At 44.8% G+C, this 141,249-nt stretch overlaps 5 protein-coding genes, 1 long non-coding RNA gene and 1 pseudogene across 21 annotated transcripts; 4 read left to right on the plus strand and 3 right to left on the minus strand.

Moving 5' to 3' along the window:
- The first annotated feature begins 39,574 nt into the window (after window positions 1–39,574).
- Window positions 39,575–45,283, plus strand: GSTK1 (glutathione S-transferase kappa 1). Of its 2 annotated transcripts, XM_003270858.4 has the most exons (8): window positions 39,575–39,760; window positions 40,259–40,340; window positions 40,717–40,845; window positions 41,161–41,261; window positions 41,431–41,466; window positions 43,770–43,886; window positions 44,241–44,334; window positions 44,955–45,283. In XM_003270858.4, the coding sequence occupies exons 1-8, from the start codon at window positions 39,689–39,691 to the stop codon at window positions 45,002–45,004; spliced, it is 681 nt and encodes a 226-aa protein (XP_003270906.2). In that variant the 5' UTR covers window positions 39,575–39,688; the 3' UTR covers window positions 45,005–45,283. The 2 variants fall into 2 exon arrangements, with proteins under 2 accessions (XP_003270906.2, XP_003270907.1); XM_003270859.4 differs by lacking the exon at window positions 41,431–41,466 and having other exon boundaries at window positions 44,955–45,280.
- Window positions 45,284–56,793: 11,510 nt separating this feature from the next.
- On the plus strand, window positions 56,794–64,477 carry TMEM139 (transmembrane protein 139). 10 transcript variants are annotated; one of them, XM_030825953.1, is made up of 5 exons: window positions 61,334–61,433; window positions 61,781–61,878; window positions 61,986–62,072; window positions 62,374–62,635; window positions 62,856–64,477. In XM_030825953.1, the coding sequence occupies exons 4-5, from the start codon at window positions 62,391–62,393 to the stop codon at window positions 63,259–63,261; spliced, it is 651 nt and encodes a 216-aa protein (XP_030681813.1). In that variant the 5' UTR covers window positions 61,334–61,433; window positions 61,781–61,878; window positions 61,986–62,072; window positions 62,374–62,390; the 3' UTR covers window positions 63,262–64,477. The 10 variants fall into 10 exon arrangements, with proteins under 10 accessions (XP_030681815.1, XP_030681806.1, XP_030681807.1 ...); XM_030825951.1 differs by lacking the exon at window positions 61,986–62,072; XM_030825952.1 differs by lacking the exon at window positions 61,986–62,072 and having other exon boundaries at window positions 61,334–61,409; window positions 61,778–61,878.
- On the minus strand, window positions 61,781–63,811 carry LOC115837962. The gene is made up of 3 exons (XR_004033003.1): window positions 63,474–63,811; window positions 62,150–62,271; window positions 61,781–61,840 (listed from the first exon to the last, which is right to left on the minus strand). It is a non-coding gene; the product is annotated as an uncharacterized LOC115837962 (long non-coding RNA).
- A 273-nt stretch (window positions 64,478–64,750) lies between the features above and the next one.
- Window positions 64,751–84,105, plus strand: CASP2 (caspase 2). Of its 3 annotated transcripts, XM_003270855.2 has the most exons (11): window positions 64,751–64,957; window positions 67,951–68,101; window positions 68,725–68,892; window positions 69,042–69,123; window positions 70,639–70,733; window positions 71,006–71,182; window positions 76,337–76,465; window positions 76,618–76,708; window positions 80,189–80,338; window positions 81,084–81,193; window positions 81,351–84,105. In XM_003270855.2, exons 1-11 carry the CDS (start codon window positions 64,884–64,886, stop codon window positions 81,480–81,482), a joined length of 1,359 nt encoding a protein of 452 aa, XP_003270903.1. In that variant the 5' UTR covers window positions 64,751–64,883; the 3' UTR covers window positions 81,483–84,105. The 3 variants fall into 3 exon arrangements, 2 of the variants coding, with proteins under 2 accessions (XP_003270903.1, XP_030681816.1); XM_030825956.1 differs by lacking the exons at window positions 81,084–81,193; window positions 81,351–84,105 and adding an exon at window positions 76,794–76,854 and having other exon boundaries at window positions 80,189–80,277; XR_004033004.1 differs by lacking the exons at window positions 69,042–69,123; window positions 76,337–76,465; window positions 76,618–76,708; ... (1 more) ...; window positions 81,084–81,193; window positions 81,351–84,105 and having other exon boundaries at window positions 71,006–71,176.
- Window positions 84,106–89,394: 5,289 nt separating this feature from the next.
- LOC100600846 lies at window positions 89,395–89,724 on the minus strand (annotated as a pseudogene).
- A 3,034-nt stretch (window positions 89,725–92,758) lies between these two features.
- On the plus strand, window positions 92,759–129,054 carry CLCN1 (chloride voltage-gated channel 1). Its single transcript, XM_003270861.2, has 23 exons — window positions 92,759–93,033; window positions 96,417–96,537; window positions 97,289–97,420; window positions 97,967–98,095; window positions 98,317–98,450; window positions 100,063–100,140; window positions 101,168–101,246; window positions 107,581–107,706; window positions 108,037–108,121; window positions 108,356–108,457; window positions 109,220–109,304; window positions 109,525–109,674; window positions 116,032–116,101; window positions 116,289–116,399; window positions 118,676–118,889; window positions 119,119–119,252; window positions 122,230–122,471; window positions 122,844–122,955; window positions 123,283–123,362; window positions 123,615–123,653; window positions 127,156–127,260; window positions 127,352–127,438; window positions 128,386–129,054. The coding sequence occupies exons 1-23, from the start codon at window positions 92,854–92,856 to the stop codon at window positions 128,752–128,754; spliced, it is 2,964 nt and encodes a 987-aa protein (XP_003270909.2). The 5' UTR covers window positions 92,759–92,853; the 3' UTR covers window positions 128,755–129,054.
- Window positions 129,055–130,207: 1,153 nt separating this feature from the next.
- On the minus strand, window positions 130,208–140,284 carry FAM131B (family with sequence similarity 131 member B). Of its 4 annotated transcripts, none has more exons than XM_030825964.1 (7): window positions 140,157–140,284; window positions 137,157–137,266; window positions 136,849–136,884; window positions 136,443–136,536; window positions 135,944–136,141; window positions 134,084–134,227; window positions 130,208–133,826 (listed from the first exon to the last, which is right to left on the minus strand). In XM_030825964.1, the coding sequence occupies exons 2-7, from the start codon at window positions 137,208–137,210 to the stop codon at window positions 133,354–133,356; spliced, it is 999 nt and encodes a 332-aa protein (XP_030681824.1). In that variant the 5' UTR covers window positions 137,211–137,266; window positions 140,157–140,284; the 3' UTR covers window positions 130,208–133,353. The 4 variants fall into 4 exon arrangements, with proteins under 4 accessions (XP_030681824.1, XP_030681822.1, XP_003270910.2 ...); XM_030825962.1 differs by lacking the exon at window positions 140,157–140,284 and adding an exon at window positions 139,694–139,878; XM_003270862.4 differs by lacking the exon at window positions 140,157–140,284 and adding an exon at window positions 139,128–139,641.
- Between the last annotated feature and the right edge of the window lie 965 nt (window positions 140,285–141,249).

The following is a 141,249-nucleotide window of genomic DNA, read 5'->3' on the forward strand; positions in this document are numbered from 1 at the left end:
GCTGAATTTTTAACTTGAGATTCTAAACGGAAATAACTAAGAAACCTGAAGATGGACTTTGAAAGCTCCTTGAACTATGTTCATTCATGTCCTGCCCTGAGATCTCTCTACTTTCTTCTCCTCCTGAGCCTTAAGGAGAGGGTGGCCAGACATATCGGTTTGCCAGGGACAATCTCTGTTTATTGTCTGTTGTCAATTGAGCATCCTTTAATTCTCAAGAATATCATGGTCTGGATGAAGAATTACATGATCATCCTACTTAAGACACCCGACTAACACACAGTGCGGGCTGGTGAAGCAGAGCACAGCACTCAGTCCACAGGGTAGAAGGGAAACCAGAGTGGCTACAGAGAAAGAAGATTCAGGAAAGAAAGGCTGCTGGAAATTATCAAGTGCTGCAGAGGTTCCGAGGAAAGTAAAGGGTGAAGAAAAAGGCTCTGGATTTGACTAAAAGGAGGCCATGTGTGCTATTAGTGGAGTGATAGGGTGACATCCTGATTCCAGGAGTTCCAGAAGGTGATGCCAAAAGGGAGGGGATGGGTAAAAACCAATAGTCTAGAGAGGATGTTTGGAGATAAAGATGAGTTATAGAATGGCAGATGGATATGTGAAGGGTCAGTTCAATGCTTTATTTCTCCAAATGGGAGGGGACAAAGTGAGCAGAGAGGAAAGAAAGAATGCAGGGAAAAGAGTGAGGTGGGCAGGAAGCAGAAAGAGGAAAGGAAGAGGCCAGAGTAAGTGAGCATCTGTTTTGCTCAGCTCCTGACTCTGTGGCAATACTAGCGGCACCTGTGCCTCTGGTTTTACCGTTCTGGGTTGCCTTGAAGTAAATAGTGGGGCAAGAGCGGGTTACTTGGGGCAGGCCGCTGGAGAAGAGGGAAAACATTAGTCTCCATTGTCATTGTTCAAGATGGTTCCAGCAGCATTGTCTCAAAGAGCTGTTCACAAAATATTGGACACCCTCTCCCCAGATATCTTAGAGCTTGAACATTAGGAATCTGAAGCTGTCTTTTATTAGGTAAGTTTTAAATCACGATTATTGAGGAAAATGAAAAAAGAATGCTGTGGATCATACCAAGCTTAGGTAGCCCTCAAATGAAAGTATAAGGTCAGTAGCAAAGTCTAGTTCTGAGCTCCAGCGCTCTCAAGCACACATTTCAGAGAGAGTTTCTTACATCCATAAATTGCAAAAACCACACACACACACGCATACACACACACACACACACACACACACACACAGATTCCTTTATAGCTCAGTTTGGACTTATTTACCTGAAAGGTAAAACATTAATAAAACACATACTTTTGATAGTTTTCTTAAGCTATAGTTATTTATATGACTATTTCAGGCGGTATTTGTTATAGTAAGACAAATTAGATTTTGAAGTTTTATTCCAATCCCTAGAATAGAGAAATATACATTTTCTTCCAAGTCATATATATTGATAAAAGGGCCATGTACACACCAAGGGTTCTCTGATGCATTACAGAGTTAGAGAGAAAATTGATTTAAAGTTGCCATTATATTAACATGAACCATGTCAAGACCACAAAGTGGATAACTCCTCTCCATGCTTACTATGAAGAAATATCATCTCATTGCTAGCAAGAGCCTAAGGCAGCACAAAGCTGACAAAAGCTCCAAGGATGATAACATCCTTATCGATGCACATGTTGCCCTGCCTTCAACGAGATAAAATTATCTCCAATTCTCTTTCTTCTGTATGTAAAACCCAAGTAAGCACTCAGAAAGACCCAGAATACCTAGTCTTCAAGTTGTCTGGCTTTAGACAGCAATCAGAAGTCCTAAATGAAGACAATAATTGACTGTGCTGGACGAAAGTCTGTAACCAAATGCAAAGCCCAGCTTGCTGTGGTCTCAATATTATTACAGGTTTCCACCTTGCAAACTCTACATCATCTCCCTCACCCCACAGCCCTGCGGGATGTTGAAAGTGATAGAGTGAAGGATTCCTTTACCCACAAAGTCACTCTGAATATTCATCTAGCATGTGGAGCAGGTAAGGGGATTTTGGTTAGCAATGGATTCCAGTCTGGCAGGCCCAGCCCAGAGGCAGGGTGTCTGGCTTCTTTCCTCATACCTGGTCGAGTCCTTGCAAATAAAGGCTAGACTGGCAGCCATGGCCAGTCTAAGGGCTATGACTTTATGGGCACCAGATTGTCCCACAATCCAGTATCATCTTCCCCTTCCAACTACTTCAGTGTCTGCTAAAATTCCACTGTGGTTCTGGCTTTTCTTTGCTTTTATTCTACAGGAAATCTGTTATTCTCTCAGGCATTCTTTACTTGGGGCAGCAGGGAAGAAACATCTATGTAATAAAAAGAAAAGAAACTGTAAGTCCAATCAGTCTAAAATGTCTTGTGCTGGGGGAGGGGAGCAGAAACCAAGGGCTAACTAATTATGTCTTGTTGAAGATATATATATATTGAGATGGAGTCTCACTCTGTCACCCAGGCTGGAGTGCAGTGGTGCCATCTTGACTCACTGCAACCTCCGACTCCCTGGTTTAAGCGATTCTCCTGCCTCAGCCTCCTGAGTAGCTGGGATTACAGGCATGTGCCACCATGCCCAGCTAATTTTTTTATTTTTAGTAGAGACGGGGTTTCACCATGTTGGCCAAGATGGTCTTGATCTCCTGACCTTGTGATCTGCCCACCTCAGCCTCCCAAAGTGCTGGGATTACAGGCGTGAGCCACCGCACCCGGCCAAGAAAAATCTTTAGAAGAGAGGTAAGAGGAGGAAATTTCTTAGGTACTCAGAAAGATTTGTTTGGGGGAGAAAGAGGAGGACAGAAAGGCTAAAAAGCCAGTCTGTAATGTTTGAAGGCTGGGGGAACTCTCTGTACCCTTTTCTAAATGGGGGAAGCATTGCCTAAAATAGGAGAGGCAAAAGTTTCAGGGAAATGCTCAAATCAAGTGTGTGCTAGGAACAGGTAACATGTTACACTGCTACAAGTTTCTGTTGATAAGAGGAAGATGGAAGCATTTTGGAGCCTGTGACATGGCCCAGGAAGGGCAGGCCTGGGTGGAAAATGGGAGCAGACAGCAGAAAATGGGTGGGGTGAAGGGCTGGGGCAGTGGGAACCTAAAGGGGAAGATGTGGAGGTGTTGAGTGCTGAGGTTAATCTTGGCCACTCTCAGTTGGGAGAAGCTCTTAACTGACAATTCTGCCTAGGCCTGTGGGGATTACCCTGTAAGCAGCAAAACAAAGTTTTCCAAGAGCTTTGAAGAGGGGCATTTCTGGGTTAGACTCTTCCTTCCCAGTGTGGCATTGCAAAGGTGCTCTGTGTCTGTGGCACTAGCCCATCAAACAATCTCAGTAGGAAGAATACAGATTTGTAAAAAATTTTCCTGGTTTGTCTCTCATTTGGTTTTTCTTTTTTTTTTTTAGCAAAATGTCTTATGAACGTTCCACCCTTTTTCAGTTGCATCAAGAAAAAAATAAGAGAAGAGTGGTTTTGAAGATGGCCCAAGAAAGAAAAGTATCAGCCACCCCCTAGGTTTAGTGTGGCAGCAGTAGTAGGAGGGGATCCAAGGCAGGGTGGAGCATTAACGGGAAAACCTGCATCCCCTCAACCTCCACACCCCCACTCGTGCAGTTCCCAGAGTCATGAGACTGGGTTTGGGTCCTGGCTCTGCCACTTACTGGTGTGCAAATGGGCATGTTATTGCATCTCTCTGAACCTCAGTGTCCACATCTGTAAAATGGGAACAATAATGAGAAATACCAGCATCCTAGGGTTATCTCATCCTAAGAGAAGAATGGGGTAAAGTGTTTAGCACACAGCGTCTGACCCAGAGTAAGCCATCAACAGATGTTAGCTGTTAGTATTCCAAAGGGAAGTGGAGTGAGACTGAGAGGCATCTAGAATGAGGATATTTAAAGCAGGCCAGATATGAAAAGGACAGACCAGACTGGGCCAGATGCACGCAGAAGGCTTAGCCTTTATAGTCCCACAAGCTTGGTGGCAGAACATGGCCACAGATCCAGTAGTTCAGTCATCCAAGTGGCAGGTGAAAAGTATAGGGTGGCCTTAAGAATTGGATTCCTGTTCCCTTCCTGACAACGTCAGAAACGAAAGACATCTAGTATTCCACAGTTTAGCTGCCCGACAGTTATTTGAGTGTCGATTTGAACCTAACAGGCACTAGGTTAGGGGTCAGCAAACTTTTTCTGTAAAGGACCAAAGAGTAAATATTTTAGGATTTGTGGGCCACATGCAGTCCCTGCCAGAAGAATTCAACTCTTCTGTTGCAGCACAAAAGCCACCATGGTGATTCAAAAAATAAATAAATGGACATGGGTGTGCTCCGCAAAATTCTGTTTATGGACACTGAAATTTGAATATCATATAATTTTCACATGTCATGAAATATTATTCTTCTTTTAATGTTTTCAACCATTTAAAATGCATTTTTAATAAATGCCTCTTGCATTTTTAAATGGTTGAAAAAAATTAATATTTCATGACATGTGACATTTTGTTAGAGCACAGCCATGTCCATTCTTTCCCAGCTGTGCACTCTTGGAGGGTGAAACTTTTGCTGAGTTGATCTCGTGGGCTATACAAAACAAAAAGAATCAGCGGGTCAGATTTGCCCCCAGGCTGCAGCTGCAGACCCTTCACTCAGGCATGTTCTCCTACCCCTGAAGGCACAGCATTCCCCAGGCCCCAGTCACACTTCATTGCAAAACCAGGGATACTTATTGTGGCAACTTTTGCCATGTTATTTTTTTCTTTTTTTTTTTAATTATACCTTAAGTTCTGGGATACATGTGCAGAATGTGCAGGTTTGTCACATGAGTATACATGTGCCATGGTGGTTTGCTGCATGCATCAACACATCATCTACATTAGATATTTTTCCTAATGCTATCCTTCCACTAGCCCCCTACCCCGCAACAGGCCCCAGTGTGTGATGCTCTCCTCCCTGTGTCCAGGTGTTCTCATTGTTCAACTTCCACTTATGAGTGAGAACATGCGGTGTTTGGTTTTCCGTTCCTGTGTTAGTTTGCTGAGAATGATGGTTTCCAGCTTCATCCATGTCCCTGCAAAGGACATGAACTCATTCTTTTTTATGAATTTTTGGCATGTTTTGAACGTGGCAACCTCCCCAATACTTTTGCCACTTTCAATTTCTCCAGCTTTTCTCTGTCCCTGTGCAATCTTTAAAACACAATCCACTAGTTCTTTGTAAAAAATAAAAATAAACAAAAAGCTAATGTTCTAGTTCCTGTCTCCCACCTGCTAAGGACAGACACAGAGCCCAAATTTGGTGTCTACCTAAGGCTTTGAAAGCTATTGCCCTGAAGCTACTCACTTGATAACAGTGAGTTTGAAATGAGTTTGAAATAGTCGCGCCTCTACAAACCATCTCTGTTGCGGCTGAACACTAGGCCTTCTGAGTGCTTTCTCCTTGTGAATTTGATCCAGCAGGGCAATGTTTGTATTTTTGTGTTCTTTTAGATGACTAAGCAACAGGCTGGTTTATTGCATAATGATGGGAAATGTGGTATATAGAAAGAATCTACACTTGGTGTCAAAGATCTAGACTTCAGTCCCCATTCTGTGTGATCTTGAGAAAGTCACTAAACCTCTCTGAGCCTCAGTTTCCCCATCTGGAAAGCAGAAATAATAACATCCACTACACAGGGTTGCTGTGAGACTCAAAAAAATGTCTATAATAAATTGTAAACCACCATATGACGATGAATGCATTTATTCATTCAACAAAAATGTATTTCTTAATGCATTTTTAGTAAATAAAGATCAACTCAACAAAAATTTTACCCTCCAAGAGTACACAGGCTAGAAAAGAATACTGGATTAAATTACAATGTGGAAAATTCCTGAGTAGTGGTCTATGTACTGTGGAGTCAGGAATATACCCTAAACCTCAAATGTGCACAATTAAAACTCCTATCCTCTAAAAACAATTTTTTAATCCTGATCTTCTTTCTCTAGTTCCTTCACCGTGGGGAGCAGAGAACTCAGGACAGAATCCTTTTCTCTCGGTCTTACTGAGCCATTTAGGAGAGATCAGGGCTGAGAGAAAAAGAAATTTTCCATTGAGCTTCCTCAGAGATTCCCATCAGAGCCTGAGGATGCAAAACAGAAAAGGGTCCCATTACATCTAGCCCTCCCGAGGGAAAGCTGCTGTTTGCATTTCCTGCCTACAGCTCTCGAGACTGCAAATAAATCAGTGATTTATTCAAACCAGTAGCTGGATAGTAGATTATGGCTGGCGGCCTTGAGTGCAGCTGAGACCATGAGTGATGGAAATGCTTGGCAGGGAGGGAGTGGCAATGTGACCTGCAGAAAATACCAAGACCCCATAGGCCCGTTCTTCCCTCATCTCACTGCTCAGTGGAATAGCACCTAACACTCACACTCTACTCATAAGAGTTGACTAAGATTTGTTAAGATTTATGTGAGTTAACAATATTTTAAAAAGTCAAACCTGTGGCCTGAGTCTCCATTTCCTCTGATCCCCTTAAGGGTGGGGCACTGTTGGCCACTCTCTCTGTTTTAAAGATCTTCATCCTTGACTTCCATATCTATTCAGCTGCCTGAGTTTTCTTCTATTTCCTTATCCACCAAGCACCCTTCGAACATACAACTACTACCAAGCACCCTTCGAACATACAACTACTCACAATTTGTACCCTTTATCTATTGCTACCAGTAAGGTGACCAACCACTCAGATTTTATAAACTGAAAGTTCCACAACCCAGAAAACCTCTTTGTCCTGGATAATCTGGGACAGTTGGTCACCCTAAGCTACACCCAAATGACTGAGGCTAAATTCACGTAACAAGTATTACCTTTCAACTCAGCTACTGAGAGGTGACAGCGTGCTGGCAGTCCTCACAGCCCTCGCTCTCGGCGCCTCCTCTGCCTGGGCTCCCACTCTGGCGTCACTTGAGGAGCCCTTCAGCCCGCGGCTGCACTGTGGGAGCCCCTTTCTGGGCTGGCCAAGGCCGGAGCCGGCTCCCTCAGCTTGCGAGGAGGTGTGGAGGGAGAGGCGCGGGCGGGAACCGGGGCTGCACGTGGTGCTTGCGGGCCAGTGCGAGTTCCGGGTGGGCGTGGGCTCGGCGGACCCCACACTCAGGGCGGCCGGCCCTCCCCACCGGCCCCGGGCAGTGAGGGGCTTAGCACCTGGGCCAGCAGCTGCTGTGCTCAATTTCTCACCGGGCCTTAGCTGCCTTCCCGTGGGGCAGGGCTTGCGACCTGCAGCCCGCCATGCCTAAGCCTCCCCCGCTCCATGGGCTCCTGTGCCCCTGGAGCCTCCCCAACGAGCGCTGCCCCCTGCTCCACAGCGCCCAGTCCCATCGACCACCCAAGGGCTGAGGAGTGCGGGTGCACGGCACGGGACTGGCAGGCAGCTCCAACTGCAGCTCCGGTGCGGGATCCACTGGGTGAAGCCAGCTGGGCTCCTGAGTCTGCTGGGGAGGTGGAGAACTTTTATGTCTAGCTAAGGGATTGTAAATACATCAATTGGCACTCTGTATCTAGCTCAAGGTTTGTAAACACACCAATCAGCACCCTGTGTCTAGCTCAGGGTTTGTGAATGCACCAACCTCACTCTGTATCTAGCTACTTTGGTGGGGACTTGGAGAACCTTTGTGTCCACAGTCTGTATCTAGCTAATCTGGTGGGGACGTGGAGAACCTTTGTGTCTAGCTCAGGGATTGTTATCGCACCAATCAGCGCCCTGTCAAAACAGACCACTAGGCTCTACCAATCAGCAGGACGTGGGTGGGGCCAGGTAAGAGAATAAAAGCAGGCTGCGGAGCCAGCAGTGGCAACCCACTGAATAGTGCTGCAATAAACAATGAGGGTGCAGATATCTCTTCAATATATTACTTTTCTTGGATAAATACTCAGTAGTGGGATTGCTGCATCATATAATAGTTTTATTTTTGGCTTTTTGAGAAACCTCCATACTGTTTTCCATAATGGCTGTACTAATTCAAATTCCCACAGTGTATTGGAGCTCCTGCTTCTCCATGTCCTTGCAAGCATTTATTACTTTTTGTCTTTTTGAAAATAGCTTTTTCTAACTGGGATGAGATGATATCTCATTGTGGTTTTAATTGGCACTACCCTGATGATTAGTGATATTGAGCATTTCTTCATATACTTGCTGGTCATTTGTAGGTCTTTTCTAAGAACCGTCTATTCAGATTCTTTGCCCACTTTTTGATGAGATTGTTAAGGTCTTTTGCTATTAAGTTGTTTGGGTTCCTTGCTGACTCTGGATATTAGTACACTACCAAATGTATAGCTTACAGATATTTTCTCTCATTCTATAGGTTGTCTGCTCTCTTGATTGCTTCCTTTGCCGTGCAGAAGCTTTTTAGTTTAGTATGGTCCTATTTGTCTATTTTTGGTTTTGTTGTCCGTATTTTAGAGCTGCAGGCATAAAATTTTTGCCCAGACCAATGTCCTGGAGTGTTTCCCCTATGTTTTTCTCTAGTAGTTTTATAATTCCAGGTCTTACGTTTAAGTCTTTAATCCATTTTGAGTGTATTTTTGTATATGGAGAGAGATAGGGGTCTAATTTCATTCCTCTGCATATGAATGTCCAGTTTTCCCAGCACCATTTATCAAACAGGGTGTTATTTCCCCAGTGTATGTGCTTGACACCTTTGCCAAAAATCAGTTGACTCTAAATATTTAACACACGGATTTGTTTCTGGGTTCTTTATTCTGTTCCATTGGTCTCTGTGTTCATTTTTATACCACTACCATGCTGATTTGGTTATTATAACTTTGTAGTATAATTTGAAGTCAGATAGTGTGATGTTTTCAGTTATGTTCTTTTTGCTCAGGATTTCTTTGGTTATTCAGGGTCTTTCGTGGTTCCATACAAATTTTAGGATTCCTTTTTCTATTTCTGGGAGGATTGTCATTGGTATTCTGATAGGGATTAAAATGAACCTGTAGATCACTTTGGGTAGGATGGTCATTTTAACAATATTAATTCTTCTAATCCATGAGCATGGAATATCTTTCTATTGGTTTGTGGCCCTTTTCAATTTCTTTCATCAGTGTTTTGTGGTTCTTATTGTATACATCTTTCACCTCCTTGGTTAAATTTATTCCTATGTACTTTTCTTGTAGTGAATGTAAATGAGAATGTTTTCTACATTTCTTTTTTAATGAGCTGGTGATTGGCATATAGAAACACTACTGATTTTTATATGTTAATTTTGTGTCCCGAAACTTTACTGAATTTGTTTTAACAGTTTTTGTTCTAACAGTTTTTTTGGTGAAGTCTTTAGGGTTTTCTGTATATAAGATCATGTCATCAGTTAAAAAAAAAGGGGGGGGGAGTGGACAATTTTACATCCTCTTTTCCAATTTGGACACCCTCCATATTTCTTTCTCTTGCCCAATTCTAGTACTGTGTTGAAAAAGAGTGGTGAGAGTGGGCATCCTTGTCTTGTTCTGGTTCTTTGAGGAAAAGTTTTCAGCATTTCCTCATTCAGTATGATGTTAGCTTTGGGTTTGTCATATATGGCCTTTATTATGTTGAGGTATGTTCCTTCTACACACAATTCAGGTATGTTCCTTCAGCTCCTGAGCTCTCAAGTCCCTATGTTGAGAGTTTTTATTATGAATGGATGTTTAATTTTATCAAATGCTTTTTCTGCATCTATTGAGATGCTCATACTGCATTTTCTCTGATTCTTTTGACGTGATGTATCACATTTATTAATTTGCCTCTGTTGAAACATTCTTGCATCCCTGGGATAGCCCACTTCATCATGGTGTACTATCTTTTTGATGTGCTGTTGGATTCAGTTTGCTAATATTTTGTTGAGAACTTTTGCATCTATGTTCATCAAGGATATTGCCTGTTGTTTTCTCTTTTTTTGTTGTGCCTTTGTCCAGCTTTGGCATCAGGATAATGTTGGCCTATTAGAATGAGTTAGGAAAAATTCCCTCTTCTTCAATTTTTCAAAATAGATTGAGAAAAGTTGATGTCAGTTCTTCTTTAAAACTTTGGGAAAGTTCACCAGTAAAGCCATTCTGCCCTGGGCTTTTCTTTATTGGGGGACTTTTTATTATACAATAAGTGACTGTATTAGTCCATTTTCATACTGCTATGAAGAAATACCCAAGACTGGATAATTTATAGAGAAAAAGAGGTTTGAGCCGGGCATGGTGGCTCATGCCTGTAATTCCAGCACTTTGGGAGGCTGAGGCAGGAGGATCACCTAAGGTCAGGAGTTCAAGACCAGCCTGGCCAACGTGGTGGGATCCCATCTCTTCTAAAAATACAAAAATTAGCCAGGGGTGGTGGCAGGTGCCTGTAATCCCAGCTACTCAAGAGGCTGAAGCAGGAGAATCGCTTGAACCCAGGAGGCAGAGGTTGCAGTGAGCTCAGGTCGTGCCCAACCTGAGCAACAAAGCAAGACTCCATCTCAAAAAAAAAAAAAAAAAAGAGGTTTGATTAAGTCTTATTACATATTATCAAACAATATGTGACTGCATTAGTCCATTTTCATATTGCTATGAAGAAATACCTGAGACTGGGTAATTTATAAAGAAAAAGAGGTTTGACTAAATCTCATTGCTCATTATTAGTCTGTCCAGGTGTTCTATTTCTTCCTGTTTCAATCTTTGTAGGTTATATGTATCCTGGAATTTATCTGTTTTCTTATTTCCTATAGGTTTCTCAGTCTGTTGATGTGTTGTTGTTTATAATAATTTCTAATGATCTTTTTTTATTTCTGTGGTATCAGTTGTAATGTCTCCTTTTTTGTTTCTGATTTTATTTCTTCCCTCTTTTTTCGTTTTTTTTTGAGATGGAATCTCACTCTGTCACCCAGGCTGGAGTGCAGTGGCGCAATCTCGGCTCACTGCAAGCTCCACCTCCCGGGTTCACGCCATTCTCCTGCCTCAGCCTCCCGAGTAGCTGGGACTACAGGCACCCGCCACCACGCCTGGCTAATTTTTTGTATTTTTAGTAGAGACGGGGTTTCACCGTGGTCTCGAGCTCCTGACCTCGTGATCCGCCTGCCTCAGCCTCCCAAAGTGCTGGGATTACAAGCGTGAGCCACCGCGCCCAGCCTCTTCCCTCTTTTTTCTTAATCTAGCTAGTGATTCATTGACTTTTTCTTTTCAAAAAGACAACTTTCATTTTGTTAATCTTTTGTATTTTTGTCTCTACTTTATTTAGTTTTATTCTGATCTGTATTATGTCTTTCCTTCTACTAATTTTAAGTTTGGGTCATTCTTGCTTCTCTACTTCCATGAGATACATTTTGAGGTTGTTTATTCAAACTCTTTCTACTTTTTTGATGTTGGCATTTACTGCTATAAAGTTCTCTCTTAGTAATGTTTTTGCTGTATCCTGTAGGTTTTGGTTTGTTTTGTTTCTATTCTCATTTGTTTCAAAAAAAATTTACTTCCTTCTTATTGCTTCATAGATCCATGTTTGTTTGAGTGCACATTGTTTACTTTCCATGTATTTATACAGTTTCTGAAGTTCCTCTTGTTGTTTTAGAGTTTTATTTCATTGTAGCCTTAGAAGATACTTAATACTATTTTGATTTGTTAAAATTTTTTGAGATTTGTTTTGTGGCATAACATATAGTATATCCCAGAGAATGTTTCATGTGCTGATGAAATTTATTTTCTGCTGCTGTTGGATGAAACATTCTGTCAATGTCTATTAGGTCTATTTGGTCTACAGAACAGTTTAAGTCCAATGTTTCTTTGTTGATTTTGTCTAGAGAATCTGTCCAAAGCTGAAAGTGGTCTGCTGAAGTTCTTACCTATTATTGTATTGATACCTATCTCTCTTTCTTTAGCTCTAACAACATTTGCTTTACATATCCGGGTGCTCCAGTGTGGAGTGCATATATATTTACAATTGCATGTCCTCTTGCTGAATTGGTTCCTTTATCATTTTATAATGACTTTGTCTCTTTTATGTTTTTGACTTTGGTGATTTTCTGTACTGATAATGTCTGATTCCTTTCTTTCTCTCATTCATGTATCTGATCTACCAGTGAGTTTTATACCTTTGCGTATTTTCAGGATGGTAGATATTGTCCTTTCACTCCCAGATGTAGGACTCCTTTAAGGCAAGTCTAGTGGTGATAAATTCTCTCAGTTTTTGCTTGTCAGAGAAAGACTTTACTTCTCCTTCATCAGTGAAGGATAGCTTTGCTGGCCATAGTATTCCTGGCTAGCTGGTTTTTCTGTTTCTTTGTTTGTTTTTTGTTTTTGTTTTTGTTTTTCTTTCAGCACTTTGAATATGTCATCCCATTCTCTCCTGGCCTGTAAAGTTTCTGCTGAAAAAATCTGCTGTTAGTTTGATGGGAATTCCCTTATGTGTGACTTGACATTTTTCTCTTGCTGCTTTTAGAATTCTCTCTTTGTCTCTGCCTTTTGACAGTTTAACCACAATGTGCCTTGGAGAGGACCTTTTTGGGTTGAATCTATTTGGGAATGTTTGAGCTTCCTGTATCTGGATGTCTGTATCTCTTACATGACTCAGGAAGTTTTCAAGTATTCTTTTATTAAATATGTTTTCTGTACCTTTTCCCATGGCTTCTGAAACTCTCAAAATGCAAATATTTGTTCACTTAATGGTGTCCCGTATGTCACGTAGGTTTTCTTCATTCCTTTTATTCTTTTTTTGTACTTTATATCTTTTTGTCTGACTGGGCTATTTCAAAATATTTGTCTTCAAGTTCAGAAATTCTTCTGCTTGATCTAGTCTATTGCTGAAGCTCTCAACTGTGCTTTTATTTTATTCATTGAATTCTTCAGTTCTGAGATTTCTATTTGGCTTTTTTATTATAGCTATTCCTTTTTAAATTTCTCATTCAGGTCATTAATTGTTTCCTTACTTCTTTGTATTCCCTATTTGTGTTCTCTTGTATCTTGCTGAGTTTCCTAAAGATCATTATTTTGAATTCATTTTTGGACATTTCATAGATTTCCTTTTCTGTGGGGTCTGCTATTGGAGAATTATTGTGTTCCTTTGGAAGCATCATGTTTCTTTGCTTTTTCATGTTTCTTGTGTCCTTATGTTGATATCTGTGCATTTGGCACAACAGTCACTTCTCCTAATTTAATTAAATAGCTTTAATAAGGAAATATTTTTTCCTGTGGATTTATCTGTAGTCTCAGTTGGGTAGATTGCTTTGGCTTTATTTCTGAGTGAGCACAATAGTGCAGCTTCCATATGATTTATTTGGCTGTAATCAACATCACTGGTGTCTACCAGTTCCTCATTTACTTAGACTGTAGTTGTTTGTGGAGGCTGTGGAAAAATTTTGCTGGAAATGAGGACATTGGGCAGGCCAGTCTTTGGGCCCCTGGTAGGCACATGCAGGTATGTGGCAGCCCCACTACTTGAAGGCGCAGGTTTTCTGGCAGTGGTAGTGGTGGGCACTGAGTGGGCTGGTCCTCAGGTTCTTGGGCACCATGCATAGGCAGTAGCAGTAGCAGCAGAGGGTCCGGGCATTCTGATTTTGGGGCCCCTGAGTGGTGCATGTGGGTAAGCAGAACCTCTACTGCTGGAGGGGTTGGGGACCACCAGTGACAGTGGCAGCCCCAGGTAGGCAGGCCTCAGGTTCTAGAGAGCATTTGCTTTGGCTCCCTGTGTTTTGAGATGGCCTTCCTGGTGTGCTAGACTGCTTGATATGCCTGTTCCTAAGAGTGTAAGGTGCTGCATGGGCTGGGGTGGCAGGGATGCAGCTGCACTGCTGGGTCCAGCTGGTGTTGTGACATTGCAGCCCTCTGAGTGTATGCTGGGGGATATTGGTGGAGCCCAAGGGCTATGGAGATGCAAGACCTATTGGGTCCCAGGCCAGGATGCAGGCTGATGGTAACTCTGCTTCCAAAACGGTGCTGTGCTGTGGTAGTTTGGGTCTCATCGGTAAAACCCAGTGTAAATGCCCTCTCTGGATGCAGTCTGGTGGTAACTCTGCTTCCAAAATGGTGCTGTGCTGTGGTAGTTTGGGTCTCATGGGTAAAACCCAGTGTAAATGCCCTCTCTGGAACAATGTAGATATATCGACCCCAGGAAGCTCACTATACTAGGCCTGGCTCTCCTGTAGTCAGAACTGCAGGTGTCTGTGATGAGAATATAAACTACTACGCATCTCTTGCTTAGCTCTTCCTCAAAATGGTGAGTCCTTCTTGGCTCCAAGCCAATCCCAGCCAGCTGCTTCCTTGCCTTTTTATGCTGCCATGTTGAGTTTCTATGCTGGAGACAGTCTTTGTCACTTCCTTGCTGAATTTCAGTGTTTTCATTTAGATGCTCTATTCAACATGTGATTATTATCTGTTTATTGTTTTGGTCCTTCTTTGTGGAAGAGGCAAGTGCCAGGACCTCTGAGCAACCATTTGATGACATCTCTTTGCATTAGGTTTATTACCAAGAAGAAAGAAACTAATGTTATTTTAAATATATATATGTTTTCCTGAAATGTACATTCCAGGAATGTTCTGACTCAGAGGACAACAGCAGCTGCTGGGTGTTTGCTGATTCCTGTGCTTATCTACTCTACTTTGATGATGTCTTAATCATGGATCATTTGGATGCAAGAAATAAAAATCAACTCAAAGAAGCAAAAGTAAAAGAGAGAATTATTAAAATGATTTAAGGGCTCTCATGGAACCCCATTCAGGCATTTGTAAGAAATATGACTGAGCATCATGAAAACTAAAAAACCATGAGGGAGTCTCCCTCTCTCTTCTCCTCTTTCATTTCTCTTCTCTCCTTCCTTCTCTCTTCTTTCCATCAATTTTCTCACTAAATAGCTCTGACCTATGCATCTCTCTGTACATCTGTTCTGGACTCCTCTCTTCAAACCGCCTTCCACTGGAGGGATGTTCATTAGTCTATGGCCCCTTATAATTCCAGTTTGCCATAGCCCCAGTGCTGAACAATCTTGCAGCTCCAGTATACAATACTACGTTTCCTGTGTCTTTAAATTCTCAGAGTATAATATAGCACTGCTTGAGTTAGGGTTCATCCATAAATTATATCCAGGAGACCACATTATAATTTGTTGCACCTATTCCTTCAGGAGGGGCTAGAGAGGCATGTCCAAAAAAAAAGTGGGGTGGGGGTGAGGAGGGACACGAGCTGGAATTCCTAACATGTCTTTTCTACCACAGATTCTGTGAGGAAAAAACCTCAGATGTGTTCTTCTTACACATCGTAACATAATGTAGGTTGTTAGTGACCTTACATATTGTAATATCTCTTCAAGCTGTTGTTTACTGAATGTAGTCCGCAAGAATAAAGGCCTCCTCCCAATTGAGAGAGAGAATGTGTGTGTGTGTGTGTGTGTGTGTGTGTGTGTGTGTGTGTCACTCCAAGCATTTAGATAAGGGGAAGAAGTGAAGTTGCAGCAATTTTGTGTCATTTCCCCTAAATCTTTTTTTTTTTGAGATGGAGTCTCGCTCTGTCGCCCAGGCTGGAGTGCAGTGGCGCGATCTCAGCTCACTGCAAGCTCCGCCTCCCAGGTTCACGCCATTCTCCTGGCTCAGCCTCCCGAGTAGCTGGGACTACAAGCGCCTGCCACCACGCCCGGCTAATTTTTTTTGTATTTTTAGTAGAGACGGGGTTCCACCGTGTTAGCCAGGATGGTATCGATCTCCTGACCTCGTGATCTGCCCGCCTCGGCCTCCCAAAGTGCTGGGATTACAGGCGTGAGCCACCGCGCCTGGCCTTCCCCTAAATTTCATGGCCATTCTCAGTGTGTGATTTGATCCCCTGCAAATTGGCATAGACGTATTTGTTCTCTGAATTTTAGAGATCAGATGCACAATAAATAAAACAGGACCTACTTAAAATTTCCTGAAATAGGCAATGCAATTTTGCCTATCTCAAGAAATTTTAAGTAGGTCCTGTTTTATTTAACTTCAGTTCCTCTAAAAAAATAGTTCTGCTTGTTTTTTCTGACTCATCTGTTTCTTTGCCATTTTTAATATGCACTTTGCAACAGAGCCTCTGTAACCGTTTTGTTTTCTTTCCTCATAAAGCAGTTGAGCAACTGCATATTCTTCGGTAAGTCTTTCTTCATTTTAGGAAGTTCTACATTAGTCATAAAATACCTACTTCTGATCTAATACAAAATATCAGAAGAAAAGTCTTAAGGTCTCTTTATTTGATTTTTACAAAAACCAGGTTTTCAGTACGTTCCAAATCTCTTTTCCAGCTTTCCGAAAAAAAAAAAAAAAAAAAAGCTTATGGGTATGTCTCTTATTTCTTAGTCCTTCTCACCCTGCAAACCAGCTCTCTAGGGGTGGAGCGGGGAGAAAAACAAAGCCCAGATGTGTAGAATTTTCTGGTTTTCATAGTGTAAATACTCCCACCATGACAAAATTGAAACTACCAGTGTGATGTCACTGAATGTGGCGTTGGAAAGAATGCACACCATCCACTCTCTCTAGCTGGTAGGAGACAATCCTAGCATACCGCACTCTTTTTCTTTCAGGCATAATAGCAAATAGTTTGAGTATACTGATTCTCGAGTCACACAGTCTAGATTTCAACACAGTATTAGCTCTATGACTTTGGCAAACTGCTTAACTCCTCTAAATTTCCACTTCCTCATCTTTAAAATGGGGGGTAATAATAAGCTATGTTTCACAGTGTTATTGTTGTATGGGGGGTAATAATAAGCTATGTTTCACAGTGTTATTGTTGTAATGTGTAAAATTCTTAGAATAGTGGGTAGCCTATAGTAAGTACCCTAAGGGTGTCCTATTACTCAGGACTAGAGCTCCAGTGGTGCTATGTAGATTTATAGCCACTAGATGGCGGGCTCCTCATTTCTGTAGCACAAACCTTTTCTGCAGCGCTATTTGCAACTCAGCATTCAACAAACTGCTAATTCGATTATATGAATTAACTGACAGCATTTTTTCTACTGCCATCTCCTAGTTTAAGCTACATATTTTACCTTGAAATTCCACTGGGAACCCAGCTACTGGCCCTCATGTGCAGCCACTTCTAAAGCTCTATGCAGGAGTTATTCTCAATCAGGACTTGCTAATCTTAGTGAGTTATTGTAAGAATTAAAACCAAAGCCACAGTTGTCCCTGTTACAGAAGGGAGTCAATTCCCTGGGCTTTCTCTCCGCTTCTGTCTTTTCTCACTCAAAAGAAGGCAAGATGGCCTCAAATCTGACTTCCATCATTACATAATTTATTCCCCTTCCCAGTCACTAAAGAGATCATAAATTAGTTCAACAAGAGTTCAGTTCTATAAATATTTATTGAGCATGTGAGATACTATGCTAGGAAGTAAGGATATAAAGGTAAATAAAAGTCATATAGAAGCAAGGAATTTACCTACCAACAAATCTACTAGATCTTTCCAGAAATAATGTATTAATTTTTTGATGAACCAAGCAAGTTACTCTAAAACTTAGAGGAATAAGGGTTCTTGAATAACAAATATCTCTATGAGATCTAAAGACATACTAAGTCATAGGTAGACTAATACAACAAAAAATGAGCACAAAAACAGACTTGTTTGTCCAGGGGAACTTGAGATATGATAAAAGTGAACCACATATAAGTGGGTAAAGGATAGATTATTTATTAGATGGTATTTGACATGAGGCTTACTATTTGGAGAAAAGTAAAGCTGAATACCTTCCTTTTACTTCATACATAGGTAAACCCAAGTGGATAAGAAATCTAAATGCAGAAGGTTAAGGTATAAATCTAATGGAAGAAAACATAGAATAACTTTGTGAGCAAAGGGTAAAGAATGGCTAATTAAACAAGGTCCTAAAAGCTCAAATCATAAGGCAAAAATTGATTGGACTTCCATTCAATGAAAGTCACAGGTGAGAGACAGACTGACAACATCTAAAAGCTACAAGAAACCCCTAGCTGGACTATGCAAGGACAATTGGTGCACATACAAACACACAAACATAAATAGGCAGAGGAAACCCAAATAGCACATAGAAGAGGTGTTCATGCTTACTTGTAACCAGAAATATGTAAATTAAAAGCAACAACAGGGTACCATTTTGCATGCATTAGAAGAGCCACAAATTACCAAGTGTTGGAGAGGATGTGAAGAAAGGAAAACCCTGGTGCTACTGGCAGGAGTGCCAAATTGTACCTCTGAACATGGAGAGTAATCCTTCAGCACTTGGTGAAATAAAATATTCACATATCCTTTGACTCAGAGAACCACTCTTGAGTACATTCCCAAGAGAAATTCTAGCACAGGTTCATGAGAGGCTATAAATAAAGATGTTTCTTGCATCATTTTTGTGGAGGTAGCAAGTTGAAGGCACCCTGATTAAGGAGAATGGACCAGTAAAGTGTGATGGGTGGCCAGGATAGAATATTATGCCGCAGTCAGAAGCAGTGAACTCGATGTGCCAACAGCGACATAGAGGGCGTGTCTAGAGTGAAAAGTATAAGAAGCAGAGCTGTGTGGCCCAATGCCATTTATGTTTATGAAAAACACCTCACACACAAAATGATACTATACATTTTAGGAAGTGATATTCATGTCCAAGGACCTCATCAAGCGGAACAGCGCATGTGTCTGAAAGAGCTGTATAACAGTTAAGAGTGTGGTTTATGGAGCCAGACCACTTGGGTTCAAATCCTGGCTCTCCCACAGACTTACTCTGTCAGTTTGAGCAAGTCTCTTAACTTCTCTGTAACATTTCTTTGTCTGAAAAAAATTGGAAATAGAAATAGTAAGACTCTATGGGGGTTACTGTGAGGAATAACTTAGTTAATATAAAGTGCTTAAACAATGCCTGGCAGTAAATGTTCACTGTTATTCATATTATTATTGTCAATAATAATATGAATGGGGAATCAAGAGTGAAGAGAAAAATAAGATTAAAAAAAAAAAAAAAAGTGAAGGTGGGAGCCGGGCCTGGTGGCTCAGCCTGTAATACCAGCACTTTGGGAAGCTCAGGCAGGAGGATCACCTGAGGTCAGGAGTTCGAGACCAGCCTAGTCAACATGGTGAAACCCTGTCTCTACTAAAAATACAAAAATTAGCTGGGCATGGTGGCAGATGCCTATAATCCCAGCTACTCAGGAGAGTAGAAGGCAGGAGAATGCTTAAACCTGGGAGGCAGAGGTTGCAGTGAGCTGAGATCGCGCCATTGTACTCCAGCCTGGACGACAGAGTGAGACTCCATCCAAAAGCAAAAAAAAAAAAAAAAAAAAAAAAGGTGGAGAAACTTCGTGTACAATAGTGAGCTATAAATTAAAGGTGATAATTAACTCAAGTCTCTCTGAATCCGAGGTTAAAAACACACACATGCGTTTTCCTCCCTGCAGAAACTTAGAGCATAGTGGAGGATACTGATAACTTCAATGTAATATGGTAAGGTCCGTGATAAGAGAAAACACAGATGGCATGAGAATATGAAAGTGGAACACTTAGCCTGGAAGCTCACAAAGAAATTAGGGAGAATAGGAGACTTGGCGGGCAGTATGGTTTAGGGCTTAAGATTTAGAAGCTGGGTTAAGATCGCAGTTGTGCCTTTTACTAGCTTACATGATTTTTGGCAAGTTACATTCCCAGAATAATAGCACCTAGATAGAAAATATCCAGGCTCTAAGAATGTATTACCAGAACTCAAAGACCCCAGAGGAATCTTGCCTTAAGTGTGCTTGAGTCTTTGCTCTAGGTATTTCCTATCTCTTCAAGAACAATCCTTCCCGCATATCATCAATCATGTGTATGTTAACCTAAGAGCCCCACAATGCCTTTCCTTACTGGTTTGCTCCGAACATGTTAGACAGTGGGCTGTCTCATTCTTTTGTAACACTCGGCAAAGTGAAGATGCGGAGAAGGTTGTGATCATATCAAATCTTGAGAGCAGTAGTAGGTGATTGCTGTGGTGACCTTTAACATCAGAAAGAAGCAATTGCCAGCCAGAGGTGAAGGGTCCTCTGAGCAATTGGCTCCAGAGCTCCTGACAGGCAGCCCATGCATTGTCACTGACACGTGCTTTGTAGCCTACCAGCTGCTGTATTAAAAAGAAATCCACCAGCCAGACAGACTAAGTCAATAGCTAGAATGTTATTTTGAAGGTAGTTATTGGTCCAGGAAAGAGGACTTAGTCACTGGAGAGTTTAAAAATCTCATTTTCAAAACACTCTCTAGGTTTGTTCATGTTTCTCACAGAAAGGACGTGAAAATGAAAATACTTGAGTGGCCTGAAATTTGCCTAGGGAATCATCTTAGAAGCAAAGAAGGAAAAGAACATCACGGAAATTCCCGCAGGCATAATTCCATGCACAGAACTAGACAACATATTCTCTAGCAGTTTTGAAACCAAGATCAGGTAAGGGAAAGAAGGCAAGCTTTATTTATTTATTATTTTTTTTTTGAAACTGATGACAATTTAAACAAAGGACGTAGCCATCAAAGTTTAATGTTAAGGCCACAGAGGTTGGTGGTGAATGGCATAAGTTCAATTCCTACTGCCACCATTCACAGGCTTTATGACATTGTAGAAGTTTCACCTTCCATAAAAGGGAAACGATGATGATAGTATCTACCTAAATAGCCACTTTGGAGAACAGTTTGTCCATTTCTTGAAAAGTTAAACATAGACTTACCATTAGACCTAGTAATTCCACTCCTAGGTATCTACCCAAAAGAACACATGTGTCTATGCCAAGACTTGAATGCAAATATTTACAGCAGCACTATTCATAATGGACAACAACCTGAAACAATCCAAATGACCATCAACAATGTGGTACATCCATACAATGGAATACTATTCAGCAATAAAATGTTTAAAACTATAAATACATGCTACAACATAGATGAACTTCAAGAACATTATGCTAAGTAGAAAAAAAGTCAGATGCAAAAAAAACTACGTATTGCATGATTCCATTTATATGAAATTTCCAGAAAGGACAAATCTATAAAGACAAAAAGAAGGTCCGTGGTTTCTTAGGAGGTGGGAGTGGGATTGAGTGCAGGTTCTCAACCAGGATTGACTACAAAGTAGCACCAAAGAAAAAAAGAAAAGGCTTTGAGATGATGAAAATATTCTAAGGTTGAATTGTAGTCATGGTTGCACAACTGTATAAATATACTAAAAACTATTGAATGGTACACTTACAATGGGTGATTTTTATGGCAAATATATCAAGTTGCTAAAAAATGGTACTTACCTTGTAGGGTTGTTAAAAGGATTAACTTAGTTAATATTTATAAAGTACTTAGAAGAGTGACTGATGTAGTAAGCTGCATGTGTGTTTGCCAAACAATAAAAATAAATGTGGCTGTGTGATTCATCGCAAGAGTAAATTACTAACAGTTTCTGTATGTTTTTCTACACCAACAGGAAGCAATTCTGAGTACTTAGGCAATCAAATTATTTCTTTTCTATAAAATACGTTTTTAAGATCACACTAAGCTTGAGGTTATTCCAGGAGAGATTGTAAATCTTGTCACATGACTTTGCCTTGCCTCTACCTGCCATAGCTCCAGCCTCATCTCTCACCATTGCCCTCCTTCAAATCCTTCAGCTAAAGAGAACTTCTCTCAGTTCCTCAAGACTCCAGACAATGGGCTTTTGCATATGTTGCTAGCTCTGTATGGAATATCTAGCTGCTCTTCCTCTCTGCTATTGGCGGAATGTGTGTGTTCCCACGCAACTCATACGTTAGAATCCTAACCCCCAAGGTGATGGTATTAGGAAGTGGGGGCTTTGGAAAATGATTAGGTCATGAGGGTGGAGCCCTCATAAATCAGGTGGGTGGCCTTATGAAACAGACCCAGAGAGTTCCCTGTCCTTTCTACCCCATGAGGACACAGGGAGGAGATGGCCATTTGTGAGCCAGAAAGTGAGCCCTCATCAGACACCATATCTGCCAGCTCCTTGATCTTGGACTTCCCAGCCTCCAGACCTACCAGAAATAAATGTCTGCTGTTTATAAGCTATGCAGTCTATTGTATTCTATAATTGCAAACCTGACTACAATGCTATCCATGGTCTACTCACTTCCTACCTACAGTTCAAGTCTTCATTTAGGGTTACTTCCTCTGAGAAGCATTCCCTGATTCTTTCTCAATGTCCTTAACACTCCTTCCCTCAACACACACACACACACACACACACGCACACACAAAACACACTTTGTATTGAATTTGCCAATTGGTGTTTTGCCTTTTGACTCCCACATCAGATGGAGTGCTTATATCCCCAAGCACTCAGAACAGTGCATGAGGCAGAGGAGACACTCAATAGACACCAGCGCAGGTTTGCAACCAGGGTGATTTTGATGCCACCAGGAAACACTTGGCAATTTTGTCACCTTAAAAGTTCCCTCATGCCAATGTTCAGTCAATCCCCACTCTCACTGCCAGCCTTAGGAGAAACCACTGATTTGCTTCCTGTCTATTCTGAAAATGTTATGCAAATGAAATTGTATAACACATAGTATTTTGCATCCATCCTCTTTCATTTAGCATAATATTTGGTGGTCACACCTGGGCACCTAGTGGCATCCAGCAGGTAGAGGCCAGAAATGTTACAAAAACATTTTACAATAAACACAACAGCCCCCACAACCAATAATTATCCATTCCAATGTGTCAATATGCTGAGGTTGAGAAATCCTGCACTAGTGAAATGAATAAACGTGTGAATTAATAAACAAATGAATCCGCTTTTCTGACATGAATTTAAGGATTGTTCTCACTGTCCTTTCAAATTATTTTAAAAAAAGAAAAGTCTCTGAAAATATTACCATATCCCTTCCCTTCCTACATTTCAACTTTGTTTCTCTAACAACTGTGTTTTCAAAGAACGGCTCAGAATGGGAGAAATACCAGGATTATTGCACTGGGGGCACTGATGTTCTGCATAGGCTCCCTTAGACATAAACCCAAGCAGGTGAGGTGCTGCCAGCAGCCTTCAGCTGTCAGCCCTGAGCTGAAAAGTCACCTCAGCCAAGGTCAGGGCCCCTTCCCAGGGCAGCGCATAACCTGAGACTAGCTCATAAGGGGATGTAAAGTCCCAGCCAATTCACCGGAACTCAGTACAATCTCAGAATTCCTTGCAGAACTGACAGGGTCCTTTGCTAAGACAGCATCACAGCACCACAGCCAACCTTTCCCTCTGCCTGACTCTCTCATTTCCTTCTCTTCTCTTCCCATCCCATCACTTCCTCTCCACAGGTGTTGATCATAAAATCAATCCCTGATAAAGCTCCTCCACTGTAATCTTCAGGAGTCTGCCTCCCAAATGTGACAATATGAAACAATGACTCTGGCTTCTCAAGTTTATATTGGAGCACAAAAACTTTTAATGTACAAAAATATCTATTTATAAGATAACCTATCATGACAGACACCAGATCAGTGGGGATGGAGGGCAGGGAGAAATGGAGGAAGGGATTGCAAAGGGTCATAAGGAAATTTGGAAGGAGGGTGACATAAATGTTCATTATCTTGATTGTGGTGGCAAGTTAACAGGGATATACACATGTCAAAACAAGGCATATACTTTAAATATGTGCAGTTTATTATGTGTCAGTTAAACCTCAATAAAGCTGAAGAAAGAAAGAAAGAAGAAAGAAAGAAAGAAAGAAAGAAAGAAAGAAAGAGAAAGAAAGAGAAAGAAAGAAAAGAAAGAAAGAAAGAGAAAGAAAGAAAGAAAAGAAAGAAAGAGAAAGAAGAGAAGAAAGAGGAAGGAGGGAGGGAGAGGGAGGGAGGGAGGCGGAGGAAGGAAGGAAGGAAGGAAGGAAGGAAGGAAGGAAGGAAGGAAGGAAGGAAAAGACCTTAGAATCTGAGAAATTAGGAGAAATTACACAATATGTAATACAGCTATTTTTATTTTTTCATTTTCTTTTGTTTTTGTCCATCTGAATACATATAAGGATATAATTACAGTATATATTAGTTGTTCTCAGCTACAATATTGTCACACTGATATGTCCCAATGAACTGTGAGATGTTCTACCTAAACTTGTTATTAATCATATTTAAAGTACCCCAGTTTGCTAAGGTTTATCTCTTTTAATATAGCATAGCACACCCAAGATTAGAATTATAATAATGTCAATTTCACTCTCTTACATTTGGTATGTTTTCCTAGGTGAGAAAGCTAGCACAGAGTTTCATATAACCATTAATAAATCCTTAGGAAAATGTCAAGTGTTGAGAACCAGTCACGTAAATACTCAGTACTCAGTGGTATCTGGGCAAATATTGTATCTTAACACTCTGTCACAGATGTTGCTATATGGCCTTCATAATTGACATTTTCCTTAAATCCAGGTAAAATATACAAATCATAAAAGAAAATCACATAAATAATAGCAGCCGCCTTCTAATTCCCTCCCCCTTCTGCCAATATAATTTCCTAAGGGCAACTTTCTTCCTTTCTTCATTGCTTTTTTCCCTCCTTCCTCCCTTCATGTTTCCCTACGCCCATTCCTCCCTCCTTCTTTCCTTCATATCTGTGCTTCTTTCTGGGTAGATAATTTAGTTACATGGGTCAAAAATTTAATGAGTTTTAAATGTCATATACAACAAAAACTCTCCCTCATACCCTGGTACTCACTCACCTATCTTTCCTCCTCAAAAGCAAAAATTTTGTCAGTTCTTTGTCACTCCATTAAGCAATATCAGGAAGTATATACATACATGTGTATTTCACACATTTACAGAATATTTCCAACTTTTAAGATAATAATATGCATCATTTTACATCTTTTTTTCACTTATTAATATATGGATTATCATTAAATAGTAATATAAAAGAGCTTCCAAATTCTTTTTAAAGACGCAAGATATTCTAAATATTGATGTATTGAATTAGTCCCATAACAATGAACATTAAGTGCTTTCCAATCTGTTGCTATTAGAAAAAGTGTTGTAATTTATAACCTCATAGGAAGGGAAGCTCATGTCCCCACATATTTGCAGAGCAGAACATTTGGCTGCACCCAACTCTTGTGGTCAAGCAATGACCCTTCCCTGCTTCAGAGCCCAACCTGAGGTTCTTTCCAGGCCTGGGGAGGGAGGAAAGCTTGAAACTGTACATATCTGTAGAGCATAGCCTCTGGCCTTGCCCATCCCAAGTGGGCAAGCAGTGACCTCAGAGACTCATCCAGCCTTAAGGCTAAGGCCCAGTCTGTAGCCCTGTCCAGCCAGATTCCAAACAGCATACCACTAACCCATGAAAAAGAGCCTGCAAATCTGCTCAATCAGACATGATTGCAGAGCCTAGCCACAAGTTCTACCTAAACACAAAGCCCAGCCAGTGCTCTTACTAGAGTGCAGAGTACAGCCAGCAGCTCCAGCTGACCTTTGAGCTCAGGCAGCAGCTCAGCCCAACTAAAGAACCCAAGAGCAAGGTCTGCCTGCATAGGGTCACTACCAGCTGACCCGTTCAGAAACACAGGCCAGGCTAAATAACGAAGTTCCGTCCCCAGTGCAGAACACCAGCAAAAACCAGACAAGGTGGGTGATTCCTCAAATGTGCAGACACTGACACAAAGACACAGAATTACAAAAAAACAGAGAAATATGACACCACCAAAGAAATTGATAATGCTCCAATAATGGACCCTAAAAAAAATGAAGATCTAAAAAATTTCAAATAGCAGTACCACTCATCTAGGAAACAGACCCTAGATGACTGACAAAAACTTCAGAAAAAAATCCTCTTCAAGAAGCTCAGGGAACTACAAGAAAACATGAATAGAAAATTAAATAAAATTTAAAATACAATACACAAACAAAACAAAAAGTTTGGCAAAGAAATAAAAACAACAAAAATAGAAATTTTAGAGATAAAGAATATAATAAACAAGCTGAAAAATTCAATAAAACTCTTCAATGGCAGACTCAATCAAGCAGAAGAAGGAATCAGTGAGGTTGAAGATGGTACATTTGAAATTACTCAGGGAAGAAAGAAAAGAGAATAAAATAAAGACAGAAGGCCTACGGGATTTATAGGATACCATCAAGATAACTAAATTTACATAATAAAAGTGGCACTGGGAGGATTGCTTGAGGCGAGTAGTTCAAAACCAGCCTGGGCAACACAGCAAGATCTCCATCTCTACAAAAGTAAAATTAGCCAGGCATGGTGGCACACATCTGTAGTCCCAGCTATTCCAGAAGCTGAGCTTGAGCCAAGGTGTTCGAGGTTATGGTGAGCTATGATCATGTCACTGCACTCCAGCCTGGATAACAGAGAGAGATCCTGCCTCAAATAAATAAATAAGTAAAAATAGAAGTGGCAGAAAGTGGAGAAAGAGAGAAACTGCCAGAAAGCATTTTTTAAAAAATGGTTGAAAACTTCCCAAATCTAGGGAAAGATGTCAATACCCAGGTACAGGGAGGTCAGAGGTCTCCAACAAAATTCAACTCAGAGGTGTTCAACAAGACATATCATAATCAAACTGTCAAAAATTAAAGACAGAAAGAACTCTGAAAGCAGAAAGAGATAAGGAAATATCACATCTTAAGGAATCTCAATGTGACTAGCAGTGGATGTCTCAGCAAAAACCCTGCAGATAAGGACAGAGTGGGATAATATACTCAAAGTGCCGAAGGAAAACAGGGCCAAACAAGAATATATCCAGAAGAAGTCCTTCTGAAATAAGGGAGAATAAAAACTTTACCAGACAAACAAAATTTAAGGGTGTTCATCATTACTAGTCCTGCCTAGTAATCATGCAGGAATTGCTAAAAAAGAGTTCTTTAAGCTGAAATAAAAGGCATTTAATTAATAACAAAGCATATGAAAATATAAAACTCAATGGGCATATTCAGGATACTCTACTACTCCAATGGTGGTGTATAAAGCAATTTTATCTCTACTATGAGGGTTAAAAGATAAAAGTATTAAAAACAACTATAGCTGCAATAAATTGTTAATGGATACAAATTACAGAAAGACGTAAAATTTTATATCAATATTATAAGAGGTGGTGGGGGTAAAAGTGTAGAATTTTTGTATGTGAATAGAGTTGTTATCTGTTTAAAATAGCCTATTATAAGAATAAGATGTTTCATGTAAGCCTCATGGTAACTACAAAGCAAAAACAAAAGCCTATAGTAGTTGCACAAAACATAAAAAGAAATAATTCAAAGCATATCACTACAGGAAACCACCAAACCACAAAAAAAAAAATAGCAAGGCATGAAAAAAGAAAAATGACAACAAGAAAACAAGTTACAACATAGCAGTAGGAAGTCCACACCTATTAAATAATTACCTTAAATAAAAATGAATTAAATTATCCAATCAAAAGAAAGTAACTGAGTGGATTTAAAAAAAAAAATGTAGCCTACAAGAGGCTCACATTATTAGTAAAAACACACCAAGACTGAAAGCAAAGGGATGGAAAAAGATATTCCATCCAAATGGAAGCCAAAAGAGAGCAGTAGTAGCTATACTGATATCAGACCTAATAGACTAAGTCAAAAACTGTTAAAAACAACAAAAAAAAAAAGACAAAGAAGGTCATTATATAATAATAGGGGGTTCAATTCATGAAGAGGACAAAACAAGTGTAAATACATATGCTCCCAACATTAGAACATCTAAATATAAAAAGCAACTATTACATGATCTGAATGCAGGCTGGGTGTGGTGGCTCATGTCTACAATCCCAACACGTTGGGAGGCTGAGGCAGGAGGATTCCTTGAGCCCAGGTGTTTGAAACTAGCCTGGACAACATAGTGAGACCTCATTTCTACAAAACATAAACAAAATTAGCCAGGCATGGCAGTGCACCTCTGTAGGCCCAGCTACTCAGGAGGTGGGAAGATCATTTGAGCCCAGAAGGTCGAGGCTGTAGTGAGCCAAGATCATACCACTGCACTCCAGCCTGGGGGACAAAACAAGACTCTATCTCAAATAAATAAACAAATAATCTGAAGGGAAAGATAGACTGCAATATAATAATAGCAGGAAACTTCAACACTCCACTTTGATCAATGAACAGATCATCTAGACAGAAAATCAGTAAGATAACATTGGCTTTGAATTACAAGTTAGGCTAAATGGAACTAATACACATATACAGAACATTGCACCCAACAGCAACAAAATATACATTCTTCTCAAGTGCACATAGAACATTATCTAAGATGGCTCTAAATGTTAGGCAATTGATATGGTTTGAGTCTGTGTCCCTGCCCAAATCTCATGTCAAATTGTAATAATCCCCAGTGTCAGAGGTGGGGCCTGGTGGGAGGTGATTGGATCACCGTGGTGGATTCCCCCTGGAGCTGTTCTTGTGGTAGTGAGTTATCATGAGATCTGGTTGTTTAAAAGTGTTTAGTACCTCCCCCTTCTCTCTTCCTCCTGCTCTAGCCACGTAAGATGTGCCTGCTTCCCCTTCACCTTCTGCCATGATTGTAAGTTTCCTGTCATGCTTCCTATACAGCCTGTGGAACTGTGAGCCAATTAACCTCTTTTCTTTATAAATTACCCAGTCTCAGTTATTTCTTTATAGCAGTGTGAGAACTGACTTATATAGCCACAAAATGAGGCTTAACAAATTCAAGAGGATTAAAATCATAACAAGTATATTTTATGATTACAGTAGTATGATAATAGAAGTCAGTAACAGGAGAAATCTTCAAAAATTCACACATATATGAAAACTAAAGAGCACGCTCTGAACAATCATTAGATCAAAGAAGAAATCAAAAGGAAATTGAAAAATATTCTGAGACAAATAAAATTGAAGCACAACATATCAAAACTCATGGGATGTGGCAAAAGCAGTTCTAAGAGGAAACTTTATAGCAATAAACACCTATATCAAAAAGGAAGAAAGAGCTCAAATAACCGATCTAATATTATACCTAACAAACTAGAAAAGGAACAAACTAAGCCCAAAGTAAGCAGAAAAAAGGAAATAACAAACAGCAGAGTGGAAATAAATAAAATAGTAATTAGAAAAACAATAGATAAAATCAACAAAATTGGCCAGGCATGGTGGCTCACACCTGTAACCCCAGCACTTTGGGAGGCCGAGGCAGGCAGATTGCCTGAGTGCAGGAGTCTGAGACCAACCTGGGTAACATGGCAAAACGCCATCTCTACAAAAAAAAAAAAAAATACAAAAATTAGCCAGGCATGGCCATAAGCGCCTACGGCCCCAACAACTTGGGAGGCTGAGGCGGGAGGATCACTTGGGCCCAGGAAGTTGAGACTGCAGTTATCTAAGATTGTACCATTGCACTCCAGCCTGAGTGACAGAGCAAGACCCTGTCTCTAAAAAACAAAATAAGTTAAGATAAAATAAAATAAACAAAACAGTTGGGTCTTTTTGAAAATATAAACAAAAGTGAAAAAAATCTTAGCCAGACTAGGGAAAAAAGAGACTACTCAAATAAAATCAGAAATGAAAGAGGAAACATAACAAATAGTACAGAATACAAAGGATCATAAGAAACTACTAAGAACAATTATATTCTAACAAATAGGATAACAGAAAAAAAATGGATTAATTCTAGACATATGCAACCTACTAAGACTGAATCATGAATAAATAGAAAATCTCAGTATACTAAGAACGAGTAAGATGTTTGAGTTGGTAATAGAAAGTCTCTCATCAAAAAGAGCCCAGGACTGGATGGCTTCACAGCTGAATTCTAGCAAACATATAAAAAACTAATACTGTATTAGTCCATTCGTGTTGCTATTAAGGAATACCTAAGACTGGGTAATTTATGAAGAAAAGTGGTTTATTTGGCTCACAGTTCTACAGGCTGTACAGAAAGCACAATGCCAGCATCTGTTTCTGGTGGGGTCTCAGGAAGCTTACAATCATGGTAGAAAGCAAAGAGGAGGCAGCATGTCACGTGGCAAGAGAGGAAGCAAGCAAGATGCCAGGTCCTTTTAAACAATCTGCTCTTGTGTGGATTCACACAGCAAGAACTCACTCATCACCAAGGAGATAGCACTAAGCCACTCTATTCATGAGAGATCTGCCTTCATGAACCAACATCTCCCACTGGGCACCACCTCCAACACCAGGGATCACATTTTAAGGTGAGATTTTGGAGGAGACAAACATCCAAACCATATCAAATAACAATTCTTTTTAAACTCTTCCCAAAAGAATTGAAGTGAAGGGAACACTTCCATACCCATTTTATAAGCCAGCAGCATTACCCTCATACTAAAGCCAGACAAGGACAGTACAAGAAAAGAAAATTGTAGGCCAATATCCCTGATAAACATAGGTGTAAAAACCCTCAACAAAAAACTATAAACTTAATTCAACAGCACACTAAAAAGATTGTTTACCCTAAGCAAGTGTGATTTATCCCAGGGATGCAAGGATGGTTCAACATATGCAAATCAGTAAACATAATACACCGCATTAACAAAATGAAGGACAAAAACCACACGATCGTCTCAACAGAAATAGAAAGCATTTGACAAAATTTAATATTCTTCACAATAAAAACTCTCAACAGGTATGGAAGGAATATACCACAACACAATAAAGGCCATATATGACAAGCTCACAGCTAACATCGTACTCAAGGTGAAAAGTTGAAAGCTTTTCCTCTGACATCAGGAATAAGACAATAATGCCCACTCTCACCACTTTTTTTCAACATAGTACTGGAAGTCCTAGACAGAGCAATTAGCCAAGAGACAGAAATAAAGGGGATCCTAATATGAAAGGGAGAAATAAAATTGTCTCTGTTTGTTGATGATATAATCTTATATATAGAAAACTCTATTGAGATTCGAACTCCTGGGCTCAAGAGATCCTCTCGCCTTGCCTCCCACATAGCCAAGACTATAGTCATGGGCCACCATGTGTGGCTAAAATTGTTAGAACTGATAAGCAATATCAATAAAGTTGCAGGATACAAAATTAATATACAAAAATCACTAGCATTCTTGTACACCAACAGTGAACCATCTGAAAAAGAAATTAAGAAAACAATCCCATTTATAGTAGCAACAACAAAAACAAACAAAAAAAACTTAGGTGTAAATTTTTAAAAATTGGTTAAATGAGGTAAAAGATCTGTGTACTGAAAACTGTAAAACACTAATAAAAGAAATTGAAAACAACACAAATAAATGGAAAGTTGTCCCACGAAAGAATTAATATCATTAAAATGTCCATACTACCCAAAGCAATTTACAAATTCAATGCAATCTCTATCAAAATTCCAGTGTCATTTTTCACAGAAATAGAAAAAAAAAATCCCTAAATTTGTATGGAACCATTAAAACACACCCAGATAGCAAAACAATCTTGAACAAAAAGAACAAAGCTGGAGGTATCACACTTCTTGACATCAAAATATATACTAGAAAGCTATAGTAATCAAAAAAGCATAATATAAAAACAGACACATTGACCAACACAGCAGGATTCAGAGCTCAGAAATGAACACACACATTTATAGACAATTGCTTTTTAAAAAAATTTAAGAACAGGGTCTTACTACATTGCCTAGGCTGGCCTCGAACTCCTGGGCTCAAGAGATCCTCTCGCCTTGCCTCCCATGTAGCCGAGACTATAGTCATGAGCCACCATGTGTGGCTAACTTCCTTTTTGCTTAAGGTGCCTAGAACAAACAAGGGAGAAAAGATAAGCTCTTCAAAAGATGGTGTTGGAACACTGGATATTCACAAGCAGAAAAATAAAATTGGATTATTATCTTACACCATACACAAAAATCAATACAAAATATTTTAAAGACTTAAATATAGGGCCTGAAACTATAAAACTACTAGAAGAAAACATATAGAAAAAACCTCCACATCAGTCTGAGCAACGATTTTTTAGATATGACCCCAAAAGCACACGCAACACAAGCAAAAATAGACAAATGGGATTGCATCAAACTAAATAGCTTTCGAACAGCAAAGAAAACAACAGAGTGAAGAGACAACTCACATCGTGGGAGGAAATACTTGCAAACCACACATCTGATAAGGGGTTAATATTCAGGCTCTATAAGGAACTCACACAACTCAAAAGCAGGAAAACAAATAACATGATTTAAAGCTGGGCAAAGAACCTGCATAGATATTTCTCAAAAGAAGACATACAAACATGTATAAAATAAATGTGGTCAGGTGTGGTGGCTCACACCTGTAATCCCAGCGCTTTGCAAGGCCGAGGCGGGCGGATCACGCCGTCAAGAGATAGAGGCCATCCTGGCCAACATGGTGAAACCCCATCTCTACTAAAAATATGAAAATTAGCTGGGCATGGTGGCATGCGCCTGTAGTCCCAGCTACTCGGGAGGCTGAGGCAGGAGAATTGCTTGAATCTAGGAGGCGGAGGTTGCAGTGAGCTGACATCGCACCACTGCACTCCAGCCTGGCGAAAGAGCAAGACTCTGTCTCAAAAAAATAAAAATAAAAATAAAAATAAATAAATAAATGCTCAACATCATTGATTATTAGAGAAATGCAAATTAAAACCACAATGAGACAGTACCTCACACTGTTAGAATAGCTATTATCAAAAAGATGAAAAACAAGTGTTGGTGCGGATGTGGAGAAGAGGGGACCCTTGTACACCATTGGTGGGAATGTCAATTAGTACAGCCATTATAGAAAACAGCATGGAGGTGTTTTGAGAGCCCCAGCCAAATTGGGGTTCCAGTACCAGAGTGGCTAGTAACACTGCCCCTAACAGGAAATGAAGGGGAACTGGATAGGGATGTTTACCATGTCCTTTCACAGGATACTTTTTTTAATCAGGGGGTGGACTAATGCCTAGTTTTCAGCCTGGGTTCAGGGGATCCCTCACACAGAACACTCTTTTATACTGGCAGACACTCTTGTGACCCTTGTCTGACCCATGCCCAGTTTATGACTGCCTGGCGATCACTCTGGTGCTGGGCGCCTGACCTTATGTTCTCCTTAGCATCTCAGGGAAAACCCAACTTGGGGCATCTCCTAGTCCTTCAGAGGGGAGGCACAAATTCAATGCACCACCAAAATAGGAGACAAGTTCAGCAATTTTTGCTTACAGATATTGGGCAAGGAGATGTAATGAATGAAGAGGGCAATCCTCCATCCCTGGGTCATGAGAGGCAGGAAGGAAGAGTTAGGCAGAGAGAGAGAAGCCCATGGCAACTAGCTGTATATATGAGGACTAGGATTGGGGGTACTTTAAATTCACTGGAAAATGCCTGAATGGCCCATTTAAAGGAAGCAGTGGGAAAGGAGAGAGCCCAGTCTTCTAGGCCAAAGAGATGTCTCTGAATTTTCATCTCTGGCCACCGGCTTGAGCCATTTGGATATGAGGTAGAACTAGAAACTCTGTCAAGGGTGACTGAGTTCTGCTTCTGGTGAGAGAAAGTTAAACTTGTATTCAAAATCGATGCCAAGGCAACATAAAATAGAATTCACTGCAGGAGGGGAAATGAGAAGATACTGTAGAAAGAGTACAAGGTTTCTATTAGAAAAAAAAGGAATATGTTTTTGAGATCTATTGCTCAGCATGGTGACTATAGTTAATAATAATGTATATTTCAAAATTGCTCAGAGTAAATTTCAAATGTCTCATCACAAAAAATAATAAGTGAGGTGGTGGATATGTTAATTAGCTTGACTTATACATTTATACCTACATTAAAACATCATCTTGTACCCCATAAATACATATAATTATAATTTGTCAATTAAAAATAATAATAACTTCATAGTATATCATGTCACAAGTGGCAACCATGTTTAGATCTAAATTCTTCAAACTGCTGGATCAAAGGGTACACCTGTAAAACAGAAGACATCATTAAACTGCCCTCTGCAGATGCTGTACCAATTTACACTCCCACCGGTTAAATAAAAGAATGGTTTTCCATGACTCCCTGCCAACACTGAGTCATCAAACTTTTTGAGTTTTGTCAACTTGATAGACAAAAGCATATCACAGGGTAGTTTTAACTGACAATTATCATAAGTATATAAAGTGTCTTAAAATTTTTAGTATTTGCAAGCCATCTATATGTCCATTTTCATGTATGTTCTCTTCATCTTCCCATTTTTTCCATTGGGCTTCTGTTTTTTTAATGTATTGATTTTTAGCTTTTTCTACAGTAGAATAATTAAAATTAGCTTTTTGACTACGAAACAAGCACAGGTATTTTTCCCAGTTATGTTTTTGACTCATTGGATTTTGCCAAGCAGATTTTTTAAAATTTGATGCAATTAAATGTATCGATCTTTTAAGGTTTCTGCATTGGTATTACAGTTAGCAAGGCTATCTCTATTCTCAGATTTTTTAAAAGTTTTTCCATAAGTTCTTGAGGCACTTTATTGGCTTCCTCTTTATAATATTTAGATATTTGATCCATTTAGAGGTGTTCCATGTGTAAGGTGTGAGGTGTGGATGCAAATACATTTTTGGGCCAGGCACGGTGGCTCATGCCTGTAATCCCAGCATTTTGGGAGGCCAAGGCGGGCGGAGCATGAGGTCAGGAGTTCGAGACCAACCTGACTACCATGGTGAAACCCTGTCTTTACTAAAAAACACAAAAATTAGCTGGGCATGGTGGCATACGCCTGTAATCCCAGCTACTCAGGAGGCTAAGGCAGGAGAATCTCTTGAACCCTGGAGGCAGAGGTTGCAGTGAGCCAAGACGCACCACTGAACTCCAGACTGGGTGACAGAGCGAGACTCCTCACAAAAAACAAAAACAAACAAACAAAAACAAAAAAAAACCTCTCAGTTGTCCCAATATCATTTATTGAATAGTCAATTTTTATTTATTTGAAAAGGCAACTTATTTAAAGTATTTCCAGTATCAATTATTTAATTCCAAATGACATGATTAAAGCACTATTTACTGAGCTTTCAAATGTAGATAATACCATTGGCTCATCTATGAAAGATGAGAATTTGGATCGCATACACCACCTCTCCTCTGCCTCCTCCAATTTTGATAATTATATCATGTTTTGTTCCTCTACTTAGTGCTTTTCCCACTTCAGATAATTTACTTATACCACTATTTCTTGTTTCAATAGCTCTAATCAGTATCTAGAGGAAAATTAAGTAAGCAGGAGGCTATTAACCTGAGACAGTCTCCATACTTTGAATTCCTATGAAACAAAATGCAACCTAACTTAGTATGTAAACAAACTGAAACTTAACTTAGGAGTTTCATTTTTATAACAGGTAACCAGGTCTTTGCCAATCACAAGCAGCCAAGCTTCAGCTAAGTGCAAGCAGCCAACGGACTGGCTCATGTCTAAATCAAGCAAAACACTTAGCTGCAACAAATCAAACTATTTCTGTACTTTACTTTCCTGTTCTGCTTATAAATACTCATTGCTTACAGTTGCAGAGCTCTCAGAACCTCTTCTGGTTCTGAGTACTGCCTGATTCATGAATCATTCTTTACTCAAATAAACTCCATTAAATTTAAATTGTCTGAGGTTTTTCTTTTAACATTAAATACCCCTCTCAGCAATAGGAAGATGATAGCCCATAGAAGTGAATATATTTTTCTTTTTGTTGTCTCTACTCTGTATTATCCACAACAGGGCCCAACCTAAAAATAATAACAACAATAATAGTATGTGGAGATAGACTGTAAGGACTCAGACCAATGTTTTACTATTCTGTGATTCTTAAAGTAAATATATATGAGTCCATACTGGTATAAATAACTGACTAAATAAATAAATAAATAAATAGAAAGAAGGGACAATTCTCCTGTCAGAAGAACTCCAATTAATAAATGAAAAAAACTAAGGAAATAGAGAATCACCATTAGAACACCACAGTAACAACTGCTGCAGGCAAGATCCACCGATGAATAATAAAACTGATGGGTGACAGTTTAGGGAGCAACTGGATATTTGCATAGCCTTAAAGTATCTCCCCCAAATATTTATTAGTTACCATGGTGGTGTTAACGTATATCCACAACTTCTTTAATATTCTTCCCTCCAGTGGATGGACTTAATCTACTCAACCCTCACTCCCAGGGTGGGCTGCACTTACTGACTCCTTTCCAAAAACTAGGGTTTGGATACGGAGAAATGGTGACTTTACAGTGCAGAAATTTGCCAGTTGCTCCACCTTAACCAGGTGACCAAGGTAAACATCACCAGTGATGAGTCATGTTGATATCCCTGTACCTCATGACATGATTCAAGAAGGGCACCTTACCTCTGTGGTAATCTTCCCAAAAGTCCACAACCTTAGTCTTATTCTGAGGAAATATCAGACAAAGCCAAATGAAGGGACATGCTACAAAATAGCTGATCAATACTCTTCACAAGTGTCAAAGTCATGAAACACTAGAAAAGGCCAAGAAACTTTCATAGATATGAGAAGAATAAAGAGACATGACAACAAAATTCTGTGTGTATGCTGGACTGGATCCTGGAACAGAAAAAGAACATTAGTGAAAAAACTGGTGAAATCTGAGTAAAATCTGTACTTCAGTTAATAGTAACGTACCAGGCTGGGCGCAGTGGCTCATGCCTATAATCCCAGCACTTTGGGAGGCTGAGGCAGGGGGATCATGAGGTCAGGAGTTGGAAACCAGCCTGTCCAATATGGTGAAACCCTGTCTCTACTAAAAAATACAAAAAAATAGCTGAGCGTGGTGGCACGCGCCTTAGTCCCGCTACTCGGGAGACTGAGGCAGGAGAATCGCTTGAACCTGGGAGCCAGAGGTTGCAGTGAGCCAAGATTGCGCCACTGCACTCCAGCCTGGGTAACAGAGTGAGACTCCGTCTCAAAGAAAGAAAAAAAAAAAGTAATGTACCAATGTTAATGTATTGGTTTTTATCATTACCATACTTATGTAAGATTTTCACATTAGGTAAAGCTGGATAAGGGGTATTCAGAAACCTTGTACTATCTTTACAAGTCTTCTATAATCTAAACTATTTCCAAATATAAAAAGCTTTTTAAAATAAGTGATTGATCTACCTTTGAAATGAAACCTTAAATTACCATGCTGAATTAGCTCTTGGACACTTTAAAATTATGACTACTGGAGAAAAACAAAAATGTAGCTGGGTATGGTGGCTCATGCCTGTAATCCCAGCACTTTGGGAGGCCAAGGTGGGAGGATCACTTGAGCCCAGGAATTCAAGACCAGACTGGGAAGCATGGTGAAACCCCATCTCTACAAAAAACACAAAAATTAGCTGGGTGTAGTGACAGACACCTGTAGTCGCTGCTACTCAGGAGGCCGAGGTGGGAGAATTGCTTGAGCTTGGGGGGCAGAGGTTGCAGTGAGCCAGAATTGCACCATTGCACTTCAGTCTGAGCAACAGAGTGAGATCATGTCTCAAAAAAAAAAAAGGTGGGCTGTGGTGGCTCACATCTGTAATCCCAGCACTTTGGGAGGCTGAGGTGGGAGGATCACTTGAGCCCAGGAATTCAAGACCAGACTGGCCAACATAGTGAAAGCCCATCTCTACCAAAAACACACAAAAAATTAGCTGGGCATGGTGGTGGGCGCCTGTAATCCCAGCTACATGGGAGGCTGAGGCAGAGAGAACTGCTTGAACCCAGGAGGCAGAGGTTGCAGTGAGCTGAAATTGTGCTACTGCACTCCAGCCTAGGCAACAGAGCAAGACTCCATCTCAAAAAAAAAAAGAAAAAAAAAAGTTTCGTTTCAGTGGTTGTCAAACAATTAGTTTACTCTGCAAGTAGGTAATGATAACATCATTTTTCATTCCATTTTGCATGCTCTTCTCCATGTAGGGGTTTACCTTGTATCTCTGTATTCTGATAGCCTGGAGTTGTTTTCCTTATTGATACAAATGAAAAGTGGAATCTTTATATGTTTTCCAATTTATTAAATTAGTAATGTTAAAAATAATTTTAACAAAGTTAAATGGAATTATTTTAAAATTCTGTTTCTTTGCAGTAAATGTAATCCCAATATAAGACAACATGACTCACAAATTTGTGAAAATGAATAGTGCCAATTGTTCCCATTATCACTGCAATTATCTATGGTGAGGCCTCTCCATCTTCTAACAGTCCCTCTTTTTTTTCACTCACTCAAAATATATGTATCGATGGTCAAATGTGTCCCAGACATTGTGCAAATCTCTGACAAAGGTAACACAAGAAAATGTGTACTCTGAGAACTTCTTATTCTGCCCCAGTTTAGGAGATTCATGCAACCGCCAAGTAACAACAAAAAGAGCTAGCAGTTATTGGAGTACCTCATTCCTCGTAACTCATCATAAAGCAGGTGTTATTATTAGATATTCCCCATGTGTATGCAGGATGAGGAAATAGGTTCAGAGGGGTCAAGTGGCTCACCCAAGGGGCACAGCTAAGTGAAAGGCACTACAGGCATCTCAAACTACTCCCTTCCCACAAGACTCCACTGCAGAGCAGGACAGTCACCCTGACACCAGCCCAATGGGTTCATCTTGCCCATTACCCAGATGGGGCTGATTTATCAAGACAAGAGAATTGCAAAGAGAAAGAGTTTAATACACATAGAGCCAGCTAAACAGGAGACCAGAGTTTTATTATTACTCAAATTAGCCTCTCAAAATTCGGAGGCAGAGGCTAGGGGGGCTTTGTGTTTGTTTGTTTTTCTGTTTTTTTTTTCTTTTGAGAGGGAATCTTGCTCTGTCACCCAGGCTGGAGTGCAGTGGCATGATCTCGGCTCACTGCAACCTCTGCCTCCCGGATTCAAGCAATTCTCCTGACTCAGCCCCCTGAGTAAATGGGATTACAGGCACATGCCACCATGCCTGGCTAGTTTTTGCATTTTTAGTAGAGACAGGGTTTCACCATGTGGGCCAGAATGGTCTTGAACTCCTGACCTCAAGTAATCCACCCGCCTCAGCCTTCCAAAGTGCTGGGATTACAGGAATGAGCCACCATGCCCGCCAGCTAGAGTTTTTTTAATGATAGTTTGGTGGGCAAGGGGCTAGAGAATGGGTGCTGCTGATTGGCTGGGGATGCAATCACAGGGGTGTGGAAAACTGTCCTCAGTGCACTGAGTTGCATCTGGATGAGGGCCACAGAGGAGTCACTGGTCCAGGTGGAGTCATCCTGTCATCAGAAATGGAAAAGTCTGAGAAGGTATCTTCAAAGGCCAGTCTTAGGTTCTACAAAAGTGGTTATTTACAGGAATAATTGGGGAAGTTGCAGAGCTTGTGACCTCTGGAACAATGTCTGGTAATTGTTAATGCCTACATCTTAGCAGAATTCAGGCCCCTCTCATAATCCTAAACTTGTGGACTTTTATTAGTTTTATAAAACTGGTTTAGTTTGGGGAAGGGCTATTATCATTTAAACTATAAACTGAATATCTCCCTATATTAGCTCGTCCCATGCTCAGGAATGACCAAGGGCAGTTTGGAGGTTAAAGGCACGATGGAGTTGGTGAGTTCAGATCTGTTTCACCTTCGTAATTTTCTCACTGTTAAAATTTTTGCAAAGGCGGTTGCAGTGCCCCTTGTCCACACCTGCGCGCTCTCCAAGGGGTCCCTACCCACCCCGCCCCTGGCTGGGGGCCGTAGGCTTGCCCCGCCCCGCTGCGCCGGAGGGGGACCTCTGCCAGGGCAGTTTCTCTCTGAGGCTGCGCGATAAAGTGGTGGGCGGTCCTGGGCAGGCCCACATGCGGGGCAGCCTCTGCCGAGTTCCTGGGAAAGGATCTCCTGCTGCCACTGCTCTTCTGGAGTCTGCAGCATGGGGCCCCTGCCGCGCACCTTGGAGCTCTTCTATGACGTGCTGTCCCCCTACTCCTGGCTGGGCTTCGAGGTGACGCTGGGCGGGGCCGCCTCGGCGGGGTCTGGGGCGTGAGGGCGGAGGGAAGAGGGAGCCAGGGCTCCGGGACAGAGGTCTCGTGAAACTCCCGGCGCCGCCCACAGGGCTAGGGCAAGCAGGGAGAGCTCCGGCGCCGAAGGTCACTTTGTGGTTTTAAACGGAATAGGGTCGCTGGCTCCAACCCGAGCCTTTATATACCGACTGCAGTTTCCCACGTGGTGGAAAGAGGGGCGGCTCGAATCATTCAGGGAGAAATGCAGAACACGGCCACCTCTTAGCCCAACCATGGCAGTTTTGGGGAAAACTGGCCACAGGAGCGAAGATCCTGGAATAGATTTCTAGTAGTGAGGAGAGTTTTGCCAATTTCAAACCAAACAATATAGGGTGTCCGCATAACCCCTGCTCTGCACTTAGCGCCTCCCTTCCCTTTCCCTCGGCTCTTTCACTTTTCCATCTTGCACACTGGCAATCGTTCTTGACCTCTGCCCGCAGATCCTGTGCCGATATCAGAATATCTGGAACATCAACCTGCAGTTGCGGCCCAGCCTCATAACAGGGATCATGAAAGACAGTGGTAGGAAGGGAGGGTCGGGGCAGGGGTGATTTCAGTGGCCCAAGAGAGCCGACCCCAGCGGGTCCTTATATTGGCACTGGCAGCTAGAAAGCTGCCCTCTGCCCCGTCTCTACTAAAAATACAAAATTAGCCGGGCGTGGTGGCGCATGCCTGTAAACCACAGCTACTCGGGAGGCTGAGGTGGGAGAATCGCTTGAACCCAGGAGGCGGAGGTTGCAGTGAGCTGAGATCACGCCATTGCACTCCAGCCTGGGCAACAAGAGTGAAACAACAAGAGAAAGAATAGCTGCCCTCTGCCCAAAACCCACGTCGAGGTCCCCAAACCTGGGACCCTTAGGTCTTTTCTCACTTAGCGTGCCCAACCTTCTCCTGGCAGGAAACAAGCCTCCAGGTCTGCTTCCCCGTAAAGGACAATACATGGCAAATGACTTAAAGCTCCTGAGACACCATCTCCAGATTCCCATCCAGCTCCCCAAGGATTTCTTGTCTGTGATGCTTGAAAAAGGTGAAGAGAGTGGGATGTAGACAGGGTATCCAGTGAAGAAAAGAGAAGTCGGAGATTGAGGGATTGATAGGATGGAGGGGCTGCAGGAGACTAAAGCAAGTGAAGCCTGCCTTGGGAAACCTCAGGATCAGCATTGAGGGAGCTGAAGGTTGCCGGGCATGAAAGGGAAGAAGAGCGGGCAAATAGGTCATGGGAACCTTGGGTGAGAGGCTGAGGGCGGAGGAGCTCTGGGGGATGTCAGAAGCAAGGAAGAGCTAGTCCTCCACCAGGGAAGCAGCAAGAGGAGCCCTGCCTCTGGGTGCCTCTGCCCCACAGGAAGTTTGTCTGCCATGCGTTTCCTCACTGCCGTGAACTTGGAGCATCCAGAGATGCTGGAGAAAGTGTCCCGGGAGCTGTGGATGCGCCTCTGGTCAAGGGTGAGTGTGGGGCTCTGGGGATCCTCTGGGAGGACCTTGTATAACTTTCTGACCTTCCCCAGGCACGTTTTCAGGGTCATGATCCTGCCCCCGCCCGGAGGATCTACTGTCCTCCAGTCACACCCCTCTCCCCGCACCACCTTCCTGCTGAGTCTTCTCTTCTTCCCAGAATGAAGACATCACCGCGCCCCAGAGCATCCTGGCGGTGAGTGTCCTGGCTCCACCCCAACTGCACTCATAGAGAATCTGAGAACAGTTGGCGTTTGGGGGTAAAGAAGACAAAAGGTCTCTTATTGCATGGAAAAGGTTATAATTACTGGGGAAGAAAGGATGTCTGTGATTCAGGGCACAAACTACTGAAAAGTTGGAACTAAGGATCCTCAAAAGGATATCTCAAGGTTGAAAGGGGAAGTGCAAAAGGGACAATATATGGGTAGAATTTATTTGCTGAAAGATGTCACTGAGAGAAAGATGCTCAGTGTTGGAACCCCTGGATGGGGAGGGATATAGTATTCACAAGTCTCCACAGACTCCAACACAAACCTCACCAACACATCCAAGTGGAAGGCAGGAGACTTGTTCCAAGAGGCTTTAAAAAGACGAAAAGAGATAACTAATGCCAGGGTTATATAGGAGCCTGAGTGAGAACAAACGGAAATAGCTCAAAACATTGACCAGTGAGCCATAGATGGGGATATAAAAGTAAGTTTGTCTTCAGGATTAAATTAGGAAATTCAAAACAGTATTATTCCTCTGGTTTACAAAAAAAATAGTTGAGACCTATTCAAATTTAATATATGAACTGGCAAATCACACAAAAGTTAAATGTATAAGGAATGGCAAATATATCTTCTACAGTCTATACTCCTGCAAAGTATGTGTGTAATTTTTAGCTTGCTTTTTTACTTCATATTTAATCATTTTCCATGCTTTTTTTTTTTTTTTTTTTTTTTGAGACAGGGTCTGGCTCTGTCGTCCAGGCTGGAGTGCAGTGGCACAACCTCGACTCACTGCAACCTTTGCCTCCTGGCTTCCCACCTCAGCCTCCCAAGTAGCTGGGACTACAGGCACACACTACCATGTCCGGCTAACTTTTTTATTTTTTGTAGAGAAGGGGTTTTACTGTGTTGCCCAGGCTGGTCTCGAACTCCTGCGCTCAAGAGATCTGTCTGCCTTCACCTCCCAAAGTGCTGTGTTTACAGGAATGAGCCACTGTGCCCAGCCTCCATGGAATTCTTAACTCTGAAAGTATAGTTCTTTGTTTCTATAGAGGTTCCATTGAGTGGACTTATTTTTGTTTTGCTCAACCATTTTTCTGTGGTTAAACATTCTGTGTGGGGCATAATTCTCTAATTTAACCAAGTCAAAGATAGTGTCTCATTAGGACAGGCTACATGAATTCCTGGGTCCCACTTCTGATCTAGGAAGTCAAGCTGCAGTGGTTCTCAAGCTTGGCTGTGAATTAAAACCACCTGGAGCACCTTGGCGCTAACCCTTTCCCCTGGAATTGTGATGTAATTGTTCTTGTTCTTTTTTTTTCTTTCTTTTTTTTTTTTTTTTTTTTTTTTTTTTTTGAGACAGTGTCTTGCTTTGTCACCCAGGCTGGGGTGCAGTGGCATGATCATGGCTCACTGCAGACTCAACTGTTGGGCTCAAGTGGTCTCCCATCTCAGCCTTACGAGTAGCTGGGACTTCAAGCATGTGCCACCATGCCTAATTTTTTTTTAAGTTTTTTTGTAGAGATGGGGGTTTCACTTTGTTGCCCAGGCTGGTCTCGAAACTCCTGGGCTGAAGCAATCTCCTGCCTCAGTCTCCCAAAGTGCTGGAATTACAGGCATGAGCCACAGTGCTTGGCTCTAGTTCTAAGGGATGACCTCACGTGGAGATTTTTTAAAGCTCCTCAGGAGTTTCAAATGGGCAGCCAAAGTTAAGAACCACCTATCCCAAACTATACCAACAAACCACAAACTGAAGCCTTTATCTTTGTCTTGAAGCCAGGTAGGTGGCTGCAGCCATGTGCCTTGTTACAAAGTTCTCAGGAAGTTCCAATGGAATTACAGCCTAGCTCTTGATTCAAAAAAAGCATGAGATACTCATGAACTCTGAGAGGTAGGAAGGAAAGAGCCCTGGACTTGAATTCTAGAGACCTGGATTCTAGTGTTGGCTCTGCTACCAACATGCTCTGTAACTGAGCTAGTAATGTATCACCTCTGGATTCAGGCTCTTCTTTGTGAAATAGAGGTCTATCTAGCTGGTCTCTAAGATGTCCCCTGGTGTTAATTTCTGTGACTGACTCTGTGCCATCTACCTTTTCTCCTTTTCCACCCATCTCAAGATTTGGGATAAAGGAAATAGTTCCTCTTGGCAAGGACAGATCTCCACTTGTGGGTGGGTAAGGGCATTGCCAGGAAAACTTGGGGGCAGAAAATAAAAAGACCAGAGTTTTCCTCTGAGATCCCCATCCAATATCATGTAGCCACAGTTGTATTCCCTACTACATTCCCTTAGGCTGCAGAGAAGGCTGGTATGTCTGCAGAACAAGCCCAGGGACTTCTGGAAAAGATCTCAACGCCAAAGGTGAAGAACCAGCTCAAGGAGACCACCGAGGCAGCCTGCAGATATGGGGTGAGCAGCTCTTTATGTGTGTTCCCAGCCCCCATCCTGAAGATGGAGACTTGAGAATCTCTAAGTGTGAGTCCTTATGCTCCTGTGCAAAAGCCCCCTTGCCAATTCTTCTCAGTGCTCTTAAACAACCCTCATCTTCTTCCTTCTTTTCCTTGGGCTCAGGGAAAGGAAGGAAAAGAAATGCATAGTGAGAGAAAAGACAGCATCTTAGAAACAGGAAGGCACCTGGGGCCACAGAGCCTCTTAGACCTCTTTGCTTCCGTAAACTCAGAAAAGTACTGACTCAAAGGTTTCAACCCCTGCCTAATACCTGCTCCTTTGCCTTCCTCCTTGCATTGTTACTGCTTTCTCCAGGCCTTTGGGCTGCCCATCACTGTGGCCCATGTGGATGGCCAAACCCACATGTTATTTGGCTCTGACCGGATGGAGCTGCTGGCACACCTGCTGGGTAAGTAAGTTAAAGATTCAACACTGAGCTAGGTGCAGTGGCTCACACCTGTAATCCCAGCACTTTGGTAGGCTGAGACGAGTGGAGCACGAGGTCAGGAGATTAAGACCATCCTGGCCAACATGGTGAAACCCTGTCTCTACTAAAAATATAGAAATTAGCTGGACGTGGTGGCGCACACCTGTAGTCCCAGCTACTCGGGAGGCTGAGGCAGGAGAATCACTTGAACCTGGGAGGCAGAGGTTGCAGTGAGCCGAGATTGCGCCACTGCACTCCAGCCTGGGTGACAAAGCAAGACTCCGTCTCAAAAAATAAAAAGATTCAACCCTGAGCTGCCTTTGACCCCAGCTCCACACCCACTATTATCAGTTGACCAGAAGGAGGGGCTCAGAGCAAAAAAATATTCTTGGCACTTCCAGTAACAAAGTGTTATGCAGTCAGTGCTGTTCAAGGTTGAGTGGGCAGGGGCTGTCTTCATCCCCATAAAAGAAAAGGAAGCCTTCTATACCTTGAAGCCAAGCAAAGGTCTTTCTAGAAAACCCCTGGGACCTTGTGGGACCAACTCCTGCTGCCAACACACCTGAGAACAGTGTGCAGAGTCTGTTATTTTCTTCATCCAGGAGAGAAGTGGATGGGCCCTGTACCTCCAGCCGTGAATGCCAGACTTTAAGATTGCCCGGAGGAAGCAAACTCTTCGTATAAAAAAAGCAGGCCATCTGCTTAAACCCTGGCTCCACCATAAGGCACTGGGACTTGGATTTCTCTATCTGATAGAGGTATTTTCTGTGGCCCTGGGAGCTGTCTCTCTTTCCTCTACTCCCAAAGATGCCAGGAAGAGATCCACCATTAGCCATGTGGCAACCTTTACTTCTGTGCCTCACAAGTGCCTTTCAGAGAGCCCCAATTCTGCTTTCCCACAAAATAAACCTAATGCCATGAGGCAAAATATTTCTGTGTCTGTATCTGCCCTGATATATTCTCATTCCTGGGGTTACATCCTGCCTACTCTAGGGGTAGGTGGAGGAGAGCTGTTTCGGTACTTCCAGCCAGACCAGCCATGCAGCCCACCTTGAGCAGCTTGTGCGGTGGAAGAAGTGAGAATAGTCCCCCGTTCTGTCACACAGAAACTCCCCTGGTCTCTCTATCAGCAACAGAAAACCAAGCCAGATGGACTTTGCAACTAACCAGTTCGGGATTTACTGTCTTCTGACCAACCACAGTGACTGAGTTGGGGCTGGGACCAGAAGCCCAGTGGGAGTGAACAGCAGAGGGAACCAGAGTCTGGCTTAGCTTGTGCCCAGATATTTAAACTGGGTCCAGCCACACCTGCAGAACCAGGGCAAGGCAGTACTGGGAAACTGGCTGGAGTTGCTGTGGTTTGGAGAAGTTGCACACTCTTTCATAGATACCTCCCTTAACCCTAGTGCAGATTCTGAGAAAACTCCAAGGCTTCTCTGCCTAACCTAGTATAACCCCTGTACCCTACTACATACATAAAACTTTTCCATTCCCCCAGTAATTGACCCAAAGTCCCTACCTCTAGCTGTGCCCATTGTGCAATGATCAGAATCCTTTGTTTCAATAGTATTTTGACTTCTTTAAGAATACTCTGTATTTGGAAGCTGAAACCTCACTTGGATCCGTTGTTGGGAACCAAGTACAGAGCCTTACATAGCCCAGAGGAGTTTCAGGAGCAATGCCACTTTCCCTTCCATCCCTCCCTCTGTGTCTGGCTCTTCCCATAGTCCATTTTCCCCTTTTATCTCCCATTAATTTCTGTCTTCCTCTCTCACCTTTTCCATGTCTCTAGCATCCTCCAGGATTTAAAATCATCTTTACCCAGCTTATCTGTGAAGTAATGGCAAAAGAACATCTCCAAATTAAGTACTCCTTTTATTCAAAGGAATTTCATGGGATGTACAGCTAGTATAAAATAAAAATATGGGAAGATGTCCAATCTTAAAAATCATAAGGGCAAATTAAGACAAAACTAAGCTGCCCAGAGCAGGGTGAGTGGAACCAGTTTTATGAATAAAGATGCTTGTCTCAGCACTATTTGTGGATATCAAAAATTGTGAACAACTTAAACACCTATCAGGAGGAGAATACTTTAATCAATTATGGCACATTCAGGAGATAATGTTTTACAGTCATCAAAAATTGTATATGAGGGCCAGCATGGTGGCTCACATCTGTAATCCCAGCACTTTGGGAGGCCAAGGCAGGCGGATCACCTGAGGTCAGGAGTTCGAGACCAGCCTGGCTAACGTGGTAAAACCCTGTTTCTACTAAAAATACAAAAAATTAACCAGGCGTGGTGGCACATGCCTGTAATCCCACCTACTCGAGAGGCTGAGGCAGGAGAATCGCTTGAACCTGGGAGGCAGAGGTTATAGTGAGCTGAGATTGCGCCATTGCACTCCAGCTTGGGCAACAAGTGCGAAACTCTGTCTCAAAAAAAAAATTGTATTTGTGAAAAATTGTTAAGAACATTGGAAATTCTTGAGATATAATATTGATTGGAAAAAGATGAAACTATATAGTATTATCTCAATATGTCTTGATAAATAAAAACAATACAGGCCAGGTGCGGTGGCTCACGCCTGTAATCCCAGCACTTTGGGAGGCTGAGGTGGGCGGATCACAGGGTCAGGAGTTCAAGACCAGCCTGGCCAACATAGTGAAACCCCATCTCTACTAAAAAATACAAAAAATAAGCCAGGCGTGGTGGCGGGGCACCTGTAATCCCAGCTACTCGGGAGGCTGAGGCAGGAGAATTGCCTGAACCCGGGAGGCAGAGGTTGCAGTGAGCTAAGATTATGCCATTGCACTCCAGCCCCGGCAATAGTGTGCGACTCTGTCTCAAAAAATAAATAAATAAATAATAATAATAATAATAATAATACAGAGGACATTATTCTGAGATAAAATATATCAAAATCTTTCCATTTTATTTGTATACTTTTAAAATTTTTCATTTTTTAAAATGTATTCTGATATAAAAAATAATAAAAATGAAAAATAAAAAATGTGGCCGTGCACAGTGGCTCATGCCTCTAATCCCAGCACTTTGGGAGACACAGGCAGGCGGATCACTTGAGGTCAGCCTGACCAACATGGTGAAACCCCATCTCTACTAAAAATACAAAAATTAAGCTGCATGTGGTGGTGCACACCTGCAATCCCAGGTACTCAGGAGGCTTAGGAGAATCGCTTCAACCTGGGAGGCGGAGGTTGCAGTGAGCCGAGATCGGGGTTACTGCACTCCAGCCTGGGCGACAGAGTGAGATTCCATCTCCAAAAAAAATAATAGTAATAACTGCGGATTCACAGTGCAGTACAACTGTGGATCTTGCCCATTGATTTCTAAATGTATTAACTACTTAAATTAATCTTGAATCTTTTCCCAGGCTTAAGTGGGATAATGTTTTATTGCAGATGCGTATTTCCTGGCTCTACCCAGTCTTTCTTTGAAGACTTTATCATCCTCTTTTCTGAATCCAGTGGCTGACTTTAATCTTCTCTGGAGGAACTAGACAATTTCTAGACTAATGCTTACACTCATGATCCAGATTGTAATTTCTGAACTCCTTCTTCCAAATAGAATCAAAACAAGAAAGGGGAAAGCCTCTCAAAGCAACTGTATGTTAATAATGAAACACTCTTTTTTTCTACTCCAAGGAGGGTTTCATACTTTTTCTTAGTTTCTTGCCGTCTTCCCTTCTGATCAATAATTGTAATGTAATAGGAAATTTGCAATTGTGCCAATACTCAGATTCAATGCTGAACTACTTTCTTGCATTGTAATTCAAATTCCAAGGTTAACAACTAGCTTTATGTTTCCAAAACAATCTTATTGTATATGTATTTTCTTAGGTGAAGTTTCCAGAAATGATTTTTTTTTTTTACAGAGCCAAACACACATGGTAATTTAAAAAAATAATGCATGCATGTGGTAAAAACAGTAAAAGCAAGGTATCAAGTAAAAAGTGAAGAGTCCTCCCTTTCTCATTCTCATTCCTACTCTCTAATTTTTATATATCCATTTTGTAAGCTATAATGCAGAGATTCCATATACTCTTCACACACATGTGGTAACCTCTTGCATAACTATAGGACAATAACACACTATAGGACAAAAATCAAGAAATTGACACTGATACAATCCATCCACCTTATTCAGATTTCACCAGTTTAGCACATGCTTATTGTGTGTCTGTACTTAGTTCTATATAATTTTATCACATGTATGCTGATGACCACCACCACAGCCAAGATACAAAACATTTTCAGCATAAAGATTTCTCATACTACCCTTTTATAGCCACATCTACCTCCCTCCCTCCCTGTACTTCCCTAACCCTTGGCAATCACTAATCTGATCTTTATATCTTGTCATTTCAAAAATGCTACATAAATAGAATCAGATTTGATTGTTTTCATTCAGCACAATCCCTTTGAGATCTATCCAAGGTTTTGACATGTATCGAGAGTTTATTCCTTTTTATTGCTGAATAGTATTAATATTCTATAGTATGGATGTAACATAGTGTGTTTAAACATTCACCTGTTGAAGGACACTTGGATTGTTTCCAGTTTCAGGTTCTTACAAATAAAGCTACTCTGTGCGTTCATGTACAGGTTTTTATTTTCATTTCTCTGGGTAAATGCTTAGGAGCACAACCACTGGGTCCCATGGTAAGTCCATATTTAGTTTTAGAAGAAACTGTCAAGGCTGGGTGCATGATGGCTCCCATCTGTAATCCCAGCACTTTGGGAGGCCAAGGCAGAAGGATGACTTGAGCCCAGGAGTTCAAGACCAGCCTCGGCAACATGGCAAAACCCCATCTCCAAAAAAAAAAAAAAAGCCAGACATGATGATGTGTGCCTGCAGTCCCAGCTAATTGGGAGGCTACAGTGGGAGGATCGCTTGAGCCTGTGAGGCAGAGGTTGAAGTCAGCTATGATCACACCACTGCACTCCAGCTTGGGCGACAGAGCCAGACCCTGTCTCAAAAACATAAAAACAAAAAAAAGAAAGGAAGGAAGAAGGAAGGAAGGAAGGAAGGAAGGAAGGAAGGAAGGAAGGAAGGAAGGAAGGAAGGAAAGGAAGGAAGGAAGAAAGGAAGGACGGAAAAGAAAGGAAAGAGGGAGGGAAGGAAGGAAGGGAGGGAGGGAGGAAGGGAAAAGAAAAGAAAAAAAGAGAAGAAAAGAAACTGCCATACTGTTTTCCAGAGTAGCTGGTTTCACTTTTCCACCAGCAATGCATGAGTGATCCAGTTTGTCCACAGCCTCACCAGCATTTAGTATTACTACTGTTTCTTACTTTAATCATTCTGATAGGTGCGTAGTGATAGCTCACTGTGATTTTTAATTTGCATCTCCCCAATGACTAATGAACATCTTTTCAAGTGCCACTTGCCATCTGTACGTGGTCGCCAGTAAAATGTCTGTGTATGACTTTTGCCTATTTTCTAACTAGACTCCTTTGAAAATTTCTCATATTGTTTTTAACAATAGATTTTAAAAGAATTTACAGACTAAGAATACATTTTTGAGACAATGGGGAAAATGATACGGAGTGAATATTAGGTGATATTAAAGAATTAATGTTAATTTCATTATGTGATAATAGCTGAGTGGCTGTGCACAAAAAAAAACTTTTCATTGGTCGTAATTCATTTTGAAATATTTAAGATAAGGCCAGGCATGCCTGCTCATACCTGTAATCCCAGCACTCTGGGAGGCTGACGTAGACAGATCACGAGGTCAAGAGATTGAGACCATCCTGGCCAACATGGTGAAACCTCATTTCTACTAAAAATACAAAAGTTAGCTGGGCATGGTGGCACGCACCTGTAGTCCCAGCTACTTGGGAGGCTGAGGCAGGAGAATCGCTTGAACTCGGGAGGTGGAGGTTGCAGTGAGCCGAAATCGCAGCACTGCACTCCAGCCTGGCAACAGAGCAAGACTCCATCTCAAAAAAAAAATAAAAAATTTAGGATAGAAATGACATGATGCTTTTTAAAATGTGGGAGGTCAGAAGGAATAGATGAAACAAGAGTGACAAGATGTTAATTATCGTTCAAGCTGAGTGATGGATACATGGGGAGTTATTTATACTATCCTCTATTATGTGTACTGAGATATTTCCATAATAAAAATGTTTTTAAAAAAGAATGTAAACCCACAGATTGGGAGAAAATATTTTTAAACCATACATCTGATAAGAGGTTAATATCCAAAATATAAAAGAAACTCAATAGCAAGAAAACAAATCACCCAACTGAAAAATGACTACAGGAAGTGAACAGACATTTCTCAAATGAAGACATACAAGTGGCCAACAAGTTTATGAAAAATGTTCAGCAACTAATCATCAGGGAAATGCAAATCAAAATTACAATGGGATAGCACCTCACATCTTGTTATAATGACTATTATTAAAAAGCTGAATGATAACTGTTAGTGACGATGTGGAGAAAAAGGTTAGCAGGAATAGGAATTAGTACAGCCATTGTGGACAATAGTATGGAGGTTTCTCTAAAAGCTAAAAAGGGATCTACCATATGATCCAGCAATCCCACTTCTGAGTATATATCCAAAAGAAATGAAATCAGTATATCAAAGAGATATCTTGCTCTTATTCACGATAGCGAAAATATGAAGTCAACCTAAGTGTCCATCAACAAATGAATGGTTAGGCTGGGCATGGTGGCTCAGGCCTGTAATCCCAACACTTTGGGAAGCCTAGGTGGGTGGATTGCTTGAGCCCAGGAGTTCGAGACCAGCCTGGGCAACATGTCAAAACCTCATCTCTATTTTATTTTAATTAAATTTTAAATAAATAACCCAAATCAATGGTTAAAAAATGTGATATGTATAATACACAGTCATGCATTGCTTAATGATGGGGATATGTTCTGAGAAATGCATTATTAGGTAATTTTGTAATTGTGTGAACATCATGGAATATACAGAACATACACAAACCTAGAAGGTATAGCCTACTACACAAATAGGCTATGTGGTATTGCCTGTTGCTCCTGTGCTATAAACCTGTACAGCCTGTTACTGCACTGAGTACTGTAGGCAATTGTAACACAAATCACTAGGCAATACGAATTTTTCAGCTCCATTATAATCTTATGGGACCACCGTCCTATATGTAGTCTGGTGGAAACATCGTTATGTGGCGCATGACTATGCACAGAAACACACACACACACACACACACACACACACACACAATGGAATATTATTTAGTCTTAAAAAAGGAAGAAATTCTGTCATTTGCTACTACATAGAGGAATCTGAAATAAAATAAGCCAGGCATGGAAAGACAAATACTGCATGATCTCACTTACATGTGAAATCTAAAAAAGTTGAACTTAACTGAAGTAGAGAGTAGAACAGTGATTACCAGAGGCCGGGGGTGCGGGGTGGGCACTGGGGAGATGTTGACCAAAGAGTACAAAGTTTCAGTTAGGAGGAATCAATTCTTAATATATACTGTACAGTATGGTGACCATGATAATAATCATGTATTGCATATTTCAAAATTGCTACAAGAATAGATGTTAAATGTTCTCACTATATAAAAATGACCAGTAAATGAGGAGATATGTTAATTGGCTTGATGTAATATTCCACAATGTATATATAGATATCAAAACATCACACCATATCCCGTATACATATACAATTATTGTCAATTTAAAATAAAATTTTAAATTTTAAAAAGTATTACATAAATGCTGTAAAAAAAGAGAGAGAGAGTGTGTATTGAGATAATAATTCTGTGATACTCCATGTTTCATCCTATCCCCACAGTTCTAAGCACACAAGACTGGTTTCATGGGCTTGAAACCTATGCATTCACATAGGGCCTCAAAATGGTTTAATGTTCTGCTGTCATTGTCTTGAAATTCTTAATAATTTCTCAATACACAGCCCTGCATATTGGCTTTTCATAAATTATGTGGCTACAGCTTATCCTGTAAGCATATAATATGTGCTGATTAAATGCCTCTAAAATAAAAGAGCAACTCAGAGGCTGGGCGCGGTGGTTCACGCCTCTAATCCCAGCACTTTGGGAGGCCGAGGCGGGCGGATCACGAGGTCAAGAGTTTGAGACAAGCCTGACCAACATAATGAAACCCCGTCTCTACTAAAAATACAAAATTAGCTGGGCATAGTGGCGTGCGCCTGTAATCCCAGCTACTTGGGAGGCTGGGGCAGGAGAATCGCTTGAACCCGGGAAGCGGAGATTGCAATGAGCCGAGATTGCACCACTGCATTCCAGCCTGCGCGACAGGGCGAGACTCCGTCTCAAAAAAAAAAAAAGCAACTCAGAGATATTGTGGGTTTGGTTCCAGACCACTACAATAAAGTGAATATCGATCGCAATAAAGTGAGTCACACAATGTTTTGGTGCATATAAAAGTTATATTTATACAATACTAATGTTTATTAAGTGTAAAACAGTATGTCTAAAAAATGTACATTTCTTAGTTTAAAAATATTTAGTTGCTAAAAAATGCTGATTATCATCTGCGCCTTCAGTGAATCATAATCTCTTTGCTAGTGGAGGGTCTTGCCTCAGTGTGGATGGCTGCTGACTGATCAGTGTGGTGGGTGCCGACTGATCAGTGTGGTGGATGCCGACTGATCAGTGTGGTGGGTGCCGACTGATCAGTGTGGTGGGTGCCGACTGATCAGTGTGGTGGGTGCCGACTGATCAGTGTGGTGGGTGCCGACTGATCAGTGTGGTGGCTGCTGACTGATCAGTGTAGTGGATGCTGAAGGATGAAATAGCTGTGGCAGTTTGTTCACAGGGTCTCACTCTGTCACCCAGGTGGGAGTTCAGTGGCCCAGTCACAGCTCACTGTGGCCTCAACCTCTTGGGCTCAAGCAATCCTCCCACCTCAGCCTCCCAAGTAGCTGGGACTACAGGTGCTTACCACCACGCCCAGCTGATTTTTGTATTTTTTGTAGAGACAGAGCTTTACGATGTTGCCCATGCTGGTCTCCAACTCTTGGGCTCAAGTGATCCTCCCACCTTGGCCTCCCAAAGTGCTGGGATTACAGGCGTGAGTCACCATGCCTGGCACAAATATCTTAATGGCATCTAGAAAAGTGAATCCTTTTTGGAAGGTTTTCAATTTACTGTGCCCAGATCCATCAGAGGAATCACCATCTATGGCAGCTATAGCTTTACAATATACTTTAGGCCGGGTGCAATGGCTCATGCATGTAATCCCAGCAGTTTGGGAGGTTGAGGCAGGTAGATCACTTGAGGTCAGGAGGTTGAGACCAGCCTGGCCATCATGATGAAACCCCATCTCTACTAAAACTACAAAAATCAACCGGGTGTCGTGGCGCGTGCCTGTAATCCTAGCTACTTAGGAGGCTGAGGCAGAAGAATCACTTGAACCCAGGAGGCAGAGGTTGCAGTGAGCCGAGAGTTGCAGTGGCTCACACCTGTAATCCTAGCACTTTGGGAGGTTAAGGCAGGCAGATTAGATGAAGTCAGGAGTTTGAGACCAGCCAGGCCAACATGGCAAAAGCTCGCCTCTACTAAAAATACAAAAATTAGAAAATTAACGGGGTGTGGTGGCAAGCACCTGTAATCCCAGCTACTTGGGAGGCTGAGGCATGAGAATCGCTTGAACCCTGGAGGTGGAGGTTGCAGTGGGCCAAGGTCGCACCACTGCACTCCAACCTAGGAGACAGAGTGAGACTCCATCTCAAAAAATATATATAATAGACGGAAAAAAAATATTCTTGCCTATGGGATTGACTAGGAAGATATATGAGGGAACTTTCTGGGTGATAGTAATGTTTTGTATCCTGATTGGAGTTTGAGTTACACAAATGTATGTATATACCAAAACTCATGGAATGACCTACCTAAAAATCTGTGTTTTTCACTGTAGGCAAATTTTACTTCAAGGGAAAAAAAAAAGCTATAAACAAATATTGAACTCATTACTTCTAAAATAAGTTGCAGACATCAGAAGAGTACTGATGTGTGCAATTACTTTAAAATGAATCAAAAAATAAGATGCATTGATGGATGGATAAAGGGGTGAGTAGATAGAAAACAAATATAGTATAATGTTAATTGTAAAATCTAAGTGGTGAGTACATGCGTGTTCACTGTAAAATTCTTATATATATGTATAGTTATGTATATATATATATACATATACCTATATACATATTTTACATATATATATATATGTAGAGAGAGAGAGAGAGACAGGGTCTCACTCTGTCACTCAGGCTGGTGTACAGTGCCCCAGTCTTGGCTCACTGCAACCTCTGCTATCTGAGCTCAAGCGATTCTCCAGCCTCGGCCTCCCATGTAGCTGGGACTAAAGGCATGAGCCACCAACACCTGGCTAATTTTTGTATTTTTTGTAGAGACGGGATTTCACCATGTTGCCCAGGCTGGTCTCGAACTCCTGAGCTCAAAGCGATCTGCCCACCTCAGTCTCCCAAAATGCTGGGATTACAGGCATGAACCACCATGCCCGGCCCCTTTTCTGCATGCTTTTAGTAATTCATAATAAAATGGTCTATACATATTGATCTACATAAGTTGATAAGGCACAATCTCCAACATATATTGTTAGGTGGAAAAAGCAAAATATAAAGCATTATCTATGGCATGCTCCCACACGTATAAAGAAAGACAACCTGTATTTATTATGTTTGCATATTTATGGTCTCTCTCTGGGGAGGGGGTACACAGAAATAGTTGGGAAAGAGATTGCCTTGTGGGAAGGGGACTGAGAGACTGAGGTTTGAGGATATAAAAAAGACTTACTCTTTATTATAATTTTTTTCCCTGTTGAATTTTATACCAAAAGTGTAGATCATTTTTTAATTAACTAAAATAACCATATTTTAGTAATCCATATATTTAATTTTTATGTTTTTTTGTTTGTTTGTTTGTTTTTTGATGAAGTCTCACTCTGTTACCCAGGCTGGAGTACAGTGGCACGATCTCAGCTCACTGTGACCTCCGCCTCCTGGGTTCAAGTGATTCTCCTGCCTCAGCCTCCCAAGTAGCTGGGACTACAGGCGCGTGCCACCATGCCTAGCTAATTTTTGTATTTTTAGTAGAAACAGGGTTTCACTATGTTGGCCAGGCTGGTCTCGAAACTCCTGACCTCATGATCCACCTGCCTTGGGCTCCCAAAGTGTTGGGCATGAGCCACTGTGCCCAGCACATACATTAGTACTTTTTCAGATACTGTCTTCTTTTTTTTTTTTTTTTTTTAAAGACAGGATCTTGCCTTGTCACCCAGGCTGGAGTGTAGTGGGTGGAGTGTAGTCATAGTTTTCTGCAACCTCGAACTCTTGGGCTTAGACAATCCTCCCCCATCAGCCTCCCAAAGAGCTAGGATTACAGGCAGGTAACACTGCACCTGCCTAGTTTTTAATGTTTTTTGTGTGTAGAGACAGGGTCTCACTATGTTGCCCAGGCTGTCAGATACTGTCTTTAATCGTTATTTAATTATTTCATATGCATGTCTTATCTCTCTATCCATATCAGAAAATCCTGGAGACCACAATCAAATATGTTACCTCTCCTGGGTAGATGCCCTTAGAAGTTAGCACAGGGCTAGGTACAATGTAGTTACAAACAAATGCTCTGTGGTGAAATCAGGTCCCAGTGACAGGATGGTGCCCCTCGCTGGTCCCACACACAGTTGTGTGCATTACAGTCAGACCCAGACTCACTTTGGCTGTAGTTCCCCAAGCTGGAGGAGCAGGGTGGGAAAGGGGTGATATACTTGGGTTTATTTTCACCAATTTACATATTAGTAACCGAAGCGCAGAAAGGTTAAGTAACTTGCCCAAGGTCACACTGCTAGTAAGTGGTGGAAATGAGATTTGAAAACCAGGGTTGGCCAAAACACATGTGCTTAACTGCACAGCCTCCTGTTTGCTAGTATTTACAGGCATATCCATGTGGGACTCTGCTGTCACTATCTGTAGACATTTCTAACAAACACAATGCTCTTTTTGTTGTTGTTACTTAGCAACAACCACACTCAATTTCTCGAATTCCAGAAGCTTTTTGTGGCTTAATGCCGAATATCTGAGCTAGACTGACTGCCTCAACCCCATTGTTCACTCAGTTCTTGTTTAGTGAGCTTTGTACAATATTAAAACTACTTGATGGGATGACCGCATGTATTTATCCTTACATACTGGAGGATTTATTATTTGTTGAAAGCATTTCCATCTAGAAAATATCAATGTTGCTCACCTATGTCATGATAAACCATTTATCCACCTTCCTTACACATTTTGGAGAAGCTGTGACTAAGGCAATTTCTGAAGGGGAAAACACACCCAGCTGAATTAAAAGGTCAAGGTTCTGAGTTTCCTTCTAACTAAAGAAATCGTGTACTTTCTCTGAGCTTGTTTCCTCCTCTGTAAAATGAAAGTGATAATCAGGCAGCCCAAATGATTGTTAATAAGGATCAAATGAGATCATGTATGTGGGTCCAATCAATTGATTCTACACAAAGGTATGTATCTATTGTCACTGATATCTTTTTAGAAGTCACCAGCAGTGGGTTGTATGCTTATTCAGTTTAAACTGATCTATTTTTTGGTTGTCTTAATTAGATGATAAAAGGTAAGCCTTCCAATACAGAGCTTGCAATCTTCATTTCCTTATCTGCCTTATATGTCAATAACCTTAATTTACCTTCTGATCATCTCCTTGGCTGCCCTTGCTGTCTGAAAATCAGCCTTTTCTTAAAATGGCAAATAGTGGGGAAAAGTAGCATCTAACCACTCCTCCAGAGAACAGCAGAATAATGATTCAGAATGCCTCTAGTGTTTTGTTAAATTATCATTTGAGAGCAGCCCAAGAGAGCATTTAGAGTGGGATGGCATAGTGCTTAAGAGCCAGGATTCTGGGTTCAGACCATGGGTTCAAATCCTGACCCCACCCTTAATTAGCTACCCACATACCTCAAGTTTCTGACCTCATCTATAAAATGGACATAATCACAGTAACTACTCCTTAGTATAGCATACGTATTTTAAATCACTTAATTTGTGTAAAGTATTTAACAGAGGAGTATGCACAAAACATTCTACACATGTTGATACTATAAAGCACTCCCAGATTCTGAAACACAAAATCACAGAAATAAAAAGCCACAGAGACAAGCATACAGTGGGAGGCAATAAGCTTGACTTCTCCCTTGTTCTCCTTGCCCTTCCACTTCCCTTCACCATCATCCACCCAAATGAGCTGGGAACAGTGGGCAAGGAGAAGTAATTCCATCTCCAGTAGGGTTTGTCAAAGGCAGGTGAGTAGAAAGTGGATGACAATTGAATTAAGTGATGCATTCCTGTTTTGATAAGGATATTAAGTTGACGAAGAAATAAAGGAAAGCAAAACTTTTGGGAAGCAATTTGGCCATATTCATTCGGGACAATAAAAACTTTCCTATTGCTTGTCTCTCGATAATGACATTTCTTAAAATTCATCCTGAGGAAATAATCCAAAACAAAAGGAAAACTATACATAAGATTTCATTGCATTAGTTTTTAAACAGTTTTCTTAAGGTGTGAAAGGAAACTAAATCTTGGGATCCCAAACTTACTAAGCCAGAGGGAAAAGTCAAGCTGGGAACTGGGTCATGCAAACCTGCCTCCCATTTTGGTTTCTTTGGTTTTTTGTTTTGTTTTGTTTTTGTTTTTGTTTTTTGAGACCAAGTCTCACTCTGTCACCCAGGCTGGAGTGCAGTGGCGCGATCTCGGCTCACTGCAACCTCTGTCTCCCGGGTTCAAGCAATTCTCCTGCCTCAGCCTCCCGAGTAGCTGGGATTACAGGCACACGCCACCATGCTGGCTAATTTTTATATTTTTAGTAGAGATGGGGTTTCATCATGTTAGCCAGGCCAGTCTCAAACTCCTGACCTCGTGATCCTGATCCACCCACCTTGGCCTCCCAAAGTGCTGGGATTACAGGCATGAGCCACTGCACTCAGCCCTATTTTGGTTTCCAAATAAGATGGCTACCAAGATGAAAAGCTACACACCTCCCTCACATTTTGCCCACAAGGAAATTCTTTATGGTACCCAAGATCTTTACCCTAAAGCATTTTAGCTAAAGTTCACCATGGCAATGTAAATTGATAGCTTATCTTCACAGGTGGGGGAACACAGGACAGAAATGAAAGTCATCCCTCTGCCTACTGAGACAAATGCATATCTGATTGTTTCCTCTGCCCTATTATCTACATTATCTTATGTAAAAATGCAGATTCACTGAGCCAGACAAAGGCATTAAATATTGAAGCCACCAAAATCATCTTTAAAAAAAGGCATACACTTGTCTCCTGGGTGCACTTCCTTAACTTTGGCAAATAAACTTCCTAAAATGATTGAGACTTGCCTCAGTCATTTTCCTTGATTGACAAAGGTATAATTCATCCTTTTAAAGTGTACAATGCAATGGGGTTTTTTTAAGAATTATTCAGAGTTGTGTAAGCGTCACCATTATAGAATTTTAGAAATTTTCACTACCCCAATATGAAACTCATTTGCAGTTACTCTCCGTTTGCCTCCCCACCCCTAGCAAATTCTAATCTACTTTCTGTCTCTTGTATTATTATTATTATTATTATTATGTTAATTTTTGAGACAGGGTCTAGAATGCAGACAGGCTGGAAATGCAGTGGCATGATCACGGCTCACTGAAGCCTCGACCTCCATGACGCAAGCAATCCACCCACCTCAGCCTCCTGCGTAGCTGGAACTATAGGCGTGTGCCACCACCTCCAGCTAATTTTTGTATTTTTTTGGCATGATCACAGCTCACTGCAGCCTCAACCTCCAGGGCTCAAGCAGTCCTCCCACTTCAGCCTCCTGAAGTAGCTGGAACTATAGGCGCGCGCCACCACACCCAGCTAATTTTTGTATTTTTTTTTTTTGAGAGACATGGTTTTGTCATGTTGCCCAGGCCAGTCTCAAACTCCTGTGCTCAAGCAATCCGCCCATCTCGGCCTCCCAAAGTGTTGGGATTACAGGCATGAGCCACTGCGCACAGCCTGCATTATTATCATGAGGGTATATTAATCAAATTATGGCATATCGATTCAATAAAATATTACATGGCTGTTTGAAATTACTACAGTAAGGTCTTTATCAAGGTGAAATATATACAATATAAAGTATAAAACTTTTTAAAGATACAAAGTGGTTAGTATATTCTGGTTTGCATGTGGACAGTCTGGAAGAAATATATAAACGTTTTAAATGGCTGTGTTAGGATAATGAGACGGTAGACAATTTTTTTTCTTTAGCTTTTAAATATTGTCATGTTTTTTTTTAACAAATGCAATTTTAAAAAATTGATTTTACATTACTGGAATTGAGAATGTACGAACGGGCACAGCCAGCCAGCAGTCTAGCCTCTCCAGTTGGGATCCAGTTCTTGTCTACTGCACTCTCTTTCAGGCAACCAAGAGACTTAAGATACAAAGGTCCACCTCTCCCAGACTCTCCCCTTACACCTCAAGCCCATACCTTTTGGCCCCGTGCCTCTTGGCCTACACCTTCCCATCCCCACAACTCACTCCTTAACAAACCCCCTTTCCTATCACACCCACCAATGACCCTTTGCCAGTTTCCTTCTATTCATATGTTAACTGTAGACTGCAGTCCTGATTCCAGCTGTACTTTCCCCTTATGACTGGCTGCAACAGAACAACAATCAGCCCCCTCTCACTCCTGTGCCTACTTTGCATAGAGACACACCTCATTTAGACTCCCACAGCCTTCCTGTTATGTCTCCCTGTCTCCGCTATCCATCTGGGGCTCTGGGACAGAGAATCTTCAATATCCCACCAGTGCCCGCACTTATATACCACTACAGACACAGTTATTCTCATTCTCATTCTCTCTCTCTCTCTCTCTCTCTCACACACACACACACACACACACACACACACACACACACACACACCCTCTGCTATGCTTCCCCACCTCAGCTGTCCCTGGGGAGCCTGGATTGGATTTGTGCCCATGGTCTGCAGCTTCCCTCGGTCTGTCTGCTGGTCACCCTCTGAAGGAATGGGGCCCAGTGTTGTTCACCCTCTGGCTCAAGGACAAAGTATGCTTCTACTCACTCTCTACCTCCAAGCACCTACCCTACTCCGACTTAACTGCCTGACCCACAACTAAAAAGAACGGCTCTTGGATCTTCACAGGTGTGGTGAGGCCTGGTGAGAGGGGAGCCTTCTAGTTAGTGACCTACCACGTGTCAGGAACCATGTTAGTTTCCAGGATTCAGAGATGATTAAAACTAATCACGCACCTTGAGAAACTCACAGTGGAAGGAAAATCAGTAAGCAGAAAAATGCTACATAACCAGGTAAACGCTGGGACAGATTTAGGAAGGAATGGTGTGGATACACTGGAGCAGGCTCCAAAGCAGCATCACCTCGGAGGAGGATCTTGAAGACTCAAGAGTTAACAGGGTCAAGAAGTATACACACAAACACTTCTGACAGGTCTGCAGGAAACAGGGAGTCCATAAAAATAGCACTTGGGCAATGGAAGCAAGACACACCATTCCAGGCCCACAGCATTACTTTCTGGGTGCAGTGCACTGTGTGATGATCTGCAGAGATTAAATAAGCCGAGGTCTCTGCTTCCAGTCACTTGGGAGAGACGCACAAGGTAAATTACCCAAATAGAAGGCAAACTGCCCAGGGCTGTAATTAACATACAATATGCGCCGAGAGGGAAAGGTTAATGCTAACTCTGGTCCTAAGTACAAAGATCATTGGCAGTCAGGGGTGCACTCTCATTAGGGTACAGTATTGGGTGGGTGGAGAGAGTAAAAACCAGAACAAATCAAGGTTCAGCAGTTGGAATTCAGCCTTAGGGAGAAAAGGGGCGGAGACTGACTGGGCCAGAACAGAGGGATTGGGACAGAAAAAGAGGGTGGGGCCAGTGGGCTCCACCTACCCTCTCAGGCCCTTCCCCCCACCCCCCACCCCGTCTACTTTCTGCAGTCTGTGGAGACAGGTGAGCAACGAACTCCTGAGACAGGTGTGGGTGCGAGGATCGGGAGGGTCATAGGATTGGGACGGAGGTGTGAGAAGGGAATCTGCAATTCCTTGCTACACAGCGCTGGCAACTTCTGACAGGCTGTTTTTGGGGTATGGGCTGCCTCGGATTGTTGCTGTTACAAGGAAAGAAAAGGGTTCCCCTGCTCGCCACCTCCCAGCCACTGGGCTAACTCCTGGCAGGAAATTTGCAAACCGAGTTTAACGAGTTAGGATCAGCAGAGGATAGAGGAGGGCCCTGGCAGATGTGGGGTCTAGAAGAGGACAGGAGTTATCAGGGCCTCCGGCCATTGTGCTGGGCCTTTGCCTGTACAATTGTTTCTCAAGCAGTTGTGTCCCTGTGGCTTTGGTGTGCCTGTGTGCACTTTCTCCCTCCATCTGGAGCATGGGCTGACACCGGAAGAAAGGAAAAGACAGAGTCAGACAGGGTAAGTGGGGCTCCCTCCCCTCTTCTCTAACAGGGCTGGATTGAGGGCCTCTGGCTGGGGAGGTGGGGGTTGGAGATCCAGTAGGAGCAATAACAGAGGAAGGGCAGGGCCTGCCCCATCACCTGAATTCCAGAGATGCCAGTGTGCACTGAAGCCCCAGGCAGGGCGTGCCCAGGACCGGATCCTGGATGGTGGTAAGGGACAGAGCTGGAAGGGAGACTACAGGGAAGGAGAAAGGAAAGAAGGCAGAGCCATGACACAGTCAACTTACAGAATGGCTGGGAGTCAAAGCTCCTGGGCTGGTTTCCTGGCTATTCCACACACTCCAAGACATAGAGAGAATTTCGGAGCTGGAGGGGACTCTACAGATTATTTGATTTGAGATTGAAGAACCTAGAAACCAAACAAAGAAATATCATATGGTTACTTTGGTATCTGACACAGCCATGACACCAATTGCTAGTGTAGACACAATAGCTGTGTGTCTTTTTGCAGGAGCCTGGGGAGGGGCCATGGTGCCAATGCACTTACTGGGGAGACTGGAGAAGCCGCTTCTCCTCCTGTGCTGCGCCTCCTTCCTACTGGGGCTGGCTTTGCTGGGCATAAAGACGGACATCACCCCTGTTGCTTATTTCTTTCTCACATTGGGTGGCTTCTTCTTGTTTACCTATCTCCTGGTCCGGTTTCTGGAATGGGGGCTTCGGTCCCAGCTCCAATCAATGCAGACTGAGAGCCCAGGGCCCTCAGGCAATGCACGGTGAGTTAAGGGTGGGCATCATAAGAGGAATACACCTTGGGCCCATCCTCCCTCTCTCCCTGTAGTCTCTGAGGCATAGAGTCTCTGGTTTCCTGTCATTGGCATCAGCGGGAGGAGGGGTCAGAGGCCAACAGAGGATCTTTTGCCCATAGCAGACAAAAAAAGGGAAAAAGGGCTTCTTTCATGGAAGCCACCAATGGCCTTATTTCTCTTCCCTCAGGGACAATGAAGCCTTTGAAGTGCCAGTCTATGAAGAGGCCGTGGTGGGACTACAATCCCAGTGCCGCCCCCAAGAGTTGGACCAACCACCCCCATACAGCACTGTTGTGATACCCCCAGCACCTGAGGAGGAACAACCTAGCCATCCAGAGGGGTCCAGGAGAGCCGAACTGGAACAGAGGCGAATGGCCTCAGAGGGGTCTATGGCCCAGGAAGGAAGCCCTGGAAGAGTTCCAATCAACCTTCGGCTTCGGGGACCACGGGCTGTGTCCACTGCTCCTGATCTGCAGAGCTTGGGGGCACTCCCCAGATTAGAGCCTCTGACTCCACCCCCTGCCTATGATGTCTGCTTTGGTCACCCTGATGATGATAGTGTTTTTTATGAAGACAACTGGGCACCCCCTTAAATGACTCTCCCAAGATTTCTCTTCTCTCCACACCAGACCTCGTTCATTTGACTAACATTTTCCAGTGCCTACTATGTGTCACAAACAGTGTTTCTGCCTGGACATCATAAATGGGGACTTGGACCCTGAGGAGAGTCAGGCCACGGTAAGCCCTTCCCAGCTGAGATATGGCTGGCATAATTTGAGTCTTCTGGCAACATTTGGTGACCTACCCCATATGCAATATTCCCAGCGTTAGATTGAGGATGAGGTAGGGAGGTGATCCAGAGAAGGTGGAGAAGGAAGAAGTAACCTCTGAGTGGCGGCTATTGCTTCTGTTCCAGGTGCTGTTCAAGCTGTTAGATCCCTTAGGCTTGCCAGCTTTGTGAGTTATTATTGAAAAATGAGGATTTCAAGAGTCAGAGGAGTTTGATAACGTGCACGAGGGCACACTGCTAGTAAATAACATTAAAATAACTGGAATGAACTCCTGATTCCAAAGCCTATTGTGTTTTCAACACAAGGTAATAGGAAGCCAAGCCACTTGCATGTCTCCCAATCCCCGTCTAGGGACAGCTGCTGGTGCAGGATGGAAGACTTCCTATAAACAGAATGGGCGACCAATTGTGTCTACAGAGGGGGTGGGCTGAGCATGGGCACCATGTCCCCAGCCTCCTGGACGAGCAAAGTCAGTCAAAGCTCTGGCGATCCCTGCTCCGCGTGCGTAGCAGCGTCTGCGCCTCTCCTGCCCAGGGGCTAGAGAGCAGTCTCCAGTGCAGGGTCTCCATCCTATCTGAAAACAGTGGAGTCAGTGGCCCCAGGTGGAGGGACTTCCAGTTTTAACAGTGGGTTGGTATGAAGGCCAGAAGGAGTGAACCGTGAGCTTTCTGGCGAGGAGACTCCCTCTGGAATCATCCATATGAAGCCCCGGGGCCACTTGCGAAGAGTCTTTAACAGCTTCTGCCTCACTCCTGCGCTCTGACCGCTAGGCTCTCACCCCAGCCGCCGGTCCTGATTCCTGAGATCCCAATATTGAGCACCAGGTTTCCTGGAATTGTGTGCTGCGGCTGTGATGTAGGTTTCGGCCGCTGGAAGCTGCTAAACCATAGCTGACGCCCCCTCCTAAGCCAGCCTTCCTTCCCCGCGCGGGCATCTGTCCAGGGCCTTGTCGCGCTCTCAGTCTCCTTCGCAGCCTGGCCCCGACCGTTCAACTTCAATAAAGCAAAACTCCAGCCACGCCCGTCTCCGTGAAGTTATCGCCATAGGCCGGCCAGGGGGCGCGAGAGGCACCGGGGTGATTTCCGCGGGAATCGATAACCAATCGGATTCCCAGGCCGAACGGAGCACACCCGCCCGCCCTCGCTCTTTCCCCGCCCTTTGCCCCGCCCCGCTCCTTCCCCTCCTTTTGTCTATCCGCCGAGCACCCGACTTCAGCCCATTGGACCGCGCGGCCGCCGCTAGAGCTCTGCGCCTGCGCACGCACCGGGCCGGGGACGGGGTGGCCTGGCGTGTGGGCGCGGCAGGGCGCAGGCGCAGGCGCAGTGTGCGTCCGCGTCTAGGGGGAGGGATGTGGGGGAAGCGACGGCCCCCGGTTTGTTTGGGCTGTGGGCGGTGCGCAGCGCAGAGCCCGGGAAAAGCGGGAAATGGCGGCGCCGAGTGCGGGGTCTTGGTCCACCTTCCAGCACAAGGAGCTGATGGCCGCTGACAGGGGACGCAGGTAAGTAGGGAACGGTCTTAGGGCTCGTTAGGGGAGCCCAGGGAAGGGGAGCGTGGCCCCCAGGAGTGCGGCCCTGCAGCCCCCTCCCCTCGGAGCCCCGGAAAGCAGCCGTGTCCGCGCTTCCTTCCGAGGGTGGGAGGCCCGCCCGAGCCGCTCCGAGCCTGACTCCGCGCAGGGGCCCGCGGGCGGACCTCTTGGCCTTGTCTCTCGTGGGAAAAGACTGCCCCAGCCTCCCTTTGTTCAACCCACGAGGGTTCTAAAGGGGAGCTCTTTGCAGTCCTGCCTGCTCTTGGCTTCTCTTGAAGATTCTTCATCCTTTCCTCCGGCTCCCTTATGAGGGAGACTATAAAAAGACCATACTCTGTCCCCTTAAAAATCGACGAGACCTTCTGCAGACCTCGGTGCTCTGCCTGATGTGCATTTGATTTGTATCGACTGTGTCATGATTTGCATGGCTTTGCATAGAATAACCAGATTTTCAAAGAAGTCAATACATGGTTTGGAAATTGAGTACTTTTGGCAGAACAAGTGGGTTCCTGTGGCTCCAAGTGTCCATGCCTCTGCCCCGGTCATTCCATTTCATGGCAGGCATCACCCAGGAGAACATTGTAATGCCTCCTGCTCGAGACTGAAGATTAAGGTCTTCGCAAAGGGAACCTGCAGAAGGACACAGAATTAAGACGTAGGAACTCCGTGGTGCCCTTCGCCCCTCCTCCCTTTCCAGTTGTGTCCTGAAATTCTAAATGATTGGAAACTTTTATAATGTTCACGTGTAAGACTCTCATACTACGGAGTAGAGGAGGGAGCGGGTGTGCAGAGTGGGTGATGCTTCAGATTAAAACTAAAGAGTTGATTGAAAATTCAAGTCTGGAGCTCGAGAGAGTTAAGAACTATAAGTCAGTAAGTTGCAGGTATGGGTGAGATTGCCTAGGGAAAGGCTCTTCGAAGGGGCGTCCCTAATGGAATATCAATATTAAGGGCAGGCCAGAGGCCCTCTAAAGAAAACAGGAACTGGATAGGCAGAGAGAAGACTCCCAAAGAATGCTGTCAAGGAAACCAGAGGAAGAGAACGATTTAAGGAGCGAATACTGCTGGTAAACTAATGGAAGAAATCTGCTGCACCACTGGTTGGTATCCCAGCTGCAGTGTTGTATGTGATCGTTATTACTGCTTTGATGTATTCGAAAGTGATTCATTCTTGAATAGGTTTTTTTATTTGTATAGCTCTTGTAGCCGGTTTTTACTGAAAGTCTGGGGTAATGGAAATATTACAGTAAAAAGAAGGAAAAATGGAGTTTCAGACTCACTTTTCCAAACCTCAGATTCATTGGCTGCTTCCAACCCACTTCGTCTGTTTTAGGATCCCACCTGCTATCTTAGGTCTCCCAGTTCCTCCAGGACCGTGCTCTTCCCTCTTGTAACTATAAATCTCTCACCCAATAACATCTCCGAGCCAAGTGCATCCATTCCATAGATGTGTGGTATTTCACTGATTCTAAGATACACATTTTTTCCCTACTTTTTTTTTTTTTTTTTTTTAGACGGAGTCTGCTCTGTCACCCAGGCTGGAATGATCTCAGCTCACTGCAACCTCCATCTCCCAGGTTCAAGCAATTCTCCTGCCTCAGCCTCCAAAGTAGCTAGGACTGCAGGCATGCAGCACCACACTCGGCTAATTTTTTGTATTTTTAGTAGAGACAGGGTTTCACCATGTTGGCCAGGCTAGGCTTGAACTCCTGACCTCAGGTGATCTGCCCACCTTAGCCTCCCAAAGTGCAGGGATTACAGGCATGAGCCACCGTGTCCGGCCTCCCCTCATGTTTTAACACCTTAGAAATCAGGATGCATTTTAGAGTAGGTTTTTAAGTTATAAACGGAAGTTATTATATCTTCACTGCTATCAGGTGCCACCCTTCCTGTTGTTAACATATTTGGAAAATGTGACTGGGCAGGCTAGAGAACTCTGGATTTATGTAAACTAGGCATGTAGATGACATATATTGGCAATAGGATTATTTTAGTTTATAAGCAGAAGCTGATCTCTTTGCAAGCCCGTAGCAAAGTTAGCTGGAGGTGACAGCACATGCCTATAGTCCCAACTATTTGGGAGGCTGAGGCAGGTGGATCGCTTGAGTCCAGGAGTTCTGGGCTATAGTGTGCTATGCCAGTCACGTGTCCACACTAAGTTCAGCATCAGTGTGGTGACGTCCTGGGAGCCAGGGTCCACCAGGTTGCCTAAGGAAGGCTGAACCAGCCCGGGTCAAAAATGAAGCAAGTCAAAACTCCTGTGCTGCTCTGTAATGGGATCATACCTGTGAATAGCCACTGCACTCCAGCCTGGGTGTCATAGTGAGACTCTTTTAAAGTAAATAGATAATACCTATCCACTGTGACTTTCTGTCATACTTTCTGCTTATCCACATCTTAACAGGATTCTGATAATTTCTAGAGCCATTTTGTCACTGGAACTTAAAGTTTAAAAAAACATGTAATTATATGTTTATATCACTAGAGAAAGAGAGTTAGTGTCTGCCTCATTTATTTTCTGTTAAAACCATTGGCTTGAGTTTTTGCCATAGTGTTATTTTAGCCCTCATCCAACTTACATCACTTTCACCAGCTTAGATAATGTGAGATGTTTTCTGAAATAATTCTCTTCATTAAAATTGGTCTATCAGAGAAGTATTCCTTCTCATAAATATGTGTGCTTGGGGGTAATATTTTGCTTAAGATAGGTATTTCCCTCCCCTAGTCAGACCATTCATCTCAGATGATCTCAGCTGAACATAAACCATAAGGAATTAGACATTATTTTCTTATGATCAATGTGTTCCTGCTTAGTATATCTTTGATTTAACCAGATTCAAGAAATATGCATAATCTTGGTTATTATAAGTCTTATTCTTTTTGTTCTTCCTATTCATGCCTCTCCACTCCACTCCTCTGTGCCAAATTGTGACTTGACAGCCTTTCCCTCTACCTTTTATCCGTAGGATGTTGGGAGTGTGTGGCATGCATCCTCACCATCAGGAAACTCTAAAAAAGAACCGAGTGGTGCTAGCCAAACAGCTGTTGTTGAGTGAATTGTTAGAACATCTTCTGGAGAAGGACATCATCACCTTGGAAATGAGGGAGCTCATCCAGGTATCTGGAGGCAAAGAGAGAAGATAAATTGATCATAGGGGTGGGAACAGAGCATGACAAAATATGGAAAGGATGTCGTATCTTTCTTCCTTCTTTTTTTTTTTTTTTTTTTTTTTTTTTTGAGACAGAGTCAGTCTCTCCCAGGCTGGAGTGCAATGGTGCAATCTTGGTTCACTGCAGCCTCTGCCTCCCAGGTTCAAGCAATTCTCCTACCTCAGCCTCCCAAGTAGCTGGGACTACAGGCAGGTGCCACCACCTGGCTAATTTTTTGTATTTTTAGTAGAGACGGGGTTTCACTGTGTTAGCCAGGATGGTGTCGATCTCCTGACCTCATGATCCACCTGCCTCGGCCTCCCAAAGTGCTGGGATTACAGGTGTGAGCCACCGTACTCAGCTGGATGTCGTACCTTTCTAAAGAAATGGAAATGCCCTTCTACCATAGAGCATTTGAGAGAAATGATATATAACTCAAGAATAACAGGAAGGACTTCACCCAAACATATACTTTTCCTGTAAAAAGAATTCTTGAGATGGATGAGGACACTACTAGGAAGCTCATGTGGAGAAACAGAATTATAGCTAGAAAAGTAAATATGATTTCATGTTTTATTCTTGTGTCTTAGGCCAAAGTGGGCAGTTTCAGCCAGAATGTGGAACTCCTCAACCTGCTGCCTAAGAGGGGTCCCCAAGCTTTTGATGCCTTCTGTGAAGCACTGAGGGAGACCAAGCAAGGCCACCTGGAGGATGTGTTGCTCACCACCCTTTCTGGGCTTCAGCATGTACTCCCACCGGTATGAAGCTTTAGTAATATGAGGTGTTGGGAAGGGTTAGTTTGACTGGAAAAGAATTTGTAAGTCAGAGGGAGGGAGACTAGATTTTGCTGTATTTGGACCAGACCACTTCCCTAAGGTCTGTCATCATGAGTTTTGATTTCTTACAGTTGAGCTGTGACTACGACTTGAGTCTCCCTTTTCCGGTGTGTGAGTCCTGTCCCCTTCACAAGAAGCTCCGCCTGTCGACAGGTGAGAATTGATGGACTAAAAGGGGTCCCAGGCCGGGTGCCGTGGCTTACGCCTATAATCCCAGCACTTTGTGGGGCCAAGGCGGGTGGATCACCTGAGGTCAGGAGTTCGACACCAGCCTGGCCAACATGGTGAAACCCTGTCTCTACTAAAAATATAAAAACTAGCTGGGCATGGTGGTGGGTGCCTGGAATCCCAGCTACTCGGGAGGCTGAGGCAGGAGAATCGCTTGAACCCAGGAGACAGGTTGCAGTGAGCCAACGCGGTGCCACAGCACTCCAGCCTTGGTGACAGAGTGAGACTCAGTCTCAAAAACAAACAAACAAACAAAAAAAAAACAAGGAGGGGGTTGTCCCAGATTGACTTCTCCTTTCTTGTCTGGTATGTGGCTTTGCCCTAACATGAGCCTTTTTTTTTTTTTTTTCTTTCTTTTAGAAATAGGGTCTTGTTTTGTCACCCAGGCTGGAATGCAGTGACACCATCATAGCTCACTGCAGCCTCGAACTCCTGGGTTGAAGGGCTCCTCCTGCCTCAGCCTCCCAAGTACCTGGGATTACAGGTGCATGCCACCACACCTAGCTCATTTTTAAATTTTTTGTAGAGAAGGAGTCTCACTTTGTTACCCAGGCTGGTGTCAAACTTCTGGCCTCAAGTGATCCTCCCGCCTTGGCCTCCCAAAGTGCTGGGATTATAGGTGTCAGCCACCATGCCCAGCTGAGACATAGTTTATATTGGGAACAGTTGTCAGTGAATTTGTTAAGGACTAGTAAGACAGTTTAGGCAGGAATTTGTGGTTTGTTTTTTTTTCTTCTTGTGACGGAGTCTTGCTCTGTCGCCCAGGCTGGAGTGCAATGGCGCGATCTCGGCTCACTGCAAACTCTGCCTCCTGGGTTCAAGTGATTCTCCTGCCTCAGCCTCCTGAGTAGCTGGGATTACAGGTGTGTGCCACCATGCCCAGCTAATTTTTTGTATTTTTAGTAAGAGATGGGGTTTCACCATCTCCTGACCTCGTGATCTGCCTGCCTCGGCCTCCCAAAGTGTTGGAATTACAGGCGTGACTCACGGCGCCCAGCCCAGGCAGGGTGTTATTAATAGTTGATCCATTTCCCTTCCACCCCAGATAACAGTTTTTATGATAATTGGCCCTTTGAGTAGCATGTATGGGCAGGAAGTTCGTGCTCAATTGGCCTCTAAAAAGCTGAATGAGAAAAGACTACATTTGGGGCCACCAGCCTGCTGATGGAGCAGCCTAGTGATTGGAACAAGGCTTTTATCAGCTAGCCCATTCAGTCATTCAGCCAGTTGAGCATCTGCTACATGTAGGCTATGTGCAGAGAATCCTTTAGTGAGCTAAAACTAAGAGTCTCTGCCCTCATGAAGCTTACAGGTTTGGGGAGTGAGTGAGACCAATATTTATCACAACCCAGTTGCAAGAGATGTCTGAAGTTACAAGGACGTATTAAGATTGCTGGTTAAGTTATATACTAGTTTTTTGGTTTTCTGTCTATACCATAGATACTGTGGAACACTCCCTAGACAATAAAGATGGTCCTGTCTGCCTTCAGGTGAAGCCTTGCATTCCTGAATTTTATCAAACGCACTTCCAGCTGGTGAGTTTTTGCATAATGACAAGAGGAAGAGAGTTGGGAAATTAGACATCCTTCCTGGGAACCAGAACTTAGTTTGCATGTACATTTCCTTTCTGCCTTATTAGTCAGAAAGTTATTACTGGTTAAATGCCTTCTGTGAGCATTTGTCTATTTTTACCTGCTGGGGGTTAAGAAGAAAAATACGATGTCTTTGTTTTCTTGAAATGTCTAATCTAGCTGAGGAATCATCTGTTATCAAGACGCTCATGGTCTAACTGGCCTCTCCTCCACAGGCGTATAGGTTGCAGTCTCGGCCTCGTGGCCTAGCACTGGTGTTGAGCAATGTGCACTTCACTGGAGAGAAAGAACTGGAATTTCGCTCTGGAGGGGATGTGGACCACAATACTCTAGTCACCCTCTTCAAGCTTTTGGGCTATGACGTCCATGTTCTATGTGACCAGACTGCACAGGTACCTGAGGCGGGAAAAATTGACATGTAAATTAGAGTACTGAACAACACTTTGGGACCAGAGACATCTTTTGCTCCTGTGCCTGCTGGCATATGTCTTAAAAGTTGGTTTACTCTACTTACATTTTTACTCACTCTGTTCTGCCTCTCACCTTGCAATCTAGTAAGAAAGAATTAGGGCCAGCCAGCCATTTTAGTGTTGATATCTCAGGTGTGGTTTCATAAAGTAATAATAGTCCGCGGTTGGGTTCTCACTTTTTTTTTTTTTTAAAGACAGAATTTAGCTCTGTCACCCAGGCTGGAGTGCAATAGCGCGATCTTGGCTCACTGCAACCTCTGCCTCCCAGGTTCAAGTGATTCTCCTGCCTCGGCTTCCTGAGTAGCTGGAACTGCAGGCGCGCACCACCATACCTGGCTGATTGTCGTATTTTTAGTAGAGACGGGGTTTTGCCATGTTGGCCAGACTGGTCTCAAACTCCTCACCTCAGGTGATCCGTCCCCCTTGGCCTCCCAAAGTGCTGGGATTAAAGGCATGAGCTACGGCACCTGGCTGGGAAAGTATTCCTAACAGTTATGTAATCACAAGTCATATCATAGGGTAGATTGTTTGTGGACCAGATTGCTAGAAATTGTAAACATTTTCATTATGGGCTGTTCGTCATTAACCTCAGTTACTGTACTGCACAACTGACTTTGTGACCTTTAGGGTTTCTATTTTGCAATCAATAATGGCCTATTTGTAGATTCATATTCACTATTTTGATTCCAGAATAATAGAACTTTCTTAAACTTGCTTTGAGGTTGTCAGTGGTGAAATTAAAATTTCTAGGAGATTCACTTTGATCTGTTGGGATAGAGGGTCTTTGTTTTCCATTCAGCATTGTCTGTAGTCTTCCTTTCTCTTTCTCAGCTGCCCTCCTTGTGTGAGAGTAATTATGTATTTACTATATTTTTGGCAAGGCCAGTTTCCTCCACAGGTACCTGGGTGTTGTCCTTTACATGCTATTTTTGCCAGCTTCCCCATTGTAGCATATGCAATGTAGTGAAATCCACCCTTGCTTCAAAGCCACGGCAGGAACAGCTGCTTCAGTCATCAAGTATTCAGGTAGTTTATATGCTTTCCTGAGAAGTCTGCTGGGCATAAAGGGACAAAGGGTAGGATACCAGCCATAATTCCTACAGAAGGTCACTTAACAAAATGTGCACTGTGTGTGTTTTCTTAGAGGTTTTGGTCCAGCCATTTCTTTTACTAGAAATCTATTATGTCATGGTTTTTCAAGTTGTTTGCAGCTGATAAAGGATCTTACATGTCTAATAGTTAAAGATACAATACTGAGTCACTAAGTTAGCTATATACTGCTGTTTTCTCAGAGACCGTCAGATTTAGTGAGTTTATGAGCTCACTTCATAAATAACATTTCCATTTATGCTAAGCCTGATGCATATTCAGTGACCTATTGGATTCTAATTCTTTGGTTGAATTGCTCTGTAACTGGAATTTCAGTAGAGTTGAACTTCGAGCACCATATGTTGGGGGACTGTGTGAGCTGCCACAGATTTTTTTAAAGATCAGATGAGAGAGTTTTGACATGAGCATAAAAGGCAGTGTGTCCTCTTATATTCCTAAGGACTAAACAAGATTAGAGAAAAAATCTTCTGTCAGAGCTAAGAAGAGGAAGTGCCTAGGTAGATAGGATCAGAAGGATAAATGGAGGAGGCAGAACTTAGGCTGGCCTTGAAGGATAGAAGTTACTGAAGCAGAGAGGAGTGGTGAAGCCACCCTAGGCAGGGAGAACAGTATGTGGACAAGAAATGTGTGTGTTATAAACCAGGTAGTTGCAATGGGTGTCATAATTTGATGCACTGGGCATCTGCACAGAATACTCTCTTCCTGGTGGGATCTCCCTAGAGACTCAACTCGTTTATCATATAGCTATTTGGCAAGCAAAGAAACAGAACAAAAAAAAAAAGATCCTCTTTTCTTTTCCTATCAAATCTTTCTTACTTAAGAGAGGAATTCCATTTAAAAACAGGAAATAGTATAATTAGTCTTAGAGACTCCTCTTACCCTGATAGTGCTGCAGTGAACATGGGTATTCTCACTGCCCAGATGTTTTCACTTTTCTCTTTAAGTTTTTATTGCAGCTACTTCATGAGGTTACTAGTTCTAGAATTTTGATTTACCCTATGTTAGGAAACGTACTCTTCAAAGTGGAAATTTCCTTTTACCATGTGGTATTGTTTTTTTAGCTTGCATTTGGGTCACAAACTGCTTTGAAAATGTAGGGACAAGCTATGGGTTATCCCTGGAAAATGCAGCTGCCCATATAATTTAGCATGTAATTTCAGAGGTTTCACAAGTTACTCCCTTCACATGTCCCCCAACCCCTAGCCAAAAATACACTTAGGAGTTAAGAACCCTGCTATTTATAGAAGTACTGTAATTTTATTGAAAACAAATCTGCAGATCCTATTTTAAGCTATGCTACTTGTGGAAAAATTCCTCCAAATGTCTAATCCCCATTTATTGAATGGTTTAGTCTTACTAAGTTTGGTTACAAACTGCTTGTATTCTTTTTTTGGACATTGTTTTCTATTTACTGACCTAATCTCACTAAATTCAAAATGCTCGTGATTCGGTGCCCAGGTATATAATTTTTGTTTTCTTTTTTTTTATTTTGAGATGGAGTTTCACTTTTGTTGCCCAGGCTAGAGTGCAGTGGTGCGATCTGGGCTCATTGCAACCTCTGCCTCCCGGGTTCAGATAATTCTCCTGTCTCAGCCTCCTGAGTAGCTGGGATTACAGGCGCATGCCACCACGCCCGGCTAATTGTTGTATTTTTAGTAGAGACAGGGTTTCATCACATTGGTCAGTTTGGTCTCGAACTCCTGACCTCAGGTGATCCACCCGCCTCGGTCTCCCAAAGTGCTGGGATTACAGGTGTGAGCCACCGCGCCCGGCCTTTGTTTTCTTCTTTGAGCAAAATTAACTTCTTTAACTATTAAATGTTAAATTCTATTAGCGTCAGCTCCAGAAGAACATTCACAGTTACGTATTCTCTTGAAATTATATATTCTTGAAAGAATTTTTTGATTATCTGTCATTACCTTAAGATTTCTATTATTATGGTTGGCTTCTACTTAGAAAATACACATACTTTTCAACAACACCAATCTCTTTATTTCTAGTTATATTGCAGACTTTCAGATATTTTATGTAGTTGCATCTCAATTATCTACAAACAGAAGTATTCCGAACAGATAAATTAGTAGCTCTCAAACTTTAACATATCAGAGTCTCCTGGAGGGCTTGTTAAAACATATTTTGCTGGAGCCCAAGATTTCACGTTTCTTCCAAGTTCCTGGGTGATGCTGCTGTTGCTGCTTTAGGGGCCACACTTTGAGAACTACTGCAATATGTTATATTATAGAAGTGTGCTTTTTGTTTTGGCAGTGTGTGTGATTGAATATATGTGTGTTTTAACTCTTCCACCCAGATAACTTACTTATTTTCATTACATTTTATTCAAGTTTATAATAAAATGGACTTTTCTTTCTGCCCAGCTCAGAAGACCCAGACATCATGAATTATAGAGAGAGGCATAGGTTTAAACATGTGCCCGATTATTGTGCTCTTTAGGTACACAGTATAACTTTCTGATGGATGGACCAAATGCTTAAGGTAGTGCTCTTCATGTATCGCAACTTAGTGCAAGATAAACAAGATTCTCCAGGCATGGTGGCACATGCCTATGGTCCCAGCTACTCTAGAGGCTGAGGCAAGAAGATTCCTTGAGCCCAGGAGTTCCAGGCTGTAGTGTGCTATGCTGATCAGGTGTCCAAACTAAGTTCATCATCAATATGGTAACCTCCTGGGAGTGGGGGACCACCAGGTTGCCTAAAGAGGTGTGTACCAGCCCAGGTCAGAAATGGAGCAGGTGAAAACTCCTGTGCTGATCAGTAATGATCTTGCACCTGTGAATAGCCACTGCACTCAAGCCTGGGCAACATAGCGAGATCCTGTCTTCAAAAAAAAAAAGATGAACAGGAACAGAGTTCGTAAGTCGGACTACAACATTGACCAGTAATAGATTTCTTTGAGAAAAATACTATTTATTAGACATGCACATTGTAATAACGGCACATTTTTTGCAATGTGTCCCAGACACAGTGATCGGTTTTTTTTTTTTTTTTTTTTTTTGAGACAGGGTCTTTCTCTGTCACCCAGGCTACAGTGCAGTGGTGCAGTCACAGCTCACTGCAGCCTCAACTTCCTAGGCTCAAGCGATCCCTCCACCGTAGCCTTTAGAGTAGCTGGGACTATAAGCATGTGCCACCATGCCTGGCTAATTTTTTTTTTTTTAAAGATGGAATCTTGCTAGGTTGCCCAGGCCAAGTCCTTTGTCATAATATCTCATTTTTATCTTCACAAACTTAGAGAAAATACCCTCATAATTTTTTTTTTATAAAGTGAAAATTGGGGTCTCAAGGGTCTGAGTATATTGTTCCAGCTCATGAAGCCAAGGTTCAAACCTAGATTAATCTGAACCCAGGGCCTGTGTATGTAATTACTGCCCTGTACAGAATCCTCCTTCATAGTCCGCTCTTTCTGAAACAAAGCATTTTATACAGACATCGTCACTATCTCTTGGATACTTAGAATCTTAGAAGACAACATACAAGTATTGCTATTCTCTACTATCATGATGCTGTCACAGAACAGTTTATTTTCTTGTAGCTGAATGTGCATGTTACTTACTCATAGCTACACTTTGAGTCACCCTTGTGCCATTTATATACAAGGGCACTTGCTCTAATGAAGGATCTGGTTATGAACAGGGAATTAGAGTTGACCAGCTCATGATTAGCTTCTTTAGTAACTTGTTTTAATCTAGGAGCTCTTTGCCTAGCTCTTTGCCTATCTCAGTGAGTCTGAATCTGTATTCAGAATATTGTGTCTGAACTCATGCATTTTTCTGGTGAGTCCATAGCTTGCCTTAGTCTCTCAAAAGGTCTCTTCTTTTATCATTGACCACAGGAATATACAGAAAGCATTTTATCTTCTAATAGCTTAGGGTTTCAAAAAGAAGCCAAACTTTGATGCTTATATTGGTGCTGACTTTAGTGCACAACACTAAACATTCCTTTCTTTTAGGAAATGCAAGAGAAACTCCAGAATTTTGCACAGTTACCTGCACACCGAGTCACGGACTCCTGCATCGTGGCACTCCTCTCGCATGGTGTGGAGGGCGCCATCTATGGTGTGGATGGGAAACTGCTCCAGGTGCGAATACGCTGGTGGAAGCCAACTGTTGAAAGCAGGCTGCTTTACCTCCTGCCTGCTGTCTGTCGAGTGATGGCTACTGTTGCATGTGTAGGACTTAGGACGCCCCGCCGAGTGCTTAACCTCCCTTCTTCCTTCTTTCTTTCTGGCAGCTACAAGAGGTTTTTCAGCTCTTTGACAATGCCAACTGCCCAAGCCTACAGAACAAACCGAAAATGTTCTTCATCCAGGCCTGCCGTGGAGGTGAGTGCCCTGGCAGACCAGCACCTGGGTGGTGGCTCCTGGGCGGCCTCCCACCAGCTCTCACTTTCCTGTTTGCTCCTCTCAGGTGCTATTGGATCCCTTGGGCACCTCCTTCTGTTCACTGCTGCCACCGCCTCTCTTGCTCTGTAAGTGTCTCCCAATGCATGGGGTGTGCTGGGACTTGGGCAGCCCATGGCTCTCAGGCTGGTCAGCTCTCTGTGCACCACCATCTCCTGTTCTCAGGTCTCTTTTATCAGTGTCTTTGCCTTCCTTTCTGAGAACTCTTACTCTTTTCTGTGCTTCATTAACTCTGGTGCCCTTTTTTTGGTTACTCATTCCAGTTATGGATTTCTGATCTGTCTTTTTCCTGTCCTTCTTATTTTATCTCCTTTCTTTCACTCTTTCTCCTTTTCACTTGTTCCATATACTTCCCTGTTTACAGACACTTCCACGCTTGCCTCCTTTCTTCTTCACATTCGTGGGTCATGCAGGATAGCAGAACTGAATCTGTGATGGCCTTTGACTCTTCCTTTTCATTGAGCTGCTGTTGCCCCTCTTTCGCTCATGCACTCTGTTTTACTCCTTTAAGAGCCAGGACTGCAGGACAAGGATTAAAAGACACATAGGCATGCTTCTCATCCTGGAGGAAAATAATAGTAATTAAGAGCCCTAACTTTGGAGTCAAATTCTGACTTCACCATTTACTAGTAACGTGAAGTTAAAGAAGTTAAACGGCATCCGTCCATCTCAGTTTCCTCAATATAAAATGAAAATAGTCCTTGTACCTACTTCATAAGGTGCTTGTGATGGTTAAATGAGATCATGCATTTAAGGGCTTACATAGCTCAGTACCTGGCTCACAGCACATCCACAAAATATGCCAGCTGTAACTCTTAAAACACGATCAGTGCCGTAAAGGGCTTATAGTTTGCTTTAAAGGTCACTGTCCAAACATTCAAATAATTACTTTTTTAATCTCTCATGTAGCCAAATGTAAATAGCTAATATTATTGTCATCCTGATCTAATATTACCGCAGAATATAGTCTGCTGAGGTCCTGCAACATGACTCAGACTATGGCAGTTACTACCACAAAAGCAGAAGGAAATGTGGCCTCTCTAAGGAGCAGACCAGTTACTCAGGAAAATAAAGTAAATATAAATGAAGTAGCTTAAGACTAGTTTACAGGCCTCATGTAAGCAAAGGTGAAATTAGCAAGGTACAAACTGTACTTAGGAAGGAGTATGCAGTAAGAGTAGATCATTTTAAGTGAGGGTAGTTTAAAGAGATTTTGTGGATGAGATAAGGCTTAATTTGTACCCGGAGTAATTTGATTTACATAGTTATAGAGTACTATCTAGAGTCTGTCGTAGGAAAGAAACAATACAATATGATAAGCACACTGAGATTCAGAGGGCATGTTGTGTCTCCCCTCCTCCCAAACAAATACTCGGATCTGATTTTAAAACAGCATCTGTATGAGTATGTGAGATGTGGCTGGTCACAATGAAGTGGGTTCACCTCATTACAAACCTTTAGTCATAACTGAGATTTTGGACATCAGCAGGTAAAAGTAAGGAACAGTTGGGAGCTTAAGTAAGAAATAATGTGATGAATTGTTTTTCCAGCAAGGTTGCCGTGGAGGGGGCTGCACTAAGGAAAGAGGTTATGGGTCAGGAACTTTACTTTTCATTCCCTGCTCTATCCCCAGGCTCAGGGCACTGCCTGACACATGGTAGCACTTATAAATGTTGAATGAATAGATGAAAATTAATCTGCCTGAAAAACTGTAGGTATTATGTAAAAAACAAATATGAGGATATTGTGACAAAAGAACCAGTGGCATTTATCGATTGATGGATTTGTGATGTAAAGGTGAGAGAGGAATTCTCCTTTCTCTTTAGCTTGGCCTGTTTCCTTTAGGCGTCTTTACTAACAAAATGACAGTTAAATTGTGATTTTCTCCTCCTATATCTAGGGATTTAATACACTATTGGATCTGGATAAGGAGTAATTGCTCTTTTCCAGAGTAATCTGGATCTTTTGCTCTGTCTCTCTAACTTTTCTGAAATTAAATCCTTCAAGGAATGACCAGTAGCCAATTGTTCATTGAAAATTTGAGTTCACCTGTCTTCCTGCTGTATTTGGTTAATATAATTAATGTCTAGAAAAAGCTCCACCCCCCTGCCCCAGTCAGCGTCTAAACTGGAGTGTAAGCTCCATGATGGCAGGAATTTTCTCTTCACTCTATCCCTAGGCCTTAAAGTAAGACAGTGCCCAACACATGGCAGTTGCTTGACACATTTTTGTTAAATCTGTGCTTTGGTCCTTTCCCCCCCAATTCTTGAAGCTTCCCTTCTTTCCTAGGCTCCCTTGATGTTGCATGGATCAGGAAGTACTATAAAAGAGCATACTGTTACTTTTGATGTGTTGACCTGAGAGTCCTCCCTATCTGTCTTTCCTACTGACAGCACCCCTGCCCACACCCGAAATAAAACATCATCATCAAAAATAAGAGTCTGTCTTGGGATACATAAGGCTTGTATCAAGAGCAAGGATCTGCTCGGGGTATGTTGAGAAATTACTGCTAAAACTGAATAAGGATGATCTTTTTAAATTTTCTTGGAGAAAATAGTCAAATTCTCCCCATTTTAAGTTTTTCCTCTTAAAATTTTCATAAGGCCAGGTGCGGTGACTCATGCCTATAATCCCAACACTTTGGGAGGCCGAGGCAGAAGGATCACTTGAGGCCGGGAGTTCAAGACAAGCCTGGTCAACGTAGCAAGAGCCCATCTCTATTAAAAAAAAAAAAAAGATTTAAAAAGTTATTTTAAAAAATAAATTAAAAAATTTTTTTCTGAAATCTTGGATGCTTGCTCTAATTTATCTTATGAAATTAATAAACAAATAGTGCTTCAAAGATAGCAAAACCACCTTGGAAACAACTGATCATACTTAGTTTTATTATTTTTTTGATACATAGTTTGAGGTGATTTTTATGTAGCATAGATATGGTAACCGTATTTGTTATTTATTACCTTGTTTTTTCTTGTTTATGTAATTAAATATATCAACATTTTATTATGTATTGCAATAAAAAGCACTGTGACTCCCAGGCATACTGTTAATTGAACAAGTGAGTTGTGGACTTAGATGATTTTCAGTTCCATTTACAAGGAGTATTTGATTTGGCATTTTCCCTGTCTTATACAGAATGGGAACTGCTCCAACCACATAGATGTGCATGTGCTTGAGCGTGGTGCCTGGTGTGTATGAGGCATCCCCTGAGTAACAGATGCATGCTGGGAGAGTAATAATTTTTTTTTTTTTTTTTTAAGTTTATCAGCCATAGGTTGGAGGCAACAGCTGGAAATGGCTCTTCCCCTTCAAGGTTGTAGGGAATGTGGGCTTGTCTGTGACAGGCCCAAGAGAGACAGGAAGAAGTAACATCATTGTCCATTCTGTCTGCCTTTGTTACAGATGAGACTGATCGTGGGGTTGACCAACAAGATGGAAAGAACCACGCAGGATCCCCTGGGTGCGAGGAGAGTGATGCCGGTAAAGAAAAGTTGCCGAAGATGAGACTGCCCACACGCTCAGACATGATATGCGGCTATGCCTGCCTCAGAGGTACTTTTGAGTTCCAAAAGAGTTGAGTCATGCCTCATTTTATTGCACTTTGCTTTATTGTGCTTTGCAGGTACAGGTTGAGTATCCCTTATCTGAAGTGTTGGGACCAGAAGTGTTTCAGATTCTGGATTTTTTTGTTTTTTTTGGATTTTGGAATATTTGCGTTATACTTACTAGTTGAGTGTCCCATATCCAAATATTCTAAATTTAAAACGCTCCAGTGAGCACCTTCTTTGAGCATCATGTTGGCACTTGGAAAGTTTCAGATTTTGAAGCATTTCAGATTTTTGGATTTGGGATGCTCAGCTGCTTTTTACAAACTGAAGGTTTGTGGCAATCCTTTGAGCATCTATCAGCACCATTTTTCCATTGGCATGCCTCTGTTAGCATTTTTCAGCAATAAAGTATGTTTTAATTACAGCATATGCATTTTTTAGACATAATGTTGTTGCACACTTTATTAATAGACTGTAGGATAGTAACCATAACTTCCATACACACCGAGAGACCTGAAAATTTGTATGACTTGCTTTATTGCCATATTCACTTTCTTAAGCTGGTCTGGAAACAGACCTGCGGTATCTCCAAAGTATGCCAATAATCCAAGAGTGTACCCTCCTAGACTTAGATTCTTCATGCTGGGTTCTCTGACTGGGGAGGGTGCAGGTGCCATGGCTGGGTCTAGTTTGGGAAGTCCAGCTGTGTGATGGCATTCACACTGTGATGAATGCCCTTTTGGTTGCAGGGACTGCCGCCATGCGGAACACCAAACGAGGTTCCTGGTACATCGAGGCTCTTGCTCAAGTGTTCTCTGAGCGGGCTTGTGATATGCATGTGGCCGACATGCTGGTTAAGGTGAGCCGGTGGGCTCTGTGACCCCTGTGCATCTCCACAGTGCTCTACTTTCCTCCTCCCTTGAATGCTCTTTCATAGTCCGTCTCCCCTTTCCGTTGTGCTGCTCTCCTGAAGCCCAAGATTCTCAGACTTGGGCCTATTGGTTCTGCCCCTCCAGGTGAACGCACTTATCAAGGATCGGGAAGGTTATGCTCCTGGCACAGAGTTCCACCGGTGCAAGGAGATGTCTGAATACTGCAGCACTCTTTGCCGCCACCTCTACCTGTTCCCAGGACACCCTCCCACATGATGTCACCTCGCCATCATCCACGCCAAGTGGAAGCCACTGGACCACAGGAGGTGTGATAGAGCCTTTGATCTTCAGGATGCACGGTTTCTGTTCTGCCCCCTCAGGGATGTGGGAATCTCCCAGACTTGTTTCCTGTACCCATCATCTCTGTCTTTGAGTGTGGGACTCCAGGCCAGCTCCTCTTCTGTGAAGCCCTCTGCCCGTAGAGCCAGCCTTGGTCGGACCTATTGCCAGGAATGTTTCAGCTGCAGTTGAAGAGCCTGACAAGTGAAGTTGTAAACACAGTGTGGTTATAGGGAGAGGACATAGAAGTTCCCCATATTTGTGTTCAGTTCCAGCTTTTGTAGATGGCACTTTAGTAATTGCTTTTATTACATTAGTGAAGATGTCTGAGAGATCATCTCCTATCTTTTATTTCATTCATATCCCCTGCCCTTTTTGTCCTAGAGTGAGAGTTTGGAAGGTGTCCAAATTTAATGTAGACATTATCTTTTGGCTCTGAAGAGGCAAACATGACTAGAGACACACCTTGCTGCAGTGTCGGGAAGTGGCCTGTGCGTTCCCTTCAGTACTGCAGGGCCACCCAGTGGAAGGACACTCTTGGCTCGTTTGGGCTCAAGGCACTGCAGCCTGTCAGCCAACATTGCCTTCCATTTGTACCTTATTGATCTTTGCCCATGGAAGTCTCAAAGATCTTTGTTGGTTGTTTCTCTGAGCTTTGTTACTGAAATGAGCCTCGTGGGGAGCATCAGAGAAGGCCAGGAAGAATGGTGTGTTTCCCTAGACTCTGTAGCCACCTCTGTATCTTTTTTCTTCCTGAGAAATGTCCATCTCCCTTACTATTCCCACTTTCATTCAGTCAACCTGCACTTCATATCTAGATTTCTAGAAAAGCTTCCTAGCTATCTCCCTGCTTCATATCTCTCCCCTCTTTACCTTCATTTCATCCTGTTGGCTGCTGCCACCAAATCTGTCTAGAATTCTGCTTTACTGGATCATATAAACACTCAAAGATGTAATGTAGTTCTTTGGTCCTGCTTTCTGCTTCAGTATTAAACTCTCCTTTGATATTATGTGGCCTTTATTTCAGTGCCATACATGTTATTTTTTTCAACCTAGAAACTTTTATCCCTACTTATCTGAAACTTCCCTGTTCTTTAAGACTTTTTCTGCCTTAAAGACTTTTTCTGTCTGTTTTTTGAGACAGAGTCTCGCTCTGTTGCCCAGGCTGGAGTGCAGTGGCGCTATCGTGGCTCACTGCAACCTCCACCTCCCAGGTTCACACCATTCTCCTGCCTTAGCCTCCCGAGTAGCTGAGACTACAGGCGCCCGCCACCACGCCCGGCTAATTTTTTTGTATTTTTAGTAGAGACAGGGTTTCACCATGTTAGCCAGGATGGCCTTGATCTCCTGACCTCATGATCCACCCACCGCAGCCTCCCAAAGTGTTGGGATTACAGGCGTGAGCCACTGCGCCCAGCCAAGACCTTTTTAAAAAAAAAAAAAACTTCCATTCTTTCTTCCTCCAGTCCGTTCTCCACATAACAGAGTAGTTTTGGTTTTTAATTTTTTTTTTGGTTGTTTGGTGTTTTTGTTTTTTAAGGCGAGTTCTCACTATGTTTCTCAGACTGGTCTCGAACTCCTGGCCTCAAGCCATCCTCCCGCCTTAGCCTCTCAAATAGCTGGGACTACAGGCATGAGCCACCACGCCTGGCCAGGTTTTGGTTGTTTAAATATAAATCTGATCACCTCCCTGCTTAGAACCCTTCTGCTTTCTATTATACCTCATTTAAAATTTAAACTCCTCACCTTGGTTTATGAGAACTGGTTCTTGCCTTCCCCTTGAACCTCATTAAATGATAATTTCTTGCTATGCTCCAGCCTGAGTGGTCTCCTCTCAGCTTCTAATTTTGTGCTCTTTCCTGCCCTCTTCCTGGGCCTTCTCAGCTCTCCACCCCCACCACTCTTGACTCAGGTGGTGTCCTTATTCCTCAAGTCTTGACTATTCCTGGGCCCTTCAGTCCCTGAGCAGTCTACTTCTGTGTCTATCACCACATCTTGTCTTTTCCCCTCATTGCGTTTATTGCAGTTTATATGTATGCTACTTTTACTTGTTCATTTCTGTCACCCCTACCAGGCTGTAAATGAGGGCAGAAACCTTGTTTGTTTTATTCACCATCATGTACCAAGTGCTTGACACATAGTGGGTCTTCAGTAAATGTTTGTTGAATAAAAGAGGGAAGAAGGCAAGCCAACCTTAGCTACAATCCTACCTTTTGATAAAATGTTCCTTTTGACAATATACACAGATTATTATTTGTACTTTGTTTTTCCATGTGTTTTGCTTTTATCTGCTGGCATTTTTAGCTCCTTGAAGACATATCATGTGTGAGATAACTTCCTTCACATCTCCCATGGTCCCTAGCAAAATGCTAGGCCTGTAGTAGTCAAGGTGCTCAATAAATATTTGTTCTGTGAGCTGGGTGGTTTGAAGCCTTGCTGCCAAGTCCTGCCTTTGGGTCGACATAGTATGGAAGTATTTGAGAGAGAGAACCTTTCCACTCCCACTGCCAGGATTTTGTATTGCCATCGGGTGCCAAATAAATGCTCATATTTATTACTGGTATGTGCTCAATATCTGTTTCTGTAGATACTCAGTCCTCTGAAGCCCATAGATTTCGTTTCCTTAGCCCCTTACACTGCAGCATTCCTCACCACCTCACAAGGCATACCCAGACCTGAAAACCCCTTATTTTGCTGTCATGATCCTGTGAATATATGCAGGTGTGGGCCCATCTCGGTTTGCATAGTCCTGGGATTTCTCAGAGATGAAATGGAAGTCATTAGCAAACAGTGCTGGTTCTTGGTTATTTAGACTATGAGATGTAGGCTGCCATAACAGATTGGGCTGGAATAGAAGGATGGGAGAGTGAAGATAGTAAAATTCCATTTCTTACCTGGTTGCATTTAAGGTCTTCTAGAGTGGGCATAGATTGTAAGAGAATTCTAGTGCAGCATAGAAGAGATCAAAGCAATGGATTTGTGTAAGTTGGGATATTTTGGGGGTGCATTGTATCTAAAGGATATGCCTGAGAGGTAAGTGCAGGTGCAGATGGGCCATGGAATTTGGCAAGAGATGGAATGTTCTGTAGGAACTTTCTACAGAAGTTTTGGTAGGAAACAAAACTTTTTTTTAAATACGGGGTTTCACCATGTTGGCCAGGCTGGTCTCTGTAACTCCTGGCCTCAAGTAATCAGCCTGCTTTGGCCTCCCAAAGTGCTAGGATTATAGGTATGAGCTACCACGCCCAGCCAGAAACAAAACTTTTTTGTTTGGTAGGAAACAGCTGTGGGAGCTGGAAACATTGTTGAGTCATACAGAGAAGGGAATGGCTGTCTAGGAAGAGCAGAAGGGGATTGAGGTGAGCTGAAGCACCTCGGCAGATAGAGCAGAATTTGGTACAGAACACTGGAGAGACAAAAGGGCATGAAAAATGGACTGAAACTGGTTGGTTGTACTGCACGAAGAACAACCGTGGGATAACCTCAAGGGAGGGATACAAAATCTAGGACAGGCGAAGAAATTATGGAAATAGTGGGAGTAAGATAAATACCCATTTTCAGGATAGGAAGGCTTTTCAGAGGTGTGATATGTTTGAGAATTACAGAGCAGTATCTCTGAACTGGATTCCATGTCCTCCCTGCCCCCCAAACCCCTTGCCCTTGAATAAGGGTATGAGGTTGAATTTCACAGCTCTGTTCCCTTCTGCTTACCTCTGCCAGAGGATTCTCTTCTAAAATTATCCCCTCCCAGAGCTGGGGGCTGCCCTCTGCTGCCCTCATCCATCCTGTTTCCTCTAATGGGGAAAAGGAAATCAGGAAGAAGGAAAAACTAATATCAGACCAAAGCTGATTTTTTAAAAAAATAATTTTAATTTTATTCTATAAAATAGAGATGAGGGCCGGGCACGGTGGCTCATGCTTGTAATCCCAGCACTTTGGGAGGCCGAGGCGGGCGGATCACGAGGTCAGGAGATCGAGACCACGGTGAAACCCCGTCTCTACTAAAAATACAAAAAAATGAGCTGGGCGTGGTGGCGGGCGCCTGTAGTCCCAGCTACTCTACTCAGAGAGGCTGAGGCAGGAGAATGGCGTGAACCCGGGAGGTGGAGCTTGCAGTGAGCCAAGATTGTGCCACTGCACTCCAACCTGGGCGACAGAGCGAGACTCCGTCTCAAAAAAAAAAAAAAAATAGAGATGAGGTCTCACTATGTTGTCCACGCTGGTCTCAAACATCTGGGTTCAAGTCATCCTCCTGCTTCGGCCTCCCGGAGTACTGGGATCGCAGACATGAGCCACCACACCCAACCAAAGCTGTGATAAGAGTGGTGCCAGGCTGGCTGGGCGCAGTGGCTCATGCCTGTAACCCCAGCACTTTGGGAAGCTGAGGCAAGCGGATCACCTGGGCTCAAGAGTTCGAGACCAGTCTGGGCAACATGGCAAAACCCCGTCTCTGAAAAATAAAGAATGGGGCCAGGTACAGTAACACACACCTATAGTCCCAGCTACTCAAGAGGCTAAGGAGAGAGGATTGCTTGAGCCCAGGAGTTGAAAACCAGCCTGGGCAACATAGTGAGACCCCCATCTTTAAAAAAAAATAAAAACGGGCAGGAGGAAAGGTCTAATCTGAGAAGGAGGAAGACATTAATAGTAGCTACAACTGTTTGAGTCCTTGGTATGTTGCAGGCATTGAGAGGAGCTTTCCATTTCATCTTCCCCATGCTTCTGTGAAGGAGTCATTTTCCCTTTTGTTTTTGAAACAATTTTGCTGCTGTTGCCCAGGCTGGAGTACAATGGCGTGATCTCAGCTCACTGCAACCTCTGCCTCCCAGGTTCAAGCGATTCTCCTGTCTCAGCCTCCCGAGTAGCTGTGATTACAGGCACACGCCACCACACTCAGCTAATTTTTGTATTTTTAGTAGAGATGGGGTTTCACCATGTTGCCCAGGCTGGTCTTGAACTCCTGAGCTCAGGTGATTCACCCACCTCAGCCTCCCAAAATGCTGGGATTATAGGCATGAGTGAGCCACCATGCCTGGCCACAAATGTAGCTTTAATGATATGGACTCTAGAATTCAGTAGATCTGATTTTGAATGCTGGCTCTGCCTTTGAAGATATTGGAGACCTTGATCAAGGTTGCTAATACAGCCCCAATTTCCCTTATTTAAAAATGAGGAAAATTGTGTCTACCTTCCAATGTCCCTATGAGGATTAAATGTGATGATGCATGTAAATCACATGGTGTTAATGCATAAAAACATAACTCACAGAATGGGCTTCAGTTTAATATGAGTGAACAGTTCTTACTATGAATCAAACATTATAGCACATTTTTGTTTTGTTTTTTTTGAGACGGAGTGTCACTCTGTCATGAGGCTGGAGTGCAGTGGTGTGATATTGGCTCACTGCAATCTCCGCCTCCCAGGTTCAAGTGATTCTCCTACCTTAGCCTCCCGAGTAGCTAGGATTACAGGCGCACACCACCATGCCCAGCTAATTTTTGTATTTTTAGCAGAGATGGGGTTTCACCATGTTGGCCAGGATGGTCTCGATCTCTTGACCTCGTTATCCACCCACCTTGGCGTCCCAAAGTGCTGGGATTACAGGTGTGAGCCACCGCGCCCGGCCTATAGCACGTTTTTTTGCATGTGTTATTTTATCTTCTTAACCCTCTAGTTACTGCCTTTCCGAGAAAACTGAGGTCAAGATGTGAAACCAAAGCTGTCAGTTTGAGCGTATGCTAACAGCCTTGCTTCTGTGACTTATTCTGGCATGAAGGATTTTTTTCCTCCTGACTTCTTTTGGGCTGTAAGATTCCCTCCATTAGGCTGGGGGAATGAAACTGAGACCCAAACCTTATTCCATCTTAAGTCCTAATTAGGTAGGAGTTTGGGGAAAAATGTATCATGTTTGAAAAGCCAGAAGGGGGAGAAAGAGACCCGTCGGATACTACAGGGAAAGCCTGACGTGCAGGGGATGGGAAAGGACTAAGGATGCTTAAAGAATAAGGAAGCTGACCAGGCGCGGTGGCTCACGCCTGTAATCCCAGCACTTTGGGAGGCTGAGGTGGGCGGATCATGAGGTCAGGAGATCGAGACCATCCTGGCTAACAGGGTGAAACCCCGTCTCTACTAAAACATACAAAAAATTAGCTGGGCGTGGTGGCAGGTGCCTGTAGTCCCAGCTACTCGGGAGGCTGAGGCAGGAGAATGGCGTGAACCCGGGAGGCGGAGCTTGCAGTGAGCCAAGGTCGCACCACTGCACTCCAGCCTGGGCGACAGAGCGAGACTCCGTCTCAAAAAAAAAAAAAGCATAAGGAGGCAAGGCACAATAAGGAGGAGAGGAGACATGACCGCCAGTGGCGTGCACTACAAAGTGTCTTCAGAGGAAGTTGTAGCTTAGCTGAAATTTCAGAAAGTAGGTGGCCATGGGTTCCATGGCTGCCTAGATATGCAGAGGGAAAGTGATGACTGAAAAAACCTTTAAAGAACATAAGGGTTTTACAGCCCAGTATGTTGGGGAGGCCAGACTGGAAGACGTGAGAGTCTGAAAACAAGGGTGTAACCCAGAAAGAAAATTCTTTCACCTATACCCAACACAAAACTTCTCCTCCATGTATCCTGCATGGCAACTTTTTACAGTTTTCCTTCAAATAGCAATTCCATAAGCCTATGGGCTTTTAAACTTTTTGTATAATGGACCCTAGGATGATCTATTTAAAACCCCAAAAGAGGCCGGGTACGGTGGCTCACGCCTGTAATCCCAACACTTTGGGAGGCCAAGGCGGGCAGATCACCTGAGGTCAGGAGTTCAAGACCAGCCTGGCCAACATAGTGAGAAACCCATCTCTACAAAAATACAAAAATTAGCTGGGCATGACCGTGAGTGCCTGTAATCCCAACTACTCAGGAGGCCGAGGTGACAGAATCGCTCAAACCCGGGAGACGGAGGTTGCAGTGAGCAGAGATCACGCCATTGCACTCTAGCCTGGGTGACAGAGTGAGACGCCATCTCAAAAAATAAAATAAACCTTGAAAGAATATATATCATTTATGCATGCTTATGAATTTGCTTTCACATTCAGGAGCTTCACAGGAATCCCCAGAAGCCCATCTTTGTGCCTCCAAATAAGAACCTAAGCTACTAAGCCCAGCGGGATGATGGAGTGGGCATGGTTTACATTTTCTTTTCTTGTTCTCTTGCAGGGATTTAAACCCATGGGATTTAAACTATTCCTAATTTCAAACACAGGATATTTACTCTCAAACCCTTGCCCTCCAGCACTGGCAGCCTGTACATGTCTTTGACCCTCCTAATTTCAGAATCTGGTTTTAAGAATCACCGTTGGTGCTTTCCTTCGAGACCGCACGCTTCCACTCAGCTTGGCTGGATGTGAGCACTTCCCTCACTCCACTGGTCTCTGCCTTCAAATCTCAGAGTCCATGACTAGGCTGCTCTGTTTTAGGGACCTGTCTTTCTCAGAAATAGTAAGAAAGTCATAATTGCATCTCATATTTGCTGCTTATATTTATCAAGTTCCTACAGCAACTGATCACCTTTAGGAGAGCTATACTCCTCAAATGGGAGAATCTTGTTTCTGAAGCCCTCCAAGGAATGCAGTGTTACCTTGGCACTCTATTTTTTTTTTCATGCAACAATGTCTTTTATTATGTATGCAGTTTTAAAATTATTTCTTGAATCTCTCCATACACAGGCAAAAATAAGTGTGCTACTTAACATACTGGAAATTGCCTAACTTAATCATTGCCCAGAGAAGGGAAAATTATCACCAAAACGTGCTTAACCAGGAGGCCAATGCATCTGCCAACCTCCAAGAACATGGAGATGAACTTAATAGGCAGACTGTCCACCACCTGAACCTTTGTTCACCACCATTTGATAACCCTTATTCAGGCCCAAATCAGCAGCACATTTCTTGCCAACAATCATTAAGTGTCCAAGAAGACTTTCGTCATCATCTTCTGCTGCAGAAATCTGGGATATATGTTTTTTCGATATCAACAGAAAATGTGTTGGTGCTTGAGAGGAGGTGTCGTGGAAAGCAAGGCACCGGTCATCCTCAAAAATGATTTTGGCTAAGATTTCCTTGCAGATGATCTTCCCGAAGATTGTGTTGCCACCAGGCCGAGCAACCTGAGCCTTGGCGATCTCACCTGCCATCTCGGCCTCTCTCCCATGCAGCAGCCAGGATAGAGGCTCGGAAGGAGGGAGGAACCCACAGGTTCTATTTTCTTTATTAAGAAAGTAATCCTTTCTGCTCATACCTATGCCGTAGATGTCTATCCTTATTTTCTGCCTTTAGAAAAGGTGGGTATCATCACAGAATCTTTAGTCTCTCAATTCATCACACATTTGTAATTTTTTGGAGAGATTATAGGCCTTGAGGTTTGTAGGGTTGTTGTTGGAGCAGGTGTTTTTATTTTTTAGCTACATTGGTGTATAATTGACATATTTAATTACACTACTACTTGAGACCGTCATTACAGCAGTTACTACTGTTACCACTTGAGACCATCATTATGACTGAACAAAGGGACAAATGTAGAAATGAAAACTTAAGACAAAAGAAACTGTTTTAAGGAAAGGCAACATGAAGAAGAGAGCTCCCTGCTTCTAGTGAGCAAAGGCAGCCCCGCCCCCCACACCTCCGCCGAGCTTCTCAGCCCTTCATATTTACTGGGTAACAAGAACAAGGAGAAGGAGATAACAATTGGTCAGCTGCTGAATTGATCACAGGTTCATATTGTTACTGACAGGCTTCAATTGTGCCTAATCATAAGAAACATTTGTGCGGCCTCCAACAATGTACAACTAGATGTGTTGATATATGTGTACATTGTGAAATGATCATCACAATCAAGCCGGTTAACATGTCCATCACCTCACATAGTTGCTTTGGGGGTGCAGGGAGGTGAGAGCATTCAAGATCTACCCTCTTAGCAAATTTCAAGTATGTGGTATTACTACCTATAGTTACCATGTACATTAGATCTCCAGGACTTTCTCATCTTGTGTAAGTGAACCTTTGTATCCTTTGACCAAATTTCCCCATTCTCCCACTCCTTACTCCAGCCCAGCCCCTGGCAACTACCGTCTACTTTCTGCTTCTATGAGTTTGACTATTTTAGATTCCACATACAAGTGCAATCGTGCAGTATTTTTCTTTCTGTGTCTGCAATGTTTGACTTAGCATGATGTCCTCCAAGTTCATCCATGTTGTCACAAATGACAGGATTTTCTTCTTTGTCAGGGCTGAATAGTATTCCATTATATATATTTATATACACATGACATTTTCTTTATTCATCTGTTAGTGGACACTTAGGTTGTTTCCATTTCTAGGCCATTGTAAATAATGCTGTAATGAACTTGGGAGTGCACATACCTCTTTGAGATACTGATTTCCTTTCCCTTGGATGTATGGGAGTTGCTGAGTCATATAGCAGTTCTGTTTTTACCTTTTGAGGAACTTTTGTACTGTTTTTCATAATGACTATACCGTTTTACCTTCCCACCAATGGTGCACAAGGGTTCCCTTTTCTCTGCATTCTAACATTTATCTCATCCTTTTATTTAATTTTTTTTGAGACATAATCTCACTCTGTAGACCAAGATGGATTGCAGTGGTGCCTTCCCAGCTCACTGCAGCCTCCACCTCCTGGGCTTGAGTGATCCTCCTGTCTCAGCCTCCTAAGTAGCTGGGACTATAGGCGTGCACCACCACACATGGCTAATTTTTATATTTTTTATAGAGACGGGGTCTCCCCATGTTGCCAGGCTGGTCTCGAACTGCTGGGCTCAAGCATTCCACCCACCTTGGTCACCCACATTGCTGGGATTATAAGCATGAACCATAATATCCATAGCCATAATAGTGGCTATCTCTTGCTTTTTTGATAATAGCCATCCTAACAGGTATGAGGTGATATTGCATTATGATTTTGGTTTCCTGATGATTAATGATGTTGAAGCCCAAGAAAAAGTACTTTTAATGATATTGGCTTGCCTCTTGCTTTGGGTGGTTCCATTTAGCCTAGGTCAAAATCACATTGTAGACCATATGTTTGGTGTCCCTACCCTGCAGTCCCTGAACTTGGACTGTCCTGGGACAGACCCAATTTGGTAATGGATCCTAAACTTTACTTTAGCTCAGTTCATATCTTTTCTCCTATAGTGAGGAGTTCATAGGGAAGAAATGTCATAGGAAAATTGGTTTTATAATGTGATGCCAGGAAGAAAAGTTTGTCCTTGGCCAAAAAGTATTTATTGACCTGAAAAGGGAAGAATAGCAGAGAGCACTTCCCCATCATCTTTCATGTTTGTCGGGCTTGTCATGAGAAGCCCTCACTCCTTTCCCACCTCTCCCTTCCCTGTGCCTCTTTCTACTTTCGATTCTCCCCTGTTATCTCCCCTGTTATCTATCTGATGGAGCCAGTGTGGGCACTCCACAGTCCAAATGGAAGCTCAGTCCCTCTGAGTTGGCAGTGTGGCTGACACCTAACCGTCTGGGAAGTGGGAGAAATTCTAGAACCCAAGACTATTACCGACCCCCAACTTCCCACTTCCCATAAGTGTTCCACACCCAGCGGGTGATAAGGATGGGATCAGGGGATGCCCCCAAGCTGTTATTAGCAGCCTCTGGCAGACAAGAGGGCAAAGAGCTGGAGAAGAATGCTGGACATGGGATGGGCTGGCAGAGCTGGCCAGACAGAACCCTGGGCAGACACAGAGGTGGGAACAAGCCGGCCAGGAGATGTGGCAGAGAGGCACCAGTTACTCTCCCAGGTGAGTTAACGCGCCAGTGTTTCCAGAACTTCAAGTCGCTTCATCTTTATCCAGCACCCACCCCTCACCTTCCACATCCTGAAGAAGAGAAATGGGCAACTGGAGGGCTTCCATGCAGATCCGGCTCTACACATAGGTTTGAGAGCATACTCAGCAGTTTCTCATCCTGGTCCAGGCGATATTTATAGAGGGACCAGTGACATGGAGCTGACTAAGGAGGGGGACAATGCCACTGGCTCAGCAGAGGGAATTCCCTGTGGGGCTGTCCCTCAGGTTCTCATCCCAACCCCCACCCCCACACTGCACTCACACCTGCTTCGACCCCAAGCAGATCAGATGTGGCAGTGGGGGGTCATGTGACGGAGAGGGGGCTATAAATAGCTGGAGGTGGGCATGCTGCCCCAGACGCCTTGGGGACAGCAAGAGCAGAGGCTTAAGGAGCTACACTGGGGGAAGGACGGGGCAAGCAGGCCAAGGCCTGGCCGGGGCTTGGGGGGAGGGAACATGGAGCAATCCCGGTCACAGCAGCGTGGGGGTGAACAAAGCTGGTGGGGTAGTGACCCCCAGTACCAGTACATGCCCTTTGAACACTGCACCAGCTACGGACTGCCCTCTGAGAATGGGGGCCTCCAACACAGGCTCCGGAAGGATGCAGGCCCCCGCCACAACGTCCACCCCACACAGGTAAAGTGCTATAAGGGGAGAGGGGAGCCATGGATGAGGGGAGACAGTGGTGCCAGAGACTGGTGAAAATTAGGAATTGGGTGAAAAGAGGGAGCAGCATTTTTTTAACTTAAAAAACAAGTACGTGGTAATGTGTTCAAAATATGAAAATCTTTGAAAGTCTGGGCTCCCTTAAGTATGCACTTAGAGAGATATGCAGGCACTTTCATACAACCTTTACCAACAGAGTACCCGAATCATATGGGGAAACAGCAGAGCCTCACGTGCATGAATAGCTCGTGCTTACATAACCTACGTGGAGTGGATTGCGTAGGAGCCCACACTGCGGTGTGCTGGGAGCTGTCTCCCACACCCTCACCCACAGGTAGACACTGCCAGATTTCTGCCTCTGTGACCCTCGGCAGCATACACACACACATGAATCTTCCTGCAGAAAGCAGAAGAAAGGAATTGGGCAAGTGTAGAAAACAGACTGAATTGCTTAATCAGTGATCAAAGATCTACCAATGTCAAAATGAGCAGAGATGTACGAGCTTTTAGGTGGCAAGATGATCAAGTAAGAACCTACTAAGTGTTAGGCACCTGGAAAAGGGCAGAGATGTGATCCCAGCAACAGAAGCATGCAGACTAATTAGGAGTGTCTAGGGATGAGCAGCCTCCTGCGGTGGGATTGGTGGGATATGAACACCTAGGAAAGGGGGAATGGGGATGGGCACAACGAAAGGAAAGGCTGTGAAATTGTCATGGAAAAAGATAGGTCATGGTTAATAAATAAGTGTCCCTCCAAAGAATGCAGAGAACAGCAGAGGATAGAATTTGTCTGGAGGACAGTTGGCCAGAACTTTTTTTTTTTTTTTTTTTTTTTGAGATGGAGTCTCACTCTGTCTCCCAGGCTGGGGTACAGTGGTGCTATCTTGGCTCACTGCAACCTCCGCCTCCTGGGTTGAAGCAATTCTCTTTCCTTGGCCGCCTGAGTAGCTGAGATTACAGGCACCTGCCACCATGCTTGGCAAATTTTTGTACTTTTAGTAGAGACAGGGTTTTGCCATGTTGGCCAGGCTGGTCTCGAACTCCTGACCTCAGGTAATTCACCTGCCTTGGCCTCCCAAAGTGCTGGAATTACAGGTGTGAACCACTGCACCCGGTCTGGTCAGAACTTAAAAGGCTTTTTTCCTTCTTTCTTTTTCTTTTTTTAACAGGGAGCCTACAGTTCCTCTAGGTTTAGGGCTGGGAAGCTGAGGCATGAGCTGTGCAGGGGATCTCAGCATTGGGGGTCAAAAAGATCTGCTCTCAGTCCCTGACCAACCCCCAGGAGTATTTGCAAAGGCAGCGCCAGGGACCCAGTAGGGAACAGGGACATACAGGTCAATGTAGGCTGGAATCGAGCATTGGGAAGGTTTCCTGAAGACAGCGGGGTCTGACTAGGCCTTTGAACACCATTTGGGATCAGCAGGAGGGAAGACCCCTCCCCCTGGCCCCGTGCTCTCACTCATGTACGTGGTCGTATCTGGGTGGGATGACAACTTGAGTAACAGTGCCATTATGGCACTTCCTGACGACAGTGAGGAGACTGGCCAGGTGAGCATGAAGCCTCATGTTGGGAAGCTATGGTTAGTTTGGGGAGTAGAATTGGCCTGTTTTCTACAGGTCTTAAAAGCAAACAAGAGTTTGGATTAGTTTTTCTTTGTTTAATTTTTGTTATGGAAGACTTACACAAAAATGGAATGGTATAGTGAAGCCCCCAAGTACCCACCAGTTATCAATATTTTGTCACTATTGTTCCATCTATTCTTCCCTTCCCCACCCTCACCCTTCTACACACCATGGAATACTTTTTTTGTTGTTTTTTGTTTTTGAGACGGAGTTTCGCTCTTGTTGCCCAGGCTGGAATGCAATGGCGCGATCTCAGCTCACCGCAATCTCCGCCTCCCGGGTTCAAGTGATTCTCCTGCCTCCTCCTCCCGAGTAGCTGAGATTACAGGCATGCGCCACCACGCCTGGCTAATTTTTGCATTTTTAGTAGAGACGGGGTTTCTCCATGTTGGTCAGGCAGATCTCGAACTCCTGACCTCAGGTGACCTGCCCACCTCAGGCTCCTAAAGTGCTGAGATTACAGGGGTGAGCCACTGAGCCTGGCTTACACCGTGGAATACTTTTTAACAAATCCCAGACATTGTATCACTTGTAGACCTGAGTTTTGACTTCTCCCTTGCCCTCCCCTCACCCTGTCCTGGTGTGGTGGTTAGCATGGGACCAGCCAGAACAGATCTGGCCCTTTAAGTGTTTTCCCAGCCCAGGTATGATGATATGAAGCAACCCCCTTCCTCGTCTCCACCAGCCTGGGGCCTCGAGGAGCTGAGACAGCCTCAGCTGTCTGACTTCCACTGGGAAGTATGTTCTCTCTCTGGGTCCCAGGTAGGGTTTGGAAGGAAACACTGCCTCCCTCGGTCACTGACCCAGAAGACAAACAGCCATGAGCAGGGCAATTCATGTGTGTGCTTGTTCAGGACTGTGGCGTAAAATGCTGCTCATATTGTGAAATCAGATCTCTTCTACTCAGGCTGTCCCAGAATCCAGCAACATGGCCTGGCCTGACCCTGGCCCCAGAGGACAGTTAGTGTAGTGGGAGTGGGGCAGGCTAAAAGTGGTTGGAGCTCTCGTATACCCCACACAGACACATGTGCTCTGCCTCGGGATGGAAGTGGAAGGCCACCAGACCGGGGGGAGCTGCTCTGCCCTCTTCACATGTGGGGCAGGTAGGGGTCTAATTATCTGGCTGTGGGAAAAAGTAGATTGACCTGCCTTTTCGGGCTAGTTCTTGTGTGTGCATACAAGCACTGGGAGATGAGGTGGATGGTCTTGAAGCTTGATAGAGGACCTGAAGTGCCTCAGGTAAGGCTAGACACTCCAAGGCAAAGTGCAACGAAGACTGCCCTGCTAGTTAGCCCAGTCTGTCCTCACCCTGTTCATGTTAGGAGGAAAGTCAATGCAGGTGGTCTGGGGAAATGGTGGCACATACAGAAAGCACAGTGACACAAAACACCGGATTGATATGGCCGCCTGGGTTCAGCACAGTTCTGTACCTCTGCTTCAAAGCAAAAACTGGCCTCCTTGATAAAGGCTACCCTGGATCAAGGTGAGTACAGGTTGGAGAATGGGTGGAGAGAAGGTAGGATGAATGGACAAGGGAAAGGGTGGGAAGTGTGGGAATGGAGGGTGAAGAGTAGAGGGCAGGGATGACCACAAAGTCACCCTGCATGCAGTCAACACCCAGAATTCAAAAAGCTGTTGCTCTTTTCTTCTGTGAGTCTGTCTGCTGCCCTCTGTCTATTATTTTTTTACTCTTCCACAAGGCAGACACTGATCATTCTCTCTCTGTCCAGATTTATGGCCATCACAAAGAACAATTCTCAGACAGGGAGCGGGACATAGGGATGCCCAAGAAGACAGGCTCCAGTTCTACCGTGGACAGCAAGGATGAGGATCACTATTCTAAATGTCAAGGTGATGGGGACTGAGGAATAAAGAAATCTGGAGTAGAAAGAGGTACAGGGATTAGGAGAATAACTTGGACATCCCATTGCACGTACGTACTCCCTGCCCTGCTACAAAAACTCTCCTCTAATTGTTTTTAAGAGACAGGGTCTCACTCTGTCATTCAGACTGAAGTGCAGTGGAGTGATCACAGCTAACTGCAGCCTAGAACTCCTGGGCTCAAGTGATCCTCCTGCCTCAGCCTCTCCAGTAGCTAAGACTATAGGCACATGCAACCATGCCCAGCTAATTTTAAAACTTTTTTTGTAAGGATGCTGAGGCTGGTCTTGAACTCCTAGCATCAAGCAATCCTCCCACCTTAGCCTCCAAAATTCCTGGGATTAGAGGCATGAGCCACCATGCTTGGCCTCTCTAAGTATTAAGGAAAAGGCACCTCTCTTCACCTCCTTCGCACTTTGCCTCCCACAACTCCAAGAAATGAGTTTTACAAAGGAATTCAAGTATTCATGGGGAACTGGGCTTTGGTGCCTTTTGCAGGGGCCGGAGCAGCAATCAGCAGAGGGGTAATGAGAAACTCAGTGCATAAGACGTACGGACCCTGGGGGCCCAAGGCTTCCCCTCCCATCTTGGGTATAGCACCCAAAGTAGTGACTCGTTAGCTGCTTCTCTCTCTCTCTCTCTCTCTCTCTCTCTCTCTCTATATATATATATATATATATATATATATTTTTTTTTTTTTTTCCCCTTCATCTCTTCCTAGATTGTGTCCGCCGCCTGGGACAGGTGGTGAGAAGAAAGTTAGGGGAAGACTGGATCTTTCTGGTGCTTCTGGGACTGCTGATGGCTCTGGTCAGCTGGAGCATGGACTACGTCAGTGCCAAAAGCCTTCAGGGTAGGTTTAACCTGGACCTTTGCCCACAGCTGTTCCTGGAGTTTCTACCTAGGGTAAGCAGGGTGTGTTATGGGAAGCGAATGTTGCGCAGAGAGGGATCAGGTGGGACTCCAGGCCCAGAAAAGACCAGACCCAGGCCTGCTCCACTTCTCACGCCACTCCACTCACTGCCGCCCAAGCAGTGGATGCCCCTCTAATAGGGTGGCCAACTTGCCCCAGTTTCCCAGGGACTTTCCCAGTTTCAGCACTGAACATCCCGAATCCCAGGAAATCCCTTGGTTCTGGGCACACCGGGTGGTTGGTCACACCCAGGCCTCCAGCCCCAGTACTCCAGTGGGATTCGTGACACAGCCACCAACTACCAACTGGAACAGGCCACATCACCTCCCATAACTCAGGCTTCCATGTGTCAAATGAGAGCAGCACCATCTCAGGAGGGGCACACAGAAGGATCACGGCCTGAGAACATGCCGGGTATACTTCCTGGTGCCGTGGACACGGCTGCTCAGCCACGTTCTGCCTAACCCCAGGCATGTGTCTCCGCAGCCTACAGGTGGTCCTATGCGCAGATGCGGCCCAGCCTTCCTCTGCAGTTCCTGGTCTGGGTCACCTTCCCACTAGTCCTCATCCTCTTCAGCGCCCTCTTCTGCCACCTCATCTCTCCCCAGGCTGTTGGTGAGAACTTGCCACCAGACTCAGCCTGAGCTGGGTGGCCTGAGAGGGGCCCTGTCTGTCTCCCCCATCATCCAGCCCCACCCACAGCCCTGTGCTGCCTTGCCCCATCCTCCCCACCACTGCCTCTTCAGCCCTCTTTAATTCCCATTCCCACATTCCGGACATTCATCTCCTTTTTAACCTCCACCTTGACCCTGCACATAATCTTTCCATGCTTTTAGGCTCTGGAATCCCCGAAATGAAGACAATACTTCGTGGGGTTGTCCTGAAGGAATACCTCACGATGAAAGCCTTTGTGGCCAAGGTTGTCGCCCTGACTGCGGGTCTGGGCAGTGGCATCCCCGTGGGAAAAGAGGTAGGCCTGGAATGACTGAAGCAAGAGCTGGGAAGGGCCCTCAGGAGCCAGGGTGGCACCAACTCTAGAGGGAGCTCTGGGAGTGGAAGTGGATCAGGAGACAGGACCAAGGTCAGGGCCAGGGGACACTAGGAAGGGGAAAGGCTTTGGAAGTTCCTCCACCTGGGATCCAATGACAAAAACCGCACAGCTTGCGGAGCTTGGAGCAGGCTCTTAGCCTGGACACCCCTGACATTTGGAGCTAGAAAACTCTGTGCTGTGGGGAGGCTGTTCTGTGCAGTGGTGGGGACTTAGCAGCATCGCTGGCCTCTGACCCTTCCTAGATGCCCAGCAGCATCGCCCAGTTGTGACACCAGCATGTCCTCAGACATTGCCATATGGACCCTCTGGGGGACAAAATCTCCCCTGGTTGAGAACACTGTCTTAGAGATCATCCAGACCAATTCCCTTGCTTGAATCTGAGAAAACTAGGACTGAGAAAGAGGCTGTGCTGTTTTCAAGGTTGCTCGGTGGGGTGCAGCCTCCTTCTGTTCTCTGCTGGTCTGCATCTTTGCCCCCTACTGCCATATTCCACCCAGCAGCCAGAGGCATCTTTTAAAAATGGAATCAGTCTCATCTGACCCCTGGTCAAAAACTTCTTAAGGCTTTCCATGCCTCTTAAAATAAAATTGAAAGTTTTGTTGTTGTTGTTGTTGTTGAGACAGTGTCTAGCTCGCTTGCCCAAGCTGGAGTGCAGTGGTGCAATCTCGGCTCACTGCAACCTCCACCTCCCAGGTTCAAGCAATTCTCCCACCTCAGCTTCCCGAGTAGCTGGGACTACAGGCACACACCACCACGTCCGGCTAATTTTTGTATTTTTAGTAGAGATAGGGTTTCACCATATTGGTCAGGCTTGTCTCGAACTCCTTACCTCAGGTGATCACCTGCCTTGGCCTTGCAAAGTGCTGGGATTACAGGCCTGTGCCACCGCGCCCGGCCCAATTGGAACTTCTTTTTTTTTTTTTTGAGACGGAGTCTCGCTCTGTCGCCCAGGCTGGAGTGCTGTGGCGCCATCTCGGCTCACTGCAAGCTCCGCCTCCCGGGTTCACGCCATTCTCCTGCCTCAGCCTCTCCGAGTAGCTGGGACTACAGGCGCCCGCCAGCTGTGGCCTTCTAGACCGTGGACTCCGGCTCCTCCTCTCTGCAGGCCTCTGCCACCGCTTCCCTGTGTTTGGCTCACAGGTTTCCTTTCTGTCCCTCAGTCACTCTGCCCTGGGCCCCTCAGGGCCCCTGCGTGCTGTTTTCTCAGCCTGGAACATTCTTCCTCCTGACATCGGCACGGCTCCCTCCCTCCCATCATTCAAAGCTCTACTTGAGGGAGGCTCCTCAGGCCCTTTCCTCTAAACACGTGCCCTCCCACCCTCCTCCACCCTGGCTCTCTGGAGAGGAGAAACACACTGGTTTCTGCTCTTTTTCCTCTCTGGGATGAGGCCTCGTGAGGGCAGGACCTCTGTGTAACTCATGTATTTCCAGCCCCTGGCACAGTGCCTGGAGTAAGGAATATTAGTCCAGTGAGTGCCGCAGAGCCTCCATCTGGCCTCTGACCCCCGCCCCCTCGCTCCCCCTCTCCCAGGGCCCCTTCGTCCACATTGCCAGCATCTGTGCTGCTGTCCTCAGCAAGTTCATGTCTGTGTTCTGCGGGGTATATGAGGTAAGGTTGAGACAGTGAAATGAGCTGGGGCCAGGTGGTAGAAAGAGTCCGGCCGTGTGTCCAGGGTGTTGGGAGGGCTGCCTCTGCTCTGGGCTGGCTGTGGTGCTGAAGGAGCATCGCACTAATCCACGCTCCCTTCCTCGTCCCCCTGTCTGCCTACCCTGGCCACATAATGCCTCTGTTTAGCCTGTGCCTGTCCTCCGAATGTCCTCGCCTCTTTGACCTGTGCCCCCACATGGAGGTCTGGCCTGTGGTCTGCTCCCATGCTCTCCCTGCTAGTCCATACCACCCCTTCTGTGTCAGTTTCCCTCCACGTTTCCCTTCTGTGCTCCCCCATCCCTTTGTAGCTACCAATCCCTCACCCTACCTCTTACATACGTCCTGCCTGCCCCCCCCCTCCACCCCCTTGTCCCGCGTGCTTCTCTGTTGCAGACCGTGCCTGGGCAGCTTGACCTCCTGGTGTCGGCCTGTGCAGTGGGCGTGGGATGCTGCTTTGCAGCCCCTGTTGGAGGCAAGTTGCACTTCCTCCCTCTCCCGGTTGCCTAAGCAAGACTTAGAAGGGGGTTTTGGGTGGCTGCCACAAGCTTTGGAGTGGGCATCCAGGGAATGACTGTGGATCACAGCCCCTGCGGTCCAGATACCTATATTTTTTCAGCGAACGGCTGTGTATTCTTTTGAGACTGCTTGCTGTTTGGTGCAGGATTTATTAGTACTGCTTTCTGGAGTTCTTGTTGTCTCTCTTCTGCTTATCATTTGTTGATTTACATGCCTGGCATACATTTGCCTAACTTTTATTTCATTTTCTACTTTCTATTTCGTTTTGGCACTGTGCTATGAGGTTAATTCCTTTTTGCCAAACTCATTGAGTTTCTCTTGGCCTGGGAATCACAGAGGACATGGGACCGCAAGGACTCCTTGTGACTTAGGCCTCTCATTCTGCCTTATTCCCCATCCCTGCTTGTACTGTCCTCTGCCTGCCCACCTCCCTCTCTTCCACCTGTCTCTCTGTCTGTCTCTCCCCTAGTAGCAGCCATACTACTACTCTGATATCCTGACGGTGGGCTGTGCTGTGGGAGTCGGCTGTTGTTTTGGGACACCACTTGGAGGCAAGTGATTGACCCCCTCCCCCATCAATCGGCTTGCCTGGCCTGGCTCCCAAAACAGTTTTAATCAGTATCCACAAGTGCTGGTATTACCAGGTTACTTACAAGAACAGCTGACTTTTAGTAAGCGTTTGCTGTGTGCCAGGCAATGTTCTAAGCACTTACTTTTATTCCTGGCCAAAACCATATCAGACAGATATTACAGAGGAGGAAGAGGAGAGAACTGAATTACAGAGAGGGAGACTGACTTGAGCAAGTTCATTCTGTTAGTAAGGTACAAGCCAGGAATTAAAACCAAGGCAGTCTCCGTGGCGCCCCTACTTATTTTAAAACCTGTTTGTATTGTTGGATGTTTTTGCCCTACACTGATGACGTCTCTAACAGGGGACTCTATGAACTTCCTCCTTCAAGGGAAAAATCCACATCTTGTTGTGCTTTATTAATTGCATGGGAATTCAGGTAGACCTTATTTAGATTAATGGTAAGCTTTTAGTGTGGAATAGTTAGGAGAGTTTCAAAGGATAAATGTCCCTTGATAGCAATTTAAAGTTAAGTTTAGCTCTTTCTCCAAGTATAAGGCAAATAGTGATCTCTCAGATTATTTTCCTTATCATGGATGATTAACAAATGGATGTAGTCGGAGAAAGCAGTCGTATCTGTTTATTGACTCATCAAAATCAATTATAGCTAGATTAGCAGGGCAGGATTATATAGAGCATTCATTGGATTCATTGATGATAAAAAGGACACCAAGTTGATATATGAAGAAACAAAATTGCAGGAAGGGCATATGCTTCTTAAATGACACACTGTTAGAGGTTTCTTTTCAGTTATGGAAATGTTAAGCAATCTTTTCATAGAATCTTCCAGGGAACTAAAATGACTTGGCACAGGAATGATAAGTGGAGAAGAGTTTAAAGTTAATGCAAATGCATGATCTAACTTATGCAAACACTGTGGCAAAGCACACAGACTAAGGAACCCAAGTTAGCAAGCACATCAGCTAGCATCCTGTTTACATTTCTGTCCTCAGCTCTACTCATGAAAATCACTAATCCTTGTCAGTGGAGGATAGTGTATTTGGAATTTTGCACATGTTAAACGTTCACACTTACATTTATACCCACTTTTGCCTTTATTTACTCTTTAGCCTTTCAAATCCAGGAGGTTTAAATAATATTTTTAGACTGAGAGACTTCTGTTGTTTTGTTTTAATCAGCCAGATTCTCTTAACGTGAAGAGAATTTGCATTTTCCTCGGAAAATTGGAATTTCTGAGAAGAATCAGAAAGGTTCTTCTTGGTCCTGTGTCAAGTATGGGAGAGGTAAAGATCACAAAGAAGTTACAGGCAACAGTTCTGAAACCACTGTGGTAGAAAAAGGAAGAAAAAATTCACAGATAAAGCATTGCTATTGACACAAGAAATTGTTAAGTACTTAAAAATTAAGGTGCCATGTTTAGGCTGTATTATGTGGTAAATGACAAAGGTATTTGCAGGTGGCATTACTTTGTTTGTTTGTTTGTTTGTTTGTTTAGATGGAGTCTTGCTCTGTCACCCAGGCTGGAGTGCAGTGGCACCATCTTGGCTCACTGCAACCTCTGTCTCCTGGGTTCAAGCAATTCTCATGCCTCAGTCTCCCAAGTAGCGGGATTACAGGCCTGCGCTATCATGCCTGGCTAATTTTTTGTATTTTTAGTAGAGACGGGGTTTCACCATGTTGGCCAGGCTGCTCTCAAACTCTTGACCTCAAGTGATCCGCCCACCTTGGCCTCCCAAACTGCTGGGATTACAGGTGTGAGCCACCATGCCTGGCCTATTACTTGATTTTTAAAAAAGAATACCAAATAATTCTGAAAGGAAAATTAGTATCAAAATGATGTATTCATTATGGAGTCAGCTCTTAATTTCTTACACTAATGAAATAAATAGAATTCAGCATTCTACTAAAATGACAAGCATCTTGCTCCCATTCTGTACCAGGCCCTGTGCGGGATCTTGCACACTCAGGTGCTCCTAGTTGAGAGGCTGGACAGGCAGGCAAACCTATCATCATAGCCCACTTGAAAAAGTGGCCCAGTGGCAGCTGGGGTAAAGTGCAGTGGGGACCTTATGCTAACCTGCCTACGAGAGCCCATGAAGTGTCACAAAAGAGGTGGTGTTTGATATGAGGCTTGAATAATAAGTAGGACTGGCAAGGAGGATGGTGGGGGCAGGGTATTCTGGACAGAGGAAACAGCATTGCAAAGTTAAGATGGGGGCAGTAGCTGAGTATTACCAGGGGATACAGAGGAAGGAATAATAGCAAATGAGGCTGGACAAGTAAAGGGGGGCTGAATTATGAAGACCCTCGTGGCTATGTATAAGAATATGGAATTTATTCTCTAGACTAGGATTTGCACAAATGTGTTTCATGGTTTAGTAGATCTAATGTGTAAAAGTGCTTCTATAAATCAGCTGGAAAAAGCTTGGTTAAAGAGAGAGGTTTTTTTGAAACTAGAAAAGTTATCAGTGGCCAGGCACGGTGGCTCATGCCCGTAATCCCAGCACTTTGGGAGGCCGAGGCGGGCGGATCACGAAGTCAGGAGTTCAAGAACAGCCTGGCCAATGTGGTGAAACCCCATCTCTATTAAGAATACAAAAATTAGCTGGGTGTGGTGGCAGGCACCTGTAGTCCTAGCTACTTGGGAGGCTAAGGCAGAAGAATCACTTGAACCTGGGAGGCGGAGGTTGTAGTGAGCCAAGATCGCGTGCCACTGCACTCCAGCCCGGGCAATAGAGTGAGACTCCATTTCAAAAAAAAAATAGAAAGAAAGAAAGAAAAAGAAAAGTTACCAGAACATTTGATATGCTGACATGCATTGGGAATATCCAAAATGTGGCTCTAATGCAGCATTTTGCACAGAACCCTGTCTCGTGGGCATGGGATTTGTAGTATCTCACAGACCTGACTTTGGGGAATACTGTCGGGGTGAATTAAAGCCATGAAATACTTGTGCACAAGGAAGTGATATGGCCAGCTTTGAGTGTCCACCCAATCCCTTTGTCAGATGTGTGCAGGACAAAATTGGCCTGGGGATTAACAGGATTAATCCAAGATTAACAAGAAGACAATTGTCATAGTCCTGATGCTAGGTAGTAAGAGACGGCACTGGACAGAGGCAGAAGAGAAAGAGAAGAATGATAGAAAGTAAAATTGATACAACTTGGTGATTAATTTTATTTTTTCTTTTTGAGAGAGGGTCTTGCTCTGTGGCCCAGGCTGGAGCGCAGTGGCGCAATCTTGGCTCACTGCAACCTCTGTCTCCTGGGTTCAAGCAATTCTCCCACCTCAGCCTCCCAGTAGCTGGGACTACATGCGCATGCCACTGTGCCTGGCTAATTTTTGTATTTTTTAGTAGAAGCGAGGTTTTTCCATGTTGGCCAAGCTGGTCTCAAACTCCCGGCCTCAAGTGATCCACCCACCTCGGCCTCCCAAAGTGCTGGGGTTACAGACATGGGCCACCTGCCTGACATCCCGGTGATTAATTTTGTGTGGGGTATTTGAGAGGAGGGATTGAGAGGAGGGATGTAGGCTAACACCCAGATTTCCTACAAGGGCAAGTGGGTGGATAGTGGTGTTAGTAACCAAGACTGGGTATATGGGAAGTGAAACAGATCTGGTGGGGGGAGCTAGCTGATACATTTCACTTTGAGTGTATTGAATTTGATGTTCCTGTGACATATCTAGGTGATACCATTTTTGCAGCGGGGTTGACGAGTCTGAAGCTCAGGAACATGGCTTTGCTAATCAGCAGCGTATAGGTGTAGTTGATGGCATGAGCATACATGAAATTGAGAGAGAAAGTGTGTCTATGAGTAGGAGGAGCAGGAGACCAAGGACAAAGGCTGGGGTTGGGCAGAGGCACAGGAGCAGCAGAGAAGGTAGAGAGGGAATCCAGGGTGGGAGAAGAGAGCAATGTTCCAGAACCTGAGCAGAGAGCTTCCAAAAGCTGTTTTTGTTTTTAATGCTTTGTTTCCTTTTAACTGCACATTTTATGTTTGGCTCAGGCTAATATTAAAATTAGCTCTCATTCCGGAGCATACAGTGACAGACTGCTAGGGAAAGTGTCCCAGAACCGCGTCGTGGGAAAGAAAACCTAGCCCAGGATTTCAAAAAATTGTTGTAAAATATTCATCAGTTGGATAGTTTACACCCAGGCAAATCAAAGCTGACTGCTTTTGTTACTGGTATAGAAAAGGAGAGAGACTCACTCTACCTGGTTCCTGCTGTGTCAAATCCTCCTTTTAGGCCCCAGAGGCAGCTGCTCACCTGATGTGATGTGAAGAGCAGGGCAGAAGGGGTGATTGGCAAAGCTCTGTCTGCCCCACATTGCCCATTGCCTTTCTGTTTCCTGAAATTCTGTTCTCTTCTGTTCTCTTCTTTCCTCATCCTGTCCTTTCCTCTCCTCCCCTGCTCATCCCGAGAATAGACATTCAGCCCTGATTATTCACCAGGCACCGTACTAGGTACTGGTTTCCAAGGAATTTTCTTTTTTTTTTTCAAGATGGAGTCTTGCTCTGTCACCCAGGCTGGAGTATAGAGGTGTGATCTCGGCTCACTGCAACCTGCATCTCCCGGGTTCAAGCAATTCTCCTGCCTTAGCCTCCCAAGTAGCTGGGATTACAGGCGCCTGCCACCGCGCCTGACTAATTTTTGTATTTTTAGTAGAGTTATGGTTTCACCATGTTGGCTAGGCTGGCCTCGAACTCCTGACTTCGTGATCCATCTGCCTCAGCCTCCCAAAGTGCTGGGATTACAGGCGTGAGCCACCACGCCTGGCCTCCCAGGAATTTTCAATCCTAGGGGATCTCAGAAATGTAAAGAAATATCTGGATCTGAAAGTGGTAGTGCTATAATAACCCAAAATTCTGAGAGCTTAGGCTGAAGGACGGATGGTTTCGACTTGAAGAGGAGGATTGGGGATGGCTTCCCAGGGAAGGGGACTTGGGACTGCTCACTGGAAATCCTCTGCCAAACTGCAGCAGCTGCTGCGTTTGGGAGTAACCATTAGGTCACCCTGCCCTTGGTGCAAATGACCTGATGTAACTAGTCGACTGTCACCTATAGAAGAGAAGGTGGTGGTCCTGGGGGATTCAAGAGATGTGACTTTTGAATATAGCACAGGGAGAAGAAAATTACTAGGATGTGAGATGCTGCCTGAAGAGGGCGTTCACACTGTTCACATGGAGAGAAAGGGGACAAACCTGCCTAGTTCAAGGTTTCCTGAGGCCAGGCCTCATCTCCATTCATCCAATTATGTGCGTGGTTGCATTTCCCTGGTTCTTTTTCCTCATTTTTGATAAAGATGAGGCTTAGCCAGGTTTTAGGTAATTTTGTCATCAATTTTTACTTTGCATCAAATTAAAGTCCACCCCCCTTATTCTTAATATGTTGAAATATTTTTTTCTTTGCCTCTCTTGAGTGTTGCTTTTTATGCCCTCACTCGCATTCCTTACTTTGTCCCTAACAACCCTTGTTCTTTTTCTGTAGATCTACCCCCTCAATTTCTGCTCCAGCACCTACGCTCAGAAACAGTACTACTTAGAACTACTACTTAGCTTTCCTTTTGCCTCACCCACCTTTCTTAAGCATGATTGTTTTTATCTTCTTCTAGCCTCTTGGCTTTTCCCCTTGTGTTGGTCCTTTTAAGTCAGGTTTTTAGTATTAGTTTTTTATTATTATTATTTGTATGACTCCTATACCTTCTTTTCTTGAACTATCGAGGATTGTCAGCTCCTGCAAAGCCCCCTCCTATTTTTGTTCTGTCTTCCTTATAAGGTTGCCCCAGGGTACATGGTATATGTAGAACGGTAGGAAAGTCCAGAGGAGGGTGTTAAGGAGAGTCCCTGTAAATCCTGAGCTCTGCTTGGCAACTCTACTGAGGAACTACTCTGGAACTTTCTCTCTCTTAACTTCTCTGCAGATTTTTTTCAACTACCTTTTAGTCCCTGTGGGTATCTGACAGTTGTGAACCCCATTCAACCCTACATTCTAAGGGATGCAGAGGGCACGGACACTTGGTCCTCATGTTTTGGAGGTTGAAGGCCCATTCGTTTTCAATCTTCTCTGTGTCTTGTTGGACCCATCCCTTGTCTGAAATAAAAATAAAAATAAAAAACTCCTAGCCTGAGAGTTGTGTGGTTTTGAGCATGGGAATCCGAGAGATCATTACTTTCCACTACTGCTTCCACCCAGATTCATGTTTCCGCAAAAGCTCCTTAGGTCCAAGCAGTGGGGAGTGTGGGGGAGCCCTTTCAATGCTGTCTGCCCCCAACCACACTTCTGTGCCCCTGCAGGAGTGCTATTTAGCATCGAGGTCACCTCCACCTACTTTGCTGTTCGGAACTACTGGCGAGGATTCTTTGCAGCCACGTTCAGCGCCTTCGTGTTTCGAGTGCTGGCAGTGTGGAACAAGGATGCTGGTAACCAAGGAGGCCTGGGGTGGAGGCCGTGTGGAATAGAAAAGCTGGGAATGGGGTGCAGAGGAAAACTCTGTGGGGCAGTTCAGAAAAGGAATCATGGGCGGCATCATTTGTGGGGTGGGACCAAGGCCCAAGGGTGTATGACAAAGATATAGGTCATGGAGTGGGAGAGTATATCCGTGGAGGAGTGTGCGTAGAAAAAAGGAAAATACATTCAAGAGGAGAAACTGGGATCGGAGGAAGGAATTAATCCTGAAAACTGCCCACCTCTGTTTCCCTGTTGGGTTTCTACGAAGCTCCCCCCATAATCCTGGCCTTTCCATCCTACAGTCACCATCACTGCTCTGTTCAGAACCAATTTCCGAATGGATTTCCCCTTTGACCTGAAGGAACTACCAGCTTTTGCTGCCATCGGGTCAGTGGGGTTACCTGCTCTGTGTGTGGTGAGCAGGGTGTGGGGTGAGGCTGTAGATTGGAAGGGACCCAAGCTAGAAAGAAGGTGGGGTTGGCACAGATAGAGTACATTGCTGGGGGGATGTGGGCAGATAGGAAAGGTGGAAGCCTGGTATTTGTTTCCCTGCAGTAGTTATGTCCAAGAGATGAGGATTTCATGTCTGTAAGATTCCAACTCTATAAATTACACCCTCAGGATTTGCTGTGGGCTCCTGGGAGCTGTATTTGTGTATCTGCATCGCCAAGTCATGCTCGGTGTCCGAAAGCACAGGGCCCTCAGCCAGTTTCTTGCTAAGCAGTGAGTCACTGCCCTTCTCTTGCCCTACCCATTTACTTTCTGGTTTCTCCAAGAGCTCCTCCCTTTTTATCTTTGGGGAAGGCATTAAATGCCTCTGGGTGGCTTGCATTAAAATATAAGGAAGCCCTGATATTGTGGTTAGGGGGTGAATTGTGTGGTCTCCCATTTAAAGATTATTTTTGTTTTTGTTTTTTGAGACAGAGTCTCACTCCGTCACCCAGGCTGGAGTGCAGTGGTGCGATCTCGGCTCACTGTAACCTGTGCCTCCTGGGTTCAAGCGATTCTCATGCCTCAGCTTCCTGAGTAGTTGGGATTACAGACATGCACCAACACGCCCAGCTAATTTTTGTATTTTTAGTAGAGATGGAGTTTCACCATGTTGCCCAGGCTGGTCTCAAACTTGTGACCTCAGGGAATCTACCCTCCTTGGCCTCCCAGAGTGCTGGGATTACAGGCATGCACCACCGTGCCTGGCTAATTTTTGTATTTTTAGTAGAGACGGGGGTTCACCATGTTGGCCAGGCTGGTCTTGAACTTGTGACCTAAGGTGATCTGCCCACCTTGGCCTCCCAAAGTGCTGGTATTAGAAGCATGTGCCACCGCACTTGGCCTCAAATATTATTTTTTTGTGTGAAGAGAATCTTTTTCATTTAAAGAAATGAGACTACGGTGGACTAAAGGAAACTTCAGCTTGCCAACGTTCAGTATGGTATTTACTGTGAGTTGGCTGAATTGTGGGGGTTAACTCTGTTTCTTTTTCAGCCGCCTGCTGTATCCTGGAATCATTACCTTTGTCATTGCCTCATTCACCTTCCCACCAGGAATGGGTCAATTCATGGCTGGAGAGGTCAGCTCTTGGTGGGGCCACATGGTAAAGAGGAAACAGCACAGATATACCTCAGGCTTCAGAGCATAAGTAGTTTTGTCCAAGGATAGACTTTCTAGATTCTCCCTGAGAAAAGGGCAAAAGAGACCCTTAAATAATGAGGCTGGGGAATAAGTTCTCCAAAAAAGGAAGCACAGGAGATCCCTGGAGAACCCACCCTTTCTGCTTCTTCCTCTCCCAGTTGATGCCCCGCGAAGCCATCAGTACTTTGTTTGACAACAATACATGGGTGAAACACGCGGGTGATCCTGAGAGCCTGGGCCAGTCAGCTGTGTGGATTCACCCCCGGGTCAACGTTGTCATCATCATCTTTCTCTTCTTCATCATGAAGGTACTGCTCCTGACACTAGCAACACCCTAAACCTCTATCTGTTTTCAATCTATGAACCCAGGGTTTGCATAGGGTAGGAAGGGGCAGAACTTCATTTGGTCTTCATCCAACCTAAAAATAAGTCATTTGAAAACCATAGAGTTGGTCAGGCACGGTGGCTCATGCCTGTAATCCCACCACTTTGGCAGGCTGAGGCAGGGGGATCACTTGATGCCAGGAGTTGGAGACCAACATAGCGAAACCCCATCTCTACCAAAAATTCAAAAAAATCAGCCAGTCTTGGTGGCGCATGCCTATAATCCCAGCTACTGGGGAGGCTGATGCAGGAGAATCACTTGAACCTGGGAAGTGGAAGTTGTAGTGAGCCAAGATCGTGCCATTGCACTCCAGCCTGGGTGACAGAGTATGATTCTGTCTCAAAAAAAAAAAAAATTTATAGAGTAGTCAGTTGCTGTAGAAGTAAACTAGTATCTGAGTTAATTGCTCTATTCACATCAACTTAGTGTTGTCTGGCGTAGTTATCTAACCCTTCTAATTGTTCTTCTTGTTAAATTACTAAGCCGTCACAATAGCCAAGTAAAAAAGTACAAGATAGAGTTAAGCATTATAAATAACTGTAAAAGCCTTGGATTAATTAACCAAATCCCCCCACTTATTAGATAATTAAGTATTTCATTCTCCATGTATCTGATGATCCATTTTTTAGGTGATTTGAGCATCTTTTTTCCCCAGTCTTGTAGATAATCTCTTTTGTAGAGCTTCAAAAGGGATAAAATATTTAAATTAATTGTATTATGACTACACATAATTTTTATAAACGTTATTATTCTCTATTTAGGTGATGAAGCTGTGAGGATTTTGCCATTCCCAAACCATATTCTTCTAGCTTCAACTTGGCAATAAAAGATGATCTCTTTTACATCACTTCTTTTTCATATCTGCCCATCAAGGATTATGTATTTATAGATTTCTCAATTACTGCCTTGTAATAAGATATTTTTATTTCTACCCCTGGTCGTGACATCTATTACAATTGCTGATTGCTGGCCAGGCGCAGTGGCTGATGCCTATATTCCCAGCACTTTGGGAAGCCGAGAGAGGTGGATCATCTGAGGTCAGGAGTTCGAGACTAGCCTGACCAACATGGTGAAACCCTGTCTCTACTAAAAACACAAAATTAACCAGGTGTGGCGGCACATGCCTGTAATCCCAGTTACCTGGGAGGCTGAGGCAGGAGAATTGCTTGAACCCAGGAGGCGGAGGTTGCAGTGAGCCAAGATTGTGCCATTGCACTCCAGCCTGGGCAACAAGGGCGACACTCCTCAAGAAAAAAAAAAAAAATTATTGATTGCCCTTTTTTTCTTTTGTGATGATTATCTTTTTTACTAATAGTATGTCTTGCCTAAATAACACAATACTTTCCTCTGTATATTAGAGTTCTCATTTATAAGTCTCTCCATACTGAACTTTCAAGCTTTTGAATACCTTGCTATTAACTTATGATACCTTTTATAAATCTATGTTTTCCCAGGATATGAGTCACTAAGTTATATTTATATTGCAATAGCTACAGTGGGTTCATGTATTCATTTGTTCAATAAATGTTATTAAGCATTTATTATGTGCCAAGTACATAATATTTCATCATTAACCTTTAGCTATATCTTATGCTTGCAACAGGAAAAAAATATTTTAAAATATTTTAAAATGTTCTATTTTTTGCTGTTTATTTAATTTAATTTTTTAGTGATGTTAAGACTAGAGACAGCAGATACTTGAAACACCAGATTTCAACTCTGTAATATATTCCCAGGGTTTCTAGAAACTGTATTTGCAAATGATCTTCCCCATTCCACTTTAGGTGGTTTAGTTGGATCTATAGCATTCATATTTTGCACATCCACTTTATTAATTTAATCCCTTTAAAATGTCTTTCTTCAAAAGATTTTACATTTTTATCATAAAAGAAGTTCTCAGTGTCTTGTTAGGGATTTGATTTTTAGATTTTCATTATAGAGTTCATCTTCTCTAATTTATAAATCCCAACCTCCTATAATTAGTTGTTGAGTACACAAACCCATCTACAGTAACCAAGTACAAATTTTGGTGGATCTCAGAATTGGACGGTAGTCCAATGATGATAACTGTATTTTTCTGAGATTCCTCTAGACTGAGCTATATGGCAACATTGGTATCATATGTACCTTTAAAATATCAAGATTTTGAAAAGTTCTGTAGAAACAAAATACTGTATATTTTTCAACATTTCCACCAAACCTCATCCCAGCTCTCCAGATTCCCAAGTACATGTCTGGATTCCACTTCACAAATTCAAGCTTATTTTGAGAAACCTACTTAGATGATATAGAGGACTCACCTGTATGCCACAATTATTAATTTCTCACTAGATTATATCCTTGATAATGTTACATCATACATGTATCAGGAAAAGAAGCATATACTTCCTGGGCTATATTTCAAGCCCAACAGTTTGTAGCAGGCCTATAATATCCTATAATATTTATAGACATAAAACCATTCACTGCTACAAATCTATGATATTCCCTGGTTATCACCACTTCCCAGCATTTTCACTGTCTAATCATTGGATACAATAACCATACTCTTATTTTTTAGCTAGGTAGGATACATAGCTAAATTAAAATATAAACATGACTGAAACAATTTTTCCAGTGTCTAATTTGAAATGTAGTCTATGTGGTCTTCTAGCAGCATCTGTACAGGCAGGTAAGATTCTCAATTCAGCTGGTTTTTTTTTTTTTTTTGATTTGGAGTCTCACCCTGTAGCCCAGGCTGGAGTGCAGTGGCGCGATCTTGGCTCACTGCAAGCTCCGGCTCCCGAGTTCACGCCATTCTCCTGCCTCAGCCTCCCGAGTAGCTGGGACTACAGGTGCCTGCCACTATGCCTGGGTAATTTTTTTGTATTTTTCATAGAGACGGTGTTTCACCTTGTTAGCCAGGACGGTCTTGATATCCTGGCCTCGTGATCTGCCCGCCTCGGCTCACAAAGTGCTGGGATTACAGGCGTGAGCCACCGCACCCGGCCAATTCAGCTGTTTTATAATATTAATGAAGGGAACTTCCATCTTCCTCAATCTCATGACATGGAAAGTGTCATTACATTATACATCAAAAGAAGAGCTTTTACAATGAGTATGAATACCATTCCAAATTCTCAGTTTGCTTTTAATAAGTCTAACATTGTTACCTAGTATCACTAAGTTCTCTGCACAGCCTGAGGCTCTGTCGAATTTTTTTTTCACTCCTTTCACTTCATTCTCCCGAAGTGAATTCTTCATTTTATTCCTTCTAATGTAGGATCTAAATATGGTGGAAACGCATAATGGGTTTCCAGTTTTCCAGTTCCCTGGAATTGAGTGTTTAAAATCTTGGGAGTTCTGTAGGTCTAGATCTGAAAGAAAAAAAAAAAAAAAAAAAAAAAAGCTGGGCGTAATCCCAGCACTTTGGGAGGCTGAGGCAGGCGGATCACCTGAGGTCAGGAATTTGAGACCAGCCTGGCCAACATGGCAAAACCCCGTCTCTACTAAAAATACAAAAATTACCTGAGCATGGTGGCAGGCGCCTGTAATCCCGGCTCCTTGGGAGGCTGAGGTAGGAGAATTGCTTGAACACAGAAGCCAGAGGTGGCAGTGAGTTGACACACCATTGCACTCCAGCCTGGGTGACAGAATGAGACTCTGTCAAAAAAAAAAAAAAAAGAAGAAGAAGAAAAAAGGAAGGAAGGAAGGGAAAGAAAGAAAGAAAGAAAAAGAAAGAAGAAAGTCTTGGGAGTTATTTGTGTTTCACATTACTTCTGGATCTTTTATTTCATGTGCCAATAGCTAAAGAAGTTTGTTAATCTCATGTGTCATCCTTTGTGCTATAGGAGTTGATAACTTCAATGTCCTCTGATCGTAATACTGTTCTTACACATATCTTGGAGGATAATCTAAAGTACATCTTCTGAAATCAGACCTATTGGTCACCTGTTATATGAATTGCTAGAGCTTTCAGATTAACCTGAGCCTACAAAATCTTTTATGGCTCTTATGTACTTATTTCAAAGAGATGGTACAGGATAGTTCAAGGGGTATCCAACTGTTAAATGTCAGAATCACTTAAGAAGCTTAAACTACAAGTGCCTATAGCCCTATCTGCAGACAATCTGATGTGGTAGCTTCCAGTGGGGTCTGGTCATCTGCATTTTAAAACAAGTTCCCCTGGATGAGCATTACTCTTTAGTGTTTTAGCAAATATTAGCTCTGAGAAGCTTTTCCTCCTTTGCATGTATACTATTTGTTCAGCCCATCTTCATTCTTTCCTTCCTTCCTTTCTACCTACTCACCTAGCTACATCCTTCCTACATTTACTGAGCACTGTGCCAGTGCAGAGAGAAAGCAGAAAGGGCAAGATGCACTCTCTGTCCTCAGGGGATTCTCGGTCTCTATTCTCTTCATTTTGCCCATTTATTTTTAGAATTCTCAACTGTTTTTGAATAGTCATATTCTGACAGGAAGGAGTGTGTGTTTTGCCTCATCTCAGATCTTCTGGGGTGAGACTTTCTCAGAGTCTTTGTCACTGTCTCCTGAGGTCAGCCCTGGATGAGGGAAGTTCTTTCTTTCTACGGTTCTGAAAATTAAGAAATATATTTCTCTTTAGCTTACGGTGCAATTGCACACAGCTCTAAAATTGTGAATACTTTCATCTTGGCAGTTTGTCCTGAGCTTTAGCTGCTACCCTCTTATATCTAATAAGTTTGAGATCCTTTTCTGAAATTGGTTTACTTATTTTGGAAGGGATATATAAACCTGTTGCTTTGCTTACGTATTACATCTCATACTTTTATTTCTTTTACAGATATTTAAAAAGTTCAACAACTAGCCTTTTTTCCATTCTATTTCTCAATTCTTTTTTTTTCTTTTTTTTGCGACAGAGTCTCGCTCTGTCGCCCAGGCTGGAGTGCAGTGGCATGATCTCAGCTCACTGCAAGCTCCAACTCCCGGGTTCGCGCCATTCTCCTGCCTCAGCCTCCCAAGTAGCTGGGACTACGGGTGCCTGCCACCGTGCCTGGCTAATTTTTTTTATTTTTTGTTTTTTTATTTTTTAGTAGAGACGGAGTTTCACCGTGTTAGCCAGAATGGTCTCGATCTCCTGACCTCATGATGCGCCCACCTCGGTCTTCCAAAGTGCTGGGATTACAGGCGTGAGCCACTGGGCCCAGACAATTCTTTTGTACTCTTTGCCTCAAAATGTACATATTGCTTTTCATAAAATTGTCTCAATTTCTATTGGAGTTCTAGCTTACAAAATTGGCCTTAGAGATTTTTTTTCTATTACATTGGCTGACTTATCAGGCTTTCTCAATTTACCCTTCCAGTAGATAGCCAGGACAGATCTAAATTTTGATCCTTGTTTAAGGTGATCTGATGATTAAAGCAAGTGATGATTAAAGCAAGTAAGTCTTCTCTCCAGGTTCTACTGTGAGTTTCACCATATAGATGGTTCTATGACCACATTGAAGCTCAGTTAATCACACAATAAGTCACTCAGACTTTAAATGTCTGACACTTAGAACTGGAGCTCCTTGGCCGGGTGCATCGGCTCACACCTTGTAATCCCAGCACTTTGGGAGGCAGAGGCGGGCAGATTGCCTGAGGTCAGGAGTTCAAGACCAGCCTGGACAACATGGCAAAACCCCGTCTCTACTAAAAATACAAAAAATTAGCTGGGTGTGGCGGCGTGCGCCTATAGTCCCAGCTACTCAGGAGGCTGAGGCAGGAAAATAGCTTGGACCTCGGAGGCGGAGGTTGCAGTGAGCCGAGATCATGGTACTGCACTCCAGCTTGGGTGCGGGGTAGCAGAGAGAGACTCTGTCTCAAAAAAAAAAAAAAAAAAAAAAAAATTGGAGCGCCTTTTCAGAAATATGACCTGAGTAGGAAAAGTCTTCAAGAGTTTCAGGCTACTTTGCTGAGGCAAACTTTCTGGACTAAATGGGGACAATGGGCTGGGGCTCTTTTGGGGCAGAGAAAAATAAGTACTCTGGGGCTCCATTCCTTGTTCTAGATTGCTGAAAGGCAAATACAGGCACTCAAAGTAGGAGGGATTTGGTCTAGCCATCTAGCAGAACCTTCTGATAGTATTGTCCTTTGGTGATCTCTTAGCCTGAGAGCTCTATGGTTTTTGTTTCTGGAAGAAGGGTGACAGACAAAGTGGCTCTCAGTAAGATCAGCTATCCCAGGATTTCTGCAGAAAGGAGGACAGTGGGAAGGGACTTGTGTGTGTGCATGTCTATTGGGCAGAGTTGAAAGAGTATTCCAACGCTTCTTTTTACTCCAGTTCTGGATGTCCATCGTGGCCACCACTATGCCCATACCCTGCGGAGGCTTCATGCCTGTGTTTGTGCTAGGTAAGTTCTGATGGGAAGCCTGGGGTCTGACTGAGAGTTGCAATCCAGGATACAGGAAACAAAAGGAAAGGCCTGGGATGCTGGGAGTTTGTATTTGGTCTTAACGCCCAAGGAGAGATTGGTTCTGAAAACAGAGAGCAAGGAACTTGGATCTCGTACACCTTCCTTCCTTTTATCTTCCCTCTAGGAGCCGCATTTGGAAGGCTGGTAGGAGAGATCATGGCCATGCTGTTTCCTGATGGTATTTTATTTGATGACATCATCTACAAGATCCTACCTGGGGGCTATGCAGTAATTGGTGAGAAACATTCCCACTTCCCTGTAATCAAACATTGAATACTCCAGATCCCCACACTTAAACTCTCCCATTGGATCTTCATTCTAGGCTACACGATACGATTTTAATTTAGTGCTACTTAACTCAACTTTTACTCAGATAACATATCCATGGCTCTCTGACTCTCATTATTTCTTATTGAACTTCTGTGAGCCTTAGTTTCCTCATGTAGAGAAGGATCATAGGTATCAAATAAGATCGTAAGATTCTAGATTGTGTCTGGATGTTTGATAAGGGTTCTGTCTTTCCTTCCTAAGAATCATGGAACCAACAATTCAGGTGATTGGCTCAAGTTGCAGGTGATTGACTCAACCTGAGACGTGTTGATATTGATGGGGAGTTAAGGGCACAGGACTAAGAGCTAAGAAACATGGCTCTAGACTTCTCCTGCCACTTGTTACCAGTGACCACGAAGCAAGATAGCTGCTTCTGAGCCCTAGTTTCTTTATTCTAAAATGACTTCTGAGATAGACCTATGCCTAACACCAATAGAATCCTGGCATTATTATGCTTCCTCCCTTCCTCACCAAAATCCCATAGCATCTAAGGCCATGCCTTCCCTACATAGAGAAGTGCTGACCAGCTTTCTAGCTCACTTGGTACCCTGCTCCCCCGACATAGTTTCTTTATAAAAGCCTCTTTCATCAATGAGGGTCATCGACTCTGTTCTCCATCTTCATGACTCCCTGGTACACATGCCTCCCTTGTGAACATTTCCTTGTATGCACGTCCTGTGATTGTGTTCTGAAGCATGTTGTATGCAATATCCAATAGTGTCATTCCTCCCTATATTTCCCTTTTGTGATGCTTTCTTAGTTGCTCTCTCCCTTTCTTTCTCCCTTCCTTCCTTCCTTCTTTTCTCTCTTCTCCTTCTCCTTCTCTTCTCTTCTTTTATTTCCAGAGTCTTGCTCTGTTGCCCAGGAGTGCAGTGGCACAATCTGGGTTCACTGCAACCTCTGCCTCCTGGGCTCAAGTGATTCTCCTGCCTCAGCCTCCCAAGTAGCTGGGATTACAGGCACGTGCCACCACGCCTGGCTAATTTTTGTAATTTTAGTAGAGATGGGGTTTCACCATATTGGCCAGGCTGGTCTCAAACTTCTAGCCTCAAGTCATCCACCCATCTCAGCCTCCCAGAGTGCTAGGATTACAGGCATAAGCCACCACACCCAGCTAACTTTTTCTTGTTACATTTTCATATGTGCCTTCCTCTACATTTTCCCCATAGGATATCTCTTCCATATTTAAATAAGAAATATAGTTAAAGCACAAAGGACTATTTTGGTTAGTGGAGAAACAACCAAAAATTAACAAGATAGATTCTATTTTCAGGGAGCTTATAGAATTATAAAGTTTCAGATCTACAAGGGCCTTAGAAATCATCTAAATGACCCCTTTCACTTTATAATTGAGAGCATGGGATTCCAGAGGAATTAAGCTCTACTCATTCCATTGAGAAATAGTAAGAGCAGGATCTGACAAAGGTCTCATTGCTCCAAGTCCACAGTACAATTCTTGGGTTTTCACTCTATTTACTCACTAATTGTTGGCATTAATACCTAAAGCCCAAGGTAAAAAAAAATGTCATAACTGAGTTGTAAAATGCTCAGTGAAGAGGCCTGATACAGTGTCTCACACCTGTAATCTCAGCACTTTGGGAGGCCGAGGTGGGCGGATCATTTGAGGTCAGGAATTCGAGACCAGCCTGGCCAACAGGGCAAAACCCTGTTTCTACTAAAAATACAAAAATTAGACATGTGTGGTGGTGCGTGCCTGTAGTCCTGGCTAGTCAGAAGACCAAGGCAGGAGAATCACTTGAACCTGGGAGGTGGAGGTTCCCATGAGCCGAGATCACACCACTGCACTCCAGCCTGGGTGACAGAGTGAGACTCTGTCTCTAATAATAATAATAATAATTTAAAAAATAATAAAATGCTCAGTGAATAATCATCCAAACTTAAAAGCAAGGAATGGATAGGACATCCCTATCTTCATGTTATAAATGAAAATTTTGGCACACGCAAAGATTTTGTAACTTGGTGAAGGTTATAGAATGAGATCAAAATGATGATTTTCTAAGAGTTCAGTATTCTATTCTCTACTCTTGACAAATCATTATGAGTGTTGGTGCTGACCAGGGTCATGTCTCTCATTCCATATTATTCCCATCCCATCCCCATATGTTCTTCATGCTAAGAACGGTAGTCCTAACCTACAGGTGTATTCCTGTGTCATTCTAGGAGCAGCAGCGCTGACTGGTGCCGTGTCCCACACAGTCTCCACAGCTGTGATTTGCTTCGAATTAACGGGTCAGATTGCTCACATCCTGCCCATGATGGTGGCTGTTATCTTGGCCAACATGGTGGCCCAGAGCCTGCAGCCCTCTCTCTATGACAGCATCATCCAGGTCAAGAAGCTACCCTACTTGCCTGACCTTGGCTGGAACCAGCTCAGGTCAGGGGCACTAGATGGAATTAGTTCAGATCTGATGGGGAGAGTGGGAGGTTCTGAGGTCGAGACTGAGCTTAGGGTTAATGTTTGGAAATACTGTTTTAAATTATTATTATATTCTCATGCACCTAGTAGATATTGTGAGTGACTGAAAGTATGGCAAATCTTATGGGAGGAATGGAAGGGATAGGTATACGGTGGGGCTAACCCACCATGCTTTCTCCCTCCATAGCAAATATACCATCTTTGTTGAGGACATCATGGTACGTGATGTGAAGTTTGTTTCAGCTTCCTACACGTATGGGGAGTTGCAAACCCTGCTCCAGACCACCACAGTCAAGACTTTACCACTGGTTGACTCAAAAGGTCAGTGGGAAGGAAGGAAGCAGACTCCAGAGCTAGTGACCTGAATAAGGGTCACATAGAGGTAGAGGAGGCGCTGTGGTGGGGGCTTTGTCTTTAGGGGCCATCCAATGTGCTATGTACAAGGAAAGAAAAATTAAGCCATAACACAAGCACAAAAAGACAGTTAAAAATCCAATTAAAAGGTCCTGGCGTGGTGGCTCATGCCTGTAATCCCAACACTTTGGGAGGCTGAGGTGGGCAGATCAACCAAGGTCAGGAGTTCGAGACCAGCCTGACCAACATGGAGAAACTCTGTCTCTACTAAAAATACAAAATTAGCTCAGCGTGGTGGCGCATGCCTGTAATTAGAACCTGGGAGACAAGGCTGCGATGAGCCGAGATCGCGTCATTGCACTGCAGCCTGGGCAACAAGAACAAAACTCTAAAAAAAAAAAAAATCCCACTAAATACACTCAATTCTCATAATTCATGGTAGTTATGTTCAATTAAGTTCCAATACCATCTTGAACAATTGCTCCTAGGAAAAATACAGGACTGTGTTCCTGTGAGTCTCTGGTCACATTTCCATCAACCAATCAATATATAACCTTATTGTATGTGTGTTTCTGGTAAAGACACCTTATTTCATAGATATTGTTGATTAATTAATATTGAACTTGTGCCAACAGCACTATAACCCTTGCCTGAATTAAGCTTACTTAACACACATATTTTCTCAATAAAGCTCATCACAGCCTTCTTGCACTAGGAACAGTAAACAGCACTTTGACATTATATTTGGTGGTCATTTTTAGCAGCAAAATCACCAACACAAAGCACAAAAATGCAAAAAGGATGGCACTAAATAGACTACAAAATGAACACCTGTTTACAATGTGAAAGCTGAAACAGGAAGGTACAGCACTGCTTTGTTCAGCTTCAGCTGGGAACCAGGGCATCAGGCAACTAAAAATCTTCTTTGCTCCATGCATGTCTGCGAATTACAGTGAAAGCACCTCTAGTATTGGTTTTGTGTTACAAATATATTTTAGTGAGTAGCTGAATTCACAAATAGGGAATCCATGAATAATGACAATTAATGTAAATCCCATAGCTTCTTACATGGTTCCATTTGATGCTTACATAACTCATGCTTGTTCTTTAATGCCCAACTTATGGAAGAGTTGGAACTGTTTTCTTCCTTTCTTTCTTTCCCTCCCTCTCTCCCTCCCTCCCTCCCTCTCTCTCTCTCTCTCTTCCTTCTTTCCTTCCTTCCTTCCTTCCTTCCTCCCTCCCTCCCTTCCTTTCTTTCTCTCTCTCTCTCTCTCTTTCTTTCCTTCCTTATTTTGACAGAGCCTCACTCTGTTGCCCAGGCAGGAGTGCAATGGCGCCATCTCGGCTCATTGCAACCTCTTTCTCCTGGGTTCTAAGCGATTCTCCTGCCTCAGCTTCCTGAGTAGCTGGGATTATAGGAATGCACCACCATGCCTGGCTAATTTTATATTTTTAGTAGAGACAGGGTTTCACCATGTTGGCCAGGCTGGTCTCGAACTCCTGACCTCAGGCAATCCACCCACCTCCGCCTCCCAAAGTGCTGGGATTACAGGCATGAGCCAGTGCGCCTGGCTGGAACTGTTTCATATGGAGGAGTGAATGGTTTTTAGTAAGCGATAATTTCACATTTCTCTGCCTTCACCATCCTTTGACACTTCATCCTGCTTTGTATGATTTCTTATTGTGGTTTATATATCTATATCTTGTCTTCCTCACTAGGTGGGCATTCCTTGAGAATAGAGGCTATGAATTCTATATACCCAGAGTGCCTTGTTATAGGTATCTACTAGATATTAAATGAATACTTTCCTAGTGTTTGATTTAGTGTAATAAAGAAAAATTATGTAGGGCCATTTGGAGCCATTAAGACTGTTAGTTCTGATTTCCAATAATCAGAATATCCAAATTGCTCGAATTAGATTAATTCAAACATTTTCCCAAATCTCAGATACATTCCACGTTCTACAGCAGAGGCTCTTTATTAGAGGAGGGGTACAGCCAACAAATGAGGGGCAAGATTTTCATAATAATGACTGAGACCTAACAGTAAAATTCATCTCCATAATACTGCTGCAATGTCATGGCCTTAAAACTTAATAAAAATATTAACTATAGTAGCAGAATTTCTATAATCATATAAAAGACCTTCTCAGGAAAAGTAGGCATTTTGATTTATCCTAGCAGGGTTTTTTTTTTTTTTTTTTTTAGATGAAATCTCACTCTTGTCGCCCAGGCTGGAGTGCAGTGGCATGATCTCGGCTCACTGCAACCTCTGCCTCCCGGGTTCAAGCGATTCTTCTGCCTCAGCCTCCCCAGTAGCTGGGATTACAGGCCCCTGCCACCACGCCCGGCTAATTTTTGTATTTTTAGTAGAGACGGGGTTTCACCATGTTGGCCAAGGCTGGTCTCGAACTCCTGACCTCAGGCGATCCGCCTGCCTGGGCCTTCCAAAGTGCTGGGATTACAGGCGTGAGCCACCGCGCCCGGCCCAGGTTTTTTAAATGATGAAATGTCAGATACAAAAGAAAGAGTTCCCTTGTTTGCCTTCTTCCAGGGAGAGATATAATGTTTGTATTGCTTGTAGACCTCTTTCAAAGCGTGTTCACGTCTCAGCTTATTTGAATGGCTTCTCATGTTTCTTTTTATTTGGACAGCATTGATTAGCCTACTTAATTATCAGCTCACCTATCTGAAGTCTATATAAGGCCTCATCAAAATAAGTACAAATTAGCCCAATTAGTGCTCTACCAATTGGCCCCATACTTGCTAAATGGATGAAATAAAAGGGATTGAGTGAGGTTAATCTTGGAGGATTCTTAAAATGAGTTTGTAGGAAGCTGAGAAAGATGTGGGGACGGGGGCGGGGTGGCGCCTCTCCTGTTCCTTCTCAGGGGTGCGGGAAGGCTTGGAGGGGGCGCTCAGGCAGGGCGTGGATTTCCCTCAGATTCAATGATTCTGCTGGGCTCGGTGGAGCGGTCGGAACTGCAGGCGCTCCTACAGCGCCACCTGTGTCCTGAGCGCAGGCTGCGCGCCGCCCAGGAGATGGCGCGGAAGTTGTCGGAGCTGCCTTACGACGGGAAGGCGCGGCTGGCTGGGGAGAAGCTCCCCGGCGCGCCTCCAGGCCGGCCCGAGTCCTTCGCCTTTGTGGATGAGGATGAAGACGAAGACCTCTCTGGGAAGAGCGAGGTGACTGCGCCGGGAAGGGCTAGGGAGTGGGATAGATCAGGAGCAAAGGGAAAAGCGACGTCTGGGCTGGGCTGGGCTGGGACAGGCGTAGTTTCCCTGAAAATAGTGGGAAGAGGGAGGGGAGAGTCTGGTAACTGAGAAAGCCAGAAATTCTGGATCAGGTACCAAAGAGACCAGTGCCTCTGGGTCCAGGGACTAAAGAAAATAAGGTTGCAGATGATGGTATCCTCGACAATTCAAAGGGATATAGGAATTTCCGAACCGGGGGGAAGAATAGAGTTCGCTTTCCCAGAACATCCACCTACTGGTAAAGGCAGTGAAGGCCCAGGCAGTCTCTGCTCCCAGGCTGAGACTTCTTACTCTTCCTTACAGCTTCCTCCTTCCCTTCCTCTCCACCCCTCTACTACTGCCCCTCTGTCCCCAGAAGAGCCCAATGGGCCTCTGCCTGGCCACAAACAGCAGCCGGAAGCACCAGAGCCTGCAGGTGACGCTCTTCCCTCATGCACCCCAATTCACGCCTTGTGGGTTCTCTCTGGTCACTTGGACCGGACCTTGACCTGCATGCAACTCCTATGTGGTGTGGGGTGGGGGGTGAGGCTGGGGGATTGAGGGAGGACAGGGTTCTTATTCATCAATTCTCCTTGTTACTGTCCCAGGGAGTGGGAGCAGAGGGTGATTTAGGAGGGTAGAAGAGAGGGTGAGGTGCCTGGGAAGTGCAGCTCTTTGGAAGCAAATGTTAGGCACTGCGTGGGGCCCCTGGCCGTTTCCTGTTGCTTTGTGTCCATTTCCATCCACTCACCTCTCCTCTCAGGTCAAAGACCCTCCATCTTCCAGTCCCTGCTTCACTGCTTTCTGGGCAGAGCTCGCCCCACAAAGAAGAAAACAACCCAGGTAAGAGGAGATGTGTTTGGGGATACAGGGGAAAGGGAGCCTGCCCTTGAAGAGTGAGAAACCCATGGTTCTTAAATCAGGAAGGCAGAGACCCCACCAAGGAGGAGGAGTTTAATCATATGGAAGGGATGATGAATGAAAAGGAGGCATAGGTGGTCCTGGCCAGGGAGGGATGGCTGTTGTTTCATTGGGAACCATAGCTACCATGGGAAGAAAAGGGAAAGAACTTGGACCTATGTCTTTCTTCTCTAGGATTCCACAGATTTAGTGGATAACATGTCACCTGAAGAGGTGAGTAAGGGAAACTGAAACCTGGGGTGGATTGTTCTGTCAAATGAAGATATTGCTAATTTGTTTCTACCTTCTTTATTGTGTTGTCATGAAATAGAATGTGGTCTGGATGGGAAGTGTTTTGAGAGGATGGAAATAAGGATGATTATGGAGAGAGGAATGAGTGTGTGATGGGACATGGAGGTGTTCTCAGAAGGACACGTCATTTCAGAAGAGAAGAACTTTGAGCCTCCATGAGTAAATGGGGCCATGGTGCTAAGATGAGCCCCAGATCTTTTAGAGATTATGGGCTTTCTGGATCAGGCAAAGCTTTAATGGAGGTAAAATGGCACCAGGAGGCTGGCACTAAAACAGCAACATGGAAGAAGAACATCAAAACTAAAATGGGAAGCCGGGCATGGTGGCTCATGCTTGTAATCCCAGCACTTTGGGAGGCCAAGGCAGGCAGATCACCTGAGGTCAGGAGTTTGAGACCAGCCTGGCCAACGTGGTGAAACCCCATTTCTACTAAAAGTACAAAAAGCCAGGCATGGTGGCACGCACCTGTAATCCCAGATACTTGGAAGGCTGAGGCATGAAAATCACTTGAACCTGGGAGGCGGGGGTTGCAGTGAGCGGAGATCGCACCACTGCACTCCAGTCTGGGTGACAGATCCAGACTCTGCCTCAAAGAAAAAAAAAAAAAAAACTAAAATGGAGAAATCTGCCCCTGGTGGAGATTACTGTGCTGGATTGATCAGGGCCCTAAGACAGTGAACGACTGGAAAATGCTAGGCATTGCTACTGGGAAGAACTGAAAAAGGAAGAAAATAATGACCATGGTGCCTCCTGGGGACAAACAAATGCCTATTTTCCTAAACGAGGTGGTTATCAAATCTTCAAGAGAGAAAAATCAAGCATTCTGAATGTGCTTGGTTGTCAAGAGGGAACAGAATGTGGAATAGTGATTGGAAGCAGGCCGTATCAGAACATACCAAGGGGTTGTGGAGGAACATCAACAAAAAATCCATTGGCAACTATTCCATATGGTAAAAGAATGCAGTTTGCTGCAAACGCTGAAAACGTAAAGCTTGTAAAGTATGAAGCTGACAAAAACAAGCAGATATTATTTTTAAATGAACATCTTATTGGATATACAGAATAAATATGTGCTGACAGTGAAAAGCATTACAGGGTTGGAGAAGGATGTTGTGAATGACAAGAGAGAAGGGAAACCTTCCCCACCCCCTCAAAACACACACACTTCTGATAAATGACTTGTGGAAAAGTCAAATCGATGATCAGAGAGGGAAAGGAAAAACTATTCCTTCTGCCCACAAGCAGGAATCAGAAAGGCAATTAATTGCAATTAAGAAGAGAAAAACTTTTAAGTACTCTTTAATTGCAATTAAGGAGTACTTTGTTAGGTTGCTAAAACCAATAATAATAAGTTTTTCTTTTTTTTCTTTTTTTAAATTTAGTGCACCAAAGAGAGAAAACCAACTAGTTGATCAGTGTGGCTATTGAATGACCACTGGAAATAAAGTGAAGCCAGGGATTAAAAATAAGATAGACTATCATGTCTAGCTTATGTCTTTCCCAGGAAAGACTTTAAGGAGCCACCAACTCCCATGTGACCCATTGAGACATTTTAGAGGGATAAGATCCAACAGGAGTTGAAATTCAGGATGTTTTGAACATAATTTTCAGACCAGATGATACCCTTGACAATATCAAGATGTTGATATTGACCAAAAAAACAGTATGGGAGCAGTATGAGAATATTGAAAGTTTCAATTATATGTTACCAGAAGTCCCTACTAGGATTTGTTTAATTCTGCGTACTCTGGAGTACACACAGAGCTCTGTTTCTAACTGGTACCGAGCTTATTCAAGTAGTGGAACACATCAGCCTCAACAGCAACGTCCTGCAACCCTTGCGCAAAAGCTAGAGATGTAGCTGGAATACAAACAGCAGTCAAGGTTAGAAGCCCAGCTCCACCAATTACTGACTGTGTAATCCTGGGCAAATGACTTCAACATGCTGTGCCTCTGTTTCCTCATCTATAAAGTGAAGATAATGATAGAGTTATTGGAGAAGATTAAATGAGCTAAGACGGGTAAGGCAATTAGAATAATGCTTGGCAAAGAGGATGTACTTGATAATCACTCACTGAAAATGTTGCTACGTTATTGTTAAGGAAAGGCAGAAATGGAACATAAGGCCACAGATTATCATAGAAAAGACCAAGAGGACGGGATGGACCAAACCATGGTCGGCAAGGTCTAGCCCCCATCCTATACCTAAATCTTCTCTACAACACACCTACTAAGTGGTCATCCATCCTATGCTATGTAATCTGTGTAATCCATTAGTCTGGAAGATGAGAGCATAGAGGAGTCATGATTGCAATCCAGAAATATCCGGACAGGACAGGTGGAGTGAGCATCAGTACGGGCTATACACTAGATCCTAAATCTATATAATGCCCTTTGGTGATATTCTCTGAAGTTTGAGAGGTATAGATTTGGACAAATAGGAAAATAGAGTTCTAGATCATTCAGAGGATACTGACTGAAAAGAGATTTTAGAAATTTTAGAAAAATATATGAGAGCCAGAGATGTAATGGATTATTTGGAGTCTTGGGAATTTTGGTGTGCATATCTAAAGTCAAGAGGATGGTTGGCCTTTGTGCCTTAATGCTTCCGTCATAGACAAAAACAAACAAACAAAAACTGGCTTTGCTCAAGTCAACTAAGTGCCATGAGGTCCAGTATAGCTCTTCAATTTCAACAAGTACTCACCATGGTTCCCTGCATGAGAGGTGATGTGCTAGTTTCTTCACAATATACAGCAGCCAATACCATGTAACACTCAAGACAAATGCAAAGGTAAGACAAATGCCAATACAGCATTTGTATTGTAAAGTATGAAGCTGACAAAAACACAGCAGACAATGTTTGCTGGAAGTATGGCCAATGTCATTTCTGAAAAGGTGAGACCAGCTAATACTATTGGAATTAAAAAAGGGGAGAAGCACATCTGATTGGGAGAGTCAGGAAATACGTACACTGCAGGGACAGGGTAGGGCAGGTAAAGGAACTCCAGATGGTCAGAACAGCAAAGACAAAGGGGAAGGCATGTCTGAAGAGCAGAAAGCAGTCTGGTTTGATTGGAGCCCCACATCTTATAGTAGTAGTGGAAGATAGGTGGGAAAGATAGGTTGGGAATAACAAATGTTTGGGATGCCAGGGGATAGGAGAGTTGGGGCCTAGAAGAGGGAGGGATGTTCTGGGTACCTGGGGGTTGCAGGGTAGGTTGGGGGCCTGATGAGGAAGGACAGAGAGGCTCTGTCCCCTGGGAAGAAGGAGAAGGGCCTCTGACCTGGGGGTTCTATGATCAGTTCTTGCATGTTTCCAGATTCTGGGCAGAGGCTAGGAGGGCCGTTTGGGGTCAAAATCAGGTATCTGGGGTGAAAGGAGGCTCCGTGATTTTCGTGACTTTCCTCCTCTGGCTGACAGATTGAGGCCTGGGAGCAGGAGCAGCTAAGCCAGCCTGTCTGTTTTGATTCCTGCTGTATTGACCAGTCTCCCTTCCAGCTGGTGGAGCAGACAACCCTGCACAAGGTGAGTCCTTTGCTGACTACTCAGGGCTGCGGGGAAGGCAGGAGAGCTGTGGGGCAAGGAACATGCACTGACCTGTGCCCTTCGTCCTCAGACTCACACCCTGTTCTCACTCCTCGGCCTCCACCTCGCTTATGTGACCAGCATGGGGAAGCTCAGGGGCGTCCTGGCCCTGGAGGAGGTAATCACGATGTGTCCCATTTGAGCAGCAGGAGGGAGGCTGGGCATAGGATAAGGGGATGCAGCAGGGACAGAGGGAATATTAGCATCTCAGAAGTCCCCTCAGATTCCCTTCTCTATTTCTTTCTTTTTTTTTTTTTTTTTTTTGAGACAGAGTTTCACTCTTGTCACCCAGGCTGGAGTGCAGTGGCGTGATCTCAGCTCACTGCAACCTCCACCTCCCGGGTTCAAGTGATTCTCCTGTCTCAGCCTCCCAAGTAGCTGGGATTACAGGCGCCCGCAACCACACCCGCTATTTTTTTGTATTTTTAGTAGAGACGGGGTTTTGTCATGTTGGGCAGGCTGGTCTCAAACTCCTGACCTCAGGTGATCCGCCCGCCTCAGCTTCCCAAAATGCTGCGATTCTAGGCATGAGCCACCACGCCCGGCTCCCCTCTCTATTTCTTATGCAGAGATTGGAGGGGGTAGAGCAAGCAGCCAGCTGAGGTAGAGGAGACTACAAAGCCTGTTATGGCCACAGTCCTGAAGGGAATGGAATTCTCCACCCCAGATGGGGCCCATGTGATCTTCCATAGATAGTGTGGGTTTGAGATGGGGGTTCCAGGCATGAGTCACAGTTTCTCGGGGATGCGCTTTGAGGAAAGCTGTGGAAACAGGGCAGTGGGGGGATGTGGCTGCTGCTGGTCACTAGGAAGGAAGAGGTCACCCAAGGGTCTGATTCTGGGCAGGTGGGTCTTTTGTCATGCCCCTTTTCTTGTCCTTTTTCTGTTTTCTTTCTCTGATTGTTCCTTGTTGTCTGTTTCTCTTTCTCCCCCTTTTGCCACTCTATATCTTTCCTGTTCTTTTTTCCTTTCATTGTACCTGTTCTTTTCTGTTTGTCTCTCACTGCCCCCGTCTTTTTTCTTTTTCCAACTTTTTACCCTCTTTTCCTTTCCCCCTGCTCTTCAGCTACAGAAGGCCATTGAGGGGCACACCAAGTCTGGAGTGCAGCTCCGCCCTCCCCTTGCCAGCTTCCGGAACACGACAACTCGAAAGAGTACCGGGGCACCCCCATCTTCTGCAGAGAACTGGAACCTGCCTGAGGACAGGCCTGGGGCCACTGGAGCAGGGGATGTGATTGCTGCCTCCCCAGAGACCCCTGTGCCATCCTCTTCCCCAGAGCCCCCTCTCTCCCTGGCCCCAGGCAAGGTAGAGGGCGAGCTGGAGGAGCTGGAGCTCGTGGAGAGTCCAGGGCTGGAAGAGGAGCTGGCCGACATCTTGCAGGGCCCCAGCCTGCGATCCACAGACGAGGAGGATGAAGATGAACTGATCCTTTGACCCCCTCCCACGACCTCCTCATAAAGACTGTCGAGAGGCCCAGCCTGAGGGTGAACTTGTGTGGGGCAGGGTGCGTCCTGAATGTGGCAAGGTCATGCCAATGTCGTGGCCTCTTCCAGGAATTTTTTAATGTGATAGTGATAGTCTTAAAGGAGGAATCAGCATTTAGGCAGGGAGGAGCCTTGGTCAATTATTTTGACTGTTCTCCCCATTCCCAGCCAGGCAGGTGGCCCTAACCCTAGTGAATGGCCCCTGATACTCCATGGGGCTTCTTGAGTGTTCCTGGTGTGCAGGAAGGGAATCCCTGCCTCTCTCTGCCTCCCTCTCCCCACCCAACAATTCTCCAGTGCTCTTGTCCCAGCACTGTGCTATCTGTGCCTCAGTGTCTACAAGAGGTGGGGTGAGGGGAGGCCCAGAATGACTGTGGCCCTGCAAGTGCCATGTTGGAGGAGGGGATGGGACCATCCTATGACCTCGGGCACTGACTACCCCAGAATGTGCCTCCAGGCCAGCCACAGCCTCTTCTCTTGGAGCCCTGCGCTGGCCCACGTCCACTCCTGCAGTCTGCCTGTGACCCCACTGCCTGTCTTGAGGCCAGCCACAGCCGCTTCTCTTGGAGCCCTGCACTGGCCCATGTCTGCTCCTGCAATCTGCCTCTGACCCCATTGCCTGTCTCCAGGCCAGGCCGTGACTAGCACAGTGAGAGGCCTCCCGCATTCCCCCTCCTTTGTCCCCTGCTTCAAGCAGTGAGATGAAAAAAAAAAAAACTGTCAGGGGCAGCGGCCTGGAAGAAAAGGTCGCCAAAGGCTCTGTGCAAAAGACGCAGGTGTCCTGTTGCTCAACAATCATGCCCCCATGGTGTCCGCCAACTCCCTCTGGCAGAAAACCTTCTATTCCACAGCACAGCTTCCTCGCCCTCCAGTGTCCAGGTTACTCCCTAGGAAACACATCCTCCCTGTCTCCACTACAGTTATTGACTTGTCCTGCCAAAGGTCAGCTCTACCCTGGAGCTGCTCTAGCCAGGGCCTCTCCTGCCAAGAATCAGGGCTCAGAGCAGCTAGGTCACTGGGTCACTCAGACACCAGCCCCCTCTTAGACTGGTTCTTCAGATGCCTTTCCTAGGGGTGGAGAGTTGGGAGCTGAGCGTCAGGAAGGCAGGGCTCTTGGGTGCTGCCCTCACTTGGGAGAGTCACATCTTCACCCTCCCCAGATCAGCAGCAGAAAGCCTGGCTATGCACTCCATTAGCGTGCTTTCTCTACAAAGAGAGGCCAGGTGCGTGCTGTGAAAATCCCCAAACCCTTGCTCCGTACCCAAGGTTTTTCTCCCCAACCCTGCCAGCCCGTATGCCTCGCTTAATTCTGCCATTGCGCCCCCGCTCCAACATTCTCCTCCTTTGCCTCCCCTGTTCCCAGTCTCCTCCATCCCCCAAATAAGACACTCACAGTCAGAGGATGCCACCACATTCTGTTTAGTGTCATTGAACACAGCCTGTAGCCTTCTCCAGCATCACATCCCTCCCACTTCCCCAGGCCAAGAGAGATGCTGAAGCCTGGGTGGGGAACTGGCAGTGGGCATTCGAGCCCATGCCCTTGTGTACGTAATCTATAATATTTATACATATTGATATAGAATTCTCTCTGTAATATATGTCATAGAATCTCTCTTGGGCCTGGGGTGGGAATGTCACATTAAGAAAACATGCTAAGACTGGCCATAAAAATGGATATTTCCCAGACCTGGAGGATGGTGTGTGGGATGTATAGGTGAGGTCGAGGAGAAGATAATAAACTCATTCCCCAAGATCCCCACTTCAACACAAGGACAAGAAGGAAGGTGTGTGGTGGGGGAGGGGACAATGGAGGGGGAGGAATGGAAGATTTGGATTTTCATTTAATAAAGTCAATTGAAAATGAAAGTGCACCCCCCCCAAAAAAGAAAATCATTTAGCAAGAGCAGTTTCATTCACAAGAATATAAAAACAGCCCTGTTCCAGGACTGCTGTAAAACGTGCTGCACAGCCTTAACCCCAAAGGAAAAGCAACCCTTTCCCACCCCGAAACAGCCTCTTCCTGCACATGCCCCTCCCCACCCCCTGAAATAGACGATAAGCAACCCCCATGCACCCTGCCCCCAGCACCAGAAGAGTCCTAAGATGGTCCCAGGCCAGCTCCTCAGTCTCCCTCTTCAGAGCGGGTGGGAGCTCCTTGCAGAAGACAGACCCCCACCTGACTTCCGTCTGCAGCAATATGCCAGCACCCTGGGGAAACCAGGTTCGTGGATGAACCCTGCTAGAGTCCTTCAGACCTTCAGTCATCTTTTGTCAGGGACCATTTGGCTTCCTTGGGAAAGGGAAGGAGGAACGAAAGCTGCTGTGGTCTACCTTTCCTAACTCCCCCGGGCCTGAGCAAAAAGGAACTGTCATGAATGAACGCACTCACTGGGTGAGATGTCCACCGTGGTCTGGGGGGATAATGTGGGCACTGAGAGGATGAGACGACAGGAAGAGGTGATGTGGGAATAGCGCAGATTGGAGAAGGTGAGGAACCAGGGACCCCATGGAAGGAAGGTCACATGAACATGCAAAACCCCGGAGCCTGCAGCAGGAGATGGGTGGGGAACAGCTGCCAGGGCGGGCATGCTAGACCACCTCTCAGAGCTCCTGGAAATGAGGTCCTGGGACACGGAGTCAGCACACGTTAGCAAGCACAAGAGGACTCTTCCCCTGTACAGGCAGCATTCGCTTAGGTGACTGCACCTGCCTTGGCTCACCTTGCCTACGCCAGTGTTTCCTCCAAAAGCCAACCTCAGGATAACCATTGTCCCCCTTCCATGGAAGACACGGAACCCCCTGCCCTGCTTGCATCCCAGAAGTGTGAGTAAGAGAGTATGAACTTGATGGCGGGACAGGATCATAGATGGACAGAAACACCCCAACTCTCAACCTTCTCATTCCAAAATAATAAGTTCTGGGGCCTGGGGGTGAGGGCAAAGTTTGTGCCCAGGGCCAGGAGAGGACGACAGTGCTCCCTTCCAGCAGAGGATGCAAGTGGTAGGACTCCTGACAGAGTGTGGGTAGGACACAGGCCTGGGAGCTGGAGCCTTGGAAGGGCGTGAGGAAAGGAGATAGGGCAGTGAGCCTCTTAGGCCTCTCTCTCCTACCCAAACTCTGCTTGTGCCAAGGGCTGGGGAGGAGCTACCTGGGCAGTGGCAGGGCCAAGTGCTCTCCAACCCCACAGCGCCGCTGCTTCGCTCCGCGCATCCTCTGCCTGTGCTCTTACGGTAGTGCTGGGGCGCATATGCTGCTCAGTCCCCACCAGCATGGATGCCAAGTGTGGGAGGGCAAGTTTGTGCCTCACCATACACTATCCTGGAAGGAAGAATCTGCTGATTTTCCTCTCTTCCTCTGGTAGGAGGCCTGGGGAGGCAGGGAGGACGCTGTGAGGCTGTTTAGGAGTCCTGGGAGGAGCTGAAGAAGGGGCAGAAGGTGCCGAGTGCCCAACCTGGCCCTCAGCTGCAACCCTGCCTGGCTGAGGGAGTGACAGCACCGGACTCCTCCCTCCACCCCACTCAACCCTGAGTGCCCAAGAAGTTATAAAAATGTAGAAAAGGCAAAGAGAAAAGTGTAAACAGCTTCAGTGGACAGGGGTGGATGGGGAGACAGCCCTCATGCTCCCCCTGCTGTTGGCGACACCTGCATCCTGCGTCGGTGTATCCAAGACGGGTGTCCCCACACCCTCCTCAGGCCAGGCTCCCGGAGCAGGGATGGAAGAAAGCTGAGAGGGAAGCAAGAGCTGGAGCAGCCAGCCCTGGCTGGGTCTTTTCCCAGATCCTTAGGATCTTCCTTTCAGCCATGGGATATTCAAGATCCCAGAGCAAGGGGCTGTGTTTGTTCTTGGTCTCCTCAGTGACTCTCTTGTCTCCGGGCAGGCCTTGATAGAAAGAACCATGTCCGTGCCCCCTGTAGATCTCAGCTGCCACATCCACCTCCTCCTCGACTCCTGATCTCAGAAGCCAAATGACCTGCTGAGGCAGCCTCTCCACCCTTCACATGGACGTGCCCTTCAGGCAGCCTCCCCTGCGCCTGTCCAGCCATGTCCAACAGCCCCTGAGGTCTGTTCTCTCAGTAGGGATGAGCTGGGGCCACAGCCAGAGAAAACAGAGTTGGGAAAAGCAAGAGTGAAATGGAGAAAGGAGGCATTCAGACAGCACAGTTACGGCTCCTGGAAGACGAAATCGGGGCGTGAAGAACTGAGATCTAGTCTTGAGCATAGCTGCGCTGCCCCCGTCCTCAGGGTGCACACGCTGGAGGCTTTGTCGGCACAGACCCAGAAGCCCACAGCCCAGGTCCTTCTCCACAGCCACACCAAGCTCACGGCCATCTAGTTGCCCGGGTCTCAGTTCCCAGGCCTGTGGGTTTCTAGAGTGTAAGCCTGGATAAAATCCCATCCTGGTCCTCCATTTCTGGGAGAGGACTGGAAGCTCCTGGGTTCCCCAATGTTGTCTGCCCAGTTTCAGCTGTACTGCTGGGGGGAGGGAGTGTATGGGTCACAGCCATGGCCCTCAGGTGGGAGTGGAAGGCAGGGCATCGGGGGAGGAAACTAGTTGTTGGCCTCGCCTTCCTCCTCGTCAAAGGACTGCACACCTGAGGATGTGACGTCAGACACCTTCCGGCTGAGAGCGGTAGACATCTCAGGGTCTTCTCGTGGGGAAAGTGACTCCAGGTCCCGGCATCCCGCATCCTCTTCCTCCTCAGGGGCCAATGGCCTCTTCTCCTCCTCAGCAGGGCCCCTTGCCGGGTCCACTGCGCCTACCCCCGGAGCCCAGTCAGTGTCTCCTCCTAGCAAAGGTGGAGGCTCCAGAGCAGAGTATCCTGAAGCCGGTTGGGAAGGTCCCATTTCATGCAAGCTGGGTTGTGAGTCATCAAATGCTGGCCCAAGATAGGATCCTGTGGCCGGAGAGGCAATGAGGGACTGGTCGCTGGTTTCCCAGGCATCTGACGACCCCAGACAGTACATACCCTGGGACACGTAAGAGTGAGGCCATCCATCCATGGGTGCTTGAGCCAGGGCATCTGGAAAAAGAATCGTGGAGGTCAGTGGGGCCACAGAACGTCAAGGGCAGGAACGACAGCACAGACAGCACAAAAGACAGCTAAGAGACAGCATAAAGAACCGGGAGTAAGACACAGAGCGCACAGGGAGTAGGGAGGACAATGGGAAAGCTGAGATGGACAAGGAGGTCTTAAAAGAATGGAGCTGACTGGAGGCAGCTGAGATAGTTGGGGAGGCCTCACAGGCTCCAGAGTTTGGATTCTGGAACATCTCTCACCCTGACTCTCCATCAATTCCTGGTAGTTGTCACTGTAGTTGCAGCCCAATGGCTCCTGGGTGGAGTTCACACTCATGTCCTCACCATCCATGGAAGACCAGGCCATGAGTGTGGCCTCAGAGATAGCAAACTGCTCCATGACGCCTGCGGGAAGAAATGCAATGACCACAAAATACCTCAGGGAATCCTTAGACATGTGCGTGGGGTAGGAAGACATCTTAGTGCATCACTGTTCAGTAGAAATATAATGCAAGCCACTTATATCATTTTAAATTTTCTAGTAGCCACATTTAAAATTAAAAAGAAACAGGTTAAATCAATTGAAATAATAGATCTTATTTAATTCGATATATAAAAAGATTTTCGGGCCGGGCACGGTGGCTCACGCTTGTAATCCCAGCACTTTGGGAGGCCGAGGCGGGCGGATCACGAGGTCAGGAGATCGAGACCACGGTGAAACCCCGTCTCTACTAAAAATACAAAAAAATTAGCCGGGCGTGGTGGCGGGCACCTGTAGTCCCAGCTACTCGGAGAGGCTGAGGCAGGAGAGTGGCGTGAACCCGGGAGGCGGAGCTTGCAGTGAGCCGAGATTGCGCCACTGCACTCCAGCCTGGGCGACAGAGTGAGACTCCGTCTCAAAAAAAAAAAAAAAAAAAAAAAAAAGATTTTCATCTCAACATATAATCAAAATAAAAGTTATTAATGAGATATTTTACATTCTTTTATTTATATGAAGCCTTTGAGATCCAGCTGGTATTTTACACTTACAAGCACATCTCTATTCAGAAGAGCCACATTTCAAGTTCTCTATAACCACATGAGGCCAGTGGCTAATGTATTGGACAGCACAGCCTTTGTGTATGTCCCCAGAGAAGGGAGAATTGTGGGGGATTTCCTAAAAAATCAGATTTGGGATTCCTAGGGGAAAGAGTTAGGGGTCTTCTGGTGAGATATCCTAAGAGATTCAAATTCGAGATTTCCAGATATTTATCTTTGGTGGTTTTTAGGAATTGCAGTCTAGAGAGTAGATTTCAAGCTCAACAGAGAACCCCCAAGAGAGCATCGTGGGCTTGTGGGTCCACCATGATATGAAACTGAAAGTTCAAGGGATTGGAAGGAAAAGGGGATGGGTAGACTTGGGGATCCCTATTCTAGTCAAATCCATGAGCATGTTGAAGCTGGTACTGCTCCTGCCCCCCGCCCTACATGTTTGTCACCCTCTTCACTGATATTTCTCCTCCCACCCATACCACCAACACGATACTTCCTTTCTCTTCCAGACCTATCCCTTTCTAGGCATCTTATTTAGACCCGCACTACAGCTTGGCCACTGTTGTAGGCACACTGCATGCCTGCTATCAGACCTACACTACTTTCCTGGAACCAAACCTCTTCTGTAGGCCTCCCGTCTCCTCACACAGTTCCCTTAATCTTCTAGTGGTTGTCACAAGTAACGAGTCTAGTAGGCGAATTCGTGACTCGAAATGCTAAAGGGCAAAGGCTAAAAGAGATCCCCAAGGCCTTTCTTTCTTTCAAAGACCAAGGCCTGCCCATTTTTTTTCCTGCACTTGAGGGAGTTCAGGTTTGGATAGTCCCATGATGAGGAGAGAAGGCATCTGGGATGGGTGGACCCACAAATCCCATCTAATTCCACTCATTTTCTGAGATGATTATAAAAATATGTTTGAGGGCACTTATTTGAATTAGCACATCAAAATACTTAGAATTAGAGCTGTTTGGGAAATGTGAATCTATGGTCAAAATATGGGTGGAGCTAATCCTGCCATAGGGGATCACATTGGAGGGTCGGTCCCTGGCCGTCCTGCAAGTGTGTCTCTTGAGGCTTTAGGGTACATGTACCTGCTAGAAAACGTGCCTCCTTCTCGCCATCGCTGAGGTCGGAGTAGGCATCTGTATCCCTGCGCACGGCCTCATGGCTGTGTTGTGGCTGAACAGCTGGTGTCTTCCCCCAGCCCTGCCATTCAATCATGTGGGCCACCCGGCCTTGCCCTATGGCTGTGGGCTTTGTCACATGGTCCTTCATGCTCCGTGAGATCCCTATGGGGCCAGATATTTCCCACATCCTCCAGAATATCACACAATACCCATAACCAGACCCTCCCCGTTCCTCCCACCCCAGACCCATGAGACTCCATCCCACTGGGCCAGGCTCCCCTAAGGACTCCATAGATGGGGTGGTGGGGGGAATGGCCTGGAGGATGGGAGGCTTGACAGAAGGGTGAATAGGTCAGGGTGTGGGGATGAGTGTCTTCGTCAACCTCGAAGGAGCGGGGAGACTGAGCCAAGGAGTCTGTCGGCATTATTTTGTCTGAAAGTATTCCTACATCAGGAGTCTCACCTGAGAATGATGACTTGGCCAGGGCCCCAATGCCATAGGCGTTAGAGTTTCGCTTAAGCTTCGGAAGAATGGAAGTGGTGTCCTCCATGGAGAGCTGGGATGGGAATGTGGGAGGAAGGGCAGAGGAATAAGAAGGTACGGGCGTGCTTTATACATAGAGGAGGTTCATGGTTTCCAGGAAAAAGCATTCGAGCTAGGGCAGATAATAAGGAAAGCTACTATACCCAAGAGTCCCAAGGAGGGATATACCCCCAGTGCCCTGGAAAGCAGGGGCACAGGTTGAGAACGTGAGGGCTCACAGTGCCTGTTGGAGCCAGGGAATACTGTGCTGGTTGGAAGGTGCAAGGGAGAAGATGAGGAGGAGGAGTTCGGGAGGATGGGGAGGTCTGAGGGCAGCTGCACTCACGTTGATGCCGTCCCAGGAGAAATCAGTTCGAGTTTGCTGTGAGGAGAGAGGAAAGGGAATGGGCATCCCAGTCACTCGCAAGAATGCAAGGAAGCCCCCTTCCTCAGAGGGCCTTCCAGGAGTGCGGGATGTGGGGAGGGCTTTCCTGAGGTTGACGCCGCTGACTGGGTTCTCCGTGTGGACTGCTTGGCATGTGTTGTGAGAAGTGTTCTGTAGAAGTGTCAGTCTGAAGGAGTGTTTGGGTTGTTGCCTTGGAATTGAGGAAGTGCAGGCAGCCAGAGACTTGGGCTGGCTGAGTGAGGTCTCACCTCAGTCGATGGCCGATGGAGGCTGCTCCCGTGCAGTGAGCTGGTGCTGTCCATGTTGATTTGATCGACATCCTTCAGGCCCTTCCAATCCACTGCAATCACCTCGTTCCCTGAGGGAGCCAGAAGGTTAGCTTCCCGCCCTCACCTCCCTGTGCAGCCAAGGCGACACCCTGGGGCCAGCCCTTCACACCCCTCCCTTACCCCAGCTGCCCATTTCCTCTTATATCCCTGCACTCTCCAAATTCTAGGGGAGACAAGTAGTAATGCTGAGCCCAAATATTCATAGCTCAACCAAGAATAGTACACCCAGAAAAAGTGATACATGGCCTTATTTGTTGTTGTTTATGTGGAGGGGTCAGAGGTTGGGTTTTATCAGAAAACCAATTATTCAGTCCTGAGGACTCTTGGAGGGTTTCTGTGTGGGAGCTGGGCTTTTTCTCTATTACAAGTCTACAGATAAGGGCAGAACTGCTCTAGTGAGGAACTTTTCTCTATGCTTAGGGTGGAAGGGATGTGTCTTCCCCCGTGGGCCCTTCCTAAGAGTCCGTGAGTCTGACTGACTGGAAGAGGACTTCCTGGGAATTGAGGCAGGAGTTGGATAGCAAGGAGTTGGGTGTGTCCTCCCGAAAACAGTGAGCAGAAAAACCAAGGGTGAGCTTGAGGCATTTCGCCTGACTGTGGGGAGACAAGTGATGGATTAAAGTGGAGGGAAGGTGGGGAGCAGAAGGAGAAAAGAGAACTTTTTAAAATAGGACTTAAGAAAATAGGAATTCAAGTCAGAGAGAAGACAGAAGATGGTGGGAGCGGTGGACAGGGTCTGAGGGCTGAGTAGGAAACTGCAGGACTCAGGGGAAGGAGGGTCCTTGTTAGAGCTGGGCCAGAGCTCCTGGTGGAGGGAGACTCCTGGACTGAGGGCAGGATGGTGCTCCGGGAAGTCTTGGGGAAGAACTGCTTGGGTCTTCATAAAGAGACTATTCAAGCAGCAGATGGCTGCCTGAACCATCTGACCATACAGACCCTTTATACTCATGAGGTTTTACAGTTGTGAGTTTAGGGGTCGGCTCCATTTTTGGGAAGGGGAGCATTGAATGGGGCTGGGCACGAGGAGGCGGTCAGCACATCAGCAGGGCTGGGGGAAAGGAAGGGGCTTGTGGTGAACCGGACTGAGGAGGGAGGACCCTCCAAACTTGGCCTGCTGTCCCCTGGGGCTCCGCGGGGTGGTGACTGGGGGAAAAGAGGAAAGATGGCCCTCGGGACACAGCAGGAATGGGGCAGGCGGAGAAGAGCCTGAGGAGAAGGGAGACAGGGGAGGGCGGCGCGGGGGGAGAGGGGAGCGGGAGGTGGCCTTTGTGGGAGACGGAGAGCTGAGTCAGAGCTGTGGGGGGCAGCGGGGAGGGAGAGAGCCGCGGAGAAGGGGCGAAAGCAGAGGAGGAGGGGGTATCTATGGAAATAAACCGGGTCTCAGGGAAATCAGGCTTCTGGAGAGTGAGTTTGTTTGTAATAATAATACGAATTATTCTCTCAGCCTGAGGTCACCGGGAGGTGTAGGCGGGAGAAATTGGGAGTTGGAAAGGGGAAGAATGGGGGAGGGGGTGGGAGAGGGCCGGATGAATTCGCTGAGCCGCGAGAGTGGAGTAGGTGCCTGGGTGGGGGTCGGGGGCGGTAGCTAGGCAGAAGCTGGAGGGAGAAGATGGATTAGGAGGCGCCTCTCTTCCCTCCCCGCGTCAAAGGTAAATAAAGAGCCGGCCCCGCCCCGCCGGCCCCCGCTGACAGGTGCAGGCGGGTCCCCGGCCGCCTAGGCAGGGCCGGCCCCACCCTCCCGGGCCGCGGGCTCCCGACCCCTCTCAGCGCCTCGAAGCCTCCATCTCCTCCCTGCGTCCCCTAGCCCCTTCCTTCCACCCGGCCCTGGCCCTGTCCCTCCGGGCGTGGAACCCGGGCTCATCCCGCCCCCGCCCCAGAGGGAAAACGCACGTGAACAAAGCGAATCGCAGGAGGCAGGAACGACAGTAAAAGGCAACGGGAGAGGGAGAGAGAGATGGGGCAAAGCACCAGAGCCAGATGGAGGCGGCGGCGGGGGGTGGCGTGGGGGGCGTGCGAAAGAGACTCAGGGCTGGCGCGGAGGCCGAGGGTCCTTCGCGGGGGGCTGCTCCGGAGTGGGGGATGCGAGGAGGCGCTGGGGACGGCAGAGCAGAGGCGGATGGCCTGGAGGGGCAGGGATGAGGGGACCGAGCGTCGGGCCGAGCGGCAGAGGAGAGGAGAGGAGGGCGATGGAGAGGATGGAGAGGACAGCGCCTGAGGGAGGGCGACGGGGAGAAGGAACCGAGCCGAGCGGGATGGCAGCCCCGGAGGCGCGAGAGGAGAGCGGGCAGGAAGGAGGGACAGAGGGACCGCGGGCGGACGGAGGGAAAGTGAAGGAGCTAGCAGGGCAAGGCGGGTGCGGAGCGGGGCGCCCGGAGGCGCGAGGAGAGGGATGGGGGAGGGGGTCGGAGGGCGGCCCGGGGGGCCCAGCCCTGCCCCCGCCCGGCCGCGGTACCCACCCACAGTCCGGGAGCCGATGCAGCCCATGGCTCCGGGGGCCGCCGGGCCGGGCCCTCACCGACTCGGGGCGCGCGCCGGGGGGAGCACCGGGAGCCGCGCCGCCGCCCCAGCCGCTCTGCAGCGCCGCGGCTGTCTCCGCTCGGCTCCGCTCCCCCCTCCCCTCTCCATCCCTCCCCACGGCAGCTCCGTCGCCGCCGCCGCCGCCGCCGCCGCCGCCACCGCCTGGCTCCCCCGCCCCGGCTCAGCTCGCCGCGGCCGGGGAGGGGGCGGCCCGGGGATTGGCTGCGCCCCGCGCCTCCCCGCCCCTGCCCCGGCCGTGCCGCGGCGCTCCCTCGGGGATCTGGGGCCCCCGTGGCCGCGCCCCCCCGCCCGCCCGCCCCGTGCCCAGCCCCGCTCCAGAGGCTCTCGCCTAGAGAACCCTGGCTTGGGTTTCAGGAGCCGAGGCACAAACCCAGGGCCTACCCCGAGGTTCTGGTTGATGGATTTTGCGGGCCGGGGGTCAGGGGATGCCCTGAGAGAAAGTGCGGTAGTGGTGAGAATAAAGCCGGGCCAAAGGGCCTTTGGCCACCAAATTCCGCAAGCACTTGTTTTCTTCCTGGGGCCGCATCTGGGACACACACAGGAACGTGATTGGACACAGCTTTGGGCTCTGCGTTTCGAGTGCGCTATTTTGTCCATCCAAACAGAATGCGAAGTCTTTGCAAGTGAATCGTGTAGTCCACTTCTCTGTGCTCGCTGGACACTCAGGGGTGGGTGTGGGGATGTGCAGATAGTCGACCTCCAGGCCTGGTTGGGGATGGGAGAGTATGAGGAGGACAGTTCATTCGCAGTAGACTAACAACAATGTCAGGACCCGAGGCTGGCTAGAAGACATCGTCTTGAATCCGATTTAACTTTTCTGAGACGTGGTCTTCTCGGACAAACGAAAGCAAGGCGGTCCCGAAGCAGCAAAGATAGAGAAAGATTGGCCTCTGGCTAATGGGACTGGGCCAGGTAGATACCTCAAGCCCCGTGGGGAGGAGATAAAGGTCTAAGTTGCAAGGGTTAAATGAGCACTGTGGTTACAGCAGGTAAGAAGTGGAGTCCAGAAAAGATGCATGAGAAAGGGCAGGGAGATCCTTTTGTCTAAGCTGTACCCAGAAAGCCCAGAGTGTGAGAGAGTGGGCAGGCGGGCATTCACAGAAGCAAGTGCCCATCCAGGCTCTGACTGCACCTCGCCCTCCGAGGTTGCAGAGAGAGAAGGCAATGGGCCAGGGATCCCTAGTGTGGGCTCCTAACAGGGAAACTAAGTCTTACGGATGCAACTTTCTAACCTTTAGATTATGAATGGAGAGCTACATCCCATGGGGTGGCAGATGAAGATGTGCGAGAAGAAGACACTAACAATTGAATTGCAGATTGGGGAGATGGGATTATGGTGAGAGAATCCATCTTCGGTGTATGTGCATGAAGAAATAAGCCAAATCTACATCTATAAAACCGCAGGAAGGAAAGAGATAATCATTTGCAGGTCTGCTTAGATTTTAATCGTTTAGTGTAGTTCGTGGCAGGATCT

This window comes from Nomascus leucogenys, chromosome 13 (genome assembly GCF_006542625.1).
Source record: "Nomascus leucogenys isolate Asia chromosome 13, Asia_NLE_v1, whole genome shotgun sequence".
Classification (NCBI taxonomy): domain Eukaryota; kingdom Metazoa; phylum Chordata; class Mammalia; order Primates; family Hylobatidae; genus Nomascus; species Nomascus leucogenys.

Bases quoted from the DNA above. Each gene is read 5' to 3' on its own strand.
- GSTK1 (XM_003270858.4), top strand. From the start codon at position 39,689: ATGGGGCCCCTGCCGCGCACCTTGGAGCTCTTCTATGACGTGCTGTCC. The intron at 39,761-40,258 runs GTGACGCTGGGC...CTCTGCCCGCAG, and splicing joins ACTCCTGGCTGGGCTTCGAG to ATCCTGTGCCGATATCAGAA. The intron at 41,467-43,769 runs GTGAGTGTCCTG...ACATTCCCTTAG, and splicing joins CGCCCCAGAGCATCCTGGCG to GCTGCAGAGAAGGCTGGTAT.
- TMEM139 (XM_030825946.1), top strand. From the start codon at position 61,134: ATGCTAACTCTGGTCCTAAGTACAAAGATCATTGGCAGTCAGGGGTGC. The intron at 61,434-61,780 runs GTGTGGGTGCGA...TTTCTCAAGCAG, and splicing joins GCAACGAACTCCTGAGACAG to TTGTGTCCCTGTGGCTTTGG. The intron at 61,879-62,855 runs GTAAGTGGGGCT...CTCTTCCCTCAG, and splicing joins AAAAGACAGAGTCAGACAGG to GGACAATGAAGCCTTTGAAG.
- CASP2 (XM_003270855.2), top strand. From the start codon at position 64,884: ATGGCGGCGCCGAGTGCGGGGTCTTGGTCCACCTTCCAGCACAAGGAG. The intron at 71,183-76,336 runs GTACCTGAGGCG...CCTTTCTTTTAG, and splicing joins TATGTGACCAGACTGCACAG to GAAATGCAAGAGAAACTCCA. The intron at 76,466-76,617 runs GTGCGAATACGC...TCTTTCTGGCAG, and splicing joins TGGATGGGAAACTGCTCCAG to CTACAAGAGGTTTTTCAGCT.
- CLCN1 (XM_003270861.2), top strand. From the start codon at position 92,854: ATGGAGCAATCCCGGTCACAGCAGCGTGGGGGTGAACAAAGCTGGTGG. The intron at 96,538-97,288 runs GTGATGGGGACT...ATCTCTTCCTAG, and splicing joins TCACTATTCTAAATGTCAAG to ATTGTGTCCGCCGCCTGGGA. The intron at 98,096-98,316 runs GTGAGAACTTGC...CCATGCTTTTAG, and splicing joins CATCTCTCCCCAGGCTGTTG to GCTCTGGAATCCCCGAAATG.
- FAM131B (XM_030825962.1), bottom strand. From the start codon at position 139,721: ATGGGCTGCATCGGCTCCCGGACTGTGG. The intron at 136,537-136,848 runs GTGAGTGCAGCT...TTCCCATCCCAG, and splicing joins TCTCCTGGGACGGCATCAAC to CTCTCCATGGAGGACACCAC. The intron at 133,827-134,083 runs GTGAGAGATGTT...TTCTTTTTCCAG, and splicing joins GGAATTGATGGAGAGTCAGG to ATGCCCTGGCTCAAGCACCC.